Source organism: Columba livia, chromosome 5, assembly GCF_036013475.1.
Source record: "Columba livia isolate bColLiv1 breed racing homer chromosome 5, bColLiv1.pat.W.v2, whole genome shotgun sequence".
In the NCBI taxonomy this organism is placed as follows: domain Eukaryota; kingdom Metazoa; phylum Chordata; class Aves; order Columbiformes; family Columbidae; genus Columba; species Columba livia.
In genome coordinates, this window is record NC_088606.1 from 3,389,976 (window position 1) to 3,512,500 (window position 122,525).

The window sequence follows — 122,525 nt, forward strand, 5'->3', positions numbered from 1 at the left end:
GCTCCCACAGATAATTTCAGCTGCCCGTGGAGCATCCCTCTGCCATCTGGTTGCTGCTGGGGTCCTGTGGTCGAGTGTTGTCTGAACTGTTTGCTCCATTTCTGTAGGAAATGTGGCAAAAATGCTGCATCTTACAAAGTGCCCTAAGAGCAAGAAGCTCCCTGGGTTCCTTCCCGGGCTTGAGACATGTAGACCTGTTTTTCAGAAGCTCATAATTCCAGTTTTATTAATGTGCACGACAATAAAATTAACATGCTCAGTTTTAGGTGTCACGACATTCTAAAACAGGGGTGTCCTTTGGCTCAAGTTTTCATGGTCATAACTCTTAATTTGTATTAGTGCTTGAGTTGAAGTGGCTACAGATAGGGAAACCAGGCTGAGGTGATGGTTTTTACCATACAAAGAGGTGGTTAAATAATTGCTTGTCTAATTTCAAGTGCAGGTAGCACTTCACACTCCTTCATGCTTCTTGTCCCAGGAGCATAGGGAGGGTGATCCAGCCATCAACACCAAAAGCTGCTCTTCTGGAGGACAAGTGAAAGGCAGGAGCACCTTTCCTCTCCTGATGTTCTGCTGGATATTGCCTTATAATTCCTTAAGGTATTATTTCCACCACCTCTGTCCTAGTGTAAGTGGAAACAGATTTGTGTTTTGCTGTCTACATTGGAATATTTTTTTCTCTGGACATCAAGGCTGCCGCATTATTAATTTTCTTTCTCAGTGTTTCTACACTTGTTTAAACGAGGGGAGGGACCCAGACCTTTCTGCCCAGTCATGTTCACTGCTTTGCTTGTCTTTTTCCCCTCCATCCTAATTTCTTATGGTGGTAGGAGATTTCTGTACTATCTCTTCTGCTCAGGTTGCTCAGAGCCCCGTCCAGCCTGGCCTGGGATGTCTCCAGGGACGGTTCATCCACCACCTCTCTGGCCAACCTGGGCCAGGCTCTCACCACTCTCAGTGTGCAAAATTTCTTCCTGATATTCAGGCTGAATCTTTCCTCCTTTAGTTTAAAACCACCACCCTTTGTCCTATCACAACAAGCCCTGCTTAAAAGTCTGTCCCCATCTTTCTTATGGGCCCCTTTTAAGTCTGCAAAGGCCGCAATAAGGTCTCCCCAGAGCTTCCCTTCTCCAAGCTGAACAAGCCCAGTCACAGGCTGTTCTCATAGCAGAGCTGTTCTGCTGTTAAAGCTTCTCTCTCTCCTTTCCCTGAAACCCCAAATTGTCCATAACGCTGCTGGAGCCAAAGTGTGAAGAAGCATATGCTGGTTTGGGAGACAAGGAACCACGGCAGCAGTGGCTGTTGCTGTCAGCTTCCTCACGCTGTGTTTTGTTGTTCTCAAACCTGAATTTCAGCAGGATAAAGGAGAGAACAGTCTAAGAGACATCAGTCGTCTTCATTCTTCCCCTTTGTTTGCACAGTGGAGCTCCATAAGTTTTTGGGGCTGTTTCTGCTCTTTACCTCTTTTCTGACTGGCTGTTTCCACCACGGTTTTTCCTTGCAATGCGTTCACCTTAACCTCGCTTCATCTGTTCTCAGGGCTGCCCTTGTCCTTCTCAGCCCTGTCCCAACTTCGTATCTGGGCATAAACGAGCCCTTGCACTGTTGTACATCTGCTTTTCCCATTTTGAGCATCAGTCTGTTGTGGTCACGAGCTGTTTTTCTACTAAGTATCCAACCTCATCAAGGGCACCTCTTTGCTTGAAAAGAAAGGTGAGATAGTGAGATGTCCCTCAAATAGATTCATAGGTGTGTGTAATCAGGGTTAATCCTGCCGAAAGACATGATTGAGGTTCACCTTAGTTGATGCTGCCAATTGGAGATGGTCATTTTGAACTCGACACTGTTTTGATGATCTTCCATGTGAACATGAGGAGAAACTTGTTTGCTGGGAGGTGCCAGAGCCTGGCCCAGGCTGCCCAGAGCGGGTGTGGAGTCTCCTGCTCTGAGACATTCCAACCCCCTGGACCCACCTGTGTGATCTGCTCTGTGACCCTGCGGGAGCAGGGGGGTGGACTGGGGGATCTACAGAGGTCCCTTCAACCCAACCAGTCTCTGATTCTGCGTGGTCTTGGAGTGTTACAGAGAAGCCAGCTAACGTGAGCTTGTGTTTGAAACATTTTTATAACATTTTACTGTAAACAATTCATTAAAATGACTTCCTAAGTCTTAGACAAGTGGATTTTTGAAGGTTGCTCATTTTACTTATCCACCCAAAGTCAATTTGAGTATGAATATATAACATTTTACTCATAATAGCAAACAACTTGAGAGAAGAGACATTTATTCTGGAGGCAGAGATTCAAACTAGACAGCAATGATGCATTACAAATATATAATTATTTGCACTAATATTTGAGCAGGTGGAATGGATTAGTACATAGTCAACATTGCACTGCTGATAACATGTATTTTTCTATATTAATATGTACTGTGCAACATGTATTAAAATTGTCAATAATTCATTTTAACAGAGATAGCAATATTTATATTGCTGTGTTCTACAGACAGCAGAATGAATTGTTAAAATGTGCAAAGCTGGGCTAGATTTAACTTAACTTTGTTTCCCAGTGTGTGTGGTTTTAATTTCTCATTAAAAACAACAACAAACCCCAACACCCATCAACCTAGAAAGATTTTTGCTCTTCTGTGGAATTTCTGATCCAAATCGCTTTCAGTCCTGCTCTCCCTCACCTTGTAGGAATCATCTTGAAATGAGACCTCCAAAACTCAGCCCTTGTATTAATGCTGGGCTACAACTTTGGTTTATGTGTTTAATAGGTGGGTTCCATCTGTGGATTTTCCTGAATTAGCTGAAGATCACTGTTATATTTTTATTTCAAAGACCTATTTTTGTCTTCTGCTGTGTTGGCCATTGTTTTTCCCTCTCACTGCCTTTTTCTGGAAGCCTCTGAGGGTAAAGTTTGTCTGTTCAACTAGTGAATGTGTCTCCTTTTTATAAAGGAGCAAGACGAGAGACTCTTTCGGCCTTCTTGTCACTGGAAAACCCCACGTTAAGCAGAAAGTGCGACATGGGGTGGGACAGTCAGTTTGGGTCACATGCAGCAGCAGAGTTCCAAGCCCCCAAAATCTGTGCGTCCATCTGAAGACTTTAAAAAAGAATTCCATGTCCAGCCAGACACGAGTTCAGCCGGACTAGTGAATCTCTCTATTTTTGTGTCCTTTTAAGTCCGTGCTTATATATATTTGTCCTGGTTTTGCTAAAAACAAGTTTCTCTTTTAGTGAATTTGCCTGTCAGCTAAAGCTTCATATCAGCTGCATTTTCCTGGAGAACCAGAGACATGTTTTGGTGAACATAGCAATGGAATGCGAAGTTATTGATAAGCACGGATGGACATCTCGCCAGAGGGGCAACGAGAAACAAGAGACCAAGAAACTGGCCAACTGTGTATAACATCCCATTCACGTGAATACTTCATATAAAAGTGGGAGATCACGAGGATCTCGTTTGCTTTTCCCTTTTGCCCTTTTCCCTTCTGCTTATGGCCGACATTAGGAGAGGACCTTGCTAGTCGTCCCTGCGAACTGAGGCCAGTGACCGACTGAATCCAGCTCCGGTTGGCTGCAGAGTCCAGTCCAGGACTTCGGGTGCCGGCTCTGCAGTTGCTGAGACTTTCAAGATTGGTTTTGTATATTTTGTATTATTTTCTCTATTCTTATCAGTAGCATTAGTAAAACATTGTTAATTTTTCCAACTCTCTTCACTCTGTCCTTCTTTTCCTCCCAATCGCCTCTCCTTAGTGGAAAGGGGGGAGAGGGAGGGGGAAGTGGGGGGGGGGGAAGAGGGGGTTAACAATACATCTGCCAGGGTTTTATTGTCACCCCGCAATCTTAACCCTCGACAATATTAATCTCAGAAGGGGCTGTGGGCATGAATTGCTCCTTTCTCTTGTCTAGGTAAGGTGTTTATTCTGAAATAGTGTGTTAGATTTGAAAAGCTCCTTTAAAAGTCTAATAACATCATTCTGTGGTGGTTGAGCATCTGCCGCAAAGGCTTGCGTGAACTGAGCCCCCAGTCGAGACTAAAGAAAATAAGGTCTTGCTTAGCTGTTGAGAATTAACTTGGTGATTTTTAATTTACATTATTATTATTATTATTATTATTATTATTATTATTATTATTATTATTATTATTATTATTATTATTATTATTATTATTATTATTATTATTATTCCTGCAACAGTGAGAGCCTTAAATAGAAAATTTGCAGCAGAACTTGAAGTCCAGGTCTTCTGAAGGAGGGCAGACGTAGCCAGCTTATATTCACTCAACATATAGGGCACTGTGCCAAATTCACTGCTGGTGTGAGCAGCTGTAACTTTGCCAGCCTCAATGAAAATATGAATGTTTAAAAGTCCGTAAGCACGTTAGATGCATACCTTTGTCTTTCCACAATTAGTTTTGTCGCTTACATAGCGTGAGCCTTTCTGTAGCACATAATCCAAAGCCTAAATATAGTAATTCCAATGCACTTGAGATCAATTAGATTTGTACTTTTAAACTCAGTTTTGTCTATAATGTTATGTTGCTGAAGGGATTTGGTATTTAAAGTGTCTGAACAAGTCGAAGTGGCTCTTGGGCATTACAATTTTTATTTAGCTGCTTTTAGCCCAATCACTAATCAAATTAAAACCTACCATGACTGGCGTGTAACTCAGAGCAGACGGTGGAACGTGTTTAGCTGATAGCACTTAATTTGTTGTTGAGTGAGGTGCTAAGGTGGTGCTTTTGTTAGCAAGAAAGAACATCTCTTTTCTGAAAATTTAAAAGTAGGTTAAAGGAGCTTTTTGGGAACAAAATGTTATCTGTCCAAGGTGCAGTAGTTGGTGGTACGGCAATGAAGATGCTGAAGGGAGTGGAGCATCTCCCGTGTGAGGAAAGGCTGAGGGAGCTGGGGCTCTGGAGCTGGACAAGAGGAAACTGAGGGGGGACTCATTCATGGGGATCAATATGGAAAGGGTGAGTGTCAGGAGGATGGAGCCAGGCTCTTCTGGTGACAACCGATGATAGGACAAGGGGCAATGGGTTCAAACTGGAACACAAGAGGTTCCACTTAGATTTGAGAAGAAACTTGTTCCTGGTGAGGGTGGCAGAGCCTGGCCCAGGCTGCCCAGGGAGGTTGTGGAGTCTCCTTCTCTGCAGACATTCCAACCCGCCTGGACACCTTCCTGTGTAACCTCATCTGGGTGTTCCTGCTCCATGGGGGGATTGCACTGGATGAGCTTTCCAGGGCCCTTCCAATCCCTCACATTCTGGGATTCTGTGGTAGCCCCTACAAAGATGCACAAAGATCCCTCTGAAGTCTTTATGCTATGAAGGCACTTTGCTTTAAAGGAAATTACTTTATTTGGTCTTGGTAAATAACAATCCTGTAAGAATAATACTGTGGGTTGTGTGTAGGGAGGGAGGGGAAGGGTGTGAAAAAGCTGTCAGTTTTCCTCTAGGAAATCAGTCCAGAATGTACACTCGGATCAGACCACCTGAGGGAAAACGCCTCGCGTGGCAGCAATATGGTGCAAAACGGAGTTTGTTTCCCATTTAAGACATCGCGCGTGTTGGGAAAACCCAAGCTATTCTTTGTGCAACGCGTAATTCTCTCCATGTTGGTGTTTTCAATTCAGACCCACCATATGAGGCAGCAAACAGGAAGGTGGGCAGTTCTCTGTTCTGTTTCACGCAAAAAAACAATGGTATATTTAGCAACGTTAGGGGCCTAGCTTAAAAAGAGAAGGCGGAAAATAATGATTCAACAGGAGTGCTTAGTGCTCAACTGCTCAATCCTGTTGTGAGGGCAGAAATCAACAGCAATATCAGCTAAAGAAGAGAGTTCATCTTGGTTCTTTATTTCCAGGATGGAATGAGGTGCTAATCAGGTCTGCCTTTTACTCCTAGAAACTTGTGAGAGTCGGTCAGGTTGGTTGCATGAGGTGTGTCGTGTGCTGTCAGATACACTCTCACACTTGTCTAGATCTCGAATTGAAGGTACTTTCCTTCAGTTTCAAGTGCCAGCAAATTGATTCGCTCCATAAAAGATGAGAAATGGCTCGTTCTTGAGCAGAACTTGCTCTGTAGAAAACAGACATTGGAAAAAAAACAGATGTGCTGAGGAGGGTAGGGGAGAGGGACATAACATTTTAGAATTCTTTTTGTTCTAATTTAGTGGAATGCTGGTTTTGGATATCAGACAATGGTGGATTCTGAAGGGAAAATGGAATGGAGCCAACTCTGTGATGAAACAAGGTTGTAGAAGAGAACATAGCTACTCTGCACTATGAGACAAGATGTAACTGGACCCAAAAGAGGCAAAAGCGGAGCAGTTCTCAAAGCGTAGTTACATCATGGGGGAGTGATATCACTGAATTCCTACTGTGAATTTAAACGGCTAATGTGCTAGTTGTGTGGGGTTCCTATACCATGGACTAAGAGAGAATTGAGCTATTCTGAAGTCTGGTTTATCCCGGCATAAAACAAAAGTAGAACAGATTATTTGCTTCCTACAAGTGTCTCAGCTGCTTCATCAATTATAAAGGGATGCAAGCAACTTGTTTAGACCATGCCTAAAGGGTGAGATTGCCTGATCTAATTGTAGAGGCCAAGGAAGTCCACTGTACTTGTTATTTTGATCCCTGAAGACAGTCTGTAATGAATTCAGCCCTTTCAGCTTGTTTGGATCATTGGATTCCTTTTTTCCCAAATGGCAAATGGGAGAATCTAGAGCTGATTTTGTTTCATGTGGAATTCTGGTGGTGGACTAAAGAACAGAGAATTTGAGAGGGCAAATACTGGGTTTCAGTGTTCGGTAGTTGTCTTTACGAAGGTTGCACAGTAGCGTTGCTGATGGGTTTATCTCCAGTGACAGTGCTGTGTGAAGAAGCGTGTTAGTGTACATGGTGATGCAGGCGTGAAAACTGTGCTTCCTAAATTGCTTTGATCCCTGTCTCTTTGGCGATCTCAAAGCCAAGGGATGAGTCTCTTCTGGAGGAGCCATTCTGTTGTGACCAATGAAGAAAACAAGCAAATGGAGGAATAAGAGAAAAGAGGTTAAACTGGACAAAAGGCTTGGACTGAAATCTGAAAATTGCTTCCTTTATTTCTCTTCGCTTTACTCTAAACAAGTCTTTGATTTCTTTAATCTGACACTGGCTAACTTCAAACAAAATGAGTTTTCTTCTAGCTTGGTTCCCTTCTGCTTGGCATCTCTCTCCTTCCACACCTGCTGGTCCTTGGCAGAGAAGAACAGACCCTCTCATTCTGCTCCCCCTTGGATCGCAGCTCTGCCTGCGTGAGTGACAGCTGCTGTCTGACCGTTTGGTCGACTGATGATTGTGCATTTGTCTAACGCTGCACAATGAGGTACGACACAAGTTAGACAATCTACAGATGCCATCCGTCTGTTCCATCGCTGCCTTCTCGTAGAAATGGACTTTCTTCTGTTCTCCTCGATAGTTTCTTTTCCGGATCTCTTCTTAATGAACTCCTCAGAGGTGGAGTTCTGCAGTGCTGGTCCTGGCCTGAGTGACTTCTTAGGCTTTTTGATATTTCAGAGCTACTCTGGCAGTCTGTTGGGGTGTACCTTGTGTCTGTCTGCTTCCTGCAGGGCTCTGTTGATGAGCTGTCCCTGTATGTCCTCACTGCTTTCACCCTCTTGTTTTCCTGGATCATCTTCTAACCAAGTCTTGTCAGGCTGTAACAGAATTAAGTCTGCTGTCCTTCCCAGGGGAGCTGAAGAATTAAAGAACTTCACCCCTATGCAACAATGACTGTTGTTTCCAGCCATCATATTTGCCCTTCTCTGTGTGATGAACTGTGAAAAACATCTTTTTTTGTCCCATCGAAGAATCACTTGGGCTTCCAGATGATTTTTTTTTTTTGACCAGTTCCCTCAGGTTAGGACTTTGAGACTCCATAGAGCTAAAGGCTACCACCAGCATCAAGGAGAAATTATTTATTTCCTTTTGAAGAAAATCCTGGGTTTGGCTGGACATGCTCTCAGATGCCTGGTCTCTCCTAGGGTGCTTCCATCTGACCCGCCATTCTCTTTCCTCTTTGCCTTGGGCCTACCTTACCTGGAAACAGTTTTGATCCCCCCTCCCAAGCCACCACACACTCTTTGGCCAAGGCGTATTTGGCAGGATAGACAGGAACTATTCCAAGAATAGGATCTTTAGCAGTCAAGCAGTTGCTTGTCATCTTGTCCCCTCCTGATTCACAGGTGGCTTCGAGCTTCCCCGTCTGGCAACACAGGAGGCAACTGCTAACAGACCCTAGTCGATTCAACTCCATAAAACAGAAGCATTTGGAATGACAGGATGAAAGACCACCTTTTTGCACAGTGATACCCTGAAGGCAGGCCCTTTATTCTGCAAAATCTTGGAAATTGTGTTTGACATCAGCCTTGATGTGTTGAAATACAGGTCCTGTCCATCCCAGTCTTGCCTTGTTGTGTTTAATGTTTGTTTAGTTGGTTCATGGCATCCCTATCAGTCCCCTATGCCTATTGAGAGTATACCATAGACTTGCTGTGCCTGTTTCTCATATGTGAGCTTAACATTTATTGACTTGGATTTTCCTGTAGCAATTCACCTTTGCAACTGGCCACATCATCTATGGCTGCACTTAGCTGTGTGGCAAGTATAGCTTTTACTGCTTTTATTCCTAAGTATCTGACACACAGGGGATAATTCAGTCTGAAAGTGACCTCAGAAAGTCATCTGGTCCACCCCCCTACCTTTAAAGCAGGGTCAGCATCACATTCAGGCTGTAAAAAACACCAGGTTTAACAGCACTGGACAGAAGGTGCAAAAGGCCCGTTTGCTGATGGTGTGTATCTAAGTCCTGTTTTCCCAGGTGGGTGTTAATTGTTGTCATATGTGGGTTTTTGTGGTTTCTTTTTGTTCGTTTGTTTGGTTTGTGTTTTTTCTTGTCTTTGTGTGTGTGTGTTTTGTGTTTGTCTATAAGGGCTGCTCTTTGAACAGTAAACAGAGCTCTGGTTTCCTGGGGAATGATGTCCAACAGGTTGCTGCTCCTGAAGTCTCTTAAGTCTCCCTTAAGTCACCTCTGTGCTATCCTGCGTCCTCCAGTGTGTGGGTGGATGAGTGGCCATTTGTGCTGTGGATCCTGTTGAGATATACATCTCATGTATCTCACATATATTAACATATGCACTAACGAGACACCAATTCAGACATTTCAACTGATCAACAGATGGGATAAGCAACAAACCATTGCTGAGCTTGCTCTGTAACCTTTGTTTTCTTGGGGAGCTAATTTGTATTTCTGAACTTTGCATTGAATGTTTTGCACAAAATGTATTGGAGCATATTTTTAAGCTTCTGTGCCTCTGCCACATTTGATTAAGATGGACTAACAGGCTAAAAAATCCTCCACTCCTAGAAATTCAGAGAGAAGACTCAGTTTGGATACATCCGAGGTGAGATCGTGAGTTTGTGTAGAATCGTTTTGGTTGGAGAAGATCTTTAAGATCAAGTCAACTGTTCGCCCACCACTGCCAAGTCTGCCTCTAAACTGTGTCCCTAAGAACCTCATTTACACATCTTTCAAACATGTCCAGGGATGGTGCTGGTTTCAGTTTAAGGGAAAGTTTTAGGTATAGTCCCTAACACTGGAAATCGTGAAGTCTGTAGTGGAGGTGACACGCAAGGCATCACAAGATCTGTACATTAAAGGGATAATTAGTCCCCTAGCATGAAACTGTTGCCATTCACTGATCTATAAAAAGCTCAGTCTATAGGACTAGAGAGTTATGATTGGGAATAAATGATAGACCCTCAGGTAACAACCCATCTCCAATTCTCATTGGATTTTCCACCTGCCAGCCAGCATCACCTCAATCGCACCTCATTTAAAGCTTTGCAACTCTGCTCACAAACCAGGTTTGGTCAGACACTGCCCGAAATAATTGGGGTGTGCTTGACCAGATAAAATGGAGGCACTGAACTCCCCATGAAAAGTGATACAGGGTTATTCCTGTGCAGTGTTCCAAAGGCATAAATCTAGTCCCCAGGCTTGAGGGCTTAATCTTTATTACAAGTGTCCAGTAGCAGCATGGAGCTCAAGGTGGGTTTGTCGTGAGGATGTTCACCTGAAATTCTTCATGAGGGCTCTCTGCTCTACAGGTACCTTCCCAAAAAGGCAAAGAATATTCCCCAGAAGTCAGAAAACACTGGTTCGGGTGCTGTGATGGAGAATTTGTTTGGTGAACAGGCTCATGTGACAGTGAAAGAGGAGTTTTGGGGCCACATCATGCAGAAAGGGAGGTGTAGGTAAGCTATGGAGTAGTTGTGGTGACCTCTAGGAAGATTCCTGAGGTGAATGAGACTTCTAGTCCATGTTTCTGGTATTCAGGCTTGCTTGGGTACTGCCTGTATGAAGTGCAGTCTCCTTTTATAAAAGAACAGAAAAACAGCTTTAAAGCATATTTAAAGGAGCAAATTCTTAATCCAGGATGAACACTAGACATTTCTTGCAGTTCCTAGGCAAGGAAGAAAACATGAAACACTTCCTCTAGTGTTTAAGCTCCTGATTCTTGAAGGAAAGGTTTTATTTTGTTCAGTTTTCCTCATACCTCTGTGAAATTTGGGGTTAGTTTTTGCGATGGGGCTGTCATCCGAAGTTGGAGGAGCATGGCTACGGATCTCTCCTTCCAATACACAAAGGAGGGAAGGTGCCTCACTTATAACTCAAGCAGACAAACAGTTAAGCATCTTAAGCTGTGTAAGCAAAAAAAAAGGGATAAAAAGTTGCCAACGTATTTTTGACAAAAGACAGGAAAATGACAGGCTGTTTGGGGTATGCGAAACATTTTTCCTTTCATACATATTGACAGCCAGAGGGGGGTTATTATTGAGAATATGGGTAAAGTTACTGCCAGTTTTTTCTGGTACTCATGTTTAAAAAGAAACTATGGAAACCAGGAGTAGGAATATTAATTAAGTTCAAATTTGGAATGCCTTTGCCAGGAGTGGCTGCATGAATTCAATGAAGCAGCCTGTTGGGTTGCAATTCACTACGTTGTTTGCAGTTTAATAGAATGCTGAACTTTTCATAAATCAACATGTTGTTTCAATAATCTGATTAAAAGGTTATTTGTTGATAAGATTAGCCTTAGCTGAGGTGGGGTTTTTGTTTTTTTTTTTCACTTTCTTGCTTAAAGAACCAATGTATATTTTCTTTAATCAGTATACAGCCGTAAACTGCACCTTAAGGGCAAGACCATTGACTCGTTTAGATGGTGGAAGTGCAGATGAAGTCAATGCAGCTGTGACAGTTTACACCAGTTCAGGATATGACCCTTGTCCCCAGATTCTAGTGAGCATCTTCATTATAAAGATTTTCTAAAAATATTGATTTTTGAAAAAGATTTCGATTAGCTGTGGAAGTTGATTTAATCCCATTTTTATAGAATAAGATAGCAGTGATGATACTTTATTCTGTTCTAGTTTTATTCCTTATACTTGACTGTGTTACATGCTGTACGTTTAAAAACGTCATAAAGGTATGTGTGAGGTGTGTATAAATATACATATATACAGAAAGAGATAAGGGGAGAGACACTCATAAAGGGATGTAGGAAGAAACCTTTGCTTACGGAGCATCACCTCCACGGACATTTGGGGTATCTGCAGTGGAAAGCTGAGTAAACTCAACACTTCAGCATCCTGTTTAGAAACTCAGGTCCACAAAAGTATTAGAATGTCTAAATCCCGTTATTTTGAAGAGGTTTTACATGTCTGAATAACTTTAATGGGTCTGTGCCATGATGTGACGTCCCTTGGTGCTCTGCAAATGTTGGTTGAGTCCATGGAGACGGATGTAAATGTTGGGATGTATGTTGGCTCTGGTAGCAGGCAGAGAAACAGAAGCACAGGATGACAGATGGAGATGCCTCCAAACAGAGTGGACAGGTCCTTGTTTGTGTAGACAGCTGCCCTCTCTACCCGATTCCTTGTGCACCTTCTCTGCTACGTGGATTTAGCCACACTGGAGTCCCACAACGGTTCACCTGCATCCAGCTCTCCATATAGAATCATAGAATCATTTTGGTTGAAAAAGACCATTGAGATCATTGAGTCCAGCCGTTAACCCAACCCCGTCACTAAACCATGTCCCTGCGAACCTCATCTATGTGTATTTTAAACTCCTTCAGGGATGGTGACTCCAGCACTGCCCTGGGCAGCCTGTTCCAATGCCCCACAGCCCTTTGGGGAAGAAATTGTTCCTAATATACAATCTGAACTCTCCTGATGGAACTTGAGGATGTTTCCTCTTATCCTATCATATGTTCCTTGGGAGAAGAGACCAACACCCTCCATGCTTCAAACTCCTTTCAGGCAGTTGTAGAGAGCGTGCAGGTCTAACTTGCACATGCATGTGCATCAGTCGGCATGATGGTTGTTGACCAGAACTCTCCAAAAGCCCAAGAATAACCTGAATTTTACATTGGATAAAGATAACCGCATACCTGTTTGCCTGGAAAATCAGGCAGTAAGTGATGAGTTAAGGACCAAACAGAGCACCCAGTTCTGTTAACTGTTGCCATAAATTAGTCCCATTTTGACCCAACCCTGAGCTCAGCTCACTGAACCGTCATACACGTTCAACGTTAACATCTGCTGACCAACTTCCCTTTCCCACGGTCACTTTTGAGGTGACAACTCCACCTTTGCAGAAGCAAATTGTAGCTCAACCAAGGGAACGTCGAAGTGGTGGAGGGCGAGGTGGGGGAGGGAGCAGGACTGTTGACTGGTGTGCAGGAGGACAGGCCGAGTTATCCATGGGATGCTGCTCCGTTTTTAGGAGTATAATGTAATATATTCCAAGTAATCCTCTCCAAACCCTTCATGAGAAAGGCAGAGCTTCAGGAAGGCTGCCAGTTACGCGTAAGAATAGAGTAGCTGCTCTGGTTTTTAACTGCCTTACATCTTTGCGCGGTAAGAATGGTGACTGTGTTCAGAAAGCGCTTATTAAGCCAAAAATAACCCCCCATTTTTCTGTGAAAAGCGAGTTATAAATATAATCACAGTCAGCAGTAGATCTCAAATCTAAATTGTATGCTTTGCTGAGGCTTTTTTTTAATATATTTTTTTGCAAAGCGGAGGTTAGCAGATGGTAAAGATGCACTTCCCTGGGATGGCAGAAGGGAGGCAGCCTTGTTTCAGGTAATGCTGGTTCTGGGCGTTAATCCAAAATGCACAGTAGGCAGAAGTTAAAAGGAAGTGCTTGCTTTTAGGTTTTTAAACTATATCCCTTAATCCTGGGTGATGATTGACAATCATGATTTAGAGTACGAGGTGCCCCTTTCTAATCCGGCAAGTTTGATGTTATTTGCGTATCTAGTATGGCTTTATTCAACTAAAACTAAATGGGAGCCTGTGCAATTGATGCCACATTTCAGAAATGAGCCTGGACTCCCAGTCTATTTACAGATTAGTGGATACACAGTATCCATAGTACTGGCCTTTTTTAATGTGTGTGTGTGTGTAATTTAAAGACTCCAAAAGGCAAATTGACAATTAAAGTGTTTCTTTTTGGGTAAGAATACCAGTGGGAGACTTTTTACACAGTTCACCGGGAAGGGAAGCAATATACGAGATTATATTAATCCTAGTTTGATAATTATAGCAAAATAAGAATACATGTTTGTATTTAATAATGATTTAAAAGCTATCATTTATTGGCTTTGTGGTTTTTGTTATAACATATGTGCTTGATCTTGGTTTCAACAGAAATGCTTCTCTGCTTGCTCAAGTTTGTGGTAAGTAAATGTGAAATGAAGAGAACAAAACAGTTAATGAGTATTTGCCCACGTTTTGGTATTTGTAAAGGTGAGGTGAGACTTCTTATCATCTGTGATCAGGAGCTTTTCAATGGATTTTCGTTAAAGAAGTAATAAATCATGATCATTAGAAATGGCAAATAGAGGAAGCATTAGAAAAAAGCTGGGTATGACTTAAGCACATCAAGCTTTGCAACATCTTCTGCATTTTACAGGGTTTACTGTTGATTTACCCAACACAGACTAGCTAAGATGCACACTCTTGCTGATTGAAGCTTGGCATGTATATTTAGCATTAATCACAAGCAGCTGTGGTGGAGGGAAACCTTCTTTCTAGCCAGCCAGATTATATTAGATTAAAATGATCCATATGTAAGGTGTTGCAATACCTACTACTGGGGCAGGAGGGAAATCACATTATACTTGCAACTAGATTAACACAGGGATTGAGCTGACAAATAATTCTCTCCTGCATTTTATTTTATTTTATTTTATTTTATTTTATTTTATTTTATTTTATTTTATTTTATTTTATTTTATTTTATTTTATCAGGTGGGAAAAATAAAACGTTGCCGCATGCTTCTGTTGTAATTGCTTTGGATGCACACGCCGGCTCCTTGAGTCGATGGAGGATCCCGGCAGAGCCCGATGCTATAGAATATACGCGTTTAAACCCCAGTTACCCAGCCCATCTGCAGGGAACGCAGCTGCCTGGAAGCTGCAACGGGCCAATTAGTGGATGATGTTGGGTGCATCGTTGTGCACTTTGGATGCTGGAGAAGCTAACTGATGGAGGGGTCTGCTGTTGGGACAGTGCCTGGGGAAACAGGCTGCACCCGGTTATAATTTGGTGTCCCATCCATGGTGAGAGTGCGCTACCGCGAATGGGACGTAAACCTGTGCTGCGCTCTTGCAAAACTCCTCTGAGAGGGCAGGAATAATTTCCTTTGTGGCTCAAGACTGTCAGCGGAGGACAAAACATGATGTTTTCTGCACTGTCCTGGAGAAAAAATAGCTCGATAGAATTCTGCGTAGAGCTAAGGAGTGGAGGGCAGCGGGGCCGAGCTGGATTTGCATAAGGCCAGTGTAGGAATTTGGCTGCCAGCGGGGCAGGGGGAAGCAGGGGGCTATAGAATTCACTCTCTTGATTGTGAATAGCACCGGGGGCTCCATGCAGAACGACTGGGATGGAGCTGTGGTGGGCCTGGGCATCCTTCCAGCATGCTGTGTCACAGAGGAAATTCCTCTCTTCGGTAGTTTCGTCTGAGCAAAGAGGACAGGCCAGGATCCTGATTATCTGGGACTCTTGAGGAACCCATCCATATTGTCACCTTGTTACCTGTTTTTGTGCTGACTCTTTTTTCCTTTTTCCCCCCATAAACTCTGATAGCATCAGGCTTTGGGACACCATTGGACCCTCTCTGAACCAGGTCTAAGGCTGTATTGTCACATCCATTTGCTTCTATGCTAAGAGGACCTCCTTACTGTTTTTCTGGTCTCACACACTGAATGTGAAGCTCAGAGCTGGCTCCTGCTCCCCGCGATGGAAAGCTGGTGTCTCACCCTTGCAGTGCAGTGCTGCTTGTGAGCCAACTGTAGCTGTCTTGAGAGAAGAGTCTTGTGCTGTGAGAAGGACCATGGTGCTGCTCTGTAGCTTGGGGTCCTATGTCCACACAGCATCGTGAGAACTGGAGAGGGACTTTTTACAAGGGTGTGTAGTGATAGGATGACGGGTAATGGCTTTAAAATGAAAGAGGGCAGTTTTCTATTAGATATTGAGAAGAAGTTCTTCCCCATGAGGGTGCTGAGGCCCTGGCACAGGCTGCCCAGAGAAGCTGTGGATGCCCCGTACCTGGAAGTGTTCAAGCCCAGGCTGGACAGGGCTTTGAGCAACCTGGTCTAGTGGAAGGTGTCCCTGCCCATGGAAGGGGATTGGAACTAGGTGATCTTTAAAGTCCCTTCCAACCCAAACCATTCTATGATTCTATGATCTTGGGCTCTCCCCAAGAGAAACGTATGGCTGGGTTGCAGTTGAGCACTCAACCTGATCCTCTAACTCAGCCGGTGAGACGTCACACAATGGGAAAGAAAAGTCCTGAGAGGTCTGGTATGTCACTCAATTACAGCTTCCAATTTATTGATGTGTACTGCAATGTGTCTCAGAATGATTCTGGCCATCTTCCTACCTGGTCCTATTAAATATGACACCGTGGGACCATGTTTGATGCTTCAGGCCATTTACATGTGAAAAAATGCAGGAAATATGTTGGTTTATACCAGGATTTGGATGTCTGTTGTTATTCCAGGCAATGACTCCATTTTCGATGAGATCTTAAGCTACATTGCAGTGTATTGCTGCAGTATCGTTCAACAGGGACTCTGAAGCACTTTTGATAAGTCAGAAGTGGAAAGATCTGAAAAGCAACATGGTTTGGACTCCTGTTTTCACTCAGGAATCCTTGAAAATTGAATCTGTCGAGCTCAATTAAACCCTTTCCTGTTTAATGAATACTCTGGGTACCTGAAACACATGCCAGTAAACCTTAACACCATATTCCACAGCTTATGGCTTCTTATTATCTTCCTTTGCATTTCAGAGTATGCCAGCAAGCTGCTGTACGAAGGATCAACTGAACAACTTTGGGGTAGAATCACTATCTAGGTATGAAATCTGAAGGCCTTTTAAATGAAGCTCATGAAACCTCTGTCTTCTCAGTTTAAGATGTGTATTTCTCCAACAGATTTGGTGGGAATGAAGTTTCATATTCCTATTTTTATGTGGGCTGGTTTTAGCCATGTGTCTACCTGTAAAGGTGCAGTGCAAGGACATCTGAAAGATGATGGAAGTGACAACTACAAGTGCCCAGCATAACTTTTATAGGTTATAATCTTGCATATTTAGGAATCTGACCTCTCATAGCCTGGGACATGGCCCCAAGCTTTGGTAATAATGTGTTGAGAAAGGCAAACTCTGTGATGATGAACTGGTGCTTTCTCCTTATGTAGGTCGCAACTTGAACAGCACTTGTCAGTGCTCGAAGATTAAATGTTGTCACCAGTCTCCTAAGAAAATGCTGTTTTCCACCAATGTGAAAAACATCTGTTTCTTGTAAATTTGTAGATTGAAGCGGTGGTTGTTTGGACAATTGATGTCTTTAAAAGATGTCTTGTTCTGTATATCTCAATGAGATTTAAAAATCAATCAAAGTCTGAAAACTATATACTCTCCACAAACCTAATGAATGCATATCTCTATGAGAAATTGCAGCTTGCATTATATTTTGAATTAATTGGCAAACAGTTACATAAAGAGATCATATTAAGGTCTCTGAAGAAGGAAGCTGGGTTAAGAATGAGCTTTCATCTTTAAATCTGCTTTTTCTGACTTTTTAAAAGCTCCATTTGTCAAGATGTAGTTGACTCTTTGGTTTTGTGTATAGATTTTCTATCTTTGTTTTTCTTTTAAACAAAGCATATGGGGGGAGGCAATAAAACATCAAAGCATTAAAATAGAGAGCTTTAAGGGAAAGAAATGAGAGATGTTAAGATTAGGTGAACGAGGGAAGGCAAAGGTGTGGAGGAGATGTAGTCAAGTAAATACAGGCATGACAGTGAACTGCTCTAATGAGACACAAGGCTAATTAAAGGAACAGATTTAATTATTCTCAGATATTTTAAAAGACATGAGAATGAGACAGGCTGAAATCTCAGTCCTGCTGTACCTCCTTATTTTTTTTTTTTTTATATATATAATTTTCCCCTATGAAGACATGGAAAACCTCCCTCAAATCTGACCTCATGAATCATGTCCTGTTTTCCTTCCGATGACACTGTTTCAAGAGGTAGGGTGTGTTATTGTTTCCTGGCCCTGCTTTCCACTTGATGTTTGGGGAACCATATTTGAAACTTGGGTTTTAATCAATTTGCAGCCTCTGCTCCATCAGGAGAGTAGGGCCCTGGGTATCACATTTATCCCTGGATGAACCTTGTTTTAGAACTCAGTTTATGGGCCAGAGCATCATGAGGAAGAAATTGTTGCCCAAGGGTGGTGAGAGCCTGACCCAGGTTGGCCAGAGAGGTGGTGGCTGAACCATCCCTGGAGACATCCCAGGCCAGGCTGGACGGGGCTCTGAGCAACCTGAGCTGCTGAAGATGTCCCTGCTCATGGCAGGGGTGGCACTGGATGGGCTTGGAAGGTCCCTTCAACCCAAACTGTTCTGTGATTCTATGATTTGCTGTTAGTCAGAGCCCATCTTGAAATGATATGACTGTCCCTTACCCATTCCTGCTGTCCTGGATGGAAATGGCAGCACGCTTAGACCTAGTCTACATCTCTTGGGTTGTAGGCTGGCCTATGTGGATCTTGTTCCTCAACTACTCTCAGGAAAGGATGGAGAAATATGCAAGTGTGAGTTGTTTGGACCGTGCTGAATAAAGGTGATGGAATTACTGTTTTAAGTCTGAGCTGCAAAAGACTCACCAGCCAAATTTGATGGCCTCGAGGTCTCTCCGATGAAAGAATCCAGATATGCACCACAAAGCTGTAGGCTTTCTTGGGACCAACCACCTGGATGTTAGGCTTTACGGCCCCTGATTCATCAGTGCCTAAGTGCTTCAGTGGGTCAAATGCACAAGTCTAAATTCTTCTGAGTGCTTGATCTGCATCACCTGAAAAGGAAACAATTTGTAAAAATTATATTCTGAAAATCAGGCACGTTCACACTCAAGGCTGGGGGATGTGTGCTTGCTGCACAGGGACTGAAGCTGCCTCTCTAGAATTTAATGGCAAATGTGTTGCCTTCCATGGTCCAGATCATTGCTGACCTGCTCTGTTATCATCGAAAAAGAGCGAACTGTATGACAAGTTCAGCTTTCCCCCGCACGCCTTGCTCCCTCCTCCTTCCATTCCCCTCGTCCTCCAAAGAAAACTTCTGTGCGCTCGCCTCTTTCACCGCCTTGGCACCGTATTAGAATACTTGCAGCAAAAGGAAAGAAAAGGGAAAAAATCCTGAAAGCCATGCTTTTCCCTGTAGGTTGGCACCATCGCTTCGGCTTTCATCAGCGGGAGCAGCGTGCCAATCTCACGCCAGCACAAACAGATGTGACTCTAGAGCTTTGAGTGTCCAATGAAAGAGGAATTACTCGCTGAACTACGCTCTGAAAGCAGCCAAACGCACCAGCCTTAGGATTTTCCATTGAGACAGACGGTTTCTCAGAGCTTTGCTTCAAGGTGCCTGGATTTCGGTCGTCTTTATTTATTTATTTTCCCTCCCATTGTGCGCTGACATTAGTCCAACATTCAGCATATGATTTCTGCTTCGTAAGAATGTTATCGGACCAGGGTAAGTGCATTGGAAGGCTGTTCGCTGCTCTCTGAAAACCACTATATACATAATGCAGGCCTGTATGTATAGTTGGGATGAAATGTATTCCACATGCATTGGGAGCTCATGTGTATTGAAAATTTGTGCAACAGATAAACTGTATTTTAATTTCCACAAAACCAGCCAGTTTTCATGCTATTTCAAGTATATAAAGCACTAAAATACGTACGATTCAGTACGCTCCGCTGAATCGGAAAAAGGAGGTGCTTAGTTGGCAAAACCACTTAATCCAGACATCTACAAGGGAAATCATGTAAGTCCAACGATGCTTAGTGGCAATGAGTGCCACTTAATAGGGATTGTAGTTCTGCTTAACTGGGACACCTCCAGATGATTTATTAGGCTTAGTGGAAGGGGGTGAACAATTTGCTGGCGGTATTTTTCCAAACACATCCCTTTTTCTGATGTGCAAAAGAAATCACTGACTGGCCTGCAATATTTGGGGGAATACTTGCTTCTCAGAATTTTGCTAAGGCGTCCCTTTGACTACTCCTTGCATGGTCTGCATGGCGATACAGTAAGAAATCGCTGCTTGCTCATGAGCCAGAGCAGACAGTTGGTCATGGTGGATTAGCTAATTTTCGCAAGGCTAGCAGGATCTACTGTGATCATCTGTCCTGACATCTGGCTTATATTAGCCAGAGAATTTCATCCTGAATTTGCCCCACCAGGCCCATCAGTTTTAGGTTGAAATACAGTCCAGATTTTTGGAGTTGGAGTCACTAAATTGAATTCCTTCTTTGGTGACGCCTTCCTAGTGTTCATACAATAAAAATAAAACTATAGATGAAATGCTTTCAGTCCTTGGAACCTCATACTGGAGTGAGAAAAGAAACAGTTTTTGGGAGGTGAACCATATTGAGAAGCATTGATGTAGCTGAACCATGGTCTTCAAGACAGGATCTATTTTGTTTAAAACATATTGGAGGGTTTTTTATTTTGTCTAGCTTGTCTTTGAAAGCTCTGTACACCATTATATCCCTTGGCATTATTTCCCTGTATTTCACTACTACTGCTGCATTGCTTAAGGGCTCCAATGGCATTGGATGTCATTCTCTACAAAACAAAAGGTAAATATATGGTAAGAAACTTGAGAACCTGGAGAAATGGAACAAATAACCAAAATCAGGAGATATTATCCTCATTCTACAGATGGAAAGCTGCATCTTGGAGAGATTAAACAAGTTCTTCAAAACTCAGAGCAGGAGCGGGTCTTGAACTCTTGTGACTTTGCAGCCTAGTCCTGTCTTAACTGCGAGACTAACTTCCTCCTGAGATGAGGAATGCTCAAGGTAAGATTAGGTTCAGAGACTGGAAAGCAAGTTGAATGCTGAGCCATATGACAAGATGTTCTCATGAATTTTTAATCGTTGGCTGTGTGGACGTGTGTGTAAAGCAATAACCTGAGGAAGTCCATCCTACATTTTGGAAACCACTGTAGTTTTGCAGCTCTTGGAATGAGTCTGGAGTGAAAAATCTGTTCTGTAGCACATTCCCTATCATGTTCCCTCTAGATAAAGCTTTAAACTTGTCAACTTAGTGGCTCTTATTCCAGGAATTTGTCCTTGGAACAGCTGACAATATCCCCAATATTTGGCTAGAAAGAAATCTCTTCTGGGAAAGACTAAGATGGTGCTATTTGGTCACAAATTGATAGTTATCTGTTTCCTTGTTATACAAATGCGATGCTCTGTGATTTTTCTACCAGGAAAACAGAAAAATTCATATTTAGCTAGTCCCTTTTAAAGTAACTTTGAATCTTTTAACAGCTTCAAGATAAAGGTTGTTTTTCTCCACTACCTGGTTCATACCTCTTTGCTTTTTCTTACAACTACCAGTATGAGTTTAATTCCAAGAGACTAAAACTATGTTAACTTCTTTTTAAGAAGACACAAAAATGGAGTTGTACTGCTGTGGTTTTCTACTTCATGGAACCTTCCTGGAGGTTTGGCTGGGATATCAATTCTGTGGAAATCAGGACTTTTAAGGAGGTTGTAGAAATTGAATTCAGCAGTACAGTTGAATATACCTTAATTTTAAGTATACAAATGGTCTTAGCTCTAGTGACAGTATTTATGTACTCTTAGTTAACAGTGCTTCCAATGCAATGGTACTGATAAATTTCCAAGCTTCTCCTTTGCTGTCAGCAGCCATGTGAACACTTGCAATCCAACTCAGTGCAAAGACAAATGCCAGCAAAGTAGCATCCTTAGAAGTTGTTCCTTCAGCCTGAGCTCCTTCTGTATCACCTGTGGAAGGACTTAACATCATCTTCCCTCACAACTCCCCAAAAGGGCTGGTTCTTCCTTTACATTACTCTTCCTGAGGGTCTTCACGCATCGAACTAAAGGTGCATTGAGGGTTTACTGTGCAGATGATCACCGAGTTAAGGATCAGTCTCAAACACAAACTTACCTGTGTAGACATACTGTGAATCACTGGAAAGCTTTAGAAAATCTCACCTCAAAGGTCCAACACAACTGCCATTGAACTCCGAATACTGACTTCAACGGAAACTCGATCGGCCCCTCAGCAAGGAATTCTATGCATGTCCAATAGATTTTACAGTGTTTGTTTTGAAAATCACTTTTAAACGGGTATAATGTGCTGAAGCGCTGTGTCTGTGTCCTACTAATTAAGTGGAAGCAAATGGAGCACGTTCCTTTCTCCTAAGAAAACGTGGGATGAGGTGGGAAAGCCACAATTAAGACTGACTCATGCTTTTCCTATGAATTTGTTCTAGACCCACATTGTCTAATACTTCTTCTTGTTCTTTTGTTCATCTCAGGTTTGAAATATTTCTTAAAGTCTGCCCAGTATGAGGCAAAGTCCACGTTTCTAGTGAAGGATTTTTACTTTGACCACTGTGTCTTAAGGGCTCTGCTGCTACAATAGAAGGCAAAGACAAATTTTGTTCATGGCAGTCTGTAAATTCCTGCTCCATAATCTTGCCTTCCCACCTGGCACGTACAAAATGGATGTCTGGTGGTTTCTGAGACTTCACTTTGCTCCTTGTGAGAAGTCAGGAGCTGGACTCATCTATCCTCAAAATTGTGTGCAGTTGTGAAATTTGGATGAGAAATAACTTTAAAAATCTAGGAGCCGGTATGTTGGAAGTCAGTTACAAACTCTTATTAATTTTTTAGATAGTGGTATGTGTCTTAAGATGGGCTATGTGTATCGTATAAAGTTCAATTAATTCCTTTTATTTGGCCCTTATCTACCTGGAGCATCAGAGGGCCCATATCTAGCAGCAACTTCTGTGCATGGTTATTTGTCCATTCCTTTACCAGTTTGCAATTTGCTCATTCTGAGCTGATAAGTGTTTGCTTGTATATATTTGCATGTATCGGGTTTAGATTCGCTCAGAGCTTAGAAATGATTAAACAATCATCATTAGTAAGTGTGACAGCGTGTGTTCCTACACTGCATGACATTAGGACATATGTACATTGCTTCACTTTCCACCCATGTAATATCCAAATGCAGTAGCACTGCTGGCAAGGAACTGCAAAAGAACCTGTTTGCTGATGAATTTGCATTAAAAAAGAAACAGAATTTTCCGCTGAATGTATAAGCTATTACCTATGTTGATGTAACCCCCTCTTTTGGAATTATATGAATTATTTTATGATCATACGACACATTGATTAAGATCTAAGAGAGACAACAACTATCCAAGGCTGGATGAGAATAATAAATCAATAATGATTAATGGACCAGAATAATAAATCAATAATGATTAACAGCACAAAATAACGTTCATGTGCAGATTGTCTTTGGCAAGAAGGGAACCTGCATCAGATGTCGATGTGGAGACCCCTCATGGGACTGTAGCCACTGCGCTGGTCCTGCCTGGGAAGGAGGGAAGGAGTCTCAGAGCCTCACGTTTCACTCTGTTTCCATCCTTTTCGTGGCTGGACCAGTCCAAGCAAAGTCAGTCAACGCCTATGATGCCCAGCTGATGGCAATAGCAAAATTGCTATGGAGTTAGAAGGGCAGAATTATTATGCATCCAATGGACTGATGTGTTCCCGATGGTAAATGTAATGCGGGTGGCTTGATTCTCATCCGAAAACCGCAGATTTTCTTACCCTTCAGTGGAATTAGACCAAATTTCCTCAATTAAGTGAGAGGCAGATGCATATGCGTGTGTAAGACTACATGCATCTGTTCCAGTCCATATGCAATATCAGTGAAAACTTGTATCATTGTGTTTCTTCTAGTCTGGGCCACATAATGTAATGTGCAATTGGCATTTGCTTTGATAATGAAAACAATGTTTTATGCCATGAGGATCCCAATTCCATACTTGACTGCATAGTCATTTAACAAATCTTTCACAAGAAGTAGAACTTTTCGATGAAACCATCCCTTTTCTCTCCTTTTTGCTGTTGCTTTAATATGCTGATAAGACAATCTGAGTGGCTGAAACATGTGAACTTTAAATTACTCAAAAGTCGGTGTGTTTGAAAGTCAAGTGTTTTATAAGCCACGCCAATGAAAGGTCTCCCAGTTAGTCCAGAGAAGTTTGGTGGTGTTTCGGTTTGGCTTTTTTTTTTGGTGTGTTTTTTTTTTTTTCTGTCATTTCTGTCCTGTTAATTTGAGCAGAAACTGTAATTAGATGTAAGTGGTCTTGTTCCCACAGAAATGAATGGCAGCATCTGGAGAGAGACAACCGTTCCAAATGCTTTTGGCTACCCACTCTCTACAAGTTAGCAGTATGGAGCAAGGGCCCGAATCCAGACTTCTGTCGGCCTAATTTTATATCTGTGGAAGCACAACACTAAATCCAATATTCAAATGCTGTGCCGTGATGGATGTAGGACAGAGTGCATTCCAGACTTTTATGTTGCCGGCTCCTCTTGGGAGGCCGATCCTTGCTGCATCTCCAGGTGGGATTGGACATGTCTCTCCAGATGACCAGGGCTGGGAAAAGAAGGGATAGTTGGCCAAAGGGTTGGCTTTTTGTTTTGTTTTCTTTTCTTTCCTCCCCATTTTTCCTTTTCCATTTCATTATCCAGTTTGACAGTATCTGGGCTCTGCTTCCCCAGACAGGAGCACGGCTGTGTTTGTAAACAGTAATTGAGTTAAAAGATGTTTTGTGTCAGAGCTGAGCTCATTTCTTTATTTGCTTTCTCTGCAGAAGGGCAGCTCCCATACAGAAGTGCAGCCACTGTGAGTATCTGCCTCGGAGCTCTGGGTCTCCACAAGGTCACACAGCTCCTTATCACCACCAAAATACGTCTTCAATGAACATTTATCATAATCAGCACCAGGGTGTTGCATTTTTATCAAACTTTCTGTCCCCTAAAGGAGAATCAGACTTCAAGTTGATAGCACTATTTGGGGCTAAATATTTCCATTCAACCTTTCCAGTTAATTGAAATGGGTTGAATTTTTTTCCTTTCTTCAGCTTTCTAACGCTCCTGTTGTGTTCAGTAGTAATTTTCAGTCTTTCAGATGCATTTTCTTCTCTGGCCAAACACTATATGCAGCTAACTTCACTTGTACTGGGACTGGTTTTTAAACTGAGATTGGCCATGGCACTTAGTGCCATGATCTAGTCAATGGACTGGAGTTGGACCAAGGGTTGGACTTGATGATCTCTGAGGTCTTTTTCAACCCACTCGATTCTGTAATCCTGTGATTCTGTGATCACTCACTTCATACAGTGTGTGACAACTACACATGCAGGACACACGTGATGGCACCTTTAAGTGCCTTTTATTAAACTTTCCTGTCAAGCAAAGCCAATTCTCTTGTTCTGCCTCGCTAACACTGGTGATAACATGGTCTTTTCCCTACTTGCTGCTGTTCTCCAGGGCTGTGTCTATTTTCTTTAAAATGTGCAAAGGGAGGGGGAAGGAATTTACACTTTTCTTTTTAGAGCTGCCTGAAAGATTTACAGGAACGGTTCCTATGAGTCTAATGGGACTTGTGTATCTAAACCCTTTCAAAATGCTCAAATCTCCAACTTCTGCTGTTACGGAGGCATCAATGATGGCCCAATAAATGAGGGGAATTGAGATTTACAGTTGAAGGGTTGTCTCAAACTTACTGTTGTGTATAAAAGAAAATACAGTGTTTCTTCCCCAAAGCCAGGGTGCTTATCCTGAGTGCAGAATGAAAGTCTGAGCATTTACAAGTAAATCTGTTATTCAGTATGGGGAATTAAATTAAATTATTCATCCTTTAAGAAATTTAGGAGCGTCAGACTCTTCTTTCCTTGGTAATTTCAGTAATACAGTGGTAAAGTCACTTCAGACTTGTCATACGGCTAAGTTTCAGTGACATCTTTTCTCTGTACATTTAACAATATAGACTGTGTATACAAAATTATTATTTGGTAGCAAATAGGTATATTATGTGGACAGTAATTCATCCTGTTATATATAAAAAATAATCTTGGTATCGCAAAATAATATTTTTACTCCTGGGTTTGCAGACATTAGAAATCTTTGTTTGCTGTTACAAGTTGCCCCCTTCTCTTTCTATCAAGGGCATGCTGGTAAAAATTCATGGATCTCTGAATTTTTTCGGAATGCTCATTTTTCTTTTGGTTATTTCCTAGGATGAATGCCTGCAGCGTGGACTTCCCAGAGATACTTAATTGGCCTTCCTTCAATCACAGTCAGCATTTGCATCCTATTGATACAATTTGGATTTAATTATGCTCACTGTATTTGGCTGTTCCTATATTTTCCATACTTTCCTATTAGATCTTCTACAGGCACACTGTCCGAACTCGGGATTCATATTAATGCTATACTTTGAAATGAAGGGGTTTTTGCTTAGTAAACATGTACATATGTTGATCCATATAAGAGCAAGAAGACCTGCTGTTTTCCAGTTCGGTCTTTTTCTAAAATTAGTGCTGGTAGTCTGAAGAAGGCTGATCTTGACTGGCTTTTGCAAGACCAGCTTAATGATCCATGAGAATCCATGATTACAAGCAGGAAGAAGAATCATTATTTTTTTTTCCCCTTGGTTGTTAGGAGACGAACAGTGCTATTTTGAAATTATTCCCTTTCACAAGTGCTATTTGCCATAAGGGTGTAAACTACCTGAACCTTAACCTTTGGTTAAGGAGGGCTATTATAGATAGGCGTATCCAAACCCTGACCTGTCTCTTGCCATTTCTTCAGGCATCATCATATTCTGGTGGAGGATGATTATGAACGGCAGGAGAAGACTTTAGGTGGTGATAATGTAGACTACAAGGACAGAGAGATGGACTAGATTACTCAAATCATAGAATCATTTTGGTTGGAAAAGTCCTCTAAGATCAAGTCCAGCTGTCAACCTAACACTGTCAAGTCCATTTCTAAACCATATTCCTAAGAACCGCATCTACATGTCTTTTAGTAGTGGGTAGTAGCTAAGGTAAATGTAAAATTCTAAATGTAAAATAAGAAGAGACCTCCTGGGTCACAGAGTTGTGTGACATCCTGATCCATACAGTGATGAAGTGCCATTCATAAACAGATCAAAGTCCATTTTAATTCTAGCTGGGGCCTGTGCTCTTGGATGGAGAGGGAGAACTGTCCTGTTAGTCCACTTAGCCAGGCAACTCTACACCCACCTTACACCTTCCTCTAATTTCCAGTCTAAATAAGATCAGGACTATCTTGTGTTCATGTGCATTACTGTCCTTTAGCTTCAGTAGTTTCTTCCTCTAGGCATTAAATCTACAGTTTTATTTACAGCAGATCTATCCCCTCCCAGCCTTGTTTTGCTAAGGCTGAATAATTATTCTTTATGTGCTGTCTTGCCCTATCAATCCCTGTGACAACGCATGATGCCATTTCTCAAAGAGTTATTGGATATCTCAAGCTGCTTTAATAAGAAGTCGCTTAGCTTTTTTTCTCTACCAGCTCTTGCATTATTCCCTGAACAAAGCCACTTTGGTCTATGGAAAGTCTAGAATTCAGCTCAATGTCAGACTGACATCCAGTGGAATCGCGGTAGAGCATCTCTATAGCACACCCACCTGGCAAAATCGTGGTTGTCATTGCTTTAAATTTATTTTATTCTTGCTTCACCGAGCAGGGCAAAAACTTGCCAAAGTCAACATGTGATGAATGAAATGGCTTTCGTTGTAAGACCTGTCAATACACTTCAGCTTCCTTACAATAAAAGGGTGACTCCTTTGACGTGTGGGACTTGCACCTGTCTTCCTTCTGAAAGCAATACATTCTCGATATGCTGAAACGCCACTCTTAGGAAATCAACAGAGTTAATCTATTGGGAACAGTGAGGTCTCAGGGCCAGCTGTTCAGCTTTTCTTAGTATCATAGCTCCATTGATCTAAAGCAGCTCTGGTGACACACACTGACTGCTCATACCAGATAAAAATCCCTTTTTTAGTTATTTTGTGCTAGGAGAATAGTGATTAAGGCTGATCTGGGAACAGAACAAAATGGATTATCATAATAAGTAATAACTAGGAAAGGGGAGGTGAGTGTAGTTTGGCCGTTTAATGCTTAACTTTGAGTGGGAAGGAGTAGAGGGAAGCAAGAGATGCTCTGGGTTTGGTTTACCCATATTAAGTAGGCAGTGGGCAAAATGAACCTTTTTTTCCCCATTCCATGTGGTTCCCACATGGCCTTTTTCTTCCCAAGAGCCAACAGCATCAATGTCTGGGACTTGGTCCCCTTCTCTTTCCCTACTCACAGCGTTTGGTCACCAGAATATATTGTTAAATGGGTTGTAATGGCTCCTGAGGGTGGGCAGACAGTAGCTGCTGTTTCAACCTCAAGGCGGGCAAAAAAAGAAATGTCAGTTATTGTCCCATTTATTACGATGAGATTTTAATCACCTTTTTAATTCTTCATAGAAGGCATTTAGCTCGTGGATCCTGGAGAACTTGTGGGATGCTGGGAGAACCTTTGCCCAGGACGATTTTCCCCATCTCTTCCAAATGTCTTAGAGGCAAACAAAAGAAGAGCTTAATGCACTTGAAGAAGCACCAAGTAAGTGTTCAAGGTAATTTGAAATCCTTTATCTGTCAGTATTCTTGACAGCAATCAAGCACAATAGAAAATAAATAAATAAATTTAAATCCCGTAGCCATGGAAGCACACTTTAGATCAGATTTCTATTTGCATGCTTCATACATATACATAAAACATATTTCATGTACCAAGTTAAATAATGCACAATACTTAAACTATTCTTACTTTTTATCCTTTGGTTATTGTAATTACAAGTAATTTTGTGAAGGATTTTCTATTTTTAAGAAATCACACTTTTGTACTTGATCCAGCTAACAGGATTTTCTTACATTACTTCATAAAGAGACCATCTTTAAACTTCTAATGTTATTTCTTATTCATTAGTACATATGCCTGTAGGGTATGTTCATAAATGGGTTAAAGTTACAAAGTTATGCTTATAAAAGCTCATGGTAATTTGGAGTATCAGGAGGATTTATTAATTTTGAAATCTTAAAAGAGCAAAAGCTAAAATGAGATTGGATTAAGTATATTCTTGCATGCAGTTATTCTAAACACCCTTAAGGACCGCAGACTAACTTACAGAGGACATTATGCAAATATGAATATATCTCTAAGTGCCTCATAGGCTTGCTGATGTAATATTTTACATGGTTAGTTAAGTACATCAAGTAAAAGGTTTGACCTTGATATACTGTAAAAGGTACTTATCCCACAACACCCAATTGTTTTCAGTGCCATTGTGAAATATATCACTCAAACGTGCAAACAATTTTGTGCAGAAATCTCATTAACTGTAGCTCCAGCAGCCAAACAGCTGTCCACAATACCCAGGCTCTTTAGAAAACCAAAGAACTGCTTTATAATTTATCTTTATCAAAATGCTGTTTGTATTTATCGACAGTACCAGGCTGTACTTATGTAGTGAGATGACAATTTCTTAGGAGGACAAATGGAGTTTCTAGGCTTTATTACTGGCACCTGTTCCCATTACACAGTTCAGTTATTTTTAAGGACATAGAGAAGGTGGAAGACTACAATGCCCTAAAGTCAAACACTGTTTTGGGGAAGAGAAACAAGTTCCAGTTTTGATCTCGGCTTGAAATTTCTGCAAATTCTTGGATTTGCTTTCCTCTTTGATTATGCAGCAATAAGCTTGACTATAGGGACTTTAATGTTACATTTTCCTGTATCTTCACTCCTCCTGCCCCCACTCCATTCCATCTATATATGTGTGTGTATTTATATTTATATATATATATTTATTTTTTTTTTTATTGAGGTGGCAATGAAACAGAATAGAAAAATGGATTGCTAAATATTGTGTGTTATCTCTCCTGTGTGTATCTGAAGGGAAGATTGGCTGATGTGGCACCTGCAGATTACTTTAGGGTAAATCCTTGTTTGTTCTGTTTAGCATTTTTGTGGTTATCACTAACAGAACTGGAGGGAGAGACTCTGGAGGTGGATGGGGTAAGTGTGGGTTCTTTATATTAATCAGATGGAAAAAGCAGATATTCAGTCTTGCACACCAAGACATCAGCCCCCTTCTTAAGTCTATATCATATCAAGCTGTTCCTGTGGGGTTCAAGCAGTAAAGAGAATAATCTCTCTCAAGTCCCTCCAAAGTGGCCAAAGTGTTTCAAAAATATTTATGACACATTATGCTGACTGCAAATACTCACTTGAACTTGCCTTTCTCATGTGGTGGTTTGAGAGTGATAGAACAGTTGGGGACATAACAAAAAAAAAAGAATTAAATAATGCAGTTTCATTGGGGTGATGTTGATGGTGTGGGGTGTCGCACTCTGAGTAGTGTTTTTTCATTAGGTCCATCTCAGGAAAATGATGAATTAGCTGTGAAGTACAACCGCGAATGTTTCATTAGCATTTGCCAGCTACCTGGGAAAACTTGACCTGCTGGATGTGGCACAGAATGAAATATTATCCCAGAAAAAAAACCCCATAAGATTACAGCCTTGTATGAGCAAGAGTCATTTCTGTGCCTGCCTGTCATGCTGTAGGTTTGCTCAGTGGAAAAAGCCAATGGTTTTCATATCAGACGAATGGCTCTTAGATCTTCTCTATAGTAGGAGGTTACTTTTGAAACTGATGTTCTATTTTGGGGTGAAACATTAGCTCAACATTTGGTTTGGGGCTCTCTTGTTTTGAAGATTATGCCCCCTGAGAGGAGAAGAGTTTGGAGGCAAGATGAGATTTGAGAAATCTGAGTCTTATTTGTAAGAAAGCCTGTGATGGATATGTATCACCAAAGGTGTTGCACTTATTTGGCTGGAATGTGAAATGAACCCATTTCCGTGCCACAAAGACACATCCAAGGTGCATGTGAGTATATACTGTGGAGAAAAAAAATGGAACAGAATAGTATTGCTACTTACAAATACTCTTTTTCCTTGTTTCCCTCCTTTCTTTAGAACAATATGTTCATACAGGTAATTCTGGATATCCATTTCTTCTGTTGGCTATATCTAACCAGAGTAGGCTTGCTTCCTAAAGGATAATGAAAAAAACCCTATATTTTGGGAAGGTTACTGACGACTTTTGCTTTGACTTGGAAAATGTAGTTACTACTACTTTACTAAATGCGGGAATTACCACTGGGATCTGTCAGGACGTGGTGACTCAGAACAGAAGCTTCCATCTCTGCAGGAGTGGATGTTAATAAAGAGTTGGACCGGTCTTTAACGAAGTTGACTACTTGAAGTAAAATGCCACACACATTGTAATTTAGGACCTGATCCACAGAAGTGTGGTATTTGGTTAAGCGGTTGGGTGCCTCGTGAATTTACACACACAGTTAAACAGATTAGGTTAGGTTAGTAACTCGACAGAAATACTTGTTGGTTCCTTTTGGCATCTGTCTGCAACTTTGGTCTCTGAGAAACCTGCCTGAATGTGTCTTAATTCTGCATGGTGTTTGAAAGAATTTCTTTTCTTAAAATGAGTTAATTAAATAGGTTCTTAGCTATGCATTTTTTTTTTAATCCTAGTTTACTGCTGTGTGTGACCACACTACATTTATCCTTTTTATCTACTAAGACCTCATAAACAACAACAAAAAAGTCATTATTAATACATTCATAATGGACACACACAAAAGCTGTATGGAAACACATGCAGTGCAGTATGTATGCACATAAAGCAGCAAGTGGTATTCCTCCATCCAGATCTGCCTCATTTTAAATTCAGTTAGGGGAAAAAAATATCAGTGAAAAGATAACTTATCGCACTACTGAAGATAGCTTTTCTTTTTTTTTCCCCCAATAGTGCTGAGTGTGTGCGCACATGAGCCGTATAAATCAAACCATAGCAAAATGTGGATCTCTTAATACAAGAATAAGTACAACGCAGTTATTTAGTGTCCTGTGCCAGGGAGGCAACAGCTTAACCCACAGGGAGCTGGGTGGAAAGCCAAGAGAGCTGGGGCAGATCAACTGCAGACATATACACCTGAGTAAGTGGACATATGGGTCTATAAGTCAACCAGACATATACAGCTGTGCTGGTCACCCCATGGTTCTGGTGGGAAGCAAAGATGCCCTTAGGGTACAACTCAGTTGACCAGCTTTTGACAGCTACTTTAGAAAAGGTGAATTGCACCCTACACTCCACTGATTATATTGACTGGATCTTCAGTGGCTTTAGAGAGAACCCGGAGTGATTCATAATGTTATCGTTCCTCCCATCGTCTGCTTACCCCCTATGTTGTAACTTCGAATTAGGGTTCACCTCTGGCACTATATAGCACCATAAATAATTTGGTTTGGAAAAGACCTCCAAATCTCATCCAGTCCAACCCCCTGCAATGAGCAGGGACGTCTTCATACAGATAGTATTGCTCAGAGCCCCGTCCAACCTGGTCTATATAACACAACATGATGCTGATTCCAGCTGGCCTTTCTTGGTCTTGTTGAAATGCAAATAACATTATTATTTTATTTTATTTTTTTTTTTCAAGAAAATGTAGCAAATATTTTGCACAAATTAGAAGAACATCAGGTGTGTCCTGGAAGTGAACACCTAGTATTTTGGACAAATACAAACTACTAAAATTGCAAAAATTAAAGTAAAGCAAGAACCACTTACCTCTCAAAAACCACCACTGTTCAGGAGAGAGCTAAATCTACAGCCAGTTTTATTCACCTGACCCATCTGTAATATGTTCGTGATGTCTTGATGTTGTGACATTATGTCTCTGCCCTTTTGTACTGTTTTTGGGATGCCTGTGTGTGGAGGGACAGCGTGGGAACTGGCTTAGCCTGCTTGTTGGTACCGACTTGCATCCTATCATCAGAAGGTTAACGTATAAAGGAGCTGGATGGCTCTCAGCCTTATTAAAATTATTGTAATACTGTAAAGCAGCACAGCTGCGTTGACTTGCACCTGCTGAGACTCTGCTCTAGAATCTATATGAAACAATTACTGAGAATATATAAATAGGAGATTATTAGGTCTTGTGGGAGGAAAGGCTTTGTAACACTAATATATCAGTTCATGTCTGTGCTTCCAAAGAAATCAATGACAAAGCTTTCTGATAACTGGGACTTTGGGATAAGGGGTGTCAGTGATGATAACTGAAAGTTGGGAAAAATGCATTTGGCCATATGTTTTATTTTTAGAAAAATTCAAATATTCCAACAAGTAGAGAAAAAAATCTCTTTAGGTGGAATTTAAAGGTCTTTGAACCCTAGACAATGTATCTCAATGTGATTTGAAAGGTTTTATTTTTAACTGTTATTTTTTTAAACTTAGGTATATTTAGAAATGGAAGTATTGGTTTCAGACTGAGGGACCAATATATTTAGTTTAGGAAGTATTTTTCACCCAAAAAATTTGTGATAATTGCATTGACTTGCTGTGCAGTTTGGTTGACCACAGTTTGTCTCTTATGCAAGGTGTGTTGTGCACAAACATCCTCTGGCTCTGCTAATTTCTTTTGTTTCCAAGGTCACTGTCAATATCTGTCCCTCGTTTTTCTGTCTTTCTTGCCCCGTTTCCATTCTCAGATGCTCTTTGGCCAACAAACCACATAAAATGTTGAAACTATTGTCTCTTCAGGTTGTGGTGTGGGATTTTTTGGTGTTTTATTGGTTGGTTGTTTTTTGTTTTGGTTTCTGTTGTTGTGGTGGTTTTTGTTTGCTTGGTTTTTTAATATATATATCACAGAATCACAGAATTGACTGGGTTGGAAAAGCCCTCAGAGATCATCCAGTCCAACCCTTGGTCCAACTCCAGTCCATTGACTAGATCATGGCACTAAGTGCCATGTCCAATCTCAGTTTCAAAACCTCCAGGGCCAGTGAGTCCAGCACCTCCCTGGGCAGCCATTCCAATCCTGACCACTCTCTCTGCAAATAATTGCTTTCTAATCTCCAGCCTCAGTTTCCCCTGGCAGAGTTGAAGCCCATGGCCCCTTGTCCTATTGCTGACTGCCTGGGAGAAGAGCCCAATCCCCACCTGGCTAGAACTGCCCTTCAGGCAGTTCTAGAGAGTGCTGAGCTCAGCTCTAAGCCTCCTCTTCTCCAGACTAAACAACCTCAGCTCCTTCAGCCTCCCCCCATAGGTCTTGTGTATAGATATATGTATTTTTAACTTCTGACTTCCTTGTATTTTCCATCTTTCATAAAGTGCAGCTAGTGCTGGTCACTGCTCTGAGACCAGATCCTTTCCCTAGCACACCTTTCAGAGCTCTTCTTCCACCCCGCCTCTCTTCCAGAACATTTCTTTTTGCATTCCTTGTCTGGACTTCTCTTTAAAGGCTTTTGCCTCTCCTCCAACCCTCTATCTATGGCCACAAACCTGGCCACATCCCCATCCCTTCGGACACCCTGCTGTCCTTTGATTTATGTCACGTTTGGTTGCCATTTCCAAGACATACTTTCACCTGCCTGTATTGCAGTATTTTGAAGGAGCAGTGATTTCATAGGTTGAAAGCAAGTGTGGAGAAAAGTGCAATAAGAAGTGGCCAGGGAATCACACGAATGAATGCTCTTCAACCTAGCTGGACACTAGATCCAGTTCGGAAACTGTATAGACACGTTAGCATGGCACTGTGTCCAAGTTAAGAAGCCCTCATAAGCTGATATGGCTTCATGTGTTCTGTAGCAAACCTGGCGTACATTGTGTTGAGCTTCCATATATACCCGCTTATATGAACATATAATTTTATTTTTCTTGAATCTGACTCAAAAATTCCTCATGTCTCCCGCCCATGCTGTTGGGAGCTTTCCTGGTGGGTTCTGCTACAACAAGCAATCTGTTGTGTGCAGGACTACAGTTTGTGCCTCTTTCTTTGATGAGATTAAGCAAAACAAATATGGTGGTTGCACAACGGCTCATCTCTGACGTTGGTGACCATTGCAAACGCATTTATAGGCTGGAGCCCTGGGTGCAGGACGTCACTAGCTGGTCGAAAGAACTGGCAGGTGTAGCAGTGATATGGAGGTGCAGCTGAAATTTAATTTCCTCCAGGCCCGTTTTCCACAAGCTGTGCAAACTTTCTTTAGCTAAATAAATACACTTAAAGACAAAGATTTCCCATTTTCCTAGAAATACTTATGGTAACAACTGCCTGTGCTTTCTCTCCTGGAGCCTTAACAAACAGTCTGCACATTTGCATTTTCTCTAATAGTCTCAGCAGTAAACTTCCTTCCAAAAAGAGGGGGGAAAAAAGAAATCTTGTGTTCCCTGAATGCAGAAAGAAATTACACATTCTGTCTCTGTCTCTCGTACATACAGATACACAATTTAGTACTTTACATCTTCAAAGCACTGCTCAAATAGGGACTAAATTGTGTTTGTAAACTCTCGCTTTGGGAGACAAGTTCAAATGGGGCTTAAGTCCCAAATGAAATGTTGCTGATCTCAGTCAAGCTCCTAGTGGACATTTGCCACAAAAGCACAGCATTGTTTGCTTGTATTGATAACAATTAGCATTATTGCTCTGTGTTACAGCACAGCCCTGATCAAAGACATATTGTATGATGCACTGGGTGCACACAGAATAAAAGGCTGGCCCGGCCTCAAAATGTGTTCTTCTTTCTGTTTTGCAGAGGAGGGAGAAGGGGCTGCAGTCCACAAATACAGTTAAACTGATGCTTACTACTCTCCAGGTTTATTACCTATTTTGCTAAATTCAAGGTAAATTTATGAAGTGGTGTGACCATGTTCACGGGGGGATTCTATGTCAAAGCCAGGAACAGAACCAAGCTCTCATGAGCCCATAGAAATTGTGTTAACTGGAAGGTTACCCTTCCTCTCCAAATGGAGTTTAATGAATATAACACACTTCAATAGGTGTATTCACAAGAAGTTACCCATTATGGATGTAATGCATGAGTTTTTCTCTCTTGGAAATAGGTTACTCTTACTGGCCATTTCCTGGTCAGGTTTTGATGAGTCCCTTTCAGGCACAGTTCCCATTGAAATAGGTTTGCCTGAATGAGGACTTAAGGAACAACTGAATAAACACCTCTATAATTGCTCTATAATGATTAAATGGTTCCCATGAGCAAGGCAGTTCAGAAAGACGTGCTTTCACTTAGCAACATTTGCACTGCCAAAATGAAATAGCCACATCTACTGCAGGCAGAACTTAATTCATTATTGTTACTGCTGTTATTGTGGCAGAACGGGAAGAATTTGACCAGGGGACTGGTATACCCTGTACAAGCACATTGGCCATGCAGTCTCGGGGCCCTTGGTCTGCTCCCTTGTGTGCTGATGTTGTGTCCATTTGAAATAATTTCTTTACTTGGCCTTATTTTTGCCCCATGTGTTCTGCTCTTGAAATGGTGTTTGGGTACAGATGTTAGTGATGCAGTTTAAAGGCAACGTTTCTTCAGAAAGATTGGTCTAGAGAGAAGACAGATATATAAACTTTATTCTGAGGTGAGGTGCAAACTGTTCCTTCAGGAGTGACCAGGTCTTCATGTTCTATTAAGTTAGCCAAAAAAGATTGTTTATTTACTCATTCTATTAGGTTGGTTTGTTTTGTTGTTGATGTTTGTTTGTTTGTTTGTTTTAAATCTACATGATGTGGCTTAAGAAAAAGGACAAGAATTGTATTGAACTCTTTAGTAAGGAAAAGAGCAGGACAACTTAAGGGGTTGATAGAAAACCCACCTGAGAAAATTTCACCCTTTGAATCTATGCCTGCTGGATCTGGTCTTAGGACCACTGTGGAATGGTCGAAGGCAGCAAGAAAGGGTGGGTTATGGACTGTTACAAAGCAGCAAGAGGAGGCCACATGGACAGAGCAAGCTTATTGGGGTTTCTAAGAGTGTCCTCTCATTTTGCATCTATCTTCCATGAGACATTTGAGGATGTTTGTTGGAAATCTGAAGGCATCCCTGGTTGATTTTGAAATTCTCAAACCCACTTCGGACACACAGGCCAATGTCACACTGTGAATGCTTGCACCCCATCTTTGGAGATTTCCCTTGAGACTGCGGCTGCCAAACAATGGAGTTGAATCTCTAAAAAATGAGGAGCTCATAAGAATAAGCTGTGCATTGTCAGCTGTAAAGAGAGAAGAGAGGTTTTTTTCCTCAGGGCCATATTCTAATCTCAGATGCACAGTGTGCATTACCATATAGCTTAAAAAAGCAGATATTTCTAAGGTGATATGTGCAGTTGTGTGGAAACCTCTCAAAGAAACCAACATCCTTCAAGAATTTTTCATGCACTCAAACACACCCAATGACATGAGCCCCTGGTAGACCATGTTTGGTTAAAGGGTAAGAGAGAGGATGGGAAAGGTAAAGAGAATTATGGGTGAAGAAGTGTAATACACTGGAGCTGAGTTTCCTTTCACTTCTGAGAGGGACATGTGGCTGAAGCATTGTAGGTTGTCTGTCTTATGATAATATAATAAGATACCACTGACTATAAGAGTAGAGGGTGTATTGAGTCTTACAGTGGTACAGAGGTAGTAAGAGAAGTTAACGTATTTTAAGAGACTGTGGGGTTTGTTGGTTTGTTTGTTTGTTTTGGCTTGCTTTGTTGTTGTTATTGGTCATCTTAGCTTGTGACAGGAACTGATCATTCAGGCCATTCGAACCAGAATTAATTGGTGTCAACAGTTGACTGGTGTCTGACCTCAATCTGGCTGCTGGGAAACATCCGCTAGCATAGCAAAACCATCCTGGCAGCAGGCGGTGATTAATCACAGATAGATGGGGCCATGAGGAATCTCAGGAAACCACGTAATCAATGAAAAGGTGTCTCTTCCATCCCTACAGGCTGAATATCACAGTTTTCACACATCCAAGAGTCCCAATAAGTATACCTCATGCCTTTGGGAGCTTGGGATGTGGGGGTTTCAATAGTGGTAGGTAGCAATGACTCCCCACAGTGCCACACTGCAAGATGGGGCTGGGCCAGGCAGCGTTGGGGTACAGTGATGCCTGGCAGCCTGGGCAGCAGTCCGTGTCAACTTTTCTCCAAAAACCACAGAGTGGGACTTGCCAAGCAGCCCTTGTGCTGCCACAGCTCTGGCTGGCAGCCCTGGGATGCATCTTCCAGGGGATCTGCACTCAAAGTGGGCGAGAGGCAAATGGTCACCCCTGGAAGCTGGAACATCTACTGCTAACACCTAAGCTTGCAATGGTTAATAAGTGTCCAGCTTAACTGAGGATGCTTGTGGTCATATGGTAGCATTTCTTGTCTAGGCAAACATTAGAAAACGTTGCACAGAATCACGGAATCATTTTGGTTGGAAGAGACCCTTAAGATCATCAAGCCCAACCACAACCCAATTCTAGCACTAAGCCATGTCCCTAAGAACCTCATCTACACATCTTTTAAACATCTCCAGGGATGGTGACTCCATCACTGCCTTGGGCAGCCTGTTCCGATGCCCGACAGCCCTTTCCATGAAGAAATGTTTCCTAACATCTAATCTGAAACTATGGATTATATAAAGAGCATGAGACATCTCACCCAACAAGATGGGTAAGGTTTAAGCCATGGTGTGGCACCCTAATTTCTCTGTACCTGGGTGGTCGGGTGTGGTTTTGTGCACCTGAGATCTGCTTACCTCTTTTTCATTATGTATCTTGGGTTATAAGGGTGGTGTCTGTGGTAGGAATGGCCCAGCGAATGCTTTGCAGATGAGCACCTGATTTGAAAGGGTGCAGAGACCTCAGGCAGCAGCAGAATGCTCTCCCTGCTGTACGTTAACACATTATCAAATTTCCATTCAATTTTGGAAACAAATACAGATACAGCACAGTGGTGGCAGCTCCAGGTTAGTATCTGAAAGGAAATTTGCATTTCTTGGGTAACCAAAGTGGGGGAGAAAATCCTCCATTCCACTTTGCTTTGGAGCTGTAATAGAACACTGTCATCCTGATGGCATCTTGAAGAGGTTGAGATTTTAGGGTATTTCCTTTTCATGTTTCCTTATCCCCAACATCAGTTCCCATGACCATGTGTTGGGCCTTAGCCAGCTTCTTTGTCTTTCATCTAGGAGCTTTTCTTTTATGGGCATCGGGACAGCTGGGAGAGGGAAGACAATTCTGGCTGTGACAGGGAAGTGTCACAGTTTGGCAGGCACTGAGCTCAGACAACATCTCTGAGCCTCGCTCCTGGAGTTCTCACGCAACCTGGTAGGAAAAAGAAGACACGAGCTTGCCTTGTGCATCCTTGAAGAGACAGAACAGATGCTCGTTATGACCCTCCGGGATCCGTCTGAGAGGAAAAAGCAAAGCCAGCTTCATGACTCCATTTTTCTCCGCCAGGCCTGTAAGATGAATTCAATTATGCCAGTGTCAAAAATTGCTGTCAGGTCTGGGAGATGAATACGGATATTTGTCATGTCCAAAGCAAAAAGAACTGCCTGTACCAGCAGCATCATTCCTGAGCCAGTGAACCTCCCAGAGCATTGTACCTGCTCTTTGGGAAGTGGATGCTTTCACAGATTTGTCTCCTGACTCCACTCAAACTTTTTTCCCTGCCTGCGAGGGTAAACAAGCATAATCCTAGTCTCAAACTCTGGCTGAACTACTGTGGGGCTTCAGGAAACCTCTCTGGTAATCTCTTAGAGAGACAGAGCATGTCCCTTATGAGGAAAGGCTGAGGGAGCTGGGTCTCATTAGCCTGGGGGAGACTGAGGGGTGACCTCATTCATAGTGATCAATATGGAAAGGGTGAGTGTCAGGAGGATGGAGCCAGGCTCTTCTCCGTGACAACCAATGGTAGGACAAGGGGTAATGGGTACAAACTGGAACACAGGAGGTTTCACTTAAATTTGAGAAGAAACTTCTTCCCGGTGAGGGTGGCAGAGCCTGGCCCAGGCTGCCCAGGGGGGTTGTGGAGTCTCCTTCTCTGCAGACATTCCAACCCGCCTGGACACCTTCCTGTGTAACCTCATCTGGGTGTTCCTGCTCCATGGGGGGATTGCACTGGATGAGCTTTCCAGGTCCCTTCCAACCCCTGACATTGTGGGATTCTGTGCTGTGGACCTCCATGTCCAGCAGTGACCTTCTGTTGTGCTATTCTCCCACTAAAACTGCTAAAATTTTGAGCTTCAGATCCTTTCCCACCCTTTCTGGGGAAGTTCAGGGAAAGTAAAGAAGAAAACCAAACTGCGGCAGACTAGGTTTTGATGGGAGCTGGGGTTTTGCACTTCACTAAATGTTCAAACAGCTCTCCAAAGTCTTAACTGTGCTTTTCTATGGCTAACCGAAGTCGTGATAATGAACTTATAACAGTTAAACTCTGCTGGGTCCTGGCCTAGCAAAGTACTTAGATGAGTGTAACTTGAAGCCTATCGAGCACAATGCAATCACTCTTAGACTTAGGCTTGAGAACATCTGTAATGCCTTATGGAGGTGGGCTGGTTCTCAGCACCAAGACTCCAAGGCAGGGATTGCTCAGCAAGAGGCTCAAATAATAGCAAAATAATGACCAAAAAGCTGCCTGTTCATTGCAGCCTCTCTGGACACACAGGAGGTGTGTTTAGGGAGTGAGGACAAAATGAAAGCGGCAGAACAATAAGCTATTTCAAGCACCTGAGAATATATTTCAAGCAAGAGAGAGAGGAAAAAAAACAACAGTGAAATTTCTGAAGCAGCACTTGAGTGCATTTTCTTTTCTGCTGTTGGTTCATGTATCACCTTTCTTATTGATTTTTTTTTTTTCCTTTGCACTGAAAATATACATTATATTCCAATCCTTCTTCAGAGAAGTAAATCTAAAATGAAAACAAACCACACATTTGGCCAACCCTGCCTTAAAAATTGCACATCAAGAACCTTTCCAGTGACAAATACTTTCAAGGCAAACAAACTGAAGAGAAATTAAAAAATCTCTGTGGGGCATAAATATGTAATTACACTCACACAGGGAGCATTTTATCAGGTAAACCATCCTACTTTGCTAATTGAAATGCTGCAGCACAAGGTTTTTTGACAAAGGGGCTGAATATGCATGCGTATTTCTCACTGCTGCTGTTTCACTTCTCTCTCTCCTTTCCCTGTGTGCTCCAGCGATGGGGTAGTGATCACTCCTGCTTTCTTTGTTCAGATATCCCCGTTTCTACCACCTCCACTTGATTCTGGCAGGGAAAGTTTTCCTTTCACTGAAGGCACAGGTTTGTGGGGTGTTTTGTTGATTTGAAAAAGAACGTAGACCCCAGAAACCAGTAAATAAGTCTTTTTTCTTGAACTAAATTCCCCAGAAACAATAAAACCTTGAGAAATAAAACACGAAAGCAGAAAGAATAAAAAGAACTGCAGGAAGTAGGTGCAGCTGTGTTGATCTAATCCCACCAAAACAATCTTAGCAGGGTGAAGACGAGTTATGGACGTTGATGGGAGCAAGGCTGAAGTTTGGGATTGAAGAGGTTTAAGGTCTGGGTATCAAGCCTTTTGTTATAGAAGCATTTGTCAGCATTTAGTGGCCCTGGGCAACACTCAGTGAAATATTTACAGCATGATCACTTCCAAGAAGCATGGCTGCTGGCAGGCTATTTAATTGTCTAAATGCAAGCTGCAATGCCAGCTGTGGTTTCGCTTGTCCATCTGCAATGGCTCTGCCATGCCAGTTCTCCTGCCCTGAGAAGGAAAAAGGACGTACCCCCCCCAGGAAGGAGGGGGACATGAGAGTCCCACACACCAACCAAATGCTAAGGCTTGTTCAGCAATGGTGACCAACCGTGACAATTAGGCAGTGAGAAGACTTAGTGCCCAACCTTCCTCTAGAGCATATGGGGGTGCCAGTATCTTGTCTAGCTTTTTTTCTCCCTGCAAATAAACAGGAAATAATACATTGTTCTTCTCTTTCATGACCTGTTGCCCAGTTTGGCCTTTCTCTTGCTTTTTCTCTCCCTCTAATATGCAGGACAGAAGATGCTCTGGCTGCACAGCCTTTAGCCATCATTGTGTGGTTTCACTCATTTTCTTAATGAGCTTTATATACTCCATATTCCCCTTCTGTCTCATGCCCATGTCTGCTTTTCTGCATATATCCTTCACTTTCACAGTCCTTTTTGTAATGCCCTGCAAGTGTAACCTTGACACTATTTCCAGTTCTTTTTCCAGGCTCTGCTGTTTGTTGTGAACAAAAGAAGGTTGACCTGAGCAATAGAGGGCCTGATGTTTCCAGAGAAGGGCTTTACCATACCATGTACCTCTCCAGGTAAGTCATATCAAAAGCATGTAGGTGTGTAACCCCCTGGAAATAATTCTAAAATGTCCAAAATAAGTTTGAGCAATGTCTTAGTCTGTTTCTACTTCCTTTGTCTGGCTTTACAATGTGGTAATAACAGTGTGTTTTCTCACAGGAGTGATGTGATTGAATAGGGAAGGAATAGGAGTCACTTAGAAACTAAAGCACTGTGATTAAAGACCAAGAAGTTGCCAAGACTCAGAGTACATGGTCTTCCCAGCAGTGTTTTGCAGGACCTGAGTGGCCAGGTGAGTGAAATTCAGGTGCTATAAAGATTTTTTCTGATGGAAACTGAAGCATTCAGAACATGTCATTATCTTGAGAGTTAAGGACCAACTTGGCAGGGCTTTAATCTAGACATCCAAGTACGTTTGTGGTTCTAGGTTTTGGTACACTAGGTGTTTTATTCTTGACCTGTTTCATTAGACAAATGCTTCTGGGTATGACATATTTGCCATTGACTCTTCAATGTCCTTGGCTGGCTTGTGTCCCTCCTGAGTCACATTCACAGGGATGCTTGCCCATCTTTTTGTCTTCCCTTGCTTTGTCTTTTGAGCTGTATGGTGGATGTTTGCTCGATAAACAGTGTTTGAAGTCAGTTGTCTCCAGGTATCTGTGTTGACCGAAATCACTGTGCTGCGGCAGAGTGTGCAAACAGAACAGCTTAGTGGATACTGTTATGGTTCACGTGAAGCCTTCAGACATGGCTGATGAGGATTCCCTTAGTGACAGATCAGTGGATGCTTGAAGGAGTTTGACACTGCATGATTTTCTATTTTGTTACTATTATTTTCCTAAAATAAAATATCAGCTTACTTGAGCTTATACAAAATGCAAGTAAGGCATCTCACATCAGTTTGGCTGGACAGCTGGTTATTGAGGCATTAAGCTGTAATTCTCCACCTGGTATCTTTCCAGGAACACCTTCCTTGAACACTTCAGTAGTCTTGGAAGATCTGTGAAACAGAGCAGCCTTTCAGACAGCCACAGTTCCCAGTGCTGGATTTTCAGGCAATGCAGGGGCCAAAATGTATTGAAGTGATGTTATGATACAGTGGTGATCATACTGAACTTGGGATCATACTGAACATTAGAACTCTATCTTCAGCCTGTTGTCTTGCCATGAAAACATTAGACAGGTTGGCCAGAAATTTCAGAGGTTTCAATTTGTACCTTTTCCTTGTATTTTGGGAAAAATATTATGTTCTCCTATTTCCTGCTTGGGCTTTTTGTTATTTCCAGTGGGTGAATATGCATCTGTTTCAGTGCCTGCCTTTTCTTCCTTATAATGTTAATTAATAAATCCGGGCTGGTTTTGCTGAGAGCTGTGATATTTGCTCCTGCTTGTGGGTAGGGCATTCCATTAATCCAACTGTGATGCCAACTAAAGGTCCACCTGAATTTCTATTATCTGGGCTCCACGGATAAGGTCACAGGCTGGGTAATGGGTAGAAAGAGGGAGTCTTGGACATGGAGTCCTGTCCTACAAACATATAGGAATACAGGAAGAGCTGCAGCTGTTGGAGAGCAGTAGGAAAAAATATTGTGTGAGCACCATACTGGACTGCTTGGATAAAAACCCTGTTTCTTCCCCTCTCCAGATTCAATACAGATATTTCTTGGGTAGAAGTCCAGAGAGATCTGAGGAAATCTTCTACCAGTTTGCTGGCCTGCATTGTCTAACGCCTGTTGTTAACTGAATCATCACACATATCTTAAAATACTTTTTACAGCTCTTCCTGTGCCTGAGTTGCCTGGAATCACAGTGGTGATTCTTAAAGCAGTTGCCTGTATTTATTTTCTTGGAACCTGTGGGCCCTTAATTTGACTGCATAAGCATTTGTAAAGCTTTGCTGGCCTAAGTTAATTCTTGTTTAATAACTCATGAACAGGTACTTGTACAGCTTTGTGTTGAAAAGCTGGCCAGCAGATTGCTTGTAAGACTAACTTTCGCAGCAGCATTACTCTCAAGGCTTTAACAGTTCCATCTGATGGACTTCACTGCTCATGAGCCTCGACCACCCCATATAAACCCTGGCTGTCATAGAATCACAGAATGCTCTGGGTTGGAAGGGACCTTCCCAGCTCACCCAGTGGCACCCCTGGAAGAGCAGGGACATCTTCACCAGCTTAGGTTGCTCAGAGCCCCATCCAGCCTGGCCTGGGATGTCTCCAGGGATGGGGTCATCTAATGTTATCTAAATGCACCTGGAGCAGAAAAGAATACAAGGCATGTGAATGAGCCTTAAGGACGTTGGAGGGCTCAGGTGTCCAGCTCTGGCATATCTCAGTATGGGTTGTGTTTTCAGCCTGGTCAGAAGAGCTGATCAACCCAGAAACAAGGTGCACACTCTACACATCTCAAGGATGACTTTACGCAGTGTTGCTTTGCTTGCTGACCTTATAGACAAGCTTTTTTTCTGAACAATGTAGATAGTAGCTTTGAAGGGAAAACTGATCCCCAACCCCTCTCATAAACAAATCCAGCCTCACTTGAAACCCCATGCGTTTTCTTGGCTTTGCAGCATCTGTCAAAGAGCTGCTTCAGCACCTTAGTGCTTGGGAGCTGTAACTTCCACCCTGAAACTATTTGGCTTGTTCTGGTATATTCTTGTGCTAATGCCAGTTTTCTGCCTAAGTAGCCTTCTTTGATTTATTGTGCTTGCTTCCCTGCCATATTTCCAGAGGGAAAACTGAATGTTTTTACGTCCTCTCTTGAAAGACTGAAATTCCCATTGCCCCAACTCGCTATTCTCCGTACTTGTTGATATGGGAATACCTCTCCTGAATGAGGCACCCTGGTCTACCAGTGTCCCTAGAGAGGGACAGTGACACTTCCCCTATTCTGTTGGCTGTATGTTGCCAGATGCACCCCAGGACTGCACTTAACTTTTCCACTGCCACAGGATGCTGGGGTCATATAGGCACCCTGGTAATAGCATATCCCAGTTTTATGTGTCTTTTTTTTGTCATCTAAGGGACCTTTCTTAAAGTGGACATTTTAAAACTACTCTTACATCTGTGACCCCTGAAAGCATCATCGTGTTTCCACATGATTTCCACTTCTCCTAAATGCCTTTCAACCTCATATCTTCAGCAAACCAAATTTGTATCTTCTCATATTTCTTCCTCCTTTGAAGAAATACATTTCCCTTTCTCTTTACGCTGAGGTTCACATTTGCTACTTCATTTCACTTGGACTCCTTTGCCTGGCCAAACCTGGAATCTCTCTGTGAGGCTGGTTAGTGTGGTGTGTCAGTGCAAAGAAATGTCCTTGATTGGCCATTTATACAAGGACTTGCCTGCCTGAGCTCTGCAATTATGTGATTTTAATTCAGGAAGATATTACATAATATACTTAAATGAAAACCACAGAGGTATTTTTAATATGTAGGTTAGAAATTGCAAACAAAATGATAAGTAACTGAATTGCCTTTGAGCTCATACAGGCAAATTCACATTTACTTTCCCTTACAGTTAATGTGAAATATACCAGAAAGTCCATAATTAGAAAATTATGAGGATTTAAAACCTATATTGCAAAAATACATTTCTGTGGCTCTGGAGGTTGCAAACATACTTTCCATGTAGAGCTGTATGTTGCATTTATGCTGATTTAATCGTTCATTAAACATTAGTAAGAGGCCAATTATGCTGTTCAAGAATAAGATGTTTTACGAGAAAATGACAAAAAGATACATGTAATCATTGAAATGCCAGTTTACAATCAGATAGGATGGGAAATAATCCCTTTAGCAAGCTTAAGCTTTTACATATTAATGGCAACATTGGGGAGAGTGGAAAGAGGGCTTTAGCAGCCTTGCGGCCTTCCGGCCCTAATCAGAAAGTGAGTGTTTATGATGCTCTGGACCAAGATTTAACGCACTGTTTTATTCTGTGGCAATGAGATGTGCTTTTTAATTGCCCTAGCTGTAGTTTAACGTGCATGTGTCTAAACACGGATATATAAACATAGACAAAAGAGGGGGTAGAAATACTATTCTGGTTCTTCAGAGAGGTGAGGTGTTTTGGGGAAGTGAGAGAGTAAAGATTCATTAGGACATTTCCATACTTGTATTTTGGAAGTTCCATGTCAATCTCTTTGTGGGAAAGGGAAGAGAACAGAGAGAGGACTCATTTTATTCCACCTCTGTTCCAATACAAGACCTGTGGGCACCAGCTAAACTCGTGGGTGATACATTCAAAACAAACAGAAAGAAGTGGTTCTTTGCACACGGTGTTGTGAAGTGGTGGAACTCCTTGCTGCAGGATCTGGTGGATGCTCTAAATTCACATAAGTTCAAAAATCAAGCAGATAAATTGATGGAAATGAAGTTGTTTGGGAGCTATTAAACACTATCTTCATTTTGCCCTGGAAATTCTTCAGCTGCAAATTTTTGCACACTAGAGAAAACGTACTATGGAAATATCAGTCTGGTTCATAAACCTGCCCTTAGCCATTTGCATTTTGTGGCTACTGGAGGCAGAATGATGAGTCAAATAGACCTTTCAGCCCAATCAGCATGGTAGTCCTTATGTTTTCAAACGTGTGTGTGCATGCAGCAGTAAAAGATATTCTTTTAAAAAAAATCTATTTTTGTGGTCTTGCACAGACTTTGTGAGAAAATCATTCAGCATTGCTTCTCTCATATATAACACATGCCAGAAGCCTAAAGAAGATGACATTCAGCAAACCACAGACTGAATGGCTGAAGGAATGGAGGCTGCTTTGGTGTGTATGAGATCAGAAAAAAGAAAAGGCTACTCAAGGCTGAAAAACAACCGAGGTAAGTTCGAAATGAAGAAAACAAGGCGACTAGCCAGAGTTGTTAATTTTAATGTTCTCATGAACTTTGCCCCAAAGAAACTCACCTTTGAATATCTCTGGCTTCTTCCTGTGTCTGAAGTTCCCATGTTTCCTCTGGGATCCAAACTCTCCTGTCTTATTCTCTAAGTGCATTGGGACTAAAGGCTGAGTAGGGTTGGCCAAAGAAATTCTACTGTGATCTGAGCAAACACTTGATCCCTATAAAATAACAAGGACAGGAAGGTATGGAGACTAGTTTGCAATGAAGAAAATGGACATAAGACCAAGATGTCCTGGGGCAAAACAGAAAAAACAGGGAAGACTCAGGTGAGCAGAAAGTGGGTTCCAAATAAGCTTCAGCAAAACATCGCTCCAGCTTCCCAGGGCCATGCCAAGCATTGATGTTCTCCAACTCCTTTACTGACTTGTACATCTGGCTGCCCAAACGCATAGCCCCCTTTTCCCAAATCCAGTTGGTCAGCTGTCCCCGTTGCCATGCCGGCCTCTGAGCAACAGACCCGAGCGATGCTGTTGAGAGGGAGAAAAATGTATTCCAGCGATAATATTGAAGGGTTACAGCTGCCAAACACACTGTGTCTGTGGAAACACCTGTTGAGTAGCTGTTGCAGTGGGAAGAGCAAGATGAAGAAAGACAGCTGTAAAAGTGCCAGCAGCAGTAGGAAGCCCTACCAAGACTGCTTTGTGCCAGTTAGAGATGTGCCAAATTATTTGGCTGCATTTCAAATATCTGGGTGTCCACTACATTTGCCAGCTCGCGCTCCCAGGGAATACTTCAGCATTAACACCACTACTGCCACACTCCCGCTGCTCTTCCACTTTAATTTCAGCCTCTACGTTTCTTTATTTCTTTCATTTCTAGTTCCTTTTAGTTCAAAGGAAAGCCCAGTACCACAGCTCAGAGCCCAAAATAAGGGCTGGGATCTGCATCTGGTAGGAGGACAAAGCATGACTGTAAAGATTTCTGGCCATTGTCTTGTAAGACGTGCTGAGTTATTATTTTGTGTCTCTCCTGTTGGTGGTGGTTTTTGTTTTGGATTGGTTTGGCTTTTTCTCCAGGGAATAATAATTTTATCTTTTACAAACAGTTAGCTAACTTGCACGCTTCTCCTCCCTATCCACATGGGAATCCTTGGAACTGCAGACCTTGGCTTCAGGAAGTTTACAATGGAAATAAAGCTGAAATTCGAATGTTTTAATGGACTAGACAGGTGATGAGGTGGAAATACAAGGGCAGAATGCTATGGGGAAATATTTCCGAACATTTTGTACCTATTCTGAGGGGCTTGTGTGCCATCCATAACACTGGCAATACTCAGTGAGGAATGAGAGAGCTCACAGCTGGAAGGGGAATTTATTTTTTTCAAAGGCAAATCATTAACAAAAAGCACTCTCTATGCAAGCAAATAGTGGAGAAAAGATGGACTTGTAGAGTAATGTGAATCTGCTTTAGAAATTCTTCCTCCTAAAATGTCCAAAGGGTATATGTTCATATGTTCATGTCCTGGGCCATACCCTCCCAGTTCTTCCTGACTTTGCTTTAAGCCTATTTGGATCACCAAAGCCCTGTAAAAAGGCCACAGTGTAAATCCATCACTTGTTCTCAGTAAGATCTAGAAGTATGCCTAAAGTTAAGCTTGTCTTTCGAAGAGCTGTGAAATCTAAAATGAGCAGCTAAATCTCAAAGAATTAAATTGTGTGACAAAATAATTACTGTAACTCTCCTAACTTCTCACCTTGCCTGGGTAAATGCCAGACAGGCCAGGAGACACCTGAATTTCAGGGCACATCTGTGCCTGTACTGCTGCAGCAGTTTTGTTTCTATTCTGTTTGACACAATCATCTGTCATCATGATTTGTTTTAAATTCAAAAATCCAAAGAATGATCAAAAACTGCCCTGTATCAAGGATCTAATACTTTTCTCAGGGAGCTTTTCTTCTTCCCAGGAAGATTTTTCTAACAAGTGTTTGTGGGATAAAAATTATCTTCTTCTGTCTATTTATGCATATTTGTGAGATAACTTTGTCCATGACAGTTGATTAGCCCTGGAGGTGGTTATTTCTCTGTGAAGTATCATTGCTTTGCTGGTTGCAGACAGAGATGGAAAGGTCTGAGCCTTCTGGGGCAGAGATTCACTCCTGTTGTTTAATTTTTAGCAAAATAGGATCCTGTTTGAGCTGGGATATCCAGCCCTGACTGTAAGGCACATAATAATGGCTAAAACAAAGATCTTTCACATGCTCTCCCTCACAACAGGACCCTTCTTGAGAATAAAGCTCATTTATTAAAGAAACACACATCTGTGCTTTTTGAATGAGAGAGAGAAAATATCACACTATACAAACTGGCACAAGACCAAATATGTCCAAGACAATTTTTTGTTCCCTTTTGAGCTAGCTTTCCAAACACCCTTTGCTCTAATTACCCTTTTCTTTTCCAAAGCACCAGTCAACTTGTTCCTCTTGTGGATTTTTTAGGCTGGGATTAGTATCCCTATGCCTGACTTATTCTGCTTTTACCTGCAAGTGCAGGTCAAAGAGCCATTGGTTGTGCTTCAATAGTGCTCGTGAGACTTCTTGGTTAATCTTTGCTCCAAAACAATGGGGTTGTTCTACAGAAATTCCTGCCACCTTGTTCCTGTCTCTGTGTTATCCAGCAAGGGAGGGACAGTTACTTTTCCCTGAGCTTTCAAATGTCCAGTGGAACAAGCTACATCCTCTTGAAAACACTCTGGCTGGATTGCCTAAATAATTGGAAAAGTCTCTGACTGTTGCTTTGACCATGTCAAACTTCCCTTTAGACAACCAGAAAATTCATCTTTCCTACTAATCTTCCTGACTTTGATGCCAGATTCACGGGTTATGGTCTGTTATTCCTGAGAAAACGTTATCCGAGTCAATATTTAGTCAGAATAAGCCTTAATCACAACATAGTTATGCTTCATTAAAGAGGTTTTCCATTTACTTCGTTCAGAAAATAATGCAGAATGTACCAGAAGCAAACAAATTGTGTAGATTTCCTATTCATGAAACCCTTTCTTTCTTCCATAGAAATAAAGAGCTGATTACTTGTTCAGAAGCTTTTCTTTTCTTTCTTTCAGAGGAGGAACAGGGTTATACTTTCTTGACCTTGCTAGTGTAGATGCTCTTGTTGGGTGGTGCCCAGCTTCTCACACTGCTGATGAGTAGACCTGGAATGACACAGGCTGTTGTCCTCTTAGTCTTTCCCCTAGGCACCACCCAAAAATTGCCTTAATCTGAAAAACCTGCTTTTAGGGGTGGTCCCATCCTTAGTGTAGTCCTAGCGGTGTAGCTCAGGCTGCCTGTAGATCTCATCTCACCTTCAGATGGGAAACATCCAAGGAAGAGTCCCCTTGCCTGACACCCCCTGTGTCCCCAGGGCTTGTATCCCATTTTTGTCCCCATGGCACACCCACAGAGGAAAGTAAATGGAGGGGCTGAGACTGGTCCAAGCAGCTGATCCTTTCGCAGCCGGGCGCATGCTAACGGGCAGATATCAGGATCCCCAAAATGTAGGTTCTAGGCGTGGCAAATATGGCCTCAAAGCCTCTCCACACAGCCATGTGGCCATATTACCATAGTAACTGCCTATTCAGCTGTCATTAATGTATTTCTTTATCCTCACAACATCCTGGCAAGGTAAAAAAAGTGCTTTTGTCTCTGTGTTGCACAGAGGAACCTGCATGCAGAATGATGCTGCCTTGTCTCCCGCAGCCTGGGGCAGCACAGAAATCATGGCATTTTCCTTCTTTCTTGCACTGAGGTTGCAGCTCCTTCTTCATTTGCTGTTACCCTCCATCCATGAGCACAGACCAGACTAACTGGGAGAGGCTGCAGAGAAACTGGTGGTGGAGGAAGGCCAGGTGGTGTGTCAGAGTCTGCCCCCTTCTCCAGGGCTTGGAAGAGCAGATGATTATGCCTGCAGTCTCCTAAAAAATATATATAAAAATAAAGATTTCTTTCATCTCTTTCCTGAGCAAAGGTAAGTGCTGAGCCCAGCAGATTATTCAATAACATCCCATAAAAATATTAAACTTCTATATCAGAACGAAATTAAAATTTATTTCACCATGTGAACAAAGGTACCCAAATCGATTTCGTCTCTCTCTCCCTCTTTTTTTCAAATTTAATATCACACAGAAGAGAGAAACGAAATCTGTATTTAAATGGCTGTGGAACATTGCGCATTAAAGTGCACAGCAAGTCACTCCCTAAAGCACTCCATATGATATGTAAATCTTTTGATCTTTCACAAAATGCATGAGTTCCATAAAGAATAATGAGTACTAGCTTGGGAAGTACAATATTGACTGTCACTGTAGTGCACTTAGCCACAATTATTATTTGCATGGCTTTTGCAACATAACTGGAGGGGAGAGTCCTGTGAATATTTTTAATGTATTCTAATAGCTACTAAAAGAGATTTTATTTTATAATAGATGCATTCTTTCTTTTGGGTCTACAAGGATTTTTTTTTCAATTTATTCATTACATTTTTTACTCTATATAAGAAAGCATCTATGGGGAAAAGCAGAAGAGCATACAAGTCCTGAGGAAAGAAACAATTGACATCCTGCCCTGCCATTAGCTGCAACAAAGCAGGGAAATCGACAATAATATTTAGTTATTCTATAAGCCAATGAGTAAAGTTTAACTTGATAAACAATCTTAGGTATGATCCGCCTGAGGGAGCTTGAAGTGGTAGTCCCCCTTTGAGGCATTTCCGAGAACCAGACAGATTCTCTGCCAGGTGTAAATGGACAGAGATCCTATAGGATCAGTTTGTCAGTGACCGCTGAGGTCCATGGGCCTTTGGCACCAACCCAGAATGTTCCCTCTGACTTTCAGCATGGAAACATTTTAAATGCATCAGCCTGGTGGCAGCTGGTGCTTATTTCCAGTACCGGCAATGGGGAGGGAGAAGCTGAGCCATGGTAGACTCACGTTGAGCCTTTTCCATTTTGATTCCCAGCTCTCCAGGGATGAATTAGCCCAGACCTCTCCTGGAGGTGGGGAGCTGAACTCTGTCTTGCAGAAGAAGGGATTTCTCCCATCTTGTGGACACCGGCATCTGGGTTTGTTCACCCAGAAGATGAGAAGACCACAAGCTCATGGTGGAGATAAGTGAGGTAGGAATAAGGACTATCACAAACACCACATCAAATGAAGTAAAATTAAAGAACTAACTTATGACACCTTTGCTTTCGGGTTTCGTCCCCAAAGTTCTCAATGTCTCTTTAAAGGTTCTTTCTAAGTAGCTCAATGGAACAGGCTGCACAGGGAAGTAGTTGAGTCACCATCCCTGGAGGTGTTTAAAATACGCGTAGGTGAGGTTCTCAAGGACATGGTTTAGTAACAGAATTAGGTTCACAGTTGGACTTGATGATCTTGAGGGTCTTTTTCAAACAGAATAATCCTGTGGTTCTGTGGTTTTTTACTTGCATTACACCAAAGCCCAGAAGCTACCGAGCAAGGTTAGAGTTGGTTGAGGTGGCAGGGAGATGGTCAGCACTTCCTGGAACACAAAACACGGCAAATGGGCATGGATGGCTCTGTTGATTTTGGGCTTCTTCTGGGTAGAAAAAGGCAGATTATTGAAGATGAGCATTTCTTGTAATGTAAAAATGACTGAGTGGTCCAAAGAGGGACTCAGTGAAGTCAAGTGCTGTTTTACCGCTGACTTTTCAGGGAGAAGAACACCCACACATGGGACAGGACCTGTGTGTGATCAGGTACTGATCACCTGGCTCCTCTTTGGTGTGTAGGTCACCCTGTCATTGGGACAGAATTACAACTGAAGAAACAACACATGAACACATGCCAAAATCAAACCCAAAGATCAGTCTGCATCCCTGGTGACCACTTGGTTCAGAGAACAGACCTGTCCTTGGATCAGGCAATGGTGGTTCTTAATAGTTTGCACTGATCTGGTCTCAAGGTGCAGTCTACAAGGAGAAAGTAAAGTCTTCCTGTGCCTCAGTTTCTCTGTTTGTAAAATATAGTGCCATTTTCTAGTGCAGAGGATGATTTAGATCTTGCTGAGTTAATTCTTTCCACTTTTCTTCCCTGGTTCTGAATTGCCCTACCAATTCTGATATAATTTTTTGTTTATAATTTTAGTTAGTGCTCCATGTGCAAGTCCATCTTGATGAGAAAAAGACAAGTGAGTTTGGGTTGAATGACCATATTGTTGTCTGCAGAACAAGAACCAGGTCGTTGATTTTAAGTCTGTCTTTTCTTAAGCCTGGAACATCATGATCATTTAAAAAAGAAATTACTCCTCTCTGAAAACATTTGTCAGAAATAAGCTGCACCAGTTCCAAAAAATCTACTGAACTTGTTTACTTGGTAGGACTTGTAGTAATTTTCCATAACATATTGCCATTTATTATGCTCTGGAAAGGCACTATAGTGATTTCAAGAGGAGAAAACCAGGAAAGATTATTCATTTCACATCCTCATGCAATTCTTTTGTAGGTGGCTTTCAACAAAGGGTGATATTGGATTACATTCATTTTGGTTCTTAATAAACTAGTAAATCTCCCATTGTTCTATGTTGTCCAATTATAAAAGCAATGAATATGAGACTAAGCACTTCAAGATAACCATAGCTTTAAAGATAGACAAAAAGCTTTATAGATTAAGATCAGAATAAAACTGCCATTTTTGTAGCGTTTTGATGAATAATATTTTGTGAATTAAAGCCTTCTCTCTCAGGAATGTCGATAAATTACTCTTTAAGTAGGAACCACTGCAAATCTCCGGAAGAGTTTCCAAATATCTAGCGTACTGAAAAGGAAAGGAAGTAAATCCTTCATGGAAGTTACTTCCTCACTGTCTGAAAAGGTGATGATGAAGGGTACTTCCTGAGGTCTGTTTGCCTGTAGCAGTCATCTTGGGATTTTCTTGAACTATTTCTGTTGCCTTCCCATTTAGGTTGTAGTATCTTTTCAGACGTGCATCTTACTTATATTGTGTTTCAAGAATTTCAAAAAACTTCAGTATTTTGTAAAGTCTTAATTGGCAGTAAAAATTAGCATTTTGAAGTCAGGATTTCCTTATTATGTTTGGTCTAAAGCAAGGGTTTCAAAAGTCATCCAAGAACTGCTGCTGAGAAGTCTCTGGAGGTAATGAACGTTGGCAACTGGTTTAAATACACTGGGCAGGGGCTGGAACACTGTAGTAAAATTTTAAGCATCAAAACTTGGGAAAAAATATAAAGAGTTGCAAACCACAGCTGTAAATACTGCAGACCAGAGTGCTCTGTGGGCTTGTGGATTGGGATCATTGCCTTATTCAACTCAGTGCGAATTAATGAGCCATCTACAAAAACATCTATTAATCTATTAATTGCTAACAGATTCTTTGTCAGCAAATGCTTAATAGAAAGTAGAGCCTTCCACCCCTTTAATCCTCACAATCCTACCTTGCATGTAGCTTTCCATAATTGTCATGTGGAATGGCTCAGTACGGTAAATTTGCCCATCAACAGAGAAAAAGCAATGACCTATGGCCCTCTACAGCGGTGATACAGGATAAACATCCCATCCTGTTGCTCATCCTGTTTGTACGTTAAAGCACAATATAAAGGAAATGTGCACACACAGGTGTCATTTTGGTAGAGAGGAAAGTACATGATGAAGTGATGTTAAAGATGCACATGGATGGATGTGGCGTGTGTCTAAATACCTGAACCCAAGCCTTAAGCCTTTGTCTCATCTACGTGAAGGTCCAGCACTCATCTCTTCCCTTGGCTTGGTCTAGGATGGATTTTAGCATCGGAAAACTGCTACAGCCTTAGAGAGATCCTGAATCATCTCTTTGAATGCAGCCTGGGAGGGACGCCATGCTTGGCAGCCCTGGCAGCAGCATTAGTGTCGTAGCTCAAAGGAGAAATGAAGGGTAGAGAGAAGATGTTTCCCTGCAGTCAATCCTCTCCTCCCATCCTTACCCCCTCATTGCTTTCCAGGATTTCAAGCATCTTCATATCTTCCCGGATGGGTCTTCCATTCGAGAGTGAGCTGCTGGGTAAAAGAATTCATTCACTTGGGATTGTCAGTCACATCATGGGACCGTGCTTGAAGCTGCAATCACACCTTTTGATCAGTTCTGCTGAAACAACCTGTTGTCTTTTATAATAATGTTTCCATTGGGAATATTCAGATGCTGAGGCTAAAAACAACCGTTTCATAGCATACAGACAACTACACACGCAGTGACTTTGCATTTTTATCTTTTTGATTTTCCAGTGGGTGTATTTGCCTGGGTTTTTTTCAGACCACATCCATCTGCTTCATAGTTCTTACAAAAGCTAGTTTACATGCAATTATTGCCATTAAAAATGTGGAGAGAAAGCTCGTTGTACAAATGCATTGTTTTTCTCCTTTTAAAGCACACAGAAGCTACAAAACTCCATGAAGCTGATTGATGGATGGGTTTATTTAATTATTACTTTCAGAAACTTGTTCTCTGTCTTTCCCATAGCAGGTGCAGGCTGTGACATGGCATTTGCTCTAATAATTATGCAGTTTTTTGTAAATAGCAGAACAAGTCAGGATGAAATATAGCACTGACCTCAGGCTGTGGGAAGTTATTCAGCTTTCTCTTTACCCAATTTCAAACGATATGTTTAAATTATAAGGTCATTTTAATTCCTGTTGCATCTCCCACTCCCCCTTACTCCTGAAAGACAGGGAGAAGGGCTGGGGGATGCATAAGTGGAAGGGGCAGTTCGTGACGGGTGTTGTTATTGTAGCGAGTTACTGCAGGAATTGAGTGAATTATAAAGGTGATTTGGGTATCCTGTGCTGCAGTCTAGCATTAAAGGACACTGGGATGTAAGAATTAAAGTGGTGTTTTGTTAAGTTTAGTGCTTTTCCAGGTGAGGCACTGCAGCTCACCTTCCAGCCATGTGTCCACAACATGTCTTGCTCAGGTCTCCTCCAACATCCTCCATCCTGTGCTTCATCCTGCTCTTCTTAGGGCAACGAAGATGCTGAAGGGAGTGGAGCATCTCCCGTGTGAGGAAAGGCTGAGGGAGCTGGGACTCTGGAGCTGGACAAGAGGACACTGAGGGGGGACTCATTCCTGGGGATCAATATGGAAAGGGGGAGTGTCAGGAGGATGGAGCCAGGCTCTTCTGGTGACAACCAATGGTAGGACAAGGGGTAATGGGTTCAAACAGGAACAGAAAAGGTTCCACTTAAATTTGAGAAGAAACTTCTTCCTGGTGAGGGTGGCAGAGCCTGGCCCAGGCTGCCCAGGGGGGTTGTGGAGTCTCCTTCTCTGCAGACATTCCAACCCGCCTGGACACCTTCCTGTGTAACCTCATCTGGGTGTTCCTGCTCCATGGGGGGGATTGCACTGGATGAGCTTTCCAGGTCCCTTCCAATCTCTGATATTCTGTGATTCTTCTGTGTTTGAAAGAGTCCATACTCAGAGTTCAAGCCTTTCTCCAGCATCGCCCTCCCATGTTTCTTTCCCTAAGCAAGGGATAAATAGCAGGTGCTGTGCAGGTGGCTGGGTGTACTCAAATTCTTCTCTACAAGAACAGCAACCAACAAGGAATGCCACAGCAAACATCCCTCAGTCACCAGGAGATCCTTCCGCAGAAAAATGGGATCTCTAAAGAGCTTTTGTTATCCTCTGCCTGTAAACTGTTCCTTGAACATCTCCTCCCTTTCAGGTCCAAGAATACAACCAGTGGCTCGTGTCTGTCAGCTATACTCAGATCCGGAGCTGTGCCTCCAAAGGAGTAGCTGTCCCCTTTCACACCAATTTAAGACAACAGGAAATCAACAGCTAAATCCTGTTCCTGTAAGATGCTCAGAGCAGATCCACAAGCAGCTCTTTTGCTGTAGTGTTGGGCCTGCGTGCCTCCCAATGGAGTGAGCAACGCGAGCACGTGTGAAATCTGGAGGCAGTATTTCCAAACTTGGGTGCCTAAAAATTTCCATCAGGACCAACATTTTCAAAGCCAACTAACAACCATCTTGAGGACTCCTTCTGACTACTCAGTTTTGTCCCTTTGAAGTGGCTCAGCTGGGTTACCCAGGACCAATAGCCACCCTGAGTAAACCCTGGGTCTAAAGCAACATCTGGGAGATTTGGTATCTTAGCATCTTCATTCTCAGCTCACGCTGCTGCGAGCTGACCCATGTTTTATCAGATGTACTGATGTACTTGCACTTTGCATTGAAATCAATAGGAATTGATAGTGTTTGACACCTGCAGCCTTGCTTACTTATGGCAGTGTGTAAATAATAGGTTCTGAAATCAGCACCCTTTGGACATGTTAGCTTGTCTGCTCTCTATCAAGTGTGCAGTGAAAGGAGAATAAACCTAACAATGAAAATGTGTGTTCAGTTTATATAAAAACTTAGCTGAACAATATAAGGTTTCAATAGAAGGTGCAGAGTACGTATATGAATGAAAATCAGTTGATTGTTACCATGTGCCTATCAAAATGAAAATAAGGTCATTCACAAATCTTAACATTTTATGGAGGAGAGGAATATATTTTTTTTAATTAGGATTAAAAATATTATCTACTTAAAATGTGTCCATGCATACAGTTCTGGCATAGCCTGTGGCAACACCTATAATTTTAAAGTAAAACTGTTTTTTTTCAAGAAGGAAGTAATTTTGAGTGATAACTAATTTAGATAGTGCTAATTATATTGGTTGGAACTTGCAAGGGAGTCAATGGATAAAAAGTTGATTAAAGCAAAGTTATAAAACAACAATAAAAAGCTCTAACTCTGCTCTTTAAGATGTTCTGAATGTTTTAATGTTTGTTCCTGCCAGCTCTCTTATCTGGGCTGGAAAATGAAAGTTTCCATACACCTGTTTGAAATTAGACAAGAGGAAAAAGTGAGAGCTTTTTGGTCAGTTTGAGAACAGTAGGTGTATTCTAGACCCTGAAATACTGCTCAGATGATGTAATAATTTACATAGGAATGTAACTTACCTGATCCTTTGTGTTTTGAACCTATGGTCAGTGTAACTGTGGACGAGATGAGCAAAGAGGAGTAGCTGGAAGGATTCGTGAAAATATATTTCTCTTGCAGCAATGCAAGGCCTTGCCTGGGGTTACTCTCTATAGGTTCTTCCAAGTGCATGAAATGCTTTACGATGTAATGTAAACACGGCTGGACTCTACATTTATGTAATTTCTTCTGGAGGTGCTTTCCCAGCTTGGATCTCATGGACCAAGGATGCCTTATGTCTACTTCCAGATGTTTCATCTTTGGTTTTACATCTGCAGTGAACCCTCCAGCCTTGCTGGTTCATAGCTGGACATGTTATCTCTAAAGCAGGAATGGACAGATTCACTCATGGCTTTGTGGCCATGAAAAACACAGGTTTGACAGCCTTGTCCATGGTGGATGCAGTTAGGGTTGCTCTGCCCAGGCCAAAAGTCTGCCTTTTCTCTATCTTAGAGTTTTTCTGCTGGAAAAGTGAGTTTGATGGACCCTGGCAGCAAGTGACCAAAGCACAGACCTCCTTGAGAGGATGGGGAGAACCAGATCACAGAAACACAGAATCAGTGTTTGGGGTTGAAGGGACCTCTGGAGATCATCCAGTCCAAACCACCTGCCAACGCAGGGTCACCAGAGCAGATCACACAGGTCGGTCCAGGCAGGTTTGAATGTCTCAGAGAAGGAGATTCCACAACCTCTCTGGGCAATCTGTTCCAGGGCTCTGAAAATGCAAAACAAGGCGTAGGTAGTTCTAGTTGAATATTAATCCTGTTGATCACCCCATTCTGTTCCTCAGTTGTGTGTTCCCTGCACTCCTGGCTGAATAATTTACACAAGAAGATGGTACGGTTAGTGAGTTTTCCTGAGACATCAGGAGGATCTGACTGAGCTGGAAAAGGAAGAAGCTGATGCTCTTATCCTAACTGCTGGATCTTGCCCGTGAGTGGCCTGGTTTCCTCCAGCTGTACATGAAATCTCTTCCCACCATGCTCTTGCTTGTGCCCAAAAGTCTCTTCTATGGGAGCTATGCTTTTGTGCAGTCCTTTATTCAAATTTGCTATTTCTTGGAAACAGAAACAGCCCAAAACCTGGAATTGCACTGCTTTGTGCATGAAGGTGGGCTGTTGATGGCTGCAGGAAGGTGGTCCTGGACCTCTTCTGCTGCTACATGATGCAGCATCCCAGGACAGTGCATTGCTGTAAGGAGACACAAATAGAAGGCAGCAGAAGAGAAAGGAGGCAATATAAGTGCTCATCATACTTTAGTTGTGTGCTGCTTCTCTTAACTGGCTACATAAAAGTTCATTTTTTGCATTTTGGGCTGTTTCCCTGTGCAGGTAATAATTGGTGTGCACACTGAAGAGCGTGTGTTCCTGAGGATTTCGTGTGTAACACTAAATTCTGATCATAAAGCAATGAGGCAATTTTACCTCTCCAGTTTGACTTCAGTATTGTCATTAGTGATGCTTACTGGGCTCATATTTTATTTTATTTTAGCACATATTTGCTTAATGTACAATCCATGGCACCCTATGAGCACTTGGGCATTTTGAAATTATCAAAAGAAGGGATAGTTATTAAAAGAAATGGGAAAACACATAAGAAATCGGGATATTTAATACACATCAGCTGGACTGTCTGTAAGCAGCCTGGCATAAGTCATCCTTTAATAGAGCTGTAAGAATAATTAATTTTTCAGTTCAGTGGTCAAACTGAAAAACTGTGTGGCAGGAAGGAGAGGAGGTGAGTGGGGTGCGAAGAAACAAGGAGAAATGTTTGGGTCAACCTTATGTAAGAATTTCTAATTTTCTCTCACTGAAGCAAAACAAATACGGGTATTATCTATTCCTTTGAAAAATCACCTATGCTGATTGTCTAAGCATAACATTCCTACTAGAAACAAGGCCTGGAGATCCTGCCTAGACGGTGGTGACACAGAGCATCTTTTCTGGAATTTCTCCTTCCCCTTTCCTTTCCTGGGCAAGCCCACTCAACCAAATCACTGTTAGTGCGCAGAGACCTTTATTAAACATATAACTTACCAAAACCTGCTGCCCAGCTTCAATCTGATTCTGCAGCATCGTTTTCCAACCCTTCTCAAACTGTGGACCTCGTAAGGTATTTCTGCTGGAAGCAAGACCCCTGATTTTAAGTCTAATAACAATAAGTTTAATTTTCTTAGTGAACTTTTCAAGAATGTTTTAAAAGAAGCCTGCAAGCCCCTAGGAGTACATTGCCCAGAGTAGGGGAGGTACTATGGATAAGGCCATGTATGATGTCAGAAGACCTAGATGTTTTTTTCCTGGCTGATAAACTCATAAGAGTAAATTTCTTTGTGGGTCATCAGTAGAGATCCTAAAAAACAGAGACATTGAGAACATGCAAGCAAAAAAGCTTGCTAGAAGAAAAATCTTTGAAGGAGTATTATCCAATTAGTACTGATAGCTCTGCTAATATGGCAGCAATTAAAATGTTGTTTGTGAAATAAATAGGAGAAGACCTAAATATTCTTTGGACTTACATACGAATAATGCTCTAATATCTGGTGGAATAATTATAATGAAGCTGTAAGTATTCTCTCATCAGTTGTTTACTGAAATAGCAGTCTATTTAATCAGTAGCAATGCATTCAAGGTGACTAAATATTAAATATGATTGGCAGCCTACTGCTTGGACTAAAACGATTAAGTAACATGAGAAAGAAAGTGACAGGTGACTTCAGCCCCCTCGAGGAAACATGCCCCAGCCAGGAAATGGATTGAGACTTCTAATAATATTGGTAACAAATAAGTGCTGAAATGTTTGCTTGCAGCAGTCAGCCTAGAAGGGAATGCAAATCCTGTTATACATCTTTTTTCATCTTGGTGAGGTTGCAGTGGCAGCACTCGCCAGCTCGGAGGTACCATGCATTTTAAGTATCCTGCAGAGACAGACACATGCTCGAGATGTGTCAGATTGCCGTGCCAGCAAAGCCACTCGCATCCCGAAAGAAATGCAACCATCCCTGCACAGAGCGGCTGAGTCGCCGTGGCCTGGTGCATCAGTAGCTGCGCAGTATCTCATCTTCACCATTTTTGGAGTTTTTCCTTGATCCATATGCCATGGCTTCGGATCCAGTTAGACAAACAGAGGTGAGGGATGAATTGCAAATCGATTCCAGGAGCCTGCAAAGGTCAGTGGAGGAAGCGTGCGAGCCTTGTTGTGCACGAATTGATGTTTGCCCCAGGCTCTGATCTGGGGTTGCAGCTCTGGAAAGGGAATGCAGCAAGCGAGGCATTTCCAGCACAGCATCTCACAGGGGGATGCAAAGTGATCTTTTCTCTCAACGCCAGATCCAGGGAAAGCATTTGACACTTTGGGTGAGGCCATGGGTAAGGAGGGGAGATTCAGACTAGACACAAGGAAGAAATTGTTGCCCTGAGGGTGGTGAGAGCCTGTCCCAGGTTGGCCAGAGAGGTGGTGGCTGAACCATCCCTGGAGACATCCCAGACCAGGCTGGACGGGGCTCTGAGGAACCTGAGCTGGTGAAGATGTCCCTACTCATGGCAGGGGTGGCACTTGATGAGCTTCGAAGGTCTCTGCCAAACCAAACTATTCTATTATTCTATTCTATGTTTTTATTTTTAGGGGGCTGAGGTTCCTAAACCCCTGCACTGATGTAATCCTTCACTCCAGTGTACACCATACCCCCATTGTGTGTTAATTGTGGCTAATGCTAAATCAAAGCTCGGGCAAGGACAAGCTATTGCAAAATGTCCACACCAGAATACACTGTAATGTCTCCTTCCCCCAGGCCACATCCTGATAACCTCACTGGAAGAGTGTTTTGCTCCCTGGCCGGCCCAAATCAAAGCACCACTCTTCTTCACCAAGCATGACAAATTGACACCTTGCTGCTGGCAAGACCCAAATTAAAACTGAGAAATTGAGGCACAAGTTAGAATAAGAAACTGGCCAGAGCTGAGCAGGATAGCCATAACTGGACCAAAACCTGAGTCTAATTCTTCTGTCTTCCAGCTCAACACTTTCTTTTCTAGCTGGTCCTTCCAGGTTTTCACGAGCATCTCTCTCGTTTTGGGCTCTGTGGAATAGGTGTTGAATCTAAAACTTGCTGCATGGCGTCCTACAGTCGTTGCTGCTGCTCTTGTCTGCTTCTCAGCCCAAGTAGCCCAGTAAAGAAGTTGAGGAGCTTGGGGAAGCTACGAGGACAGGAAGGGAGACTCATTTCTCTCTCCACATCCCTAATGGGATCCTAAGTGTAGTATAGATATGAGTGTCAATGCCCTTTTACACAGAAAACAGAGAATGAATTCCAAACTGGAGACAGCTGACCCTTTTAGTACAATGCTTAAATATTCTAGTGCCGTGCCAAGGCAGCATGTGCAGAGTAAATATTTTAATCCCTAATTAATCACTTTGGTTAGATTGGTAAAACAGAAGTCTAATGAAAATAATTTGAAATTTCCTTCATGAATAATTGCATTGTTCAGGGGATTCTGGGAAGAGTCAACTGGCTGACCTTCCATTCTTGGGCTGCTCTATTGCTATGAGACTTAATTTGTGTCCTTCAACCCTTTTCAGTCACCGTCACGAGATTAGAAATACCTTTCATGCAGTTTAGCAGCAACTATGCAAAAGGACAGTGCGGTCAGCAGAGAGGTAAGAAATTAGCACATGCTTCCCTGCAGTGAAACACATACAGTATGGCACACAGGACAGGGGCAAAGCTCCTTTTCCACTCCGTGTCCCTTTATTATGCCCTGAACATGATGGATTGTGTTGTTTATTGAAGTATTCATGGTCGTTTTTAATTAGAGATGTGAGGTCTGCGGGTGCCAGGGCTTTGGGTATTTGGAGGATTGGAAAAGAATTTGCTTGTTGATACATCCTGGTGACCAGCACCATGGTTGGTCCCGTGGCTCCAGGGGAATTTATTTCCTCCTGCAGGTCCTGTCTTTCCGGTGGCCCAGTGTTAGGCTTCAATCCTCTCTGGGCAGGATGGTTTAGCTTGTAGGATCAGACCTGACTGGTCTAGTGAGAGCAGAATTACACCCTCCCTGCTCAGTTTACCTTGCACTTCTCTACAGACCAGCTATACTTTCCTATGGAGGGATGATTAAAGTGCAACAAGGTCTGCTGTCCTTCCACAGACTTTCCCCTTGCTGAAACATCCACAATATACTGTCCTCTATCTGAATATGCTTTTTCTTGTGTGTGATGGCTGTGACAAAGGATTGTGCATCTGGGAGCATTCATTACAAGTTGTGTTGTGCAGGCAAGGATATAAAAATACATCTTAAATTGGTAGACCCTTGGGTATCCTTTCCAGTAGAACTCTTCCCCCAAGCCCTTGTGGAGCAGACCTGTTGTGGGAAGATTTCTTTGTTGTGGAGCTGCAACTAAGGTGTCTACTAAAGGTGGAATTTCTATGGAGAGTGCAATAGCATCAGACACTGCAAAGCTGTTGGGTTTGTCTATGGTTTTTGTAGAGTCGCTTCTTGTCCAGAATGGTGTGTCCTTTGAAGTGTCCTCCAAAACTTGTGGGATTCACATGAGTGTGCAGGTCAGGGCTGTAGCACAGGGTCAAGGATGATGGGCAGGAGCATAATTAATAAGGTCTGGTAATGATGAGGAGGATGGAGAAACCATAGTTGCTCAGAGTTCAGAGAGGGAGTGCAAAAGTTTTGCAAGTAAGCAGTCATGAAATATGTGGTAGGAGGACTGATAAGAGCAGGGGGGATTTGATCCTGATTTAGGTGCTGATTATTTAGAGGAGAGGAGCAGAGTTATAAGTGTGAGTCAGAGCCGTGGAAAAGTGTTTTGGGAGAGAGAAAGAAGCCTGTTTTTTGGGCCAGGAAACATGTCTGTCCTTGCCAGGGCCACTAGCAAGCTGGGCGTGCATGGGAGCATGGTTGAAAACAGGGGTTGGTGGAAAAACTCCACTAGAACGTGTTTTCTGTCGATCAAAAGAATGATTTTTGAGACCAACAAATGGATTTTAAACTTTGATTTTCTTTTAGAGGGCGAATAATAATCACTGTTCTTCCGCTAGTGGCTTTACCTGACGAAACCAAACCTTTTGCAATGATTATCACTTCATAGCATCTTGCAGTCTCCACTTTCATTTGTGGTTTATTTTTCCCTCATTCACTGTTTTACTTTGCTATTTGTCTGCGCAGTTGTTGCTTATCAGCCATGGAAATTTACAGATATTAAATTAGCTACAGGAGGGCTCTGATATTGTTCTCTCAATGCTAGAGAAACCTATTGAGAACTAAAGGAAAAATTATTAATGAAAACTGAATGAGAAGGCTATAAAGTTCAAACAAAATGTGTTCCCTACCTCACAAGATCTCGGTGCATGCAAAATTTCATGAAAATTACTCATAAAATGGTATATTATATTTTGCTTCTTCAGCTAAACGCTTTGTTGAAATATTTTCATGCAGTGCAAAATATATTAGATGATAACAATAATTAATATACTGAACCACTTAACAAGGAGATAATAAAGAATATGAAGGGTTTATTATAAAAAATGTGACCCTCACCACAGGACTTGAACTTGTTACTTTTGACAATATAAAACAAAGCCTCTACCCTCTAGGCTAGAAAATGTCTTTGCCAGTTGAGGTTAAGATCATTACAAAGTGTCATGAAAATGAACCTCATTTTTTGTGTGTTGAAAAAAGGGCATAGGGAAGGAGACAAATAGGAACCTGAAGGATGTGAGTAAAGACCCAGTCTCCAGTGTGCAGTAAATCAGCGTTTATTAAACCTGCACCTGGTTTCAGTATCATCTCATGGTGAATTGTGCACATTTTCCCTACAGCAGGAGGTGGACAGTCTGGAAGTTCAAGGGGAAGGTAAAGGAAAAGAAGGGGTAAATCCATGTCTGCCCATGGGCAGAGACAGTCGGGTCAGCCACAAAGAGGCAGAAGTTCCTGAGTCTTTCAGAGTTTCTGGGCAGAATTGAGATTTGCTCCATAGCACTCAGATTTCCTCCAAGAAACAAACAAAAAAAAGTAAAATAAATTGAAAAATTAAAAAGACATTGGTTCATTTGCAATTCTCTCATATATTATTGTTTTGACACAAAGGATGCAAGAGAGAACAGATAAAGTTTGCTTTTCAGCTTAGGTTTCTCAGCTCCTGCCTTTGCTCTGTATTGGGGGAAACCGGCAAGAGCTGTTACTGAATTTAGCCAGAATATCTGAACCAAAATGATAATGAATCTAGGAAGCTGAAATGAGCTTCATCACCCCAAAAACCCACCCTGCATTATGATCTGGGCATGGACAAGCCTGCACCCACCCGGAAGACAGAACTGAGCATCCACAACCCTATAATGGTCCAGAATGGGTAGAGATGGACCTTATCAACAACGGTGACCTAAATACAGGGAGAACCAAGTGCTGTCCTGCAAATTAGTGCCATTGCTAATACTGGAGAAGCTGGAACCTTAACCAGAATATTGAACAGAGAGCACTGAAACCCATCTGAGATCCTGGGTGAAATCCAGACAATATTATTGCAAATTAAAAACTGGCGTGCTAGAGAAATACAGTCAGAAACTACAAAGGCACTGGAAGCCTGATGCTCTGTGCAGCCTGCTGACTCAAACTTGCTGCTCCGGGTTCCTAGCGAGCCATTTTAATTGAAAGTGAGAGCGTCTGTTGCAAAAGGTTGGGAAGTCCTGCTCTAATTGACTCTTTCTGGGGTTAACCGTTGCAAAGAACGAGTCAGATCCCAGCTCCGCTGTGGAGCACCAGGAGTCAGTCCTCCCCCATCATTAATTACTTGGGTTACGTTTCTTAATCAGCAGCGCTTGGATGTATCGGGGAGACCCCTGGCGCTGTGCCAGCCCCTCCACTCCAACTAGATAAAACACACCGTGTGGGTAAGGGGAGGAGGGCAAGCTTTGCTTCTTATTTCTTCACTCTTTGATGCTGAATTGGTTGGGTTTCTGCCACAGACCTTTCTCTACAGCTTCTTTCTTTAACAGAGCCACGGGATTGTTGTCCTCGTGGCTTTTGTGTGGCTGTTTCTTTAATCGACTTTCCAGTGTTTTGAAAGGTTGTAGTCTAAGTGAACTGATTCCTGCAAATGGCTGTGTTTGGGTGCTTTTTCCTCAAACGTCAGCAGATCACGGGTCTTGTTGTAGCTGTAAATTAAGGCAAAGGTGAGGACAAAGAGGCCCTTGAGACTTCTCCATGCTAAATCCCCGATAAATCTGCCTATGATGCTTGCTGTGCAACAACTGGAGGCAAGATTCCATCTGTACCTACAGATTTCATGGAAAACTGGGCCCCTCAGAGACAGACAAGTCAAAAACCTAGAAACACGGGCTTGGGGACTCCAGGTCCCAACAGGGCAGCAAGGAGGGTGCAATATGAGCCTTGGAGCACAGGCCATCGTGTCCCACTCTGCTCATGGCTGCTGCCCAGGAGTTCTCTTTGGTTTCCTCACCCTGTTTTCATCCCCTTGACCCAGCACACATCTCTCAGCTGAACAGTTAAGGTTTTGCCCTCTCCATGTTAAGCAAGGGGGATGCCACCCATTCCACACAACTCCTGGTGATTCCTCCTCACCAGATACCTAGGGATTGAAGGGCACGGGAGAAAAGATATTATAACTTCACCTTGCTTTCCACTTGTAGGCAGAGGGTAAAGCCAGAGCGTCTTCAGAAGGTATCTCCAAGGAAGGGAGGTTTCCTGCAAGGAGATCTCTTTGTGTCCAGGAAAGATGTTTATGTGAACTGGGCAGACAGCTACTGAACTGGGGGAACTGCTACATCCAGGGATGTTCTTGGCTCCTTGCTTGGATCAGGAAAATCAAGTCCTCTCCACTACCGTTTGCGTTGCTCAAGGGAGGATGAAAACAAGCATGGCCGGTTTCAGCTTTTTGATCTCCCAGATTATGATGTCTCACAGTGAGACCAGTCAAGGGGGAGACACAGGGTGAACCCAGAACAATCACACCACATTTATTGTAAGGGATTATATACTTTTTTTCCTTGGAAATTTCACAACTGACTTTAATTAAGTTCTCCCAAAACCAGCAAATGCGCGAGGCATTAGAAAGGGAAACAGTATGTGTGTAAGTGTGTGTTTGCCGGATGGGATGTTTGCAAGTTTTCCTTCATCTAGTGAAAATTTGCTTGGCCATCCCCATGGAAATAGGCTGTAGCCAAGTTTCAGGTGGGCTGATACCCCATGGCATGGCCTCAGGATCACACGTGCATGCCAGGTGGGAATAGCTGGTGGAAGGGGGTAGCCTGTCACTGCTAACAGCCCTACAGCCTGTGCAAAGCATGTGCATAAAGTTATAAAACCAGTGATATATATTGCTAAGACCTCCCCTGACATAGCTGTAGTATTTCTTTAAACATACTGTTTGAGTCGTTGATTACATCTTTGTTTTATACTGTCCCTGGCCCAGTGGGACTTGCTTCACTGCTAACACGCCTCAAGGTGTTGTTTTTGCTATCACTCCAGCTTGTAAAATGTGTTATCTGAAAAAACCTCTTCTTTGCCAGGATGTTTTCTGAGCAGGTCACTTGCTACCTCTGCAAAATAGTGTGTGCTTCATTTGTCTGCATGGGGCTTATTAATCAAGGATGTCATAAGCTCTCAATGAAATGAAGTCTTTGGACGTGGGGACCCAGAAAAATGGACACAGTGTACTCGCAGAATGTTCTTAGTAGCACATGTGAATTTCTTTGCACTCAAATTAAGCAGGATTAAAGCAGCTAAACTGTTGTTGCTCAGTTCCCTTGGATCATGTGACAAAGCCTGAATCGCTTTTAGTCACTGGTATAGGCCTAAGTCAGTCCCTTGATCTCCAAATTAATTTTTGAATTGAATGATTGTGTGGGGTTTTTTTGTCCTAATTGAGTCTTCAAGTGAAAAATGCTTAGCAAACAGATGGAAAACTGAGGACAAAAGGCTCTATTATGTAATTAAAAAAGGGAGAGTTCACTACAACAGTTTGAAATTAGTACTTGACGGCTCTATTTATTTTTTTCTTCATAAAATCCCAAACAGTAAGCGATACACAGTGTGTTTTGCACAGCTTGGTGGAAAACCATGAAAAAGGAAGAAGATGGAAAATTCATACTGACAGCTCTCCTAATGGATAGTCCAAAATGTTTGAGTAATTTATTGACCCACTCCTCAGTTTTCTTTTACTGATATGGCAGAAGCAACAGTTTCTCCAGGAAGAAAAGGTTCTGAGTGAAAACAGCACAAAGCTCCAAGGTAGCTGATGTACGTGTTACTGAAAACCTCAACATTTCCCCTGGGAAACGCACGGGCTTATCATGAGTTCTGTGGGACCATTGGGGCACCCCAGGGTTTTCTTGCTCATGCCCGGACACTGGCAAGTAACTCCCTGAAGCTCTGGATATAAGCTCATCAGCTTAAGAATTGTACTGAGCAGGTCTATACGAGGTCAGGATCCTGTTATGGGTGGCACTGCATACATGTTGCATCCTAAAATTCGTATTTTCTGTAACCAAGTGAAGGGTGACGGAGGGTGAACGCTCTGCAGGCAGCCGGGCTGGTGGACAGAGGTGCACCAGGGCTTGTGGCTCATGGATGGGGCAGAGACGGGCACACAGTCCCCACCTCTTTTGGGACCTTAAATTAACTTTTAAGGAATTTCTTTTCTACCTCATGCAGCCTAGAAGAGTTAGATCTCAATCTCCTGTGTCTCTTGCTGTTGTTACTAGTTTTGGGAGGGCGATGCTTTTCTTTTACCTTTGAGATACTGAAGGAAGGTACCTCAGACCACTGTACTGCCTCTACAATTTTCTTTCTACTGGGCTTCTTCTGCCTTCCAAAATATCAAGTTTGACTTAATCTAAGAGTCAGTCCTGGACCACCTAAGACAACAGTGGGCTGGAATGAGGGGGAAGGAGATGGAGCTTCTTTAAGGTGCTCTCTTTTGTTTTCAGGTGCAGAACAAATTAACCTCCCTCTCCACTAATGAGCAGGAGTGAGTAGGTTTTATTGATAACTACTAAGGTCCAATTAGGAATCCAGGTTAAAAGGGGCCACCATTTAGCCAGTTGGCTCCTTCACATGCAGCTATTAAATGACGTTGCTCTTTGCCCATGAAATCCCTGTTGTTACTTGTTGTAGTTCAGCACGAAGCTCATCGTTGTAGTTGTGCTTGTACCACCTATTTTTCAATGGTTAGCGCACATATGCTTGCTAGCTCTTTACCTCCTATAGTCCTGGTAACTGAATATTTTTAAGGCTATGCCAAGTTACAATCACTGCTTAAAAAATAGATAAACCATCCAGATAATAATATTTTTCTTCCGTCTTTATGAGAAGGCCATCAGGTCTGTTGAGATGAAGAGGCAACCTGAACAAACAAGAAAGCAAATAGTTGTCTTTCTGTACCTCGGTATTTGCTTCTATGTGCTGCTGCCACATCTTGTGGGAGTTTGACAGTTTTGCAGTTGATGGAGCTTGGACAGAAACTGTTATTTGTGTTGGGCTCTTTTATGGCCCTGTATGGTTTGGTCCTCTATATGTGATCCATGGAGCTGGTGCGTTCACTTGGGGCATCAGATTGCTCATAAATACTGTGCAGAAGATTTTGATTCTGTTTATTCAAAACCTCCTCAAATTTCCTGGCATAAATTGTTGACAAATGACAGAAAGGATCTGGCTAAGTGTGTCCATGTATGTAAGAAGGGAATTTTTGCCAGTGAAGCATCTGGAAGATGCTTGGGACTTACTCAACTTCACAGAAACCTGCATGGTATGAAGTCCTACTGGCCTTCATGCCAATGCTAGTGTTTATCTCTTGTTGGGATCTTGTTCTGCTCCTGTTGGAGTAAAGGGACAGCTCTTGAGCATGGAGAGGGACCAGGAGGGTCTGGACCATAGACTCTGGAGAAGAAAAATTAGGGAGGAAAGTAGTTGAGAACACAGAAAGTAACTGCAGCTTCTTTCCTGAGGTAGAGATGTGGTGATGAGTTTAGTACAAGTAGGACCTAAACTTCAGGTGATTAGTGAAAAAGGGATATCAGCTGAGTGGGAGAGAGCTGTTGGGTCCAACTCTTCAGTGGGATACTCCCATGGGACCAGGGCTGTGCTGGTACTTGTGGTTGGTCTGTGCTGCACCATGTCTACGCACTGGCAGGACCATCTGGATGAGACATTCCCCACGGCAGCTGCCCCTGTTCTTGGTGGGGCTGAGCACAGAGGAGCCCGGGGGGTTCGCAATGCCCCTGTCAACAGCCGATGGTCAGCACAAAAGCAGCTCTGCTCCCTCTCTGGGCTGCTGCCAGCGCACCCCTCAGCTCTCCAAATCAGGACTAGCAAATCAACTTTTCTTCGTTTTCCTGAATGAGAAGTTTGGGGAAGGCTTATTCTCATTTTGCCTGAAACAACAGCACATGAACCACGGAGGAACAGGTCTGGCCTTTCAGTAGAGTTCAGACTTTGCAATGTCAGCAATTGTTTCTTTCCATCACAGTGTAAAACTCTTTTCCCTTTCACTTCACATTATTTCTTTCTGCAGAACGCTTTCAGTGCAGATAATGCACATGAAGGTACAATGCAGCCAGTTGTCTGAGAAAAGAAACCCGTTTTCTTCTAGTGGGTGGTAGGTAAGAATTACTAATCCAATCTGCTTGAGTTAACGCAAAACAAGGATTAGGGTAAAGTTCCCGAATATGTTAATCTTCCTTTATAGAAGTAAACTTTAGCACCCCTATCAACCCCATGGTTTATAGTTCATGGGAACAATGAACCAATTAAACTTGAGCAGAAAAAAATCTTGCACAAGTTTTCTGATCGTTACCTAATACTTTGAATTCTTTTGATTCTTAATTATTCACCACTGTGTCATGGACGGCGGAAATAAAACGTTGTTTATTATTCATTAGACTGTTTCTAAACATATCCATAATTAACTGCATCTTATTGTAGTTGTTCTTTTCATCTCTCCCTCTATGAAAGTAGGTATTAAATAACACATAAGGGCCTGGATAACTGATATAATTGTTGGCAGTGCAAACTGACGGCTTACCGGAATGGTTGTGCCTATTCATAGTCAGCTAGTTGAGAAAAAAACATAGCCTATGTGAATAAAAGGAAAGGGTCACTCAGAAGCATTTTTCTTAGGTATCAGGAAAGAAAGATTACTTTATTTCATCTTTCTAAATGAACACTCAACAGCAAAATGTCCTCTGGCTTTACAAAACAAACCCATTCAGAAAAGCCTAAACCACTGCTTTAGCCCTGATGATATCCAAAGTATTCTCACTTGCTGCTGGATCATATTCGCTGCTTTTATTTACAGCAGTCCACGTAACTTGGAAAAATTCTACTGTGTGTTCTGGATATTCTTCTGCCTTTCAGATTTCTGACTGGAGAATAAAGCAAAAGGAGGATAATTGGACTTACTGTATGAGATAGAAATGTCAAGGATTTACTTCTAAATGCTAAAGGGTCTATTCTCCTGTCAATACCTGTATGGGGATCTGAGGCACATCGATTACAGAAATGTAGTCCTGAAGCAGCTTCTGTGCCGGTGTGTCAGAAAAAAACAGCTTCATTTTAGAGTAACCATGCATATGTTATATCTACACAGCCTGTAACCCTTGCAATAGTGAAAAATGCAGCAGTCAGGGTTGTATTTGTGATACCAGTATGTATCTATGCTTATTATAGATGAAATTCCACTGCAATCCAAAGGAAACCTTATTTCTTGGAACTTCTGATGTCACCACCACTTCCGAAAACCTCAGAGATTAGAGAAGAGTCAATTGTTCCTGAAAAAGTAGAGAAGTAATCTTCTACCAAATACTAATGGAACTGCAAAGTTCTAATGCGATGTGACTTGTAAAAAAAGACTTGGGACGTAGCGTGTTGGACACAAGACACAATGAATACTGCAATCCAAGCTACGGTTCAGTTTAAGTCACATTTATAGCGTTCTCAGCTAATGGAATTGTGTTTTAGGGAATATAACAGGGCACAACAGGTTGCTGGGCAGAATACAGTCATCTATAGCTGAGTGTTTGCGAAAGGCTTATCTTTATCTAGTAAAAATTTAGTCAACGTTTACATCCCCTTGGAGTAAAGTAGGCTCTCACATAAGGCACTCAACTGAATTCTTCATGCTGGAGTTAGACTTGCAGTTAAAAAACCATAAAACTTAAAAAAAAATACTTACAAAAACAAAACAAAAAAACCCAACAAGAACAACAAAAAACAACTTAAAACTTCTAAAACCTCCAACTTAAAGTGGCAGGAAGCAAGGACTCCTCTGAGGTGGTGATCCAATGTTTGATTCTCACTCCTTTTGTTCAGTTCCCTAGATTCCTGCTTTTCACCTGAGAGAAACAGAACTCAGCCGTCACCTTCCTCGGGAACAGCTACTTCATGTCTCAGTGTTCCAGTTCATCTCTCCACTCCCTTCTGTCAAGCAAAAAACCTACAGAAAAGTGCAAGTGAGGTTTGGGGATATTTTAGACCAGCACCGGTGGTGTCAGCGTGGCATTAGATATTGTGATGCTCAGCCTATCATCACCTCCCAGCACAGATAATAAGGAGCATCCCTCCCCAGCTTTAGTTAGAAATAAAGTACGTAAGCCTCAAACTCAGCCAGGACATCCCTCCCAGCTCCGAGTGTGCTGCCTTTTATTCACTCTTGGCTGCGTGGTGGCGGGTTAAGCGCGGTCTGTCTGCGGGCCAGAGACACGGAGGTGTAGACTGGGAGCACTCCCAAGACACCGTGTTACATCTTCTGGAGAGCTGCCCCGGCTCCATCAGGCTCCACCACACCGGGACCCCATCCCGTGAGCTCCGGAGCAGCCCCGCAGCCGCTCGGAGCCAATGGGAACAGATGGCACTCAGCACTTGGCAGCATTAGACCCCAAATCCCAAGTCCTGTGTTGTTTTTTTTTGTCTAACCACCAAAAATCCTTTTCAGCTCTGGAGTGGTGAGGCAGCAGCAAAACCAAGGTGGACTGAAAGACACTAGAAAAACCCAGCTACTTTAATAAATTAGCAAAAATAGCGAGTCCTGCCTGGTGCACAGCTGAAATAGTCCAAGTTTGAGGCTGGGGGACTTTTCAAGCTTGTATCCCTGCTGTGACATATAACGAACAGACAAAAACCCCTTTCTGTAACCTCCGCTGGCTGCGACATTTGTTGGTGTCTGTGGATCTTATTCACGGCGCTTTGTGCGACACTCGTACTAATGTAACTGTATTGTGGCGGGAGACTGGAGAGGGCAGCAGATCACTCGCTTGAAAACATGACCTTTTAATTTAAACAAAAGACTTGAAAAAATGAAAGTGGGTCTTAAATGCAGTTTAATCAGTCAGGCGAAAGATGTCTAATGAAGCTGCCAGACAGATTTGTAGCCAGACTGTCACTTTACCCATCATGTTTACAGCCTCCAGTGGTGAGATTAGGACTGGGTGAAAGCACAGTCTATCCAAATTTCCCCGGTCTGCTTCTGTACCATGTCTGTTACATTTTGACAATTTGACAAATTATTTTACTGTGTTGTCTCTAGACCTGGAGGAGCTGAGCCAAGCGCACCCACCTTCGATCGCGGCTGATTGACACGTGATGCAGGGACCAGAGACCCAAAGGGATGCTGCAATGACACAAAATCAAGGTAAATCCTTTTTAGACTTTCTGCTTTATGCCATTTTCCTCCTAAGCGATCGGCACTACAACCCTTTTAATAAGGACAGCTGAAAACTTTCGGAGCAATTTTTAACACCTTGGTTCCCTCCACTGTGAATCAATGGGCTACTTTTTTTAACCAGAATCTCTGTTTTTTACTTAAAGCCTCTGGGACTCTGCAATTATGAGGTGTGAAAATCTCTAAGCAGTTGTTGCTACATCAGAAGAGACCTATGCCAAAAAAAAAGGAGTGGTTTTAATGAGAAACAACTTAGAAACCTTTCCCAGAGTTAAAATTCCCTTCTATGTGATCGTCAAGGTGGTGATTATGCATTTCTAGCTGGTACCAAATTGGTTCTGTTTTGCATTTCTATATGGACAATAGTTTTTTTTTTGTTTGTTTGGGTTTTTTTCAGGGAATATTTGCCACTTAAGAAGTTCGACGTGGCTGCATGTAGTAGGAACTAACCTCTGTGTTTATCCACAGGCTAAGCAGGGCTCAGACACGCAGCGTCTGAGCTCCCCGCGCAGCCCCCTCGCTGAACTTAGGCTGGAAGGGAAGGAATTGCCTCTCCAGAAGATGAGAGGGGATTCATTCTCCATGCTCGCTCTTTCCTGGGGGGCTTTGCCAAGAAGAGAAAAACCACTCATGGTTTTCTGTCTTTTCACCATTTTTTATTTATTTATTTTTTTTAAAGAACATCAAAGTGAGCACTCCTGCTTTCTCACCATAATCCCGCAAATCCTAATGTGTGTCTCCCAGTCCTTTCATGCTAAAAGCACAAGTGCGTGTGTTTCGCAGCATTTAGGAGGTTGCAGATAGTTTCCACATTTGCATGCACGCTATGTCACTAAAAGAGCCAAACCAGGAAAAGTAGTTCAAACTCAAAAATGTTGTACTTTAAAGCTGATTATTATTTAAAAAGTCACTTATGTGATGTGGTGTCTAATTCTGCTTCAGTGGAACAAGACAACTGGACAAAATGACTTTTCCAGTGTGTATTTTCCCCCCCCCTCCTTTCCCTAAACATTTTTTTTTTTGAAGTTTCATGCTTAGCAAAAAACCCCTCTGTAATTGTCTTGTCATGATTATAGTTTTTCCCATTCACTGCCGCTTTACATGGAAGCCCCGGGAAAAGAATTCTTAAAAATTAAATTTCATGCCTGCATGTGTTTCTGTGATCTGCAGTGTGTATGATCTCCGAGTGGAAAAACTTCTCTAAAAATAAATGGATTACCCTTGCTCCAACGCCGTCTGATGTCTCTCGAGCAGATACCGCCGCTCGCCTGTGATCTCTCGCCCACCGCAATCGGGGTGACAGGCGTTGAGGCAAGGGCCCGGCGGTGGCACCCTCCACCCTCACCCCTCATTTTGGCACAGACTGGGGGAGCGGGGCAGCCCCGCTTGGGGTCCACATGCCAACCATTGCTCGCTGGCAGAGGACAAAGGTTTGACCTTTCGCAAACGGTGCGGGAAATCGCATCGTTCCTTGGGACGACCGGGAATTTTCCACCTCAAAGGCTGTTTTGAGGTTTATTTTCCTCGCAGACCTTTTCCATACAGTTGTCATTGTTTTTATTCGCACGGCAAATTTTGGGTTGAGGGGACCGAATTGGACAATGCATGCAGTAATGCAGCAAGGAGAACACGTTGTCTGAACCCTCCCTAGCAATCAGAAAAAATCCTATGGAGGTGGAGGGCTGTGACCTGACCCCCTGGTTTATAAGACCATCTTTTCCTTGCAGTGTCCAGCCCCGGACTGGGACCTGCAGGTGGTATCACAGCGCAAGAAATAAATACTGGTAGACTCTAGGGACCCATCCACTATACGGCTTTCAAGACTTTTTATTTCTTGTCTTACAGCCCCATCTTACCAGCCTTCTTCCTATGCAAATGTGCTCTTTTGGCCTTGCTATGATGGGAACTGCAGATGCAACAAGAGCCACAGCAAACAGCCTCCTCTTTCCCTGCTACCCAGCAATTTTGCAACAGGTTTTTCTGCCTTGAACTAGAAATGACTTTGTAAGTCCTTGCTCCTGCGATGCCACCCAGCAGTGGCACCTGCCAGCCGAGCCAGTGGTGCCCAGAGGACAAAACACTATGTCCCTCTTTGGCATGGCTGTATCAAGCCCTGACCCACATAAGTAACAGTCCCTGAAGGGCTACCTTGAAAAGGGATTAGGTAGAAACGGTTAGGAAAGCACCACGGAGCAGATGATAGCAATAACACACTAGCAGGAGTGGGAAGGCTGGGCCGGTGACTGAACACCAGACTTGGACTCGGGAGATCAAGGTTTAATCCTCCATTCTTCCACAGATGTTGGCAAGTCACTTAATCTCTCTGTGCCTCAGTTCCCCATCTGTAAACAGAAGATAATGGTAGTTCTTTTGTCTGTACTGTCTGTTTAGATTTCTAAGTTTTCCAGGGCCAAGGATGCTTCTTCAGGAGGGTATATACAGCACCTGCCTCTGTAGGGGAATCGCACTGCAGCCTTCCATGCTACAGATGATAATTAATAATGGAAATATCAGTCCTTTAATCATCATGGAACTCATGCTGTTTTGCAACAAAAAATTACAATTAATGCATGATCAGAGCTTTATTTGAAGTTGAATAAACACTTTGTGTGATATAATGGGCATTTCCAGAAAACTCCTTTGTTAAGTCTCCGGGCAATTTGTTTGTAAAGTGTATCTTTAGATGACCACAACAGTCATCCCCGTCCTGTGATGTCTGAGAGCCATTTTCAAGATGGGAGGCAAGGCTGAAGTTGTGGTGAGGGGATTGCCACCAGTGAGAAATGCTGACAACATGGTCTTTCCAAACCAGCCATGGGTTCAGGAGAAACCAAACCCAACTGCTTCTGTGTGAATCTGCAATCCCTCTCATTGGGAACACCCTGGTTCTCCATCATCTGGAAAGCACGGACTGAATTATGTTGTTATTACCCTGGGGGACATACCACAGTCAAAATCACCCAGACAACTTTTCAGGAGAAAATTGCCAAAAGTAACTATTTCTAGAACTTTTCCTTTGCTGCTGTGCTCTGAGAAGAAAGAATAACATTTTGAAGACTGTTAGCTCTGCTTTCCAGTGAGAGAGAATTGGTATCTGTTCTGATTATACTTAACATCTACTGGAGCCTTCACTGAGGTTAAAAGGAAATTTCAGCAGGTAGGATTATCTCCAACAAGTATTATATCCTGCCAAATTGTGTTTGGATTTTGCTAGACTTATTTACTTGTTCACAACACCCAGGGAAGCGGAGACTTTTTTTCTGTAAAGAATTTGGCTGTGTTTGAAGACATGGGAGCTATGTTTTCGAGATGAATCAGGCTCAGATTGACTTTGGGATTTGACACAATATTGATTTCCTGACTAACCTTGCTTTTCTGCTGGACATGCTGTGTGTATTGTGAGCTATTACAGGGCTGCAGGAACACTTTCTGGTGGCATGTTTGGTTTAGGACAGTTCAGGTGAAGCCTTTGGGATTAACTAGTTTATGGCTATATCTTGGCTCCTGCTTTGTCTCCAGAGCCGTGGGATGGGCTGAACTCCCCTCTGCTTTTCCTTGCTCTCGCCATCTGAGGTTCTATCCAGTGTTCTCTGATTCTATCCAAGAGCAAGAACCTCAGTGAAAATGCGGGCCAGTTTGCAATGCCTTTCTGCAGATAAGCCCATTGGCTTCAGCCCTATGGTCCTTCATCCATCTCTTGGCATGTGCAGTTCTCCTACGCTTCTCTCTCTTGTGCTTCTCTCTCTTGTGCATGTCTCCTCTTTCCAATTCTTCCCATCTTGCTGATCAGCCCTATACCCCACTTTTACTGATGAGAGGTAGGGATGCTAAGAAGCTCCAGGCCTCAGTCCATTTTCTGTCTCTGTGCCTGGTGTAGACCTTCCATGCTTGTTTCATGTATCAACAGTGGATGACTCTCTCATATATTTGTTTTTAAGGGATGATCTGATTGGAGAGCTGATTATAAGCATCTACCTCAGCTGCATCTTATAGCTGCAAATCCTCTGCCAATGAGCAGGTAAGAGGCTCTGAGATTGCTGAGGACACAACAAATGGAGAAGGAGGAGCGGGGTAAGTGAACACACTGCCTTCATGGTGGGTTATTTGTCACCACAATGGAGCAAATGCCCCAGAGCGAATACTCTGTGCGTGCATGATAAACCTTAACTAGTCCTGCCCATGTGCAAGCTGACACAGATGGCAAGAAAATTACAGATCTTTTTCTCTTTATTTTTAGTTTTCAAATACCACTTTTCCTGTGTGAAATTGCACTGAAACATGTGCGGAAAAGGGTCTTGATTTACCAAATTTGGTCGCGAATATGAAGAAATGAAAAAAGGTGTCTTTGTTCCCCAGTTCTGGTGAAATGCTCTCTCATTTCAGCAAAACCTCTGCCATGCCCCCTGCCCTGTCTGCACTCTTGGCATCCTTCTTGTCCCATGGCGTCCTGTTTTTGGCATGTTCCAGCTTCCCTGTGGTACTATTTTCTTGCTTCTGAATCAAGAGAACTGGGGGGTTGTGGGATGCTGGGGGTGAAAATAAATTCTGGAAACATTTATACTTTTTCCACTGAAATTTTTCCATGGGGGAAGGGTATTTCTAAACAGCTGCAATTTACAGTGTTTTACTGCAACAAGCGGTTTTAAAACACCAGATCTATTAGATCTAGTCAATATAGGCCAAGTCATTGTGAGAGATGAAAATTCTACCTAGATCTTAAATCTTTCCTGGCAGTGACAGATGCTAAAGCCTTTCTGGCAGAAAAAAAAAAATACAATTGTTTTGTCAAAGCTCACTTTATAAATACCTTTTGCTGGAATGATGATGCTTTGTATGAAACACACTGCAGAAAACTGACAGTGAGGATGGAAAACACTGACCTAGTTTTATCCAGAACAAAAGCAGGATTTATTTTTTTTATACAGTTTTTCTTCTTCTTCTCCTTTTTTTTTTATCTTGGAAGACAAGAGAGTTCTATGAATGCGAGCACTTAGGGACTCCAGAATCTGGTAGAGGGAATAAAAGCGAAGCACCTTCATCATCAAATGTCCACAAGAAACCTTAACAATCTATCTAGATGTTTTTGGGATGTCAGTGATGCCCTCTCTTAGTTGTCTAGGTCCTGGTGTTTTTAATTGTTGTAACAGCCTCATGCCCTACAAAAACATCTTCAGCTTCTGCTCTAAGTTGCATGAAGATCTGAGTTTTTAGAAAAGGAAGATTAGAAGAATATTAGTCGAGTCATCCCCTTAACTGAGGTGAACATGTGGGCTCTTACTTGATGAATTGTGTTTATCTCTACGTATATGCATATGTCCCTTAGGTTGCTCTTAAACCAGATCACAAACTGGATGGGGACCCCAACCACCAACTGAGGGATCTTTGCACTGATTCTGCTGGAGGTCAAGTGCACTCCTGATTCCTGACTTTAAAATATTGTCATGTTGTTGTTTTTGGGTGAAAGACATTAGATTTCTCTAGACAGGTGGCTGAGCAGGTGCAAGAAATGATGTTCAAGATTCTCGTAAGGGACAAGGCAAATTCACGGGACAAAAGTCCATCAGTGATATGACCCACCAAGGTACAACGTCTAGATATGCTAAGGGAAACACAGTGATGGGCTTGATCTCTTCCCCCTTTTCCATCAGGTACCTGCTACTGTCCATGTGAGCAAGGGGATGCTGAACTACATGTGCCTCTCATCTGTCCCATTCTGTCATTCGTTTGTCCCTTTATTCAAAAGAGACCTCCATGCTCTTTCAGATAAGATTGCCCCTCACTGCAGCTTCTGCCTTGCCACCAAATTCCAAAATGCTCGTAAGTCAAGTCACACTTTGTGCAACAGAGGGGGCAGGATCTGAGATTGGCCTCACAACACACAAGGGGATTTGATACTGGTCCCATGGTGCTAGGGTGAGAGGAGAAGTTAGTTTGAGAGGACAGCTGGGCAGAATCATCCTCCCCAAAACATTCTTTAGCAACAGAAAACAGGTAGAAGATCAACCAAACTTTTCCTTCTTAAATTTGATAAAGACGTATTTAAAATTACTGCATGCAATGAAGGGCTTTATTTTTCTTTTTTTTTTTACATCTTTAGGGTTTCACAAGTGTTTGGGCTCTATCATATCTGCATTCTTTGTTGTAATTGTTTTATATTTACACCAGACCTATCTTCCAGAGCATTCCAAGTTATTAAAATTCACCCTCTCTCTCTTTTTTAATCTCTCGCCTTGTTGTCAGCCTCAAGTGTGAGTTCCTCCCTGGAATGCTGTTCCTTTATTGCTTATTGTCAGAAATGTTTTCACTTGGAATTTTCCCGGCTGGTGACATAGTGGGCTATTGCTGTGGGTCAAAGTTTGCATATCAAGCCATCAGTTTTCATCATTCTGTTTGTCATGAGCTAAGGACATTTTTATTAGACAAAACAATACGAGGGTGAAATGTATTAAAATTCAGCCTGCCTGTTGCAAGCTGTAAATGAATCCAACTTTTGGTAAAACAAAATACTGTAAAGTATCCTAAAGGATAGAATATTGATATTTGCTACCACTGTTTTTTCTTTTTTTCTGCTGTTACATTGGCTTGCATAGAGCAGGAGAGGGTGTTTTTAGCATATTAAAGGCATCTATACTTTATTACTACTTGTTTGCTAGTTCCAGAGATCTGAAACATGACAGTCTGTAATTATTGCTAATTTCTTCTGAGTTTTTAATTATTAGATACTTTGGTAAATCTGTTTGCTTTCCTGAAGGATACACTGAGGTTTGTGTTTTGTTTTGTTTTAGAAAACTACATCCTTTATGCTCCAGATTTTCAGCTACCAGAGTGTCTGGGGCAAACTGTCCTTTTGAGTTGTTTTTCAGATTAAATGTTAAAGGATTCTTAAGTGATCAGTGCAAACAGCTGGGTTTTATTCAGCAAAAAATGGACTTTATTGTATAAGGAAACAGTAAATCCAACCTCCAAGCTACTTCACTGAGTTAACTGTTCACACAAAAGTTTCCTTTTTTGTTCCCACCTTCGGGGGTTTTAATTGTAAATTCAAAGCCACCAAGAGGTGAAGAATGCTCATGAAGAGGAGGTTAAATGTGAAAAATCCCATGACTGATGCAATTTTGCCACTTATTGCTGACTCGTTGGCCATAGAGACGTGCCGAGCTGGTTTCTGCAGGGTGTTCCAGTCTGGTGGAAGGCTGTGAGAGGTATCACACCATAGGTGGGAATTGCTTGGGAACATTATGTTGGGTTCCTGTGATGGTGCGAAGGGTTTGTCCATCTCCAGAGACAGCCCTTGTCTGCATGGACCCGCACGTTAACACCATGCAGTGGGTTGTCTCATCTTCTGTGGGGCAATTTAGCACCACTACAAGAAGACCCTGGCTGTGGTGAGCATCTTCTTGAGGGCCCTTCAGCAGGAGAGTTAAGAACATATTTAGCATTGAGTGACTAAATACCCATGGGCCTTCTGTTGCTCTGATTATTGAGGTGCTGTTGACTACATCCTTCAGATGTCTGGGGAATGAGACAGCAATTAGCCTTGAGAAAAGAAATGAAGTGCAGTGTTACGAACTGTTTCAGGTGGTGAAGTTATCCTTTAAAAGAGAGATAAACCATTCCAAACAGCACATTAAAAGCACAGGCAGAAAGACACGTCAGCAAGGTGTGGAGGAGACACAATCTCTAGCATCTCTAGCTCATCCCCATCACGGTCAATGTCTTTTTAATCTCTCTATATGCTGAACAGGGAGATAGCAAAGTTAAATCTCAGACCATGGAAGGCAGAAAGAGCCATTTGTTGAACCACCAGAGTGGTGCAGAGGTGCTGGACACTGTGTCAAAGGCACCAAGATGCTGAGAACGCCTTCTGTGTGGCTGTTTTGATGTGCTGGTTCCCTTCACAGTGAAAACAAAATGGGAACACATCTGAAAAGGTAGATAGTCTAATGAGTAAGACATTTGGTAAATAAGACCAATTAAAAATCAAAAGCAGTACACATCTGAAAAGGCAGATAATATGGTGGGTAAGACATTTGGTAAATAAGAGCAAATAATGATGTTCTAAACCTGAACCTAACGCACTCATGTCAACACTTGCGCTATAACCCACAGCAGGTTTATACTGTTTTTAAAACACAGCTGGGTTTTTGTTCTTTACAAAAAGTATTTTGTTGCTTTCTAATCAGGAACTTAACTTCACTTTCATGGATGCAGTAGGATCCAAACTGGGGAAAGTTAATTCTTCCCCAATTTTTTTTGCATTTAGAGCATGTGAAAGAGGGAGCTGTGATGGAAATGCTTTTATGCTCTTATCTGTTAGGAGTGTTACTAGGACAAACTTTGTGGCGAGGCAGAGGTCAGAACCCTGACTTCCAGAGCTTCAGTTTAAACAGACAAGTGGTTTTGGTTTTGGGGAGAGGGAAACGGAGTGAGGGAACCAGTGTGCTTGGAACCACACAACACATCTAAGGTGAATCAAGAAGGGAATCCAGGTATCCTGAATCCCATGGAGTTGGGTGGCAAAATATTTAAACAGATGTATTCATGGGGCTCTCAGGATTGATAAAAAATGCTGAAGCATGTCCTGCCTAACAAATCATCTCCTTTTCTGATGCAGAAAACTTCCCAATAGCTTCAAATTCAACCAAGAATGAGTCTCGTCCCTAAACAATCTTTGTGCTGGGCTTTAGAGCTTCAGGACTAACTAGTCCATCTCATGAGGAAATCACAGAGCCGTGTGCACTCATCTGCTTTCGTGGAGTCAGCATTTTAGGCCCTGGTGGTCCTTAGATCTGACATACTGCACATCCCAGACCAGATCCTTTTATTAATTGAAAATTGGTATAAAGTTCAACATCTTCTGATGTTAAAATGTTCTGTCGATTCTTGATTTGAAGATTGCAAGAGCTGGAGAATTCCTCATTTTGCTGGATGTTTGTCATTAGAATTAATCACTTTCAGTATTATAAATGTTTACCATATTTCTAGAATTTCTCTGGCTGAGATTCCAAGGCATTGCTTCTTTATACGTCTCTCTCTAGGAGTTAAAAGACATGTCTCTATCAGGTATTTTCCCTAGATTAAAGTACCACCTAAAATCCTCTGTCTGGACAAGTGCTGTAGACCACAATTAGACTGGTCAGAATTGCTGCCTGACATTTTTCACATCACAATTCAAACTAATCTGTGCAGAGTTCAGTGCACAATCCACGTGATACTTGATCCGAATTCTTCCCATGGAGGAATAGCTGGAAAAAAGTACGTTGCATTTTCTCAAATTCACTTCTGCTCCAAACTGCTTTTGGAGAAATCTTGGAAGGCTTTTTGTTTGTTTGTTTAATGCACGACTTGCTGCTAGGAACTGACTATTTCAGCTCAGCAGTGGCTGTGACAGATGTCACCCAGCAGTGCTTCTCGGCCAGCAGTGGCCAAGTGTGACTCCCAAAGCCAAGTTTCTACTTTCAGTTCTTTAAAAACAAGGAAATGTGAATTCACTCACTGCAGCATTTCAAGAGGCTGTATAGGAAAGTTGTGTTCAGCTGGTTCTTGTTTGAGGAAAATGCAAATTCAGGCTGCTGCTTGGCAGTGGAAATGACAGTGGAATAACTAAAAGAGTAATTAATTCAGAGGTAGGAAGAAAAAGCAAAATATAGCACTCCATAGCTTATATATATATATATTTTTTTTTATTTTATTTTTTTTTTAATTTGGCATGTGTTGCCATGATAGCAAACCTTAATATTGTCAGTGTTTAGTTCTAGTATCCTCCTGTTAATGAACACACTTTGGATGTGGTGGAAATGCTTTTATGCTCTTATCTGTTAGGAGTGTTACTAGGACAAACTTTGTCCTTTTTGGAGTTATTTTCATAAAGGAGCATGTTGCAGCTGGTATCAGTGGGGGGTGGTCATGTAAGACAGGGATATGCAGCTGGAAGAGTCTTGTGAGTCCAGGTCCCTGGTATTTTCAGGAATTATAACAACTGTTACATTTTGCTGTATAGGCAGACGTTTTCCTACACTTATTTAGTTGTTGGGTCACAGCTCTTCATCTTCCAGAAGATAGTTTCCCCCCTAGATGACCTCTTTCTCTGGCAATTAGGAAATTACCCATATCAGCGAATCCGGCTACAGGTCTTGATAAGAGAAATATCTACTGCAAACTCAGCACTTTGGTAATGATTAGGGACGGATTTATTCCGTTTTCAGGGTGCCGTACTTCGGTCTGCCATCCTGCGGTCCTTTTAGAAGGAGACCGTCTGTTTTGCTGCTCGTTGCACGGTGCATCATGGAAAGTACCTGCCTATTTAATTCACCCTATAGTCCCATGTGGATACATTTATATTTGTCTGTGGGCCTCGGACATTTTAAAACAGGCAAATGTTGGGTGAGTCCCATATGACCTATTGAATAGCACGAGACACAGCACTTGACCCTGGGATTCTTGCCTCAAAACCCTTTATTGGTGGACCTGAGTGTATCTTAAAAGAAAATACGCACAACTCATCAAATCTCTGTGATTCTCCATAGAGTAGAAAAAATCCTTCACAAGTGTAAGCTGAATGCATAAATGTAGAGGACCTGATGCCAGTGAGGCACTTTTGGGTATCACTCTGACTTCCTTGGTTACAAGAACTGAATTAGAAATCCTATAGGTGTCCTATAGGTATCTCAGGGGGCTTTGGAACATGTTAACAGTCAGAGAAAATGTGACAGTGTGGGAAATTCTATGGTTATAAATATGTTTGTATGTATGTGTGTTGGGAAATACAATTTTCTCTCCTATAAGGTTGACACCTTTATGACTCTCAGGTAGTTGCTTTTCTCAGGCTAATTATTGCATATCCTGGGACTTAGGTCCATGGTCTTCTGGGAGAAATCTGAGAAACACACTAACTGCCTTTGTGGGTTCAATAAATATCTAGCCCTTCTCCCCTTTGGAGAATTTGTTGGGAAGATGAATCAGCTGATGGAGATGGTGAAAGAAACTGGAAATGGTCTAGTCTGTGTAATTTTTTATGAAGTTCTGTATTTGGCAGGCAAGGTAGTGGTCATCTCATCTGACTGCAGACACCTACATCTGAACCTGTTATTCTGGACTTCTTTCAGAATCACAGAATCATAGAATTGTTTTGATTGCAAAACATTTTAAGATCATCAAGTCCAACTATTAACCTGGCACTGCCAAGTCCACTTCTAACCCATGTCCCTAAGAACCTCATCTCTGTGTCATTTCAACGTCTCCAGGGATGGTGACTCCATCACTTCCCTGGGCAGCCTGTTCCAATGCTTGACTCACTTCAATTTAGACCCACAGAAAATGAACAGATACTTTCAGGATATGATTCATCTGATGTTGTGGGACTGAGATAAATTATGGTTGTCTCACCTGAATGACTTAAAATGCATCAGGAAGATTAGTTCTGATGCAAGTAACTGTGTAGTATATAGAATCATAGAATTGTTTTGGTTGGAAAAGACCTTTAAGATCATTGAGTTTAACCATTATATGTGACCTGAAACAGATGAATTCCCCTCTAACCAAAGTGTTGCTTGCTGCCCGCTATTAGACAAGCTTGACGTAAACCTCAAACATATGAACAGGAGCTAGAGTAACCACAAGACCTTGAAATGCATTATCTGGGGTTGCAAGGACAGCATCCAAAAGTGTGCATAATTAGGAAAAAAATCCCAATCCTAACATGTAGATGAGCAGTGGGAAAAAACAAACACACAAACAAACAAAAAACCCCCAAAAAACCCATTAATTATATATTTTAACACTTACTGGTAAAATAATGGCTGTGGCTGTGAGCATGCACATGGAGAAAATGCTTACAAATGAATGAAAAGAGAACCTATTATTCATGTTCAAGCTAAGGACATACCCTGTATGCAAATATATGTACAGTCTCAAAAAATTCATTGTAAAAACAATTAAACCCATCGTCAGTAATGCAAGGAAGAAAGGAAGATCGTGTGATAATGAAAGATGTGACCCAATGTAGTTGTCTTTGCTCCTACCATAAGCAGTACCAAAAAAACCCAAGAATTTAAATCTCATCAATAAGAACACCGTTGCACACCTGGGGTCTAAACATCTGGGAAGTGCTGTATTAGTGAAACTATCTCTGGGCTTACAGAGTGGATGAAAACCGAAAGCGCCAGCCACCTGCAATTTTAAATCGCTAATTTGGAAAGATGTGTCTGTGTCATCCCATTTCAAAAGCACCGCACAAGCTGCACAGTCATTGTTATTACTGTGATCCTAACACATTCGCATCTCGGTGTACAGGGATTTAGATACACACGGCGACTCTGTGTCTTAAGACGAGACTCTGCGCCCCTCAGAATGCTTTTAATTCCTACCCACTAGGGGTTATATTCCCTTCTTGATGTGCTAGGATTTATATCCGTAACTCCTGGTAATACTCATGGGAATTGCATGCATGAATCACCATTCAAGGAGATGAATTCTCACAACATTTAGTTTCTGGAGTTTTCTCATGTTTCTTGTCCGTCATGTTTCTTGTACTTATTAGCAAGCCCACAGTCTGTTGATAACTGTTAAAACCAATATATTTCTGGGTGAAATGTTATTATTCTTAAGGTAGGAAATGCTTCCAAAGCAAGCTATATTTTGTGGATGCTGATAATGTCATGGAAAGGAGCATCTAACTAGCGTGTCACTTCCAAATAATCTGCAAAATTACATTCTGATCACCACCTGGACTTGCAGCTCTCGCCAAGACAAAAAGCAGGACTAAAGCCTGGTGAGGGGTGAATTGTCTGCCCCGAGAAAGTGTGGTCAGAATGTATGTACAAAATGGCTGTCAAAGCACTGAAGAAACCAGGCTCCATGCAGAATTGTTATAGTAACCTTAATTCAAATTACACTTCTTAAGCTGAGTGCTCTATGTATCTGCGATTTTCTGAAACAAAATGGTTTGCACGTACCAGTCAGCAGCTTGTCTTTGCTCCCAGGGAGCAGTGCAGTTGCACCTGGGAAGTTCTGGATGATGTAAAAAATACCCCCTTCCTCCCTGTCCCCCAAAGTCTCGTTAATCTAGTCCATGCCATTTCCATCCCGCAGATATGAAGCAAACCTCCTGCCTCGTAGCATATCAGTTCCAGCTTAGTGCCTTCCATTGGCTGAGCTCCTGCTCCTGAGCAAGCTCCGTGAGGTTGACCCAACACCATCTAACAACCTCATCAAATTGTTTAGATCCTGGAGACCACGTGGGTCTGCCTTTTCATGGCAAACAGGTGGCAGGACTGCAGGGTGAAATGCTTAAAATGGACTAAATAAAGCTGCGTCTCCAAGATCTTTGTTCGTGGAGTCTCACAAAGATCAGCTCCTCTCACAGCCTTTTTATTTTTCAACACCTCTGTGGAACCCAAAGATAAACTGATTAGGCAACATTGCTTTGAGTGCCAGCAGCTCACAGGTAACACGCAGCCTTTCCTATTTGCCACCACGCAGAGCTACGTCCTTCACATCAGGACAGCCTTATGAAGGAAGAAGAGCTCATTGAAGCTGAATCTTAGTGAGGCAGAGGTAATGCTGTTGCTCGGAGGAAAGGATTTCAAAGAGTATGTTGCAAAAGCACTGACTTTTTTGTTGTTGTTGAAGGTGTTCATTCAGCTCAGTTGTCCCTGATGGTAATCTCTTCCACAGCAGTGTGTGCAAGTAATATCTTCTGCTGTCTTCTTCCAGCTTAAAGACTCTGTCCTGTCTCCTCTGGGGGTGACCTCACCTTGTTCTTGCAGTATTTTGTCATTTTGGAGGGGAAGTGCAGCAGTGTGAGAGAAGTGTGCATAAGGCCAACAGCATTCGGAAAACTCTAGCTAGTAAGAAATGCCACCAGCTATGTCACTAATGATGCCAGCTGCTCAACTGTATCATACATGCAGTCCTTCAAGTTGCTTTTCAGAGAATTTCAAATCCAGTTGATACTCCATTCTTTGTTGACAAGGTCCAGCAACCCGTGGGAAAAAGCTACTGGAAAAAGACATTCAAAGACCCCTGAGGGCTATCCTTAAGAATTTTGCTCTCCTGAATTTTGCTCCTTAAGAATTTGCTCCTCCTCCCTGTATAATAGGGGGAAGAGTCCCTGGGTGGGAGATACAACTTCTCTGAAAGCCAGTGCAAAGTCGTCTCCCTGAAGAAGAAATGAGTACCACAAACCTCACTCCCTTCTCCTCCAATTGTGTTCTTCAATCTCACTTTGGTTTGTACCTCTATCACACAAGGTAAGAATTATTTTTCTGAAGAAAACCCAACCAATGCAGCAAACCCCACTGAAAAGGAGCAAAAAGCAAACAGCTGTGGCCAGTGATGTGCACAGTGTGAGAACCAGAATAAGATGGGAATAGTATGTGAATGAAAATGGTCATGCATGTGCTCAGTGTTTCAGTGCAAATATGGCATCTTAAGGTAGATACATACACACTACTCCATAGAGATACCATACAGACACACTTTGTGCATGTTGCATCTAAAGCAGCTGAGTTGTGCTAAAGATTGGCTTGGTAACTCCAGTCGTGCCAAAGGATTTTCCTATGAGCAGTTTTCCCTTTAAAATTATGCAGCAACCCCAAGCCTTCCCCTTGTTAGTGACAACGGTGGAGGTATTATTGTTATCCTTAAGCTTCTCTGCCTGACAGCAAAGTCATCCTGCATTTCTTTCTCTCTCCAAGTGAGGTTTTCTCAGAGTACCTGCAAGCAAGGATGAATCGGAAATTTCCTTGTACATTAGATGAGGCTGCAAACAAAGATGAAGTGCTGTGACAAATGCATCCAAAGTTGGTGTTTGCCTTTCTCGGTGGCTCATTCTTACTTACAAACCTCCAGATTAACTGACCTGTGTGTCAAGTCAGGAAAAAGAGAATCATATTTTATTTTGTCAAATGGAGAATCAGCACTAAGTAAGAGTTTAGAGAACTAACCAAAACATGTCTAATTATTTGGGCTTAGGATTTAACTTACTGGGGTTTTTTCTTTTTCTTTTCTTCTCCCAGCCCCTGCCTGATACTTCAAGCACAAAACACAGCAGGGAGATACGTAATGGAATTTAGAGGCAACCGATGTTCAAAGACCTCGCTTGGAATGGGTCTATGCTAATACCAAGGGTCTGTGCAAACTGGGTCAATATCCCACATACTCCGAAAGGGGCAACTTCATCAGGACGTAGTACAGGATTGTCTCATTAAGTGTTTCACAGGGATGCACCTTTGAGCCAAAACCTCAAAGAGTTTTTGGCTATAACTGACCCAGCCCTTGGCCAGAGCAGGATACATTCATCCCCCGAGAATCACCCAGCGCGTGTGTGTGGTCTCTGAGCTGGGCACAGGGAGGGCACATTCATCCCAATGTAACTGAGTTTAATTGCTGCTGCCTCCTGACTCTTTTATGAAAAGAAATCTGTGCTTAAAGGCTCAGAGCCTTTTCCTCGAGCTTTCTTGCTCCAGATTGAGCTGACGTGACTCCCTTGTCCTTGATGGAATTACATTGGTGAATTATTGGTCAGATGCAGATTTGAATTGGGCAATGGACCTCATTCATCATGTTCCCTTCTTTGTATCCTCTGTGTATCCTCATGAAATATTAAGAATAGTTTTGCACACTTGAGTCTCATACAAAATATTTGCACAAAATGGAAATTTAAAGGAGTCACTATAAATAAAAAAACCCCACAGTTTTGCACAAAATCAGAGCAATGCTCTTTTTTTTTTTCTGAGGCAGAGAAAAAGATTTTCAGAAACAGAACTTTAAAAAGACGTGGCACTGAGAGTGGGTAAAATAGGAGCTATAATCCAAGCCCACCAGTCTTTCTGTTGAAATGGTGGGTGCAGGCATCATATTGGCACATACTTCTGAAACAAAAAATAGACCTTGCTAAGTGAGCATAGACACAACTAAAAGTTTGCTGGCTTGCAGAAGAGGTTGTTGTAAATCCCTGGAGGGAACTGGTGCTTGGTTACCCTGGATAAGAAAGCTAGTACCAAACCATTACAGAAACCTGTAGGTGCAACGCTGAGCACCTACAGCTGCAGACCCTGTTTGAACAAATTGAGGCATTAAATGCATCATAATCACAGTAAGCAATAAATGCAGGTAATTGTGGAAATAAGAGGCAAGGACAATGGGAATGGGTGAAGTGCTTGTTCATATGCAGAGCAAGGCCCAAACAAAGCATGCAATTAGTTTACAGTCACCGTTTACTGGATGTATTTGCCTTTTGGTTGAAAGGGGAGTTGTAATTTTTCAGGGTGGTCCAGACAGTTTGTCCCATCCCCGAAAAAGTGGAAAAGCCAGACCTCAAAATCCCATCTTTGGATTAGAGAAACTATGACAAGTTTTGTTGTGAAAATGTAATAATTTCTGTGTCCTGCAGTTTGTCCTTTTCCTAGTTGTGTCAGCCGACCTCCTTCCCTCTGCCTGCGCACGTTGCTTCTTTCATATTCTTAGATGACTATAATTATCTCACTGTAGAAAAATAATTGGCTTTTTCACTTCTTGCAGTAACGAGGCTCCACCATTCTCTTCTTTCCACGTTAGTTCACTGAGATTAGTAGACAAGTTTGCCTCCAAAGAGCAGTTCACAGAGGTGTCCATGCACCCTGCTGTCCCACAACACTTTCTCTCCATGATGGGGTTGAATCACCATCACTGGAGGTGCTTAAAAGATGCATAGATGAGGTTCTTAGAGACGTGGTTTAGTGCCAGTGTTGGGGTAATGGTTTGACTCAATGATATTGAGCGTCTCTTCCAACCAAACTGATTCTCTGATTCTATGCAGAACAAGAAGAGGCCAGTGTTACTTCACGAGGGACAAATTTCAGATGAAATGGTCAAATAGCACCGACAGCCTTGGAAAAAGAGATACGCATGTCTAGTGGGAGACCCATTGCGTGTGTTGACAGTGTGTTGGGCATTCGCAGGTTGGTGAGCAGTTTCCGTGTGAAGTAGTTGGTCTGATTAATGCCTATGAACTCAGTGCAGATTCCACCTAAATACTGTAAATGAACTTCAGGGAAAACAGTGTTTTTCTTTTTGATCAACCACATCGCTGGCAATATAATGAGCACAATTACCCTTGCTTGACTATGCAACGTTATTCTGTTTTGCCAGTTAATTGCTGACGATGTTTTCAAGCCTATTAAAAGCAGACAATGTATTCACATATGTTTAATCAGAAGTTTCTGGGAAAATTTAGAATAATATCTTAGGTATTTTATATAATTGGTCTTTTTTCTTCATTTTTTTTTTCTTTTACAAACATCAAAACCCAAAAAGTCTACTCAGCATCCCAAAATGTTCCTGCTTTGGTACATGAATGAACATTTTATATTAGTTCTGTCAAATAACCATGTTTGCTATCTGAGGCCCAAATCTGCAAACTTCTGCATACCTGAGGATGCTTTTGCAGATTAATTCTTAATCAAGGTATCAAGAAAGAGTAAATTCTAATTACAGTAGTAGTTGTAGCAGTAGTAGGAGAAATATCGCAGAATTACTGCAGCCTGGCTGTGGATTATTGTGCTTTTAAATGCACAGAAAAGAAAACCAACATTTTTTTCATCCTCAAAGAATTTTCAATCCAAGTTGAAGTTTAGAGCCACCAAATGGATGAAAAGAAGAAAATACTGAAACAATGCAGATCAATATGAGAAGTAGTGTTCTGATCAAACCTACTGGCAAATTCTTTGCCTTGAATATATATAGGAGCTTCTATCATACAGTTCTGCTGTTCGTTAGTGTTGGGGACAAGATGACCTGAAAACATCCTGCCTACCAGGACTGCAGGAAATTCAATTTCCATTTGATCCACTGGGTGCTGAAATTGTGCATTCCCATTACCCGTACAACCACAGGGGGAGTGAATTGCAGGAAAAACTCTTGGAACCCAGAGTCAGGACTATGTTTGGATCACAAGATCAATAAGGCACAAGTAGGTCTTTGTTATATATTTGTGCAGTGCATGAGGACCCAGGGTGACTCAAGAAAACTTGGTGGATGTAGAGGGTATGAAGAAAAAGCCTGGACAGGTCTGTGTTTTTAGGACGGGTGTCTCTGGCTCTGCTCTGTGTGTTCATTCCCTCTTTCTACCTACTTGTCACCCTTCAGGGGAAGGAAGGAGCAGAGGCAGAGGGGTCTGTTGGCTGTAGCAAAGACTTCAAACTTTCACAAGGTCCATAATTTACCTTTAAATGGATGTCTAACTCCAGAAAATAACTGCCTTGATGACTAGAACATCGTTGTTCTAATCGACTAGAGACAAAACAGAATTCTGGACTGATGCTCAACAAAGTTTTAGCACATTTTTCTGTTTCGGTTCAAAAATCTTCCTGACTTCGCTTAGGCAAGCCGATAAAGGTTGTGTGACACAAATACTGGGGGAAAGGAGAATAATTTTCATTTTATCTATTTTCCTTTGCCTTATCTTTACCATGTGATTAATTTCCAAGAGATCTTGGTGGGTGCTTGGTTCTGAGAGTGAACTGATGACTCTGGTAACCCACAAGTTTTGGCCGTTCTTCCTAGCAAAGCTGAAAGACTATTGCTCCAGTTTTGCTGAATTGGGTAACATTTCCTACATGGTTTGAATCCTCCTGATGTGGAGAGATCTGTAGGATCCTGAGTACATCCAAATCCCATTGGATTTGGTGGGAGATAGAGTTGTTCATCTCTCAGCAGCATGGAACGTGTAAGCATGAACTTCATAGTGATAATCATGAAACTGAACGTAGTTTTGATCGCAAGTGTAAGGGGGAGCTAAACGTAGTTTCTTCTAATCTCTTGGGATCTGGGAATTTATCTCTCTGCTTAATTGAATGAATGGGAAATTAGATAAAACTTTGCAGAGTAAATCTTTTAGCAAATGTGATACCCAAGTAAAAAATTTTCAGCAGACTCTACATTTTCACAGCTGCTCCTTTGTTTTGTAGAAGTGTATTTTGAATGTAAGTCCTGCTTACATTGCATTCCTATTAATTCTATTGTACATATTAAATGTCCTCTTTGTAGTGTGTAAAACCAGAAGGGAGACTAAAAACAAATAGCATGTGTTTCAAATGTTTTATGGAAGATGGCACCAGTATTTTCTGAATGGCTCCATGAGACCAAGGTACTGCTCTCTGATAATTGTGCTACTGTTCAAGGCCAAAACTAGAACCTAAAATTAAGTAGGAAATAATGGAAGAGAAGAAAGGAAATATGCTACTTGGCCTTGCAAGAGACAAAAACCAAAACAAACCAAAACCAAAACAAAAAGGGAAAAATTCAACCAAACAGTCCCCACCTCCTGCCCTGCTAGAAAACCCCAAAATCAACCCACCAGCCAACCAACCAACCAAAAAAACCCCCAAACCAAACATATAGACAAGACTCAACAAAATTTTGCTTGCTTCTCTACCAGCCTGCTTTCATCTGTGACAATATAAGACCCATTTGCTCTCACTGGCTAAGAGGTAAAAGTGATTTTTCTTTTATTTCAGCAAATCCTGTAAGTCACCATGAGTGACATCAGTGTCACATGCCATCACCCACAGCACGGTGATGTCTCACGAACATGTGCTGTGTGAGGTACCAAGAGGTACCTCTGCTCCCCTTTTGTAATATGAGGCAGAGTTCTGAGAATTGGTCTGCAGGGAGTTTTTCTTCTTCTTTTAGATTTGTCTTTTAACTCAGTGGACTCTAAGAAATAGGTTTGCAGGAGTCTGTCCAAACCAGCTATCCTGAGGTCTTCCTTCTCAGGAGGCTTTCCACAGTCAATGCACACCTGGGGGGATTCATGAGCTGCTTTTGTGGTGGGACTGCTTGTGAGCATCTCCTCAGCTGACCCAAGGTTGTTTTCACATTCTCTCTCATGACAGGACATGAGTTTGCACTTCCAATCTTGTGACAGAGGAAGGACCATGGCATGTGAACTTCAGGTTACTCCATGAGTGACATGGACCAGTTGACTGGAAGATGCCAACACAGAGTTGCTTTAAGCAAGGATGATACATCCAGCTGTCCTAGAGTCAATGCCTAGGTAGCTGGGTGATACCCAAACCCTTCTGGAAAGCCCTGGCCAAGGGAAAGAAGACATGGCCATAGTGTCCCACACATTGTAGTCATCCCTGCCTGTCCTGAGGGGCCAAAAGCAACCGGCAAAATTTGTGGTATCTGTCAGGTAATTTAATTCTGTGTTAGAAAGGCTGATTAACAAACAACAGGTTGGAAAGAAAGTACCCTCTTCTGAGTTGCAGCATGTTTTCTTTTGTTGCAGCTGTGTCTCCAGGTCTTTGCTTACCAAAACAAATGGTTGAATCCACGCATCGTAGCTGCTACGGCAGGAGAATACCGAGCAACAGAACAAGACCCAGTGAGGAAGAGGATGGACTTGGCAAAGGCATAGGGAACAGGACTGAGGAAGAGAAGAGGCACTTTGCCAGACAGGGGAGACGCAGAACTTACCACCTGCTACCACAAATGTAATTAAATTGCACTCCAGAAATGGATAGTCCATACCCAAGTGAGGCAAAACCGATCTCGTACAGATCTGTTCCAACCTGGAGAGTTATTACATCTCTCTGTTTCTAATTACACTGTTACCCAGTATGATGCCAACTCCAAAGGCAGAACCTGTGTCACTAAAGAACATTTTCTTTGTGGAAAGAATGATTAGTGAAGGCAATTATTTCTCATGAGAAATTTTGGAAATAGTTAATTTTCCTATCTCACATTCTTATAATTTGGACAAAATAAAAAGAAGAGTGGAGAAACTTTGAAAACTAAAGCTGTGATTTTTTTTTATTTTTTTTTAGGATAAGTATTCAGCTTGAGGTAATAAAACTTCTACTAAAAAATGGCATTTTTAGAAGAAGGGAAATATTGTGGGGTTTTTCCATAAGTAACTGTAAAACATTAAAAGAAATGGAAGGCACCACCAAAAATTTCATATCTGTCCAAAAAGTAATTTTTTTTGACAGAGACATTTTGATTAAGAAGTTGAAACATCCATGGTGGTGAAACTAATGGCACTTGACTTAACTACTGCCCACCTCCTTCAGAAAAGCTGTATCTCCATGACCTGGGACAACAACATTAACTGTTCAGGTAAGATCATGCTGCTTTGTCAGTGACATCTGGACCATCTATGCAAGTGAAGACCACATAATCATCAGAATCAGCTGGTTATAAACCCTTTGAAAGGCATGGAGGATGTCGGTCTCTTCTCCCAAGTAGCAAGCGATAGGACAAGAGGAAATGGCCTCAGGTTGCACCAGGGAAGGTTCAGATGGGACATTCGGAACCATTTCTTCACAGAGATGGTTATCAGGCATTGGAACAGGCTGCCTGCGGAAGTGGTTGAGTCACCATGCCTGGGGCTATTTAGAAAATGCAGAGATGAGGCTCTTAGGGACATTGGTTAGTGCTAAAGTTAGGTTATGGTTGGACTCAGTGATCTTGAGGGTCTCTTCCAACCAAAATCCTGTCATTGGGCACCGCTGAAAAGAGTCTGGTCCATCCTCTTGACACCCACCCTTGACGTATTTATCAGCATAAATAAGATCCCTGTCAGCCTTCTCCAGGCTGGACAGAGCCATCTCTCTCAGCCTTTCCTTGTAACAAAGACACTCCAGACCCCTAATTTCCTGCCCTGATGTCCCTTGCACAGCACAACCATGCCATAGCCCCAGGTCCCACCCCCAGCCTGACAGCCAGCGAGAAGGTCCTGTCCACAGGGGAACTCAAAGGGAAAAGGGTGCCCCAGCTTCGCCTCCGATGACAATGGCAGCCCCTTTCCTTCTTCCTTCCTCTGTCCCCATCGGCAATATCGGTGCAGTATCAGGGTGGCAGGGCAAGGACGCGTTGGTGGCATCAGGCGGTGACGAGGTGTTTTTGCAGAGTGCTGAGCGCGGTGATTTCTCACTGCCTGCCTTGCCACCAAGGGCAGCCTTCTGCCTGGCATTGTTCTGCTCCTTAATCTCAGTCATGTGCTCTTTGGCATCCCGATTCACGGTCATAAGCATCTAGCGCTTTGATATTTATTCTGTGTCACTCGATCAGTTTGGGGGCGGGGGGGCATCTCTTTCCTCCCCACCCTATTTTCTGTTTGGTGGTGTGGTGGTAAATAGGCTGGATACAAGGAGCCAATCACAAAATTGCTACTGGGAGGAAAGGAGGACAAATAAATAAACCCAAACCCAGAGAGTAACTTATACAGCTATATTTTATTTAATGGATGTGGATAAGCCCCCACTCGGCGCAGGTACCCCTGTGCCCTGCAGATGCTCCACTCCCCGAGGGATGCTCGTGGGGTCCACCCCATCCCTCGGACAAAAACTTTCGCTGTCATATCACAGGACACGGTAATCTCCTGTATCCCGTCTCTGTAACCCAGAAGCCTCCTCCCCCTCATATTTTACATATTCCCTAAATTCGTTTGGAAAGGGGGCAGGAGAGGAGATAACGGCGGTGAGTTGAGCCGAGTGGGAACTGCTGACTGACAAAGTGTGTAGTGCAGTACGGGTGCTTTCTGGCTCTCTAATTATCCTTTTCCTTCTTGACTCCAGTATCACATGTAGCCATGTGTAGAATCATAAAATAATTATGCAGTGTACAAGCTTTCTGGGAGCATGTACCACTGTTTTCCTAATTCTTTATCGCTCCCATTGATCGTGGCGTGTGTGCATTGATCCAAGTCGGCCATCTGGTTGGGGAAGATAAGCGTGCGAGTGTCTTTGCATTGCACTGTCACTCAGGGAGGGGGGTACATTTTGGCTGTAGGGAATTACAGGGGCAGGATTAGCCCTCTTCCTAGGAGTAAACTGAATTTTAAATGTAGTGATGCAGCTGCATGGACCATGTTGCTAACTTCTGGTTTTGCCCATAGACTGGGTAGGTTTTTATTATTAGTATTATTATTATTGTTATTATTTCCTTCTCTTTCCTGCTCAAACTGTATTTGGAGATAGAGATATGGCTTGCACTAAATGGAGGGGAGAGAAGGGAAAAGGAGGAATGTCCTTCTCTGTACACACTAGACTTGTGAGTGGCTGCTGTGCTACAGGATTTCGAAATGGCAAAACCAGCTTTTAAAAGCAGGCGAGAACCTCCTCGAATGAATGCATTTCACAATGAGAATCATTGGTCCAAAACAGAAAAGAAAAAAAAAAGATGAAGTTATCAGCCTATAACACAAAATTAAAGAGTGGATATGAATCAGCTCTCTTAACTTTGGTTAATCAAGACAAACAACCCTAATCGCACGTTAGCGGGATGTGTGTGTTTAATAATCAGCAACGAAACAATGGAGATTTTTTTTTTATAAAATCATTTATTTTTTTTTGCCTGCCAGCTTTTCCCCTAACAATGAGTATACCCTGCAATTGCTTGAACTTAGCTGCAATATTTTGCCAAAATGGCCATTGTGCATGCGTGTGTGTGTGTGTGTGCTCACACCCCTGGTCGTCCTTTTGTCGAACGTGACGGTGGCCATTGTTGTCTCATATTCTGCGAACGTATGGAAGGTGCCTCAAAAGCCTTTCCTCTAAAATTGAACAATTCTGTCAAAAAAGATTAGTTCTATTTTGTCTGCTGCTTGCTGACTATTCATGAATGTAAAGAGAGAGGGCTTGGGTGTCATACTAAGTTGCTAAGGTGGCTGGCTTTCGGCTATTGACTTGAGGATACCAAACCAGAGCCTACAAAAGAGCAGCCAGAAGGAGAGGAGAGAACTGGTCTGCCATGTGTTTCAGCTATACCTTCTTTAGCTGCCCATTTATTTCTTTTGTTGCCACAACTTTTATTGTCATACAGTTGAAAAAAATGTTAGACACAGGCTTCAGGCTGCACCAAGCAGAAAAAAGGATTAGCATATCACTAGGATCATCTTACACTGAACCAAATTCTTTTCAGGATGTATAATTAGTGAATACAGTCTCCCCCCTCCCTCCTTTTTTTTTGAGTGGGTTTGGGGGAGAGGCTCTGGATAGGCAAAATTAGCTCAGATCTCTGGGTAGGAAAGAAGAAAGGAAAAGAAAAACTTCCCTAGTTTCAGTGAGGATTTTTTACAGCCTATTTCCTCATCTTCGCTTCCTGCATCACATTGAAAAAGCGTTTTGCACATTCACAAAGTGTGGGAGTTGCTTGTTAAGAAAAACTTCTGTTATTGTTCTTGTTTTCTGGGTTTTTTTTTTGTACAAGAGTATGCACAGTCACCTTCCTTCTCCCTCTGAAAAGGACTCAGCATCAGATCTGAGCCTGGAGGACGTTTTACTTTCTTTCGCCCCATATGTGCCATCTGGGAACTGCACAATTCTCTGTGCACTGCAATAACACAATACTGTTTCTCCTAATGCTTGGATCTGCACGATTCAGTTGTAAAACTGAGGCTACTACTTAACTGTAACTACTTAACTGTAACTTGCAATGGTATTTGCATTTCTAAAGCAGAAGGAGAAGGCTGGATGGAAGAATTAATGGTCTATTTTTTAAAGGGTTATAGGACACTTTCAGTGATGACAGAAATACACATGAACCAAGCAGCCAGACTGGGTGTTCAACATGTTCCTTATCTGTACAGAAAGCAGAAGAGCTCCCAAACTTGGCTGATATTGATGGAAAACATATAGCCTTTGCCATTTACCCAGATAATTCAACTCCCAGGTACTTGGCCCTAAAAATCTTTGATCCAAATTACATTTGCATCACGGTGTGCTTGCAAAATGTGCCACTGTGTTGCTCTACCTGGGGTAAGCGCCTCGTTCTGCATGAGCAGCAGGGTGAAGTGACTTGCAGCACCCATATCAAAGCTCCCATCCATGTCCTCGAACACGCCGCCTCCAAAACTCAGCTGCACCTTCGCCCTGAAAGAGTCGGGTGTGTGGGAAGGGGCCATCTGAGCACCGTGTTTCCTGCAAAATTCAAAAGCAGAATTACCCTGGGAAGGAAACAAGAGCTTCTTTTTCAGCTCAATGGCTGGTAATTTTGCTGCGTTTAATCACACCGCACATTTGACATCATTGCCTTTTCAAACTGTTCAAACCAATTGTTCCACCAAAGTAGCAATTGGACGTGAATATTCAGAAGCTGCTCTGGGGTGCTCAGTGGTAATTGGTCACATCACTCACATGGTCTCGTTCCCATTCTGATGAGAAGAGGGTAGAAATTTGCTTCACGCGGATACTTAAACACCCACACATAAAAATCTCATTTAGCACAACTATATTTTTTTTCCTGGGGGTTACTACAGCCGCTTGAACGCTTATAGTTGGAGGGCACAGAAGGGGAACAAATGAAAGAAGTCAATTAATATGTTGAATGCAGACATGTAAAAATGTTTCTTTCTCCACCCAGTTCGGCCCCCGCTGTTGCCTCTGCTGATACGCCTGATTTTTGTTGGTTGGGTGTGATGCAGTATAGCATGGCCAGGTGAAAGGGAGCAAGTTTAGGTGAAGATCCCAACTGCAGCTGTACCGATGTTTCCAGGGACCCAGAGCTCATACTGGGAGGTGGTTGTGGCAACCCATATGCAGAGTTTAAGACAGAGAGCATGAATAACGAGCATCCCTCAGTGTCTGTGTAACTCATACACCACGGGGCTAAGAAAAAAACGCGGAAGAGCCAAGAAATATTTGGGGAGAAATTATCTGAATCATTTAGGGAAATCACACCAGCTATTTTACGACTGGTGGGTCACTTGTAGAGCGGGCGTCTATTGTCCAAGTGGATCTCCTCTTGACTTCAAAGAGGGGATTTTTGGTAAGGGATGTCTGCGGAGCGGATCGTCGTGTAAAGCAGCCATGTCAGGCGCTGGGGCTTGTGATCTTCTTTATTATGCTCTGATACACTGAAGAGCGTGTGAAATTATGAACGGGGGGGTGACTTAAAAGCTCCTGTTTATTTAGAGTGCAAAATAGAAAGCCCGGTGTTCCTTATTCATGAGGAATGACTCCTAATGGACATACTTTATTAGGAAGTACGAGATAACCCCAGATGGCCAGAGGAATCCATGGGTGTTGTTTTTAGAGAATGATAAAGGTTTGTGGGTAACACGAACACGTAAGAAGCAGTTCATCTCACTCAACTCAAATGTCCTCCTCCCTTCTCCTTCCAGTAAAACTTAACTAAAGAAGAAGAAAAAGTAAATTAATATCAGACAAAGTTAAGGACAGAACAGCAAATGTCAAGATGATTATAATGTACCTTCTGTAATTTTGCAATCACACTAAAAACACAGTTAACTTGCAAATGACCTGATTTACCAATACCTGGGCTTGGCTCCTTGGTAGCGCATGGTAAAAGCACATTACCCCAGTCACCTTGGGGTGGTTTGGTTGGAGCTGGAGCTGTGTGTGTGTCAGTACTAGACCAGCCTGTGGGTGTACCTCTCTGAAGCTTGCAGGATATATTTTCTGTAAATAAATGCTGTTTAATAAGTATTCCATGTGCATTTGCTGTTAGCCTGATGCTATAGAGCTGTGCAGACCCAGCCTTGATTTATAAAGCTGTTAAAATGTTTGACCTTGTTTAAATAAAAGCCTCAAGGTTAATTACAACAAGCATTCTATATACACACCCTCTGCTTTGGTCGTCCTGATTTGTGGGAGGAAAGGGTAATAAATTCTCATCTTTTAAAAGTGACTGCAATGCAAAAGTTTGAGAGTTTCCTTTTCTGCCATTTTCGTGTTTTAACACACTTTGATATGCGATATATTGAGCGAAGATGAGCTGCCTCTTCCTAGGGAGCACTAGAAACTTGATATTTTTACTTAAAGTATAATAAGCAGCATGTGAGAATGGGGTGAAACAAAAAAAAAGGTTGTTTGGAATAAAGAATCGAAGCTTTGCTTCTGGATAGGATGTATCCATAATGAAATAAACAAAGGGACTGTTTGTTGGTTTGGGGTTTTTTTTTTTTCCTTATTGCACTGAAAACAAATTTTACAAAATAAAAACCAATTTAAGTTTCTTTAAAAGAACTGGGAAATATTGAGGAAAGTTAATTGAAGCACATTCAAATTACAATAAACACATACAGGCACAATTATCTTCTTTTGACTAGTATGTGGCTTAGAGATGTTTTTATCTTTTGTTTATTGCACTATTAAAAATATGGAGAGGCGTCAAGGAAGGGTAGATAGCCACCATATGGAATGACATATTTTCCCTATTTATATTTAAATAACTATCTATGAGAAATTATGCACAAATCATGCCATAATTCTCAACTGAAATGACTGTTTAGAAAATAAAAATTCTGAGGCACAATATTCTTTTCATATTAAATTGCCCATTTTCTGTACATCATATATGTTTGTACAATACAAAAAAACCGCTGCATTACAGCCCAATACAATTTGTTCACAATGCTAATGAAGATGGATAGAGGACATTGTAATATACTGTAGTCATTCATAAACAGTGTGGGAAAACAAGACAAACAGGCTCAGAAAGCTGGAGCATAATTTTTTGTTCCCATTTTCAGAGTGAATAGCGGTAATTTTAATAACCTGCTGGTTCGACAGATTTAATGATGCTGATTAACTTTTATTGCTTGATTCATGCCATGCTCACGTTTGGGGTGAATATTTGCGCTTGCAAAGTTTGAGTGGCTGGTTTTAGGCAGCTAAAAAGAAGCTCCTAATACCCCGCAGAGAGCTTGGCATGGCTGAAATCCTTGTGTTTGGGATGTGACCCTCTGAAGAGGCACATTTTGAGCCTGTGTCTCACTTTGCAATAGAATCATAGAATAGTTTGGGTTGGGATGGACCTTCAAAGGTCCTCTAGTCCAACACCCCAGCAATGAACAGGGACAAAAGAGCCACCCCCCTTTGTTTGCTGATGGAGGGTCTGTCTGCCCACCTAAAAGCTCCTGGACCCAGGAGGAATATTGACTCTGGCTTCACTTGCAGGCAGAAATACGACATGATGTCTCTCATTGCAAGTTCTGATTAATTTGGACTAAGCTGAGAAAGCCAAGATCATTTTCACTTGTGACAAAGCCCAAAGGAGGATATATTTTATCAGCAAAATATCCATCTTCAATTTCTACCTTCCTTGAAAACCAAAACTATGAAATCTTTTGACTTTCTAAAATAGGAGTGAAAACTTCCACATTAGCTGGTGTGTCAGGTTTCTTGCATGCTCAATACACATCGAATTTTGTTTGTCTGTTTCCCTGATAATTCTAATAATTTTAAGTTTTATAATTCATTCAACACCTTTTACCCAAGTCCTTAACCTAGCAGGTTTTAATCAGCTGTCTCTTTTCACCTCTAAGAGGTGGAAAGGTAGAAATCACCACTCACCAAAGTGAGCCCTTCCTCCTGTTAAGATGCAGAACTGTGAGTAGGCAGGTCACGCTGAGACGCACCGTTTCAGGAGAAGGCTGAAAACTGCTGTACACACTGAAAATGGGAACGTTAAATATCTGCAGCATCTGCTTCTCCCTAGATAGCCACTGTGCGTGTCTAATGATGACCCTGTCCTTAAAATCACATGCCTGATCCGACAGGCAGCAGCACACAAACTAAAAAGTTTCTTCCAATTTTAGTGGACTTTAGTTTTTCTGGCATAATTTTAAATTGACATTCAGGCCCCAAGCACACACGTTTAACTCAGTATGTAAAAGGGGTCGATAAGAAAGATGGGGACAGACTTTTGAGCAGGGCCTGTTGTGATAGGACAAGGGGTGATGGTTTTAAACTAAAGGAGGGAGATTCAGGCTGGACATGAGGAAGGAATTTTTGGCCCTGAGGGTGGTGAGAGCCTGGCCCAGGTTGGCCAGAGAGGTGGCGGCTGAACCATCCCTGGAGACATCCCAGGCCAGGCTGGACGGGGCTCTGAGCAACCTGAGCTGGTGAAGATGTCCCTGCTCATGGCAGGGGTGGCACTGGATGGGCTTGGAAGGTCCCTTCAACCCAAACTGTTCTGTGATTCTGTGATCATTTGCAACATACCAACCTACTTGGCCCATCCTGCTAATTCAGTTGTGCCTCCTTGTTTTGTCCAGATAGGCTTTGGGGACTCCCCTCCCACCACAGATCTGCAGGTAACCTGGGGCCCCCTCCCCATCAGGGTGTCCTGCTCAGCATCGTGCAGGATCGTGCCTTGCAAACTGATTTACTCAAGGCATTTTATCTGTCCGTATAAGTGTGTGTATATATACATATATATATATATATCTGTATATATGGGGGAGTTGGTAGGCCTGCTGTGCGATTAATATGGTGAGTTATTTATTTATTTTAGAGAACACTCTTCCGGGAAACATTCAGGTGTATCACAGATGGAGTAAATCAAAAACCAGAGAGTTTGATCTGAGTTTTATGCCTTGTTTCTTTCTAAAAATTGATTAAATCCCCTCTTTGATGCTGTCCTAGACTGAAAGCCTTAGTTGCTGCGTAAACTCCACTTTTTTTCTAAGGGGTGTTTCTGGTCAGTACTTTGGGAATTATAAGGACTCCTTAGTATGTCAGAACTAGGGAAAAGAGCTTTCAGTCTAGTAAATAGTGGCCTTCATGGAGCGCTGCTGTCTGTCACATTCTTCTGGAAAAATACATCACTGTGGAATCAGTACTGCAGATAAAGGTGTCTGTTCCATACTAAACTCTTAGTTTTCATCCTTTCATTGTGCTTCCAACTCTTATTTATCTAATTCATGCCCTGCCTCTTCATCTTTTCACATCAACTTGACTGTGAAGTCAGAGAAAGGCTAGAATCATAGTAAACGGTCGTATGAAGAGCTGCAAGGAGGTCTTGTCTAGGGCACAAGGGTATGTTTGGATTGTGGCAGCACACCAGAAGATGGGACGTATGTTCTTGTGTGCAACCAGCCAACACCGCACCCAACAGCCATCTCTTCACATGGTGTGGGTATATGGCACCATATTACTGAGCATTATACAGAAATATCTACGGAAAAATTAATTTCTGCTACCAATAGCTTGTTACTGGCATCACCACAGTTGTTCCCAATTTCCACCTGTAAAAGTACCTCACAACCTTCTTTCCCCCCACATTTAATTAGCAGTTAGCAACAGTGTCAGTGTAACCATGGTGGTCTAAATCCATACATGAAACAAGGCTGGCATGGAGGAACAGCACCATTTAATGGAGCTACTGGCACCAGTTTCCATTTCAAAAAGCTGCTGTGAAACACCGTAGCACTTGTTTAAGTAAAGAGCAAAAAAGTTCAGCCACAAGCCTTCTTATCTTATTTTTTATTTTGTATTTAATTTATATTATTTTATTTAATTAATTTATTTATTAATGTAATTTCTGTTTCAACAGAACCCTGAATCTTGTCTGAATAACTAATTTACTGGGGAAAACAAGATTTGGTTGAAAACTATGACACAAACCTGTACCAAAGTTGGGCAAAAGAACTGCCAAACATTTGCCCAGAGGTCAACATACCGCAATAACCCTCTGTTTTCACTTGCCCTTAATGGCACTGAATATCAGAGCTGGAGAAGTGAAATGTGGACAGTCCAGAGCTGTGGCATGATGAGGCTCGTGCCATGCAGGCGGCTGCAGGCTGGTACCTGATGCTGTGTTTCTGGCACACCCAAGTGTCTCCCACTCCATATCTCTTTTCCTTCCTTCTCCCACATTCCCTGATAATGTTCATTGGGATCCTTCCCAGCACTAGTGGGTGCATAGTTTGGGTGCAGCCTGAACAAGTCGAAGGATGGGATCAACTCATTGTCTTTTCTGCTCCTCATCCCTCTCTTCTCCTCCCTGTTCTTCGGTTTCTCCTGGGGACAAGCAGTAGAGAAAAAGACACTTTACATCACAGCAGAAGCCCAGTTTAGCACTCATGGTTTATCTAACAATGGACCTTCAGTACTAGCTCTCATTTGCTTGGTCTGTTGTCTTTGATGGTCTTTGGGCCAGGTGTGAAGGGACATTGTTTTGAGCCTCAGTCTTTGCCTTTTGCTTCTGGTTTCTCCTCTGCTTTCTGACAAGGGAGCTGGTGAGGACAATTTGGGTGGGAGATGCTGATGTAACAGCTTCTGCTCTCCACCATAGGAAGGATACAACAGGAGGATCTGTAGCATGTTGCTCTTCAGTTCTTTGCTAGATGCACACTCTAGCTGAGATTGGGAAAAGCACATGGGAGCCAAATGGTGTTGGCATGGCACTGCCATTATGAGTTTTCAAAGTCATATTTTCTAAACAACTCCAGGTAAAGAGTTATCCACATCCTCTTTTGGGTTGCAGCCATCTGCCATCTCTTTGACTACACTTCTTCCAGAGGGAGGAGATAAGTTTGGGTGCCATTCAGGCAGTGGGGTGCAAAGGGGCTTCCTTGGCCACTGCCTCTGAGTTTAGAAACACTGTGGGAGATCAGCCCCGCAATCTACACACCCGATCTCCATCCCAACCCTGCCAGTGAGAGACAAGCTTTATGGGGTTTACTTAGCAATTTATTTTTTTTAGCAATTACCATTTACTTCTCTGCCCCGGGGTAAATTTTCTCTTTTTGTCCGTGGCACTGTTAGGGAAGGACCTGGGTGCACTATTCCCTGAACAAAATTAAATCCAAGAATCTTCCCTATGGGGCACAGAGCATCGTGTTGTCCTGTATTTGGGCAGTGCTGAGCAGGGGGGAGCCCTGACCTCCGAGACAGTCAATACAAATAAATAATATGAAGCCCTGGAATGACTCATTTGAGGGGAACACACCTGCATAACCCATCCCACAGCTGTAGGGCTGGAAAGGCAAATAAAACAGCTGTAACCCAAGCCTGGGGGGTGCTGGAGACTCAGGGGAGGGAGGTTGGTCTTTCAAATCGGTGTAACCCAAGGAAGAAAATAATCAGCCTATATGCCTTTCACAGCATTTGATGACAAAATGGTTTGTGGCTTAGCCATTGTTTAAAGGCCATTCCTCAAATTCCTTGTTTACTGTCAGCAGGGTGAGTTGTGGACTCTGTGACTTTAGCTGTTAATGGGCCTAAACTCTTCTGCCAACAGATTAAGCCTTGCTGCAATGTTAAGAAAATTGGCCCAAACAGAGATAGGGAGGATTCTTGTTTGGCTGCTGTTTCATTTGCATGAGAATCATTGTCTGCAGACAATAGCATTTCCATATCACCCAAAGAGTGGGCAATTGGGTGAAACTCATTCAATTTCTGTTAAATGACAGAAATTGTTTGTTTGTTTGTTTGTTTCTAGGGAGAAGGAAAAATGCTCATTTTCAGCTTCAAGGATGACTATATCAGAAGTGAAATCCAACCCTCAAATATCTCCAGCTGGTGATGGACTGGCAGCTAATACGTTGGGATGACACTGAAAGAAAACAAGACTATTAAGCTGTAAGTGTGTTTAGAACAATTACTGTCTGTGGGAGAAGAGGAATAAGAAAATTAGTCTGTTTGGGGAAGGTGAGGAACAAGTTAGTTTTTTAAAAAAGTGAAATGTATTTTTTTGCTGTGACTTGTGCTACTGAATTTTCCAAGTGATCTATATCTTTGTCTTGTTTCCATATAAATGCTGCCCTAACAGGTGCTGAACTTCTCTGGGTTTTAGCGTCCAGGAGAGAGTCAATTTGATGCTCAGATGACATATAATCCTTCTGTTTCCCTCTCTATTGTTAAAAAGAATGGCCTGGATCCTACAATTATTATTTGAATTATAGCAGCACCTGGAGTCATCAACCAAGACTGCAGTCCCCTTGCAGGAGGCATCAGCCAGGAAAATGGCAAGGTGGTTCCCCAATGAGCTCCTCCTTCCTGTGGGCATGGTCAGCAGAGATGGGGACAGAGAGTGGTGTCTTGGGGCCACCATCAAGTCTGGGGCACAGGGAGGAAAGGTTGTGTGCTGCCCTAATCCCAGGCACATCTGTGACCCAGGTGAGTGAGTTTGGCCAGGCATGACTCCGTGCTCAAAGCCAACATCTACTGCAAATTGGTGCAAGGCAGGATGGACCAGCTCAGTACCTTAGAGGCTATTTTCTGTCTTTATTGCTGATTAGTGCCATGAGATTTAATTCAAGCACTGTTTGACATTTTCTTGCTTCAGGAGATCCTGCTGTTTTCTTTTTTTTCTTTTTATTTTCTTTGTTTTTAATTCTAGACCTAATACCTTTGGCCATCACTGCTGTTATTGGCAGTTACCTGTGGCTGCTTTAAATGCCACCGGAGGCAAGAGGATGTTTACATTTCCCCAATTACATTGTCTTTGAACGGTTCTAAACTTGACTTTGATTAAACACGCTAATAACAAGAGAGGTTCTTTTTTTTTTATGAATGTCACTTGCTTGAGTTGAAAAGACATGCTCTTAATACTTGCTTTTCATCTAAATCAAGAAAGCAACACTAAGCAAAAAAGTATTTAACTGTAGCATATAGGATTGTAAAGATGGTAATCAGGGACACTGGTAATTGAAGCTTTTGGGGGAGAACCTTTCTTCTGAATCCTTCAGTCTGTTTAATAGGATAAAATTAGCTTGAGTGGCTTGGTGTTTGAAGAGGTTATGATATAATTGGAGCTGCCTCCTGGGTTTGCTGCTGGACAAGGCGATCAGGTGGAGACATGGGAGGGCATGGGAACCTCTGAAGTACAAGACTCAGCTTCTGCCATACTAATTAGCCTAAATTAGCTATGCCAGTTTTCTGCTTGCTTTTGAATTTCCCTGATAATGCTTTTATCAGGAGTGTAAGAAAAGGAATATGAAAACGCGCACAAAGTTCACTGCAGAATGGCAGAAGCGGTGGCAACTGCCGACGTAAGTCTCAGGCTTATTGCTGCAAGCTTCAAAACAGGGGGAAAATAAAAAAAGATTGAATAGCATTAGGAAATAACAAATGGATATCAAGTACAACCCCTAAGGACTTAGAAAGTACTATGGCTTGCGCTCTTGAACACAAAAGTTTACAAAGCATCTATAAGAAATTGATTATCTTGAGGATTATATACATATTATTTTGAGGCAAACCCCCTTCCCCACAAAAACCAGCTCTGCTCTTAAGTGTTTAACCCGAGGTGGAGGATATGATCAGGCCCAAGGCACAACCAGCTCAGGCATCTTGGTTTGTGCTCCATCATCCACAGGGCCCAGGAGAGGCTATTTGTATTTTGTTAGCTGCTGCTATTTTTTAATTTTCACTTCCAACCCAAATTAATCAACTTTAACCATGCAAAGAGATTTGTGGCACATTCAGTATAGCTTGCACAAATCTGTTTTAATTTAAAATGTGCAAGGGGGAAAGAAAATAAGGAGGGGGTTTTGTTTTCCTCTCTTTCCTGGAAGGGATGGCTTCTGTTGCCAGTGGAGGAAGCAAGTCAGGAGAGGACTTCAACTTTCAAAGGCATGTTCGGATGCACTTTCACAGATAATGCAGCTCCATCCCTTGGGGAGATGTGGGACTATAGAGAGACACAGATTTTTTTCCTTCCCAAGTAGCACCAGCTTTAGTTTTGAGACAGCTATTTGCGGCCAGAATTGTCCGTGCCTCTAATTGCACATACAGACATTAGACACTGCAGGAACAAGCCTCACATCATCAATCTGCTCGGCTAATCACCAGCGGGGTCTGCTAGCTCCAAGATGCCTCCAGCCTCTGGATGAGAGTGTGGAATGTGGTACCCGGGAGATTTGCTGGTCAAGCTCAGTGGGTGTCATGGTTCAGGAGCTCTCAGACAGGAGTTCTTTTATGTTTCCCACCAGCCCTTCTTCCATGCCTTTGTTTTCTCCCTATGAGGCTGTCCCGGGAATGTTTTGCAGAGACTGGCGTGGAATTAGGTGAGGATCTCAAGCTCATGCAGAGAGTAGAGTTTGCAAGACTCACCCAACCCTTGGCTTGGTCATGGTTTTCCACCATGTCTCCTGGACCATATCACAGATTGCTAAACAGACTTGCATCAACTCCATACTTAGAGCCATGATGGAGATGGACATTGCACGGTTACTAGTCACCACTGTCTGCTTTCCATGGAAAATCAATAGTCATATCAGGGTTTAAAAATTCTGCTAAGCCAGGGTCTAAAAACTCTGCTAAGACATTTTGTTGTATTTTATCATATTCTTTCTGGAGCAGTAACTGGTTGAGCTTGCATTTCACAGAATCACAGGATCCCAGAATGTCAGGTTTTGGAAGGGACCTGGAAAGCTCATCCAGTGCAATCCCCCCATGGAGCAGGAACACCCAGATGAGGTTACACAGGAAGGTGTCCAGGCGGGTTTTGAATGTAGGAGACTCCACAACCCCCTTGGGCAGCCTGTTCCAGTGTTCTGATACCCTTACTGAGAAGTTTCTTCTCAAATTTAAGTGGAACCTCTTGTGTTCCAGTTTGAACCCATTACCCCTTGTCCTACCATCGGTTGTCACCGAGAAGAGCCTGACTCCATCCTCCTGACACTCACCCTTTCTATATATTTATTATATATTTCTGGCAACTGCTTCAGAGCAATTTGGAAAGACCTGAGAAAACAAGTTTGCTTCACTATCTCCTTCCTTCCCACATACAAGGTACCTGCAACTGCTCTTCGGGTACTCTCTTAGCCACAGGGACGTGGTCCTCAGTGGAAAATACAGTTCAGATTCTGTTTTCTTTAGGGCGATGAATCATTCAGGGAAAGAGATCGAGTCTTGACTTCTCCTCTTCAGACTCCCACACTTCTACAACACTTGTCCTGGCTTTTTATCAGGTGCAAACACCTGAGTCCTGTAAGCCCTTCAGCTCTGGAGTGCACACTTTATATATTCACTCGAGTGCCTGCACACAGACAAGTGTTCGAACAGCTCCATCTCCCATCCTTGCGGGCCCCAAGGCACAACGCTGGATATTACCTGTTCAGCTGCTCCACGTGCTGTACTGAGGGCTGGAGCCTGCAAATGCTTCTTCACAGGAACAGCATTTCTCCTGTGACCAAATCCTCTCAACACACATCTTGCAGAGTTACATTTGTCTGAGTCCCCTCAGTCTCCTTATGTTCACAGGGTTTTCTTTTTGCATGGCTTATCGGCTCCTCCAATTACAGAATAAATACAGTGAAATTGTTTTTAGAATCACCTCAGTCTAAAATCTGGATTTTTAAACTGGCTGCTTTAAATTCTGCAAGGGAAATATTCTGTTCTTGAAAAGTATTATTGCCCAGATTAGAGCTTTGAGAGCTGGGAGGAGTTGTCTTTAATTAGAGAAATGAGAACGGAGAACTTTTCTGTTTTAATACTGCCAGACTCTCCTCTTTAGAACACCATCCTCTTTTGATGGAAATATTTAACTGGTAGGAACCATGAGGCAAACTCTTGAATGACAGCTGAAGAAGGGACATCAAGCTGTTGTCCTTGAAACCAGTGACAAGTTTTCCCTTGACTTCACAGGACATAGTACCAAACATAGCCCAAATCCAGACGTTTTTATTCTTCAGCCAGCTGTGGTTCCTGTTCAGAAAAGACAAGGGTGTTCCCCAGAGATGATGTGCAACATGGAAGAAAGCTTGTACAGATTAAAGGCTGGACTAAAACTCCATCAGAACCAGAGTGAAGCCTTTCAGTGGTCCCAGCAGAGCGGGAGTCAATTGTCAGTGCCCAAACTGACCACACTACTGTCTGCTGCAAATCTAGGAAAATGTTATTGAGCACAATCCAGACCTGACTCAACCTTGCACCTGTTTGAGCACAGGGGTATTTTGCTTAGTCCATGGCACAAAAGTGTTTATCCGTTCAGCCCTTCTTTGATCTTGTACCCAGGAGAGAGAAGAGCTGAAGAGCACGAACCAGCTTTTCAGCAGAGCTCCTGTCTTGGCAGTGCCTCCAGCTCCTGTGACAACAGAGAACTTCTCTTGTGCTTCTTGCTTGTCCCTGCAATGACTTCTGCAAGCCAGCTCTGTCTCTGTTCAGACAACATGACACACAATAAAGCAATAATCATTTCAACAGTTTCTTTCTACCCTTGACCTGAACCCAAATCAGTCCTGGCAAACGGGTCACCTGCCTCATGTTTGATCTGAAATCACTGTGCCTTTGCCCCAGGAGCATAATGATGTGAAGTCAGGACTTCCCCAGCGAAAATAAGAAAGAAAAAAAGTCTAGACACTTCTGGCTAAAGATGCAAGCACTCATTGGTAAGGAGTGTTTGAACCTGTCCTCAGGGCTAGAACAGAAGGGCAGGAGGAGATGGAGATCTACCTGGCAGCCACAGCAGCTTCTCCTCCTCCTGGTAAGACGTCTGGAGGAGATGCCCCAGGTGCCACCCTCCTCCTTGTCTCAACAACCCACAAGACAAAGCCATAGGAAGCTGGTTCCCATCTTACACAAGGTGTTTCCTGGCTCGTTTCCCCCATCACTCAATGTCGTTTCACACAAGACCTTTAAGAGACAGAGGTGATGCACGACCCTGCTGCAAATCTTCCTGCTCCCTTCCAGGAGCAAGAGGTTTCAAGCACAGTGCACAGAACCTTTTGGGTGGGGGGAAATACAAAAAAAAATCCCCTTTGCTTAAACCAATTCCCCCAGATCTCTGAGGAGAAGTAAACCACAACAATCCCAAAGTGTCTGCAGCATCCAAGAAGCATTCAGCTCAGAGTTGCACGAGGGAAGGCTGCCTCAGAGTCTCTCTTTGGCTCCATCAGGCAATCCTGCAAACAAGTCATGTCTCTTAGAAGAGGAAAAAATCTATTTTAAAGCTCTCTCTTTTTCTGTGTGGGTGCTTATCTCTGGTCACTGCTGTTCGCCATGTAGAGAAGTCTCTGTGGCATGCATTTCTAAGAGGGCAAACTGTCTAAAATTAGCTGTTAGTTTAAAATAAGAGACTGTGCAGTTCTCCAGGGAGGGGCATTCATCCTCCAAAGGAAACTGTCAAGGATTGTTCAGGATTACTCTCCAGCTGTTCAGAACTGCTGCATCCTTTTAAATTATAATGTCAACATGTCGCAAATAATATGGAATGACAATGTCTAATTTCTGTCCTGTGAGGAATGAAAAGGAAGGAAAATTGCTAGCATACTAGATACATACCAGATTTAAGAGACCAGGTAACCTTTCGATATGGCTGTAGGAGAGTAATTAGTCAAAATATTAATGACAATGTAATTTTCTAGCTAGCCTCAAAAATCTAGAGGCTTTACATTATGAATTCCAGGCTAATGCTCTCTAGAAGAGATTGTGTTATCTCCAGGGCCAAGGGATGTACGAAGTTCTCCACTAATTGGATTCTTCATGTCGTATAGCTGGGACTTTTTCCTCAACAATACTTGTTACCAGCATCGCTGGCCTTGAGGAATGAATTTCAACGCTAAATACTATGAGTATGTAAGGTGTCAGACCAACATCATAGTTATTGATGACACTCATGAGCAGCCCACAGTGGGATCGTTCCAAAAAGAAGTGATTGAAATAGCCAACCTCACTACACAGACCTAAAAGTGGATGCCATGAGGTTACAGCAGTTCACAGGCAACTTGCACCATGTACATGAGCAGGGAGGTTTTTAACAGATGTGGTTTTTACCTGCTACTTGAGGTAGTTGTAGCTCTGAGAATCTACTTTGGCTTGAGAGGTAGCAATGAGTTTCTGGGACTCAGCTGATAAACGACAACTCATGAAGTCGTGGTAATGTGATTTCTTCGATCAGATGCCCACATCCAGAGATTAAATATTCTCATAAGCTTTCAGGGTGGCTGCCTATAAAATATAAACAATGCAATATAAACAAGAAGTGTCCCAAGGTGTACATTTTAATGCTCTGATTCCATGCAGCACTGTATATTTTTCATGTTACGTTAAAGAAGCAAATGAAACAGAAAGAATCTGACATGTTTTACATTTCCTTGCATCAGGAAGCTATTTTGACAAAACCTACAAATGATGCATGCTGATATTAAGTTTTGGTTGTATTTTATTTTTTTGTAAACTTAATTTGAATTTAGAAAGTCTCTAAATGATAATTGAATCACAAGTCTGGATTAGGATTCTAGCAGCAACACTTGACTTGGTCAAAATCACTGTTATGAAGAGATGCAATTTTTACACAGTACTTCACATTGATTAAGTAATGTGCGAAAATGGAAAAAAAGTATTTGAATCTTAATCATAGTAATTTGCATGAAATAAAAGTCTCTGTCAAGGGAATGCACATTATAATAACTCCTGGGTGTTTTGGTTGCATCAGTGAGCAAAGAAGTTGTGTGCATTTTTTTGGTCCTGATATACAAAAATGTCTTCCATTTGTAGTATATCTTTGATAGTATGAGAATTAAGAAATATGGCAATGTAGTTAGTGAAAGACCATGAAACAAACAGGTATTTTAAGGGAAGCCAGAGTACACAGATATTCGACAATGTACATACCTAAATGAAGTATAGAAACATAAACCAATATGTTGTAAACAAGGGAACTCAGTTTGAAGCTAATTAAGGCTCATTTGGTTTTGACCTGCATCAAACAATAGCACTAAATCAGAAAAGCAGATGCATTTTGGAAGCTACTGAAGTGAAGAACCTTATCTGGAGCCCAGCGGAGTCAGCAGAGACCTTCTCACTGACTTCAGTCAATCAAGCCTTAGAAATGTTTGTGTTTATTTACACAAATTGGCCTGAAGTAGAAAGGGGGTTTCGATGCAGTCCCCGCTCCATTGCATGCACACGTCAATGCTGCTAAACGCCGTGTGTCACTGTTATCTGTTCCTGAAGCAGACACGGGAGCTCAGGCCCGTTCCTCTGGGCCAGTGTGACCATTGCGCAACCTGTTTCGTTTTAAAGAGTTGCTGTTTCAAAAATCAATGGGCATCAGCTGGTAATTACAGAAAATCTATGTCTTGTCCCTTCAGCATGTTTTGCATTTTTCCCACTTGCCATACAACCTTTGCTATGGGCAGAGAGCATGGCTCCATGGCAATAAGTCGTGGCCACCCCAGAGCCCCCTTTTCGTTCATTCCAGCTTCCTCCAGGGTAGAGTTTGCCACGTGAAGTTTCTGGTGAACTGTCTTTACTGTACTATATCTGGATTCTCCCACTGATCATGAGATTAATTTGATGCTGTATTTTCTGAGATTGTAAGAAAATAGAGGGAAGCTTTCTTTAGTTATTTAACCTATCTCAAATGATCTGAAGGCATGTCTGAGATCTGTGATCGTACATCCCTTGGCCCTTCTCCACCAACCAACGATCACAAAGACTCCTAGACTAACTGTTTTACCTTCTTTAGAGCTTAGCAATTGGTCCAAATGCTCCTGGGCAAAGAACTGAGCTTTCTAGGCACAAGTTTTTGCCATTCCCTCTCTCCTCCGTTTCTGCAAGATCTGCTTACAATGCAGGACAGATCCAAAGACCCCTATTGAGGAGAGTCCTTTTTTTGAGGCACGCTGTGTGAAATCTGTTGAGAACTGCAGAAGTTGCCGTGATATCACTGTGTTGTATCAGGAGGGATATCCAGTTATCCCCAGCCACAATATCATTTGGATAATTGCTTCTTGCAGGGGATCGAAGCAGGTGTGGGGGAAAAAAATTGTTGAACAACTAAGCTTGGAAAGGAAACATAGGTTGAAGTTTATCTCTTGTTGCTGAAGCTGCCAGTAAAGCTGGACGCAGGAGGGGGGTTTGTTTGGGATTTATTCGGGGGGAGAAAGGCCCTGCTGTCTTCAGAGTGAGATGAGATCAAGTTCTGCTTGCAATTCCTCTTACATGTTGTAGATACAGGCCAGGAGATTTTTTTTTTACATCAAAATAAAGGAATAGATGGGCCTGCACTTTTAAGAGAGTTGGCATTCCTACAACAAGCGTGTAGGTTGATAAGGATTTTCTTTATTCTTTTCAAAAATAACCTTTCCTGTGAAATGCAAGCTCCGGAACATTATCGGTTACATAGAGAAATCACATGAAAGGCTGTATTACAATAACGAAGAAAAGAGATTCTGAGACAAGAACGGCAGCAAAGGTACTCAGTGCCTCCTTGGCTGGAGCTGCTCCTTCTCCACACAACTGATGTTTTCAAACTTGGTTTTCAGCAAAATCCTGCCTGAGGGGTAAAGTTAGTGCATACAAACCCCCCTCTGGGTATGATGCTGGGATCTCATCTTATTTTCCCCAGGGAACATCCAGTGCGTGAGGACATTCTCAGTGTGTGGGAGATGTGTTGTAGTAATGGAACTATCTCCATGTATGAGCTGAAGGAAACAGTAATATGCCTTCCTGTGTTTCTCCTAATTTAAGAATGTTTCTTATATTGGGTGGTATTAACGGGGCCATGATAGCTGTTATCACATCCCTAGACCTGCAAACACAGCCATGCTGTGTTACCAAAGGGAAGTTGAACCTGCCACTCTCATCAAACATCCTGCAGAAAAGGGAAGGAGGAATTCACAAGAAATAATCCTATTAATTAAGGACAAAATCCCGGTCCCTGTGCACAGCCTGTGGAACGCTGTGTGTGCGAGGGAGCGGAGGCAGCAGAAGGGAAGGGAGCACAACTTCTTTCCTTGGCTGGAGCAGCATTCCCACTTCCCAGGCCACCAGCTCCATTCTGCCCGGTGTATTCCCACCACCTTCCATCAAGTGCCACCCAGCGTGGAACTTCATGGCCAGCCTCAGGTTGTCCCTGCAGGAATGTGGCCAGGAGCACAAAAGAAATCGTGGTAAGAAAATAGTGCTTTATCTACCCCGAGGCAATGATGAACACATTTTGAGTGTCCTTACAGAGAGGGGCAGCTACAGTCCATACCTTCTCACTCTCATATTCTCATTTAAAAACTAAAACAGTACTGAATTAATAGGAACACTGAGCAGAGTGTTGGAGGAACTTATGAGTGGCTTTTAAGAGCAGGTTAGACAAATATCTGTCAGGAGTAGTTAACCAGCCCTAATCCTGCCTTAAGGCAGTGGATGGATGAGGTGGTCTCATGAAATACTCCTGGCCCTACATCCTGGTGTACTCTGGCTTCATTCCACTAGAAACACAGGGAGGTACTGTGGTTATTGTTTTGATGACCCTTGGGATTGCTGCCATCTTGGTGTTATGTCTTTCCTGAGTATTTCAATGAATGATCCATATACATTAAGTAAGGAACTGCAACAAGATGTCTGTAGATGTGAGATGCTCTTTGAACATTGGGTGTGCCTAGGGTAGGAATAGTTCTGGCTTTGCAGCACCTGATTAGACCCCTAGGGGTGATATGTCCAGGGGAAATGTCTTAAACTGGCTATGACTCATTCTACAGCTGCTCCCCAAAGCCTGAAGAGTGGACAAGGCTTCATAAGTGTCCTCTGCTCTGGAAATTATATTTCCTGGTGGATCATCAAAACTCATCTCTAACCCCAGATGCAAGATGCCTCAGTTCCCAAAACAATGCTGACCTGTGCCTTCTCCCTCCAAGACCTTCTGTTTTAAAATCTGCAGTCTAAATTAATCCACAAGATACTCAGTTGTTATAAATGTTGTGGAATTTGCCAGTTGGGAATGTCTGTGCTGAACACGTGGGGAACACAAAAGGGAGCTCAGCACAGAAGGTACACGGAGAAGGGACTGGGGACTTGGACACCAATCTGTTGGAATCTCAGGCTGGGGGAAGCACCTCTTTTAATGATTTTCCTTTAATTGCAGAGGATTTCCATAAGTCCTAATTTGTCGGCAGCTGGATTTAGCACAAAGCATGATCTTTAACTGCTGTGAACCATGCAAGGAAAACTGAGCTCCTTAGATCCCCAGCTCTGCAATGCTGCCCTGTTAAGGGGGCAATGTGTAAGTGTAGCAATGAGCAATGCTGGCAATAAATAAATAAATTACCCAGAGAATTTAAAGTCAGGGTGACTATTAAAAAGGAGAAATTCAGCTTCCCCATGCATAAATGTCAACCTGCTGTGAGTGTGGCCACCCTTGCACAGGTGTACATATGTGTAACAACACTTGCCCATGGCATATAAAACAGCAAACACAGGGAGCGCCAGGTGGTTATTTGGCTTCTTATCATACATTTAGGAGGGCTGCACCTCACATTCACAGGAGCCAGCTTTCTTTTTATACTCCATTTTCTGTTCTTCTTAATCCACAGATTTTTTCCCCTTGCTAAACCAGGAATCCAAGGCAGATCCCCAGAGAACCGCTGGAGTCTTGGATCCTCAAGCAGATCCAAGCTATAGTATGGCACAAGGGCAATATTATCCCTATAGAGTTTTTAGCAGTGTGCCTTCTAACCCTTTTTAAGCAGCTCTGGTTTTAAGTGAGGCAGCTACTGGTACTAAGCTATTCTGAACCATCATTAGCTCTGTTTACTGAGCCTTTAGATGTGTGAATCACTGCAAACATCTGGAATGAACAGGTGGAATTCAACCGCATTTACTGTACATTTCTGTTTTAATGGTGTTTGGCTTCTCTTTTAATTGAACACCGATTCTTCCTGGAGACCCAAATGTTACTACAGGCATATATGAATTTAATTTAATTGGCAAGGAGTTAAAAATTATTATTTCAGAGGAATTTTTGATGTTAACTAATGAGGCATCATATTCTATACGTATCCCCACTATTTCAGCCTGCTTCTCTGAGGAAACACAGGCTACGCAGTTGCTATTACCTAAACTGTGAGTTTATTTATTTTTGTGACGGCAGATTTTTAGAACTAATTTTGTCCTTCCAACATGGCATTTCTTTTTCTACCCTTGCATACATAGTTCAATTACTGTTTCTTGTGTCAAGGTAACAACAGCTTCAATTTGCAGTTCAAGTTTGCTCCTCACTTCACTGAAAGGATTGAACTGTTACGGCTCACATCATGGTACCGAAATAACACATGGGTGGTCTTCAGAGATGGGTCCTGCTCAGTTTCTCCTTGATCTCTACAGCCTCAGACATCTCTCATATCTAGTGGATATTAAATTATGTATACAAAATAAATGGCACTTCTAGGCTGGGTTAAGAAAGCTCTACTTCCAAAGCAGTATTTTTATATTCAGAATGCTCAGCTGCTCGGGGAGACCCAGATTTCTTTCTTTATGCTGCCTGAATCAGGCTGCGTAGTAGGCTGGCCCTTTCTTAGTTGTAACCATGAGGAACACTCATCTCATGAGCAACTTCTGGATGTCTTGGTTTTTCTCTGGAGCAAAACAGGAAAACAATTGTATTTACCAAAACATTGAAAAAAAAACCATTTCAAATGTGAAATAAAGGTCTGGAGCTGAATGCTGTAGAAACACAGAGTGAGAATAGAGTCCCAGTGTCAAATAGTTTGAAGCCTAAATGATGCTTTGGCTGCCAGGCTGATCCAAATGGGCTGCGGGTCCCTCCTTTCCCGCATTCCCAGCGGGGCCCCCCCAGCATCCGCACCTGCTCCCACACACATCGGAGCTCCCCAAGCAACCTGGCCGGGGCGCTGCTTTTGTGTTTGCACAAAAAAAGAGGTGAGCAATTACCAGGCCACACCTCCGCACACAACTTCTCATGCCTCTAAAGTTTCTAAAACTCTGAGTATCAGGTTCCCGAAATCACTGCTGCCCGGGAGGGGAGCGTTGTACAGGCTGCCGGGGCTTTGCTCCCAAGTCAGCAGAATCGGGCTGTTTTATTCTATACCCTCTTTTTGGACTATCATGTTATTCATACTTTTTTCACCTTCTAGCCTAGCTTTTGGAGAATATTTCTGTTTTAAAGAATATCTTTGCTTTTAGGGACACTATGATGCTTTTTGCCTGCCTTTCAATGCCATGCCATGTCAGGGATTGCTTGCTTGCTTTCATTTATTTTTACCCATGTTTTAATGCAAAGAGGCCCTTTCCTAGTAATAGCAATTGGCATCTGGCTTTCCATCTCTCTGAACTCAGCAGTGTTGCTGCTCCAACACTCAGCTGGTTGGAAACGTATAGGCAGCAAACATTTACATTCAGCACGTTTAACATCATCTGGGACTTAAACCCACAACATTGGCGATGCACAGAGATAGATATTTAGTCACATCAAAGCTATTTGCTAATTGCAGACACTTCATTCTTGTTTAATGTTTCATGTGCAAGATTAGTTGGTTGATTTAATTGGTTCAGCAAAACTTATGTTTTAAGGCAAAACATTAGTTAACACATAATGTATTCCCTTATGGAAAATTCCCATAAAACTAAACACATCAGAAATCAGTTTGTGCTTTGTACTTCTGTATTCAATTCTGTAGTCACTCTACCTATAGAAACTACACTTTCCCATTGCAAAGTCTACAATTTAATAGCAATCCAGCAAGGTATTAAATCTTGTAGGATTGTTATTGACACAAAATCGTGGGGTAGGTTTATAATTGTCATTTAGTCTGTTTTAGTTGGGTTTATAATAGAAATAGATACAGAAGAGGAACAAAAGGAATAAAAAAGGATGTCAGGGTGAAATGTATATAGTTTTTATCTGTATATGTCCAGGCCTCCATATCTTCATGCATATATTGAATTTTGGGGCAAATGTATCTGTTCATACATGCGTCTGCCTGACACAAGTATAACATAAATATGTACACTATCTGCGTACATGTGTATTCCTATATTAATGTTTACACGCAACCTAAAACCAGCTAGCGCAATACAGACTGAGCAAGAGCTTAATTCAGATAACTCTCAGTGACTCATTATTTCACCAGAAAACACCCCAAATCTCTCCCAAACTTTCCAGCAGCTCTGCCCAATTTACATTGGGCAGGAAGGAGCCAAATTTCGGTTCCTTGTTCCCCATGAGAGGGAACAAGCAATTTGACCCCAACATAGGAGTTGACCATGAACACCAAAACCCACAGCTTAACTACCCTAAAATATTTGGGGCTGTCCATCATTATTTTTTTTCCTGAAAAGCTTCAAGAGGTTTTGAACTCAGTTTGCTGCTAAAGGAAAATGTTTAGAGCCCAAACCCTCTGTGTGTTTGCATGTCTATATATGAATATTAAAATATTGAGTACATGGACCACCAAAAGTTTGTTTAGCTTGAAGTTAGAGATTTGTTTTGCTTAGAATTGAGTCTCTTGATATTTGGCTGATCTCTTTGTACTGGCTTTTATCTTAATTGCTTTTTAAACTATAATTATGGTGCCACATGCACATGTCTATAACACCACTGTAGTTTAAGTTGAGTGAGTTTCTATTATAGCTTCTATTTTTAAGTGTTATGGGGTTTTTGTTTGTTTAGTTTTTAATTCAGATGTAAAATTTACATACTGCAGCCATGAAACTTAGCATACAAAATCTATGTCAGGGAGAAAATATTTTTTACAATATTTGAGAAAATACACTAGTTTACTGAATATTAAATTAGAGGTTAAAATAATTAAATCACTTCTCTCCAATACTGCAACTTATAAAAGAGGAAAAATGCTACATTTAAATATCCAGCTGAAATTGTGCATGCCACAACCCCATAAATAGAGACTCGCGCATACATAAATTTTAACATGTGTATACCAAAGCCATAGTGATAGTGCAGACTATCATTACGCCTTAAGGAAATGTCATGGGCTTTCCTTTCTTATTTGAGTGAGATGTGTACTTATAATTCTTTCAGCCAGTTGGTTTTAATAAGGTATCGTATTGTTATTTTTCGTATTGTTATTTGCATTTAAACAGTTCTCTAAATACCTATTTGAAGACTAAACACACCAGTGCATTAGGCCAGTAACACAGCCCAGCTTCTAGAAAGTCCACGTAGGGCTGTTAGCACAGTGTCCTACCAGCCCTAATCCTCCTCTCTGCAGTAACGCTTCTTTTTCTTTCATTCAAGACTGGCATTTTTGGGGAAAGAAAAATGCAAGCCAGTGTTTTGTAGCATCCCTTTTTCCACGCAAACATAGGCAAACAACATTAGGACTGTGACCGGTGGGGATGAAAAAGGGAGGCAGCGCATATCACCAGCCCACTTCATCCTTCATTATTAATCCCGCTGGTGCATGTGCCATATGATTTCTGCAGAAGTCTGGGGGTAAAATGAGGTTTATCCATCTATAGGGCTTGTAGGGGGGTTCTTGCCACCTTAGCATGGCCCAAAGTGCTGAGAATAATGTTATATAATGCAAAATATTGTGCGGCATCAGACCTGAAGTTGAGAAGATCCTCTACATACAAGCGCACTTAATATTGCATTTCCATGGGTGAGCACGTTCTTGCCACAATTCTATTGAAAAAGGGAGATGTGCTGGGCTCATGTCATCTTAGGGGCTGGATTGGTTTTGAGTGAACGGAAGTTATTCTTATTTTTAGTCTTCTCGCTGCACTAATTTCAAGTCATTCTAGGAGGTCCAAAGGTTACAGACAAGCTCTCTGGTAGAGCATTTCTTTGCTTAAACCATGTAAAAAAGGAATGACAGTAAATACCGCAGAATGCAGCAGTGAATGGGGAAACTCCTGTTGCACACAATGTGTTCAGAGTGAGATGAGAACAAGTATGTCACTTCTCCGTTTTCCTTCCATCGGAAAATTACTCTGAGCTGCTGTTTACTCCCCCAGCCATTATTTTCCGTTCCTTTTTTGTGCGTGTAAATAACGTGACTTTCTGGAAAGGGAAAAGGTGCCTCTCCTGGAAATGCAGCTCTGGATGGAGTGAAAACCTCCCGTCCAGACCCCCCCATGGCTGGAGACACTTTCCCCAACTCCTCCCGCTGCCAAAACAGCAGACGACGAAGACCTGAAACCTTCACAACGACGTATTTCTCGAGCCCGCTGTCGCTCCAGAACTCTCCCAGCCCCGTGATATTTCCCCCCACCACCTCCTTTGTGCTCCATTCAAGGTTGTTTTTTTTTTCCTGAACTGAGACAATCTTTCCTTCTTTTTTTTCTTGCTTTTTTGTCTTGTGTCTGCATCAAAGTTAGGACTTTGTTAGGGATTCTTGCTATCGGCATCTGTTACCTCTTTTTCTTTCTCAGGGGCTAAGGAGGAGGCTGCTGTACGGCTGAAAAAGGCTCTCATTCAGCCCGCAATTGCTTCTCTTTGCTTCCCTGTCACACTGTCAACCTCAATCAGAAGGCAATGAAAGTGATACAGAAGCAAAGCTTTGCTGCCTCCTCCTAGAACAAAGAGCGTCCCATAGCCTCGTACAGATTTCACATCCAATTTAACTCTTTGGAAAAGGATTTCAGGAAATACATAGTCAAGAGTTGAAAAAATGGAGTTGGGTCTACTATAAAGGCTAAAAGTATTATCCTGGCTTAGATAAGCTACAAAGATAGGTTGATACTATTTTCTAGCATAAACCACATTAGCTGGCATTACACATTGAGCTTTCTTTACTCGTTAAGTTGCAAGGAGATTTGAGAGGAATTTAGCAGCTACATAAAATGACTCTTTCATGATTCTAGCTTTAACAGTCATTTTAGTTGTACAAGGTGCATGAATAGCAAGGACCTAAATCATGTTGTTTAACAAATCTGGTATTAGAGGGTTAGTCTCAGTTTACTTATTAAGAATTTAGTTGAGTAAAGGATTTTAGGACTCAGTTCTTTGTGTGGATGACAATGAAACAGGCCAGTACTTGTATTTTTGGGAGCCTAAATCAGCTACACATGTTTGAACTATGCTTTTGGGCCTATAATTGCTCTTTTGCATGGAGAATATTTTTCTGTTTGGGTTCACACTGAAAATAAGGCTCACTGGGCAGGTTGTAGAGTAATGGGGTATTTCACTGGGTTATCTCAAGGCGATATTTCTCTGATTTACAATAGACTTAAGGTCCATCTATGCCCCTTTGCCTGAAAACACAGAGCCTCATACACAATGATAAACTTTGATTTTTTGTATTTTTGTTTACATTGGTCCTACTGGAGAAAATAAAAGTTATTTCAATGCATTTTTTATCAATATAAAGCAGCCTTTCTTTAAAGAGGCAAGGTCCACTCTAAACACTGATATTACCACTTTCTTCAAGGCAATTCTTTCTAACAGACAACCTTGATCGACGTGTCTCAGCATAATAACACAGCTGCTAATAATAAACTCCAGAGCAACTTTTAATGAACTCAGACTAAAAAAAAACCCACCACACACACAAAAAAAAAAAACAGCTTTCCTAGCTAATGAAATATTTTTGCTCCAAAAAAGCAGAAAGGGGAAGCTGCCTTTTTATATTTCTATATAAAAATGGCTCAGCGTGTTCTCTGCTTCTGCAGCTCTGCAATAAGTAAAATGTTTAAGGAATGCTGACATCTCCTCACTGAATAACTGAGAGAGGTTTCTTACGTTATGATATTGATGGAAATGCCTCTTAAACAGCTTCTAAAA

At 42.3% G+C, this 122,525-nt stretch overlaps 1 long non-coding RNA gene across 7 annotated transcripts; it reads left to right on the plus strand.

Annotated features, from left to right (window-relative positions):
• The first annotated feature begins 13,603 nt into the window (after window positions 1-13,603).
• Window positions 13,604-94,146, plus strand: LOC110359938 (uncharacterized). 7 transcript variants are annotated; one of them, XR_010472680.1, is made up of 15 exons: window positions 13,606-16,481; window positions 18,166-19,161; window positions 20,356-28,178; window positions 41,726-41,822; window positions 41,968-42,100; window positions 46,466-46,639; window positions 50,462-50,680; window positions 51,671-51,827; window positions 72,017-72,156; window positions 73,230-73,334; window positions 73,833-76,521; window positions 77,303-77,382; window positions 90,163-90,304; window positions 93,239-93,540; window positions 93,637-94,146. It is a non-coding gene; the product is annotated as an uncharacterized LOC110359938 (long non-coding RNA). The 7 variants fall into 7 exon arrangements; XR_010472681.1 differs by having other exon boundaries at window positions 13,604-16,481; window positions 75,210-77,382; XR_010472678.1 differs by having other exon boundaries at window positions 73,833-77,382.
• The last annotated feature ends 28,379 nt before the right edge of the window (window positions 94,147-122,525 follow it).